The sequence below is a fragment of the Vanessa atalanta genome, chromosome 22 (assembly GCF_905147765.1).
Source record: "Vanessa atalanta chromosome 22, ilVanAtal1.2, whole genome shotgun sequence".
Lineage (NCBI taxonomy): Eukaryota > Metazoa > Arthropoda > Insecta > Lepidoptera > Nymphalidae > Vanessa > Vanessa atalanta.
The window spans coordinates 5,447,715-5,591,893 of NC_061892.1; the positions used below are offsets into that span (position 1 = coordinate 5,447,715).

The window sequence follows — 144,179 nt, forward strand, 5'->3', positions numbered from 1 at the left end:
CGAGATAATCTATGGAAGGAACAGGTCATTATAGTAGTATAAAGTGTATAAGGAGGTCTAATTCCATCCAAAATAATAAATAGATTCCGTCTACACATGATACAATTGCACTCAACTACTACTTCAAGTTTAAAAAAGATATTCATTCATTGAAACACCCTTAAAGTTTCGTAATATGTACGCATTATAAAGTTCTATAAACCGACACGTGTACAGTATATACCTTAAATTGTTCATTGGTCACGATATTGACTATTTACCAAATTTATCGGAGCGATCATCATTTACAAAGTTTCGTAACATTCCGTCGCCAAACTTAAGCTGTTTCGACTTCATAATTGAAATGGATTATTAATTTTGACAATTCAATCATCGTCAAGGATACTATCAAAGACGATTGATTCATAACACAAGAAGTAATTAATAGCTTAACCAATACCTACAGTTTCCTTGGAGTTTAATTTAAGAAGAAATTTTCATCACAAAACATTCACGACAACTTAATTTATGAAAGAATTTGTTTCGACTGAAAAGGCGGCGCTGGTCACGTTTTAAATTTACAATTTCGCTTTTGAAGTCTTTGAAAAACTTTTTATTTTAATAATGGCAATTTCTCGTTGCAGTCTTGGAAACTTGAATATCAATTTGTTATGTTGATTGATTCAATATTATTATATTTTTATCAGGTTGTAAATAAAATATAAAAAACTTTTGCTACTTAAATATTTTGCGTTCGAAAAAATGTTACTTTTATTTTACATTATCAATTTGATTTCATCATGAAGATATTGTCTGAAGGAACTTATCATATTATACTAAATCTTTTAATATGATTTGAAAGAATGTTTTTTTGCGTATCATGTCAAATTTATTGGAGATGGATCTATGAAGATTATTATATAACATTTTAAGATACACGTTGGCGGAGCAGAAGCACTTAAGCGACAAAATTATCCAGATCATTTATATTTATTTTTGTGATAATGCAATGTACAATGAGCTCAAATGTAATTTGTATTTAGGTTACTCGCCATCCAAAATATTATGACTGTCATGGGTTTTCCGGCTGATGTCAAACATTGAAATGAAGTTGGAAATGATGTTTCGCGATAACTCATTAGCGTTGCAGTGATATTATATTTTTGTGGTAATCTTGAAATATTTGGCTTTGTTGATATTCTATCGTCAATAACAAGATTTAGTATTTTTGCGTTTTTGCGTTTCGTTTAGTTAATTGTAAAACGATCTCGGTTCTTTAAACAAATGTATATTCGTGTAATAAATATATATTCGTGTACGTTTCAGAAAACGAAACTGCTTAAAATTACTTAAGAAATATTTATCCTCAACTCTGTTTTTTTTTTTCAATAATTTTTGTCACAAGAAATGGCGTTTCTATAAAATAATAACATAATGAAGAGTAACAAGCGTAAACTAAGACATTTTCCTTACTGTCATTCGGCCAAAAGAAGGACATTTACAGGTAGTCACATATTTCTTAAGCCTTATTATCTACTGAACAAATCATGCTTACATTTGCCGACTTATCTATATTTATAGTTTTACTAGTATTAACAGTACTTAATTTATTTCGATCAAGTATGTACTTTTTTCACAGAAAATTATAAATACATATACACGTAGTTTTCATTTAAATGAAAGTATTATTTCCTCCCTGTGTGAACTCGGTAAACTCATTTCTCTAGTAATTCACTTTGCGAGTAAAACGCTTGGGAAAAATTCATACTTGAAATATCGTCACTGCAAACAATTTAAACTTACACGAAATTTCATAAAGTCATTATTATTAAGGTCTTAAGCTGGTTTTCATGGAAAATATTTTCATAAATTATTGCGATAAACTAAAATAATTTAAATATTGAATCCTTAATTCGGTGATTAAGTATAAGCCTGAATTTCTTGTGTATTCGTCCTTCTTTTTCATCGCATACATTTACCTGTCATTGAACTCCAAATTCTAATTCTATAACCATTTTCTTAAACTTTACTTCTATAATTTTCTCGTGTACACATACAAGACTCACTTTTCCGTACAATATATTTGTTGGATATAACAACAGTACAGGAAGTCTATTCCTGATTTTGTTGTGTTCATATAGTATTTTATTTCTTATCCCTACGCCAACGTTGGTAAAGTTGGCGTCGCATTGGTGTGATGTAAGAAATGGTTAATTTTTCTTACCACCACATGATCCATATGCCCGTCCGCCTACCTTAAACAAAAAACAATTTTGGTAACTTTTACATATGCTGATGTAAGTATTGAGGCTCATCAAAGTTTTCGGTTATCCCTCCTTCACTTTGTTATGTGTATGTTTTGTTTTGTAAGCGGTGTAGTGCTGCATGAAAACGTAATATATGTAATACGTTCTAATAAGTAACCGCTACATAATTGCCCAATGTCGGGTTAAACGTCAGCTACTTTTAAATATTATGCATCTAGTTATAATGTGCAAAATGCTAGTAATGTATTTGAAGAGTACGAAGAAAATTTAAACGATCAGTATTATAATTATTATTTGATTCTATTTGATTCGACTTTAATATTAAAAAAGTTCTATTTTGTTATATATAGCATAATGAATTCATGAACGCAATTCTAGTATGTAATCTATGTTTGTATGTATATTATAAAGCGAATGTAACTCTGTCTGCCCGTCTGTTTGTTACAATTTCACGGTTATAAAACTCTAATCGGTTTTGTTGAAATTTGGTGCGAAGCAAACTTGAATCCCAAGCACGGACAAGGGCTACTTTTTTCACAATTTCAGAGAGTAATGTTAGGGATAAAGGTCTGTAAATTCAAATTCTTGAAGCATTTTCGTCACAAAATGAACTCCAAGCGGGTGAAACTGCGGATTATCTAGATTGTTATACATATGGGTGTGCAGGTTTTATTGTATGTATAGGCAGACTGTTTCTTGTATCGGTAATAGCGAATATGAGAATTAATATTACTAAATAGGCATAATCACTTATCACCTTTACCGCTTTAACTATAATAAAAAAAAACGTTTATATAATGTGAACAAAAAAAAAATTATAAATAAAATGAATTGTAAAGAAACTCATTCATAGGCTAACATGAATACAAGATTCGACTTTAAGATATGTTGTATATCTACGAGAAACGTATATTTGCCGAAGAAATATATGAATGACTGAAGGTTTTATTAAATTTCTGTATAACACTTTAATGAAAATATCGTAATACCATGTATTTATAGTAAACAATTTCTCAATAATTGTTGAGAATATTTAATTATATTTTGCAGGCAATAAAAACGTGCCTGTCTGGATTGGAAAACACATTTTTCTTTTACGAGTAATTTTTTTAACAATCTAGGCAATCTAGGTATTCTCGTGTAAAAAATATTAATGATATTTATTTTAGTTATGTTATATTTACACTACGTAAATCTTAACCGAAGATTGCAATTTCAACATGGGCTCTCTCTAATTTTCATATGCTTAATGTCTTCGTAATTTACCCCGTGAAACAAAACACAACGAAGAACATGGTGTCAGATGAAAATGTGCCGTTGTATTGTATCTACCAACTCGTAGTGGAGTAGTGTCGTGGTTAAAAGCATTATTTTCAAAAGAAAAGGAGACTTCGGCTCTTCACGTTTACAGACCATTGCAATAATTCGTTATTTAAAAACACGGATCGACGGACTTTTTCTAACAAAAAATACGTTTGAAAAGAAACGTATTGGCCGAGTGCTATGATAACAGAAAAAAAAATATTATTGTAATTTACAATTGTTAAATTTGAGATGGAAAAGAAACACCGCTGAGATTCTTTCGCAGATTCTTCTCAGGTCCGAGGTTATTTACGACTCTTTGAAAATCAATGAACAGGCTTAACGCGTCTATATTGAATAACGATTATGACTTTGAATACAAGTAAATACGAATTTTTATCTCGAGTCTAATTATTTGGGTAGGGATAAATACTTTAATCTTACACTATGTTTTATATAATAAACAATAGTATGCAGTGCTATATATTTAAACTGCCGAGATGGTCTAGTGGTTAGAGCGCGTGTATCTTAACTGATTTCGGGTTCAAACCCAGGCAGGCACCACTGAAATTTCATGTGCTTAATTTTGTTTTATAATCATCTCGTGCTCGGCGGTGAAAGAAAACATTGTGAGGAAACCTACATGTGTCTAATTTAAACGAAATTCTGTCATGTCATGTACATGCGTATTCCACCCACCCGCATTGGAGCAGCGTGGTGGAATAAATCCAAACCTTCTCCTCAAAGGGAGAAGAGGCCTTTAGCCCAGCAGTGAGAAATTTACAGGCTGCTGCAAAAATGTAATGAAGTGCTATTCTGTTATAACTAGTTCGTTTCTCACCTCACCTTACTGATGATGAAATGGTATTTCTATGCATGTATCCTTTAAATGTTATAAAAAATATAGTTAATGTTGCATATCACTTTCTGACATTTCACGTTTGTGTTCTGCAGCGAGTTTCGAGTTAGTTCTTACAGCAATAGTTCTAATGTACTGGCAAATAGTCTGCCAATATAATTTCCCATTAATTTATTGCGCGGATGTCTGTTTGTATTATGATGTAACAACTTGTATTGGATATTTAATGTTGAATAAGTTTAATTAGTGTAGTGAGGCGAGATGGCCCAGTGGTTCGAATATTTGGTTCCTAAACGGAGATCAATGTTGAAGGAAAACCTGCATATGTCGGGTCAAAATTTATCACTAGAGTTTTTAATCGAAGTGGGTTTGCTTACCTTTTCCATAAATGAGTCGAGAATTTTTTCCAAGAATAATCTATGTATTTCACAATATCGACTCAATATTATTTAAGTCGATTGGTAGATAAATCATTATTATTAACAGTTTACCTAACCATGTGCTCAATATTATATATAGATAAATAAATGTACGATATATCAAATACAATTTTTTTTTTCATTTTTTTTTTAGCATTAGCAGCCTGTAAATTTTCCCACTGCTGGACTAAAGGCCTCCTCTCCCTTTGAGGAGAAGGTTTGGAGCATATTCCACCACGCTGCTCCAATGCGGGTTGGCGGATTAAACATGTGGCAGAATTTCGTTGAAATTAGACACATGCAGGTTTCCTCACGATGTTTTCCTTCACCGCCGAGCACGAGATGAATTATAAACACAAATTAAGCACATGAAAATTCAGTGGTGCCTGCCTGGGCTTGAACCCGAAATCATCAGTTAAGATGCACGCGTTCAAACCACTGGGCCATTTCGGCTCAAATTTTTTTTGTAATTCCTACGATTTCGAATATTTTTTTCTAGAATATCGCTTTCCAAAATAACATTACCGGATGATTATTTTCATTAACAACTTCAGGCAAAATTGTCAGGTGTAATAAAGACATCCAAACGCCAGGCCTTGTAAAAAAGAAGAGCCGCCATCTGAATTTGAATTTGGAACTGCAAGAATGTACAAACATTTTTGCTTCACGCATTAGTTGAGCTGTTCAAAGAACTAACTTCTCCAGTTTCGCACAGGAATGCATATGACTCTATTGCTTTTAGAGGCAGAAGCCAGTAAAACTCCCAGTCGGCATACGTTTTTCAGACATATTCAATAAGAATCGTAATTTTTCATCTAATTTATTCAAAACCTTAATTTATTAAATATCTTAATCTTTCTCATGAATCACTTCGTCCATTGGTGTGTTTTTTTTATGTAATAGGTAGGTGGACCGACAAATGGGTCAGCTTATGGTAAGTGGTCACCACCGCCCATAAATATTGACGCTGTAAGAAAAGATAACCATTCCTTACATAAAACCAATGCGCCATCAAGAATATCTGATGAGTGGGTGGTACCTACCCAGACGGGCTTGCACAAAGCCTAGGGCTTTGAAGACTGAAGACACTAAGAAAATCAGTTCATCCCACACGGCAGGAGTGTATGTTTTATGTAGTAACGGTATAACTTGAAACTCAAAACATATATCAATTTGATATGTTAGTAATATATCGCCGTTGCCTTGGCTACTCTTTAAAACTGTGTGTAAAACATTCTCCTCAACTAAAATTAAGTACCAAAAACAGTCCCACAAGCTTTGACTACAAATATTTCACTGTGAATCAAATATGAAATGTTCATACAGAGCGTTACGGTTGAGAGTATTTTGTTTGAAAAGTAGCATCCAGCTTTGTGGGTAGTTGAAAAAGTCCGTCATTCCTATTCATTCGTTGAGGAAATGAGGTGAAATTCGTTTTATAAAAGGCTTCTTGAGGGTACGCTTAATACCATTCATACTTTTGAAAGTCCAATAAAAATTGTGGAGGACTTTAAAACTGAATTATTTTCAAGAGGATATGAAGGGAATGACGCATCAAAACTTCTTTATGAATGTGAATGAATGATTTAAAAAATCTCGAATTCGAGATAATTATTTTATTACGTCTTAATAATGTAATTCAAACTTCTAGATAATTTTCATAAATATTTTCTTTCTTTCTTCTTTGATTCCTTGCTTGAATATTGGATTATATATTTTTATTTCGAAATATTTAATGAAGACTTTTTTATTTTATTAATAACCAAGAAACAATCAATATTAAAATACAAACAAATGAATGTATTGAATGTTTTTTTTTTAAATATAGGAGCATCTTTCTGCAATAAAGCGGTTAGTGATTTTTCATTTTGTTATACTTGATTTTGCTAAATATTTTAAATTTATTAAAGAGTGCCAAAGTGTGCTATATAAAAATCACTAATCGTATATTTTGCATTTAAACGAGCTTATACAGTTTTTTTTTTTAATTTAGCAGACTTCAAATATGCAACTCTTGCAAATTTATTTATCCAAAGGCGCAAAGGTGTAAAATACACTAAAGTTGATACAGTTTCCAAGGGGTTGATTAAAAATCTGTAAATCAAATGTTCACTCGAACAAAGTCGTAGAATGATTTATACGTCATGATAGAAACATGTTCAAATGACAGTTGGGTTCATCAATCATGGTAACAGCGAATATCTTTGAGTTGATCGAAATACCAAATGGAAATTCGATGAATGGAATCTAGTGAAACTTGCTAAGGTAGGGTATATACGTAATTATCCCGGAAGATGTTCCAAAATTGACGGTTAATCAAATCAAGGAATTGTGATTAGAACACGTTAATCTTATTCGAATGAGGTTAGGTTCGAGAAAGCACCACAGATTTTCATCCTCAATTTATTTTTAAAACTCATCTAGTTCTCAGCGTCGTGCATAAAAATTGGATAGAATTAGTGTGGCGGAAAAAACTCCAAAAGTAGTTCACAAAAGTCTTTGCTTATGAGTGGAAAATTAAGTGTTGCTTTACTTTAGCATTTTTATGTTAGAGGTGGCAAACGAGCAGTGGGCTCACCTGATGGTAAGTGACTACCACCGCCCATGGACATCTGCAACACCAGGTGGTTTGTAGGTGCGTTCCCCTCGGCGTATTAGCCCAAGATTGGACGTTTACAAGGCTTTACTTTACTTTTATTAACTGTCAAAATGTTAAAACTGTAGTTCATACAAAATCTTAGACTCCTGATATGACAGAAACAAGCACAAGGGACATGACATCTTAATCATTAAAAAAATTAAAGCTTATGATAAAAATATACTCAATACAAGTATACATTAAATGCAAATAAGCGTGGATTCAGTATACATTGATTTCCAGGCAGAATATATAAAAAATACATACTCTGCAATTAAATTGGGGGAAAAGAGCTGCTGAGTTTTTTGTAGTTTTATCTCAGTAGAATCTACTTTCCGAACCTGAGGTAATTTAAAGGTTTTATTTCAACACTATAATGTGACATAGATTCAAAAGTGATTTTATAAGCCTACTGGGATAATGAGTTTTTTTTTACATCATTATCGGAATATCTGATGAGTGGGTGGTACCTACCCAGACGGGCTTGCACAAAGCCCTGCCACCAAGTAAAGAAATATTTTGATTCTTAGCTCCCAAGGTTGGTGATGCATGGTTGACAAGAAGAATTATTAATATTTCTTACAGTACCAATGTCTATGAGCAGTGGTGACCACTTACCATAAGGTATTTTTACCAGTCCGATTAGGTATGATATAAAAAAGAATATGATTACGTAATATTATGAGAAATCTGTTATAATTTTCGTCCTAATAATTCAAATCTTAATGTATAATGATAAGGCACTTTTGGGATAAATTTACCTGGAATCTCCGTAATAATGAGAGGGGAGTTAGAAGCATCAAGGTAACGCGGATACCGGGCCTCATCACAAAGTTTTTGCCCTATAAGTACTTGATATGAAGCTCAAATTTAAATACATAACTCGGTCTAAGTGATAGCGTTGATAAAGATATTCTTTTTTCAAAATTTATTATGTATTAGTTTTTCAAATTACTTCTTACTTTTTTCTCAACGAAAAAATTATATAATTAATTATACTATTATTATAATTAAGATATTATAGTTATATTTTTCAGAAAAAATACAACAATTATTATCGCGTCTGGGGTATATCTAATGGACTTATATATATAAGTCTGATTTATTTGTATGAGAAATTGATTAGTATGCAAACACCGAAAAAGTTAAAAGGCTAGAACGTAATAAAAAAAGCCATATTTACATTATATAGCAACCCTGTTGAGCCATTTAATTCAGTGATTTATCGTCCGCTATTACTTTGACCGTACACTCCATGTATCTCTTATGTAATTGCTATGTACGGAACACATCTGGCGTTATCTTAGACCGCGGTCGGATAAGCTGTTTTCGTTTCATACATTATTGTTTTAGAAACGACCAATTGTTTTCAAGCAGTACAAGACCAGCAACTACATTGTATATATATATATATATATATTACCACGGGCTTCTTACATAGATAGGAGAGAGTACAAATTAATAATTTTATGTATATATTTAGAATGTAAGTTCAAACATTTTCAGTTCATGAACAAATACAGTTCATTTTTCGTTTACATATTTAAATGTTTGATTTTTAATTTAAAAACGTCACCGGCATCCTAAAACCGACGTACAAAAAGCATTATTTAGTCCTAAATGTATTTACATAATTAAATACAAACAGATTTAATTGAGAATGCACATGAAATTGTTATTGAATGCATATCGAAATTGAATTTATTATTGCTATCGGATTTACGGAAGCATATCAAATCAATATGACTCGCATATCCAAATACTGATGTATATAACACGTGCCACGAAATCGAATTACAGCCGGCCAGATCTCTACATACAAAGATATTTAAAGTACTGTTACGATCTCTAAACTACCATTTTGTGCTGTTTCAATAACTGCTGGAAACTATGATCATGTCTAATTTGAATATCGATGTTTTGCCAAGTAACAGTTCAAAGTGATTTGAATAGTTTTATATAAACACGAAAACTTTGCTCATGATCTCTAACAGTTTGCTCTGTTCTGCTCGTAGCAATTATGATTAAAAGTATAGCTGGGAACTTATATATGAAGACAACGAAGGAGATATATCGTAATATATATGAAGTAACAGCCTCTCCTTTTGAGGAGGAGGTTTTGAGTTTATTCCACCACGCTGATTCAAAGCGGAAAACACATGTGGCAGAATTTCTTTGAAATAAGACATGAATGAGAATGAAGGTTTCCTCACAATGTGTTCTTCGCCGAGCACGAGATTAATTATAAACACAAATCAAGCACATTTAAATTCAGTGGTTCTTGAACTTTGAACACACAATCATCGGTTAAGATCCTCGCGTTCTCACCATTGGGCTATCTTGGCATACGACATATTTTATACTTATTACTTACGATCTATTCTGCTCATAGCAATTATTATAATTATATATGAAAAATCCCGACTAATATTATAAATGGCAAACTATTTCTGTTTCCTCATCAGGTTTAAACCACTAAACGAAGGGTATAGTTTTTATCACGGAAGTCAACAATTCAGATTGTGGAATGGAGAGTGAAAGTTTGTATGGGGATTCTTTTATTTCTTAAGGAATATAAAACTAATTATAATTTAACTTTTCGTTAATTTATGTAATGTTTGTGTATTTTTTGATTAATAAGGGTAATTAGGAGATGATTATTTTTTTAAAAAAGCTTTGTGTAGAATTTATGGCAAAATTGCTGGGGGATGAAGGTTTGTGTGTGTTTTTTGACGCGTGTTAAAATTTCACGCGATTAAAGTCGCGGGTCCATATAGTTAATAATATAAGCAGATACTCAAGTACTGCAAAGTGCGATTACACATATACGCCTTGTGTTTTGCAAATCAAGTTATTTAAATTTAAATTTGTTTATCAAAATGAACAATGGGTGCATAAGGTTGAATAAAAGTTACGTGTATATTATTTTTGCTGCCGAGATTATTTTGTACTACATAATTGCAATTAACATTAATTGCAGCCTATACATTATTCTTGTTTTTATATGTATATAAATAAACAAATATAAATATATAAATTGGACAACATTACATAAATTACTTTGATCCCAATGTAAGTAGCTAAAGCACTTGTGTTATGGAAAATCAGAAGTAACGACGATACCACAAACACCCAGGCCCAAGACAATATAGAAAACTAATGAACTTTTTCTACATCGACTCGGCCGGGAATCGAACCCGGGACCGAGTGGCGTACCCATGAAAACCGGTGTACACACTACTCGATCACCGAGGTCGTCTTTATTTTGTTATATGTATTATAAATTTCATATTTAAGTATAAAATTATTGTGTTATTGTTTTTGCGTCTTAGTAAAGATACACTTGAATGCCGGACACCATATTGGGATGATGACGATCATGTCCTGACCGATTTCGGCCACGGTGGCAAATCTCAAGGAAGACCAGCCAACTACGCATGAAGTTCACAAGTATATCACGGGCTGTTTTACAAAAAACCCAATAACTTTTTATGTGCCGACCTTGGTATATGAGGCCTTATATCTAGCCACTAGGCCAACTAACCAGACAGTTAAGATAAATATGAAAATAATCACGACACGACCGGAAATATTTCAGGCGCAGGACTAACGAATTTTCGTTCTTTCCGAGAGGCGGGAGATAATATACTTCCAATTCCACACTCCGGGATGTTCCTAAGAATTTTTAGACGGAAACACCCAATTACTTTTTATCGACCCGACTTGGGTGAAACCCAGAATCTCGAAATCTAGCCAGTAGACCAACGAGGCAGTCAATATTTAAATACAATATGTTCGAAAGTTGTACTCTTTAAACTTTTAACTTAAACTCTTTTACATTAAGGCATATATTTTAACAAGAGAAGTAAGAGCTTGCAAATAATCCAATGCTGGGCTTAGGCCTCCTTTTCCTTAAGAGGAGATTGATCTTGAATTTCATCGGGCGAATGCACGATGTTTTCAACATCGCTGAGACGAGATGAAATACAAGTAATAATATGAAACTATAGTGTTTGAAAATTGTTATAAAAAATGATTATTTCGTTAACTTATTATCAACCTGGGTTACAATGTATTCAGCTAGTACCATTTAAGTCATGAAATTTACTCGTGCTATTATCCTTATCGAGGAGTCCCCGACCTTCTCACATAATATAAATGAAATAAATATGATTATAACATTTTCTTAAACGCTATGGAGCACCAAAAAAGTAAGAAGAATGTAATAAAGAGGCTAAGTTTGTAATTATATAAATTGAGGAAAATATGTAAAACCTACATTTAATAAGTGGGTTTAACTGATATAAATGAGTCTTTTATAAAAGTCTGTAGACAATGATTTCACATTTCAAAGAACTAACAATTGAATTAAGCTGGATATATTTTTTGGGTTAAGAACTATTCGAAGTTTGCAATTTGTACTTTACCAACAAAAAATCTTAGAAAATACCGTATTCGACGAATGTATTTTAAAATCAATTGTGAATTTTCAACCGACTGAAGGCGGGTGCGAACTATGAAAGTTTTAAATAAAAAATCTTCACTTCTTTAACTGAATTGACTCGTAACTCAGAAACGGTGTAACTTTGTAACAAGTTTCAGGAGTGACTTTTGAAGAATTTTTTATAAACTTTCATTACTATTGTGATTTTAAAGTGAAATTTTATTTAAATTTTCATGTCATGTTTGGTTTAATTACCTCAAATTTCAAATAGATTTATGAAAGGAGGTTTTCTTTAACTTTTTAAACAGACAATATCATTAGTTGAAATATTTATGTTATATATATAGAGTGTCGTATTATAAAATAAATTAAAAAAAAAAAACAAAACGAGCCAACAGTATTATCTAGGTGTGCGTGACGACTATGCTTGATATCCCCAAACGTCATGCTACTTTACAAGTATGCGTGTTCTTAATAACCAATTGCTGGCCACTTTTTATTTTGACGTGTTCTCAACTTCTGTATAATCTAGACAATATAAAAAATCAAATATTTCATCATAGTCTGAGAACGCTTAGTAGTTCTATACGATTAAAAATAAATCTCTTTATGATGTATATAAATGATATAATAAATTCGATAGTGAGTTTGTTTGATACGCTCGAGTGAGTCACATGTTAGGTACCCTGTCTATTGGTGTCAAACTGATATTTACATATTAGTTAGAATTATTTTTTCAAGTCGAGAATAAAGGTTTATCTCAGAAACTATATCAGGGATATCCACTCAGTATCTACTATCACTAATAAATAAATAACGTCAGCACTAATATAAAAATTAATTGAATTACGATAAAGGATATGGTATTTAAAGTAAAAATATTTTGTATAATTTATAAAATTCCATTCAGTAAACAGCCGTAACAGACAAGCAGACAGACATACTATAGATAATAAAGACAGAATGGAATATCAAAATGTAGAGATCTGTCATCCAAAAATATTTACACTGAAATCTGAAAACAATATAATTAATCGAAGTGAGATTCATTGACTCAATCGAAGTTTATTCAAAATAAACGGATGCTTCACTCGCGATAGTCTTACGTCCATTAGCGAAGCATCACTGTATATCCATTATTCAGTTCTAATTTCAATGATACGATACTGTTGTAAAACAAATTACTTTGTAACTTCTATTCTTTATTAAAATTTATGATGTCACTTTTTAAAATACTCCCAGTCTATACATAATACTATAAATGCGAAAGTAACTCTCTCTCTTACCCCTTCCCACTTAAACTGCTGTATTGATTTAGATGAAATTGAGTGTGTAGATAGTTTAAGTCCCGGTGAAGGTCATAGGCAACTCTTCTTAATTCACCCCTTGAGGGGGTAAAATGGGGGGATATACATTTGAAATTCCCTGATAATTTATGAAATGAATGAATTATTTTACACAAATTAGTTGGCAGTATTTGCGTAAAACTATTATTAGATGAAAATTGTCTTTAGCTAAAAACAATAATCTATACTTATAAAATAGTTTATCCTGATCGAGTACCAATGTACGAACAAAACTACTGCGGAAATAGAAAAGGAAATCAGGGATACCCACATCTGTATGTACTATATGAACAATATACTATAAACAACCTTAGATGCTCAGGACCAATAATAAGTGGGGTAATTCTGTCGAGAAATTCTTAGTCGGCGCCAGGAGTCTGGAGTCTGTATGACACTCCCGTCTTATGGAAATCATCGCCGAAACTTCTTTCGGTCATCAAATTTGCCATATTAGAGGGAATAGAGGCTACACTTGTTTTCGTACACTTACTTATCCTGCGCAGGTTCGACTGTAACATATCCTGCGCAGGTTAGTCTTGATACTTGTTATAGCTGAAATCGGTCAGGTCATAATCATATTATACCATAAATGAGTCCTAAATATAAGTTATAATTATGCAGATATTTGTATCCTTTAATTATTTATGAATACGTAACCAAACTAACCAAAAATTAGCAAATAATTAGTACATTAAAAATATCACATTAGTAATGAAATTAATAAATACATTTCAATTCGGCACAATTATCTACTAATTGAAATTCACGACTAAATATCTAATCGGGGCGTATCGTTAAAATTTAATTTAAATTCGATCAAACAATTGTATCGCTCGACTAATTCATACGAAACATTTAATTTGATAAATCAACAATCAATTGATAACGAGTATTAAAATGCATGTTAAATTAATGTTGTTGACTTGAGAAATATTTTTTATTAACATCTGAAATAGATTGTTATAGCATTTTCTAAGAAAGATTGTTGAGATAAGACGTATTCCTTACCTTACCAATGCGCCTTCAAACTTGGGAATTAAGATGTTATGTCACGTTTATGTCCATACACTAGCTCTTCATCCTTCAAACCAGAACACAAGGCTACAAAATAGTGCTGTTTATCGGTAGACTAAATAATAAGTGAGAGGTACCAACAAAATCCCAGTTTGTCATCAGAGAAGATCCTCGTATCTTCGATTAGATATTCGCCTTATATTCCATGACGAAGTTAACCTGTCATTGTTGAATTGTCTTGTCCTGCATTTGAGTATGTATTAGTAAGAGACAGGTGTATATAAATAAAAGAGATAGAACATATCGCGTGTTGTTTCTTGTCAAAGTGCTTATCAGTTAAACTGTCGTTCAATTGATTTAGTTTTGAGTTTTATAAAATTTGTTTTTACTAAAATAACGATTTAATAAATAGTTGATTGAAGTAGTAATTTTTAATCGATTTTTAATAATAATACACTAAGCTACACACATACACACGGCTATAAGGTTTACTTAGTAATGTATCGATGAAATCAAGGTTCATTCGATACAAACAGTCGTATCGTTCGACTCGTGTATTTGTAACATCCATTTGCGATACATTAACTCCGACTGGTTCCATTATTCGGTACTCATTACCGCGTGCAGCCTTCAGCTGTTTACAGCTACAATGGTTTAGAGTTGCAACAACAATTCTGTTTTTCAATTACCAATTAAAAATAGAAACGAAATTTGTGTTTGAGATATATTATAATACGTTTTTTTTTCATTTGCTTAGTCTTTGTGAAATCGTTATAAAATAATTGATGTTCGAATTTTGTTAACGGTGGTCTATTTCCAGAACAAAACATATATAGAAGAGATATATACGAGTTTTATATACATACACATGTGTGCCAACACAGGAGCACTGCCTATTCCGACATACCGAAGGATAGCTATACAACCCGACTGGAGAAAGGTTAAGACAAATCTAATCCTTCAAACATAGTACGGGATTCTATTTTTTCATAGAAGATCAAAAACTCGTTGTCCTGATCCTGTATTCAAACTGAGGACCTCTGGATGCGAAGCCTTAAAATATACACGACCTCCATGGTCGAGTAGTGTGTACACCGGTTTTCATGGGTACGCCACTCCGAGGTCCTGGGTTCGATTCCCGGCCGAGTCGATGTAGAAAAAGTTCATTAGTTTTCTACGTTGTCTTGGGTCTGGGTGTTTGTGGTACCGTCGTTACTTCTGATTTCCATAACACAAGTGCTTTAGCTACTTATATTGGGATCAGAGTAATGTATGTGATGTTGTCCAATATTTATTATTTATTATTATTTATTATACACGCTAGACCTAGATATAAAGACCGTAAAAAAACATCATTTATTTAATTTAATTTTAACATTAAAAAATATCTTTCATTATTTTTTTTCCTTCGTACATATGTACAGTTATATTTTTTTATAACGATAAAAACCCTTATTGAATATTATAAACTTTTTATTCTACGTTCAGAGCTCGCAAGTTTAATATGTCAAAACTAGATGGTCCTTGAGCTACCTCGTTAGTTATGCTTTCGTACTGCTTTTAGATTTATAAGTAGAATATTTGAGTTAAATTTAATTGACTTTCTTAATATTAAAAAATATAGCAAAACTAATTTTTTTTCGTTTAACATTTTTGTTAATGTAAATTTAAGACTGGAAGAGATTATTTTAAACAGAAGAAGTATGAAAAAACTTGATTTACGTAGTAATTATTGGTTAAAACTAGTTCAACATCGAAATAACATACCTGTACATTTTTTATTAATTTGGGAAAAAATATTTAATATTTTTACATGACGAATAATTTTACTACTGTCTTATTTTTTTTTTAAAGAGCCGCGATGTCCTTATGTATTAAAGAGGTAAATCTTAATCAAAGAAATCAAGCTCGAATTCCGATAAGCACTATTAAGGGTACAAACAAGTACTTTATTTGTGTCAATTTCAAATTGTATTCGTCAGTAAAGGAGGCATCGTTAAAAGCCGGCAGGATCAAATTAAGCTTGTGTATCCACCGACCCACATTAAGTGTTGTGTAATATGCTCTAAAACTTTGAGAACCTTTGCCCGTTTTTTTTTTTTTGAGTATTATAAGTCGGATATTTGGGCGGGTAGGACGATACACGTCGTTCCTTATCCGACATCACTTGGTTTTCTATTGTAGCGTAATTGCAGGTGACTTGCAATAAAATAACCAAACAAACTTGTAACTATGTTGACTTCCAGGCAGGATAAATTACATACGTATATAATTGTATTAAACTAACATGACTGTACTTTTAGATGTTGAAAAAGAGTAACTACTGAGTTTCTTGTCGGTTCTTCTCGGTAGAATCTACATTCCGAACCGGCAGTAACTTCACTAGATATAGTTTGTTAAATGACTATTCAAAAGTGCTTGTAAAAGCCTACTTGAATAAAGTATATTTTGATTTTAACGAAAAATATGGTATAGGTGCGTACCACATAGAGACAATTAAATGGCATCACACCGCTCGATCGAAGTGAAGTACAGTAAAGTAAATAGGCAACTCGTGTATGTGCTTTTGTTATAAATGCACTAGACTAGAGTATTAATAACTCAGCGATATACTTTTCACAATATATTTCCCATCGATATTCACATTTAAAAATTCTCGTAAAACCTTACTCGAGCATTCTCTGGAATACAACACAAACACCACCAAAGCGATCGCCGTGAATTCAATAATTCTTCGTAACACATAACGTGGGAATCGTAGAGTTGCAACATCAAGACCACCGATAAATCGTGGCCAACCATCGGTACCGAGTACGAAGGAGACTTCACGTCTGGCTCACGCTTCGAGCAGTAGACACTAGGCTAATTACTTGATAGGATAAATGGTGGTAGGGCTTTGTGCAAGCCCGTCTGGGTAGGTTACCACCCACTCACCAAATATTCTACCGCTAAACAGCAGTACTCAGTATTGTTGTGTTCCGGTTTGAAGGATGAGTGAGCCAGTGTAACTACAGGCACAAGGGACGTAACATCTTGGTTCCCAAGGTTGGTGGCGCATTGGTGATGTAAGGAATGGTTAATATTTCTTACAACGCCATTGTCTATGGGCGATGGTGACCACTAACCATCAGGGCGCCCATTTGCTCGTCCACCTACCGATATCATAAAAAGAAAAAAGTTATTTATTTACTTCTTGTTCTTAATAATTAGTTTAAGTAATAGAACGTTTTATTTGCGTCTTTTGACTCGCTCGCTCATTTATACAGCTATAAGTTATAAGCTCGATAAAAACTACAAAAATATTTAAACTTGTTTAAATATTTTAATGTACAAAATTTCAAAACTATCGTTCACTCCCTATGCATTACTTCAGAAGTGTACTTTAAAATCAAATGTACAAATTCGAAGAACTTAAATCGGGTAAGGACGGCATTTGAAAGTTTTAATAAAAATCTTTCTATATGGAACTCGCTTAATTTGGAAGTCAAAGTTTTTAACGAGTTTCGTAAGCCACTGCCAAACCACCGAAACTAGGCTGGACACCTGTTTAAAATACAAAACAAGTTACAGCCCGAATGATAAATTGTACATATTTCGTTAAATTATTATGTGTTATACAGACTGTTAATTTTAATTCCAATTAAAATTAATTTGCATATCTTTAATATTTGTTATATATTTTAAATGTTTATTGGAAAACGCGACAGTGATTTAAGTAAAAAACTCATCATAAATAAGGCCTGTCTGGGTAGGTACCACTCACTCATTATACATTCTACTAGCCAACGGCAATGTTGTTGAGTTTCTATTTGAAGAGTCAGCCAGTAAAACTACAGGCACAAGGATTGTAACACCTCCGTTCTCAAAAGTGATAGTACATTGGTGCTCTAAGGTATGGTTTATATTTCTAACAACACCAATATCTGTAGGCAGTGGTGGCTACTTACCATCAGGTGGCTCATTCGTCTGCCTACCTACCTACTAAAAAACTGCAGGTTTTTGGCGTTACTAATAAGATACTAAGCTAAAATATATGTTTAATAATAATAAAAACCTTTTAATGTAATTCAACTTGAAACACTCAAACTTGAAATTAAGATTTATTGAGAAGTCCTAGCGGTGAGAAACTCCGAATCTGAGCCGAAAATTGTGGGTTCAAATCCGGGCCAGGGACCAATCAATTTTAATGTATATATTTTGCGGTGAAAGATACACCAAATATATGAGTACCCATTGGGAAATTTACAGGCCATATTTACTTTATGAAATCATAATCGTGACGATGAAAAACATATCAAGGTCAATCAAGGTCAATTAATGATAACCTAAAACAAACCCTCTTTATATTATATTTTAAATTATTTTATTTAAACAATACATAATATTAAACATCAAATACAGTGTGTTTTATTTTTATAATAGAAAGGCACAACATTTCGCGCGATTGCGGAGATAGCAAACGTGTAGATCGTTACAGTACATCAAAACAAACATTTTACTATTCCGGAGAATTTGGAAGAATTCCAGAGTACCGTTGTACATAACAGCTTAAGAATCGCGTTCAAACTCATTATTTTAACCATTAAAAATTGTATATACATTTTGTTCGTTGTATTTTATTTAAAGAAAAATTATTCTCCTCATAAAATTTAATAATGACGTAATAAGAATTTATATTGTACGCGAATTTAAACGAAGATCAAATGTACAAGTCCGGATGAAACGAGTGAGATTTACAAGGAAGTAAAAGAGTTAAATCATGAAATTGGTAGTAAACGAACCAAAGATTATAAGAATTTATAATATATAATGTGATGGCCCAGTGGTTAGAACGCGTGAACCTTAACCGCAGGCAATTACCACTGAATTTTCTGTTAATTTGTGTTTATAATTCATCTTGTACTCGACGGTGAAGGAAAACATCGCGAGGAAATCTGCATGTGTCTAATGTCACAAAATTCTGCCACGTGTGTATCCACAAACCCGCATTAGAATAGCATAGTGGAATATGCTCCAAAGCTTCTCCTCAAAGGGAGAGGACGCCCAGCAGTGTGAAATTTACAGGCTGTTACTGTGACAGTATTACCACGTACATATTAATAAAAGCAAACTCAAAAAGGAATGAAAGAAGGTCGAAAGAAATAAATAAGTATATTAAAAAAAAACGCTGCTGACAATTTAATCAGGGAAGTGGTAGTAGTAGTGTCCTCGAGCCTATTATTACACTGGCTCACTCATTCTTACAGACACAAAGCAATACAAAGTATTGATAGAATAAGTTATAAGGTAATAGTGCTAGTTCAGAATGTTAATCCGTCTGGTCCAATTGTAGTATAGATACCAGCTCCACACGTGCAACTGATCTTGCGTATAAATTGTTCTTTTAATTAACTTTAAATTTATATTGTAAAATGATGTCAATAATAATTGTTTAGAAAACATATGAATTAGAGTAAATTTTATTGTCTTATTACTCAACAGTTTCGTTTCGCTCCATATGTTGTTTCTTTTTAAGAATTTGTTATTCAATTGCTCCTTTATCGAAAACTATTATGTTTTTTTTTTTAAAACACGATTTGAATTTCTTATTTTTCAAACTGTCATCGAGAAATTGATTCAATTATATCCATCCATTTATAATTTTTATACGATAGGATTATTTTGAAATTGAATATTTAGTCTTCTCGTATTAAATATATTTTATTTTGTTTCAGAGCCGAAATTGAAACCAATATCGTGTAATTCCAAAATGGAATCTTGGCGAGGATGCAATCAGATACGGCAACAAAGAAAAAAGATATTGTGAATAAAATGTTAATAGCAAAAGGAAAATTGAAGGAAATCCATTAGATAAATTCGAAAGATTAAATAATTAAGATATAAACAACGGTAGTTAATTAGTTGATAATGTTAATAAAGTGATAAATTAAACAGTGAATATTATAGTATCAAAAGTGTTAGAAGTGTTAAGAAAAAATGTTCAAAATGACAGTTCTACTTCAAGCTCTCGTAATCTGCATGACCTGTATATCTTTGCAGTTTATAGGTAAGTTGTATTAATTATATTGAGATTAAAATAAGAAAACAGATCACATTAAAAACAAACCACATCACTTGAAAAAAACTTTACATCTTTTTTTTGGAGACATTGTCACATACATGTGGTATAGATCTATTCAAGTACGGAGACATGCTCCTACACTTTAAATTATGGGTATACGCTTGCTTACAAAAAGTCTTTATGTGTGTGAGACGATTCAATCATTAGGAGCACAGCAAGAAAATATATAGACTTTTTATTGTAAATATCAGGATTATTCATCATAAATGGGTGTATATTCAAACAATTATATACAGATTCAGTAAGTTTTTAATTAAACAAATTAATTACACAGATAAATTCACAATGTTCATCAATATCAATTCATTTATATATAATATACACATATAAATTAATGAAACTTAAATCAATCAAACTGAAATCTTTTGTAGTAACAAAAGATTAATGAAACGTCAGAAATTATCAGAAATTAGGGAAATCTTGAATGTAACCATCGATACAAAATGGCCACTTCGCTACCATCGACGCGACGGCGCTACACTAGAGCGCCGTTTAACTACCATTGACACTCTTTTCCAACCAGTATAAATAAAAAAGATGGAGCACCAAAGATCGTTGATAACTTAACATACAACAGGAGTACACCTGCCTGAATTAATAGATCAATAAATAGCTAGTATGATGTTGTCTGAGCGACTGTGTGGGAGATACAAAAGTGCACACTTATGTGCGCATACTTTTATTAATTACGTGGCGTTTCGAAACGACTGGGTACAATTTAGTCACCTAAATTTAAGAATTGTCTAGTTTCAACTTAAGAGATTTTTACTGTTCTGAGTTTTGTTTGTAGGACCTCGAAAACTATAGCCATATAAACTACTACTAGAGAAGGCGTAAATGTTTACTGAGGTAGTACAACAAATAAACAAAAGCTGTTTTATATAATAGCATAGTTGTATACCATATATGTGTGTGTGTGTGTGTGATATTTGAGAATGTTTGTTCTCATTTTGCAGTATCAACTAGTTAGTGAAATTTCACAACAGCTCTTGGAATATGTTCATGAATAACTACACCTTGATAGTTATATGTTGCTGTAACAATATCAAGATTCAGTTCTGCATTTCCACATGTTTGGATTGCGTTACAATGATGTTGATATTAACATTGTTTACTAAACAATTAACAAGCATTTACTTACGTTATATTTTTTAGGGTTCTACATATTAAGTTTAAAATACTGCTAATAAATTTAGACAAGATCAGCCCAGACGCTTGATTTGAAATTTTGGACATATTCTTGGTATTGGTAACAAATAATCTAGAATATACTGTATGAAAATTTGTTTCAAAGTTAAAGCTAATAGAGAAAAATGTTTATATTTTTAAATTTATTTTTATTTTTGTACAAAAGTAGTAGCGATATTTCTTTTATCACGAATATTTCTATTTTCAATTCTAGTAAACCGTTCTCTTAAAGTGCTCTCTAATATAAATTATAGTAAGTACTGTTTGTACATTGAAATGAATTAAATAAAATAAAATTAATTTGACTTAATACGATATTAAGGACGATATTTTGAAATTTAATTATCGAATTTAATTCTAACATTGGTTGAAATTAATTTAATTTTCTTCTGTCTTGCAATATCCGAGACTGATTTCTTAAAAAGGGACGGAAATGTGTAACAAGAAGAGTAGCGCGCATTATTTGATTTGACCAATGAGCGTGCACAGGTTTTGAATTGGCCGTCAGATGGTACCAACCTATTTTCGGAGCGGATACAATGCCTTATCACCAAAGTGAGATATCTGATATTACTCGTCGTATGCAGTAATCGCATATGACGTAAGTCTCGTTTTTTATTATTAATATTTACGACTTCATATTATTCTCAATTCTGATCTTTCAAATATAGTTTCTGTCATATTCATCTATCAACACAAATACCTGGATTTTTATTTATTTTCTCGACTACTTTTTCTATATATATCTAGCTGATCCGAGCACTTTTATTCAAGTTTAACCTTACGGCTATAATCTATCCTATATGATCCTTAAGTTAACGCGCTTAAAATCTTCACCTTAATTATATATTAGTGTAAATTTAGCAAGCGGTCTTTTTTCTATCTCTATAGTATGCCCTTAGTAATTGATCGAATTAGAAGGTTAATAATATAGAATAAGTCTTTAAGCTTCACTGTTCATACAACTTTATTACATTTGACTATTATTATATACTATTATTATATGAACCATGTTATACTGATATATGTCTTTCCTATGCAACTTGTAAAATGTCATTAGCTTCCGAGCATCGAAGCATGCCACATATTGGCAGTGGATTGCTACACACTTAAAACTATTATTTAGTTGATTTTTATTATTTCCAGTTATAAGATTTCATCTATCTGTCTATTAGTATTTGTTTTTTTTTTTTTTTTTACTTAAAATTTCAACTCTATGAAAAATACTTAGTATAATACCTGTTATGTCAGAAATGTATCACTCACAAGCATTAAATAAAATAGTTGCCCTCAAATTCGACCCTGACAGACCCTTGTATTTACATCGCCCACAAAAGTTTTGGTCAAAAATAACCATACAAATTTTAACTCAACACGAAAAATAACCTGTACTTGTGTACCACTTTCAGTGTGCAAAGCACCTATGATGCGTGACTTAATCGTTCCACTTCTACCCGCTTTGAATATTGAACTCACGAGGGTTTGGAAGGAATTTTATGCCGTATAAAGTTCGTATTATAGTCAGGATATAACATAAATCAAGCATTATGAAATTGTAAAAAATGAAGTCAACAATGTTTGATACCTAGTTAAAAATATTATATATTTATACTTATGATTTGATACCTTAGTAACTGAAAAGTGATCACGATTGCATAAGGTAATCATATGAGAAGAATCATAGAAGTTGATTTTGTCAAGGGATATAAATAACCCATTATAAATACACTAGATTAAATATTATAAAGGTAATTATCTATAAAATACACATGATTATTGATTTTTTTTATGGGACCTACTAATAATTTGCAGATCTAGAGGTTAGATCTGGTAGATATTGATAGTCTTGATAGCATTTACGAATTTTAATTTTAAATCTACAATTTTATTTAGATATATCTAACAACAGCTTAAACATTACACATGATAAAATGCTGTAATGTATTAATTAATATAAACATTAACTTAAATAATGTAAATAGTTCTTGAAATAAAAAATAAAGTATATAACTTAAAGGTTTTTCTGCATTATACTATGCAAAGTTGTTCATTTAAACAAAAGTTGTTATACAGTTAAGGTTAAATTTGATTCGAATTTATTCATACACGTATTAAGTCATGATAAAATTCTAGATCACATTTGCATTTAAAACAAAATATGCAGCGAAATCAAAAATGAAAAAGAGCATTTTAACGCACAAACTTCACAAGTATAGCCTGAGGCCAACACAAAAGAGCTAAAAGCAAAAAGCGCTTCATATTTCGAATGCACCACGTGCCAACCCTCCGGTCCGAATATTCGAGGCCTTCCAAAATAATTTCACCAAAAAGTTCCACCGGAATACTCAAAGGCGTACATTGTTAGTGAACCACAAGATGTGATATATCATTACCGTGTCAAGGTATTATGTTGTGCTCCTCTTACGAATTTCCTTGTTTATATTTATGTAGATGGTCTCTTTAAATTGAAGCATCGTTTAGTTATACGCTAAGTAGTATACTTGTTTTAATATTTTCAGGGTCAGATTAATTTAATTTAACAATTTGTTTTTACTAGCCAGACAACCAAATAATTCGCATAATTTAATTGTACACAATTGCAATTATACTCTGAATTAAAATATATATATATATATATATATAATAACTTTTATAACAAAAGGTTTCTTATTATTCCCTCAAATATATGCGTGTTTTTTAGTAACTACATAACTATCTACATTGTTGTACATGAAGGAAAACATCGCGAGGAAACCTGCATGTGTCTAATTTCAATGAAATTCTGCCACATGTGTATTCCACCAACCCGCATTGGGAATATGCTCCAAATCTTGTCCTTAAAGGAAGAGGAGGCCTTAGCCCAGCAGTGGGAAATTTACAGGCTGTTAATGTAATATAATGTAAGACTAAAAGATAAATTCTATAATTATGTTTAATTGATTAATAAAGTTAGTTTGATTAAACATTATTTCTACTGTTGTATATATATATTTTAAACGAGATTTTACTCAATAAAGTCAAATTAAATGTAATATAATTATCTTATTTAATATCATCAAAACTATTATTTTTATCGTAATATAAGTGTTATTTCACATAAATCGAGAATTACAAAAAACATTTCTCAAGAGAATATGAATTTTATAGTCAAGAGAATATTTTTTTCCTGTATTTACGAGTCGAGCTTTCAACTTAATAAGACAAGTAAAGGCATTTGTAGACAACGCTTATATATTTTCTAGTAATGCCTGACGCTGGTAACACTATATACGGCGAGCAGCGACGTTAGAATTCTTTGTAGATTATAATCAGTAAAATTAAATATTATTATGTAAATGTCATATGACTGTATATAAAAGGAATACGATAAATAGAACTATGACTAAATCATCAAAAGCTTCTTATGTCCTTTTTTATTTGAGAAAAACGTTTAGTTCTTTATTCACCTAGCTCCTTCAATTCAGGTTAGTGAATATATGTACATGTTTTAGAATTTAATCCAAAGCGATCAAATTTCCTCAAGATGGTTTAGTTCAGCGTCGCGTTTCACTCTCTCTGATGGTCGTCTTTTATCAATAACAATTAGAATTTGATCAAAGAAATCAATTACAGTTTATATTATTTAACAATATTACTCGTTGAGAAAATGCGTGGGGCTGAAGAAGTCTTGTTTATTTATGATATAGCTAGGAAGCTCAAACGGATAATGGGCTACCTGAGTGAGTAAGGTACGTTCTCATATCGCTAAAGATATTAGCGTTGTAAGAAATATTAATCAATCACTACATCGCCAATAAATACCACAAATCTTGGGAACTAGATGTTTTGTCCCTCACCTTGTAGTTACATTGGCCCACTCAGTCTTCAGACCGAAACACAAAAATACTAAGTATAACTATTTAGCAGTAGAATATGTAACGAGTGGATGATACCTACCCAGGCAAGCTTGCACAAAACCCTACCACCAAATACCAAGAAGACGGGTCTGAATAAACTAATCAAATCAGATTAAAATATTATTTATTCCAGTAGGCTCATTAAAGCATTGGGTTGGCATGTTACTATGTTGAATTAAATGTAAAACTATGCTATATTCGGAAAGTAGATTCTACCATGAAGAACCGTCAATTTTGAAGTATGTCAGTAAAGTACAATTTTTACATTTATATATCTTACCTACAAATCAATAAATACTAACGCTTTTTTATCTTTAAATATTTTAATATGCCAAGTTAAAAATAGCCGTGGAATCTTATTATAGCATAAATGATACCTCCCATTGGTGGGCGAAGGCATCCACTTATAAGAAGGCATCAATATAATAATCGAAAGATATATCGTAAAATAAAAAATAAAAAAATAGACTAGGAAAATTTTATAATAACTCAACAGGTATTTAAGTACTTGAAGTAACCAAGTACTCTTATATAAAATAAATCTTCACGAAGAAATAAAAACAGCTTTGCTTTTATTATTTTCTGTTAACTGCGTAGACATTTTTCTTATTTCTCTTTTTATTGTTCTAATAATAAAGCACTAAATTCTGAAGACCTTCATAAATTCTGAATGGGAGTCGTTAAAGATAGTCTTTTATTTACCTGCTTAATACAATTAAGTGTGATATTATTTTATTAGTAGTTTTATGTTAGTTGTGTACTACAATACTCAGATGTTACGACTTCATAGATATGTGGTAAGTTCAACCTTTTATTAGTCGGTAATGTGTTTTAAAAAGATCACTTCATCCTATGAGGGAGTTAAATTTAGTATGAAAGATTCCACGGAGCTAGCCATTAAGGAAATTTCGGCGAGTTTCTGAATAATGTCTTCGCAATCAAACTTTTTAGTAAAATAAGATTTTGCTGGCAATTTAAGCTTACTTTATGACATCGGTAGGTGGACGGTCAAATAGACCCCCTGATAATAAGATTTCACCACTGCCTATAGACATTGGTGCCGTATAAATTTTAATACTTTCTTTCGTAACCAACCTTGGGAACTAAAATATATATATATATATATATATTTTATGGCATTGGTTGGCGGACGAGCATATGGGCCACCTGATGGTAAGTGGTCACTACCGCCCATAGACAAAGGCGCTGTAAAAAATACTAACCATTTCTTACATCATCTATGCGCCACCAACCTCGGGAACTAAGATGTTATGTCCCTTGTGCCTGTGATTACACTGGCTCACTCACCCTTCTAACCGGAACACAACAATACAGAGTACTGTTATTTGGCGGTAGAATATCTGATGAGTGGGTGGTACCTACCCAGATAGATGGGCTTGCATAAAGCCCTACCACCAAGAAAATGTATGTCCATTGTGCCTGAAGTTACATTAACTCACTAACCTTTTAAACCGGAACACAATAATACTAAGTATTACTGCTTGGCAGTAGAAAACATATTATAAAAATTATTCATATAGTACATTAGATAAAATAAAAATTAAAGGAAATATTTTTGGAAATGGACTTAGTAGTATGACTTAGTAGTAATACGCAATTGTTCGCGGACATAACATTATTATATTTAAAAAAAATATTTACAATTTTCAAGTGTGTGTGTGAATGTTTAGAGAAATAAATAAAATTACATCCAAATAACACGTTATTGGTTGTACGATCTGATAGCAAAATGTACAGATCCTACAAATTTGAAATATAGCGTGTGTATTTCGTCGGCTTCCAGGTTTGTTATTTCGAAATTTGAACTACATTAAAAAGAAGAAAATTTAAAATTGTAGTTTCCAGCCAATAAGATGCTCTAGCTGAAAAAAGTAGAAAAGTAAGACGTAGGTTATCCTTATTTGTAAACGATGGCTAAGCACTCATCTACGACATAAATACGACACAAGAGCAAAATAATCCACGCTATTTTACCCTGCAACCATAATAACAATATATTAAGAATTTTAGTAACAATAATATAGATATTGATGTACATCGTAATATTACTTAGATTTTGATGTATATATAGAATTAGATACCCTGTATATCACATTGACATTACTCTGTATTTCCCAAATAAATAAATATTATTTCCATGACAGTTTGTCAGAAGTCTCTTTGTTACTACAGATACGTCCGAATAGGTTCCTTCTCACCGTACAAAATAACTTATCGATTATACTGCATTGTATAGTTAAATTTAGTTCAATTGATGTTCTAGAATTCAATGATTTTTCTAGTATTTATAGATCGGATTCGGTTTAAAGTTTCCCTCCTAAAAATGTTTTCTTTCATTTAATTTTAAAAGTCATTAAGCCCTTATATTTATAACATAGTAGTTTTCATAATAGATATGACATTACTACACATTTCTTTACATGTATTTTCGTGCTGGGGAGGTCTTCCAAATAGTATCCAAGCTCCTGGATGAAACTTAGTCATGAAGGCTCATATAATATATAGATTTAAAAAAATCATATAAAAATATGAATAACTTAACCAATATGTATTGGCGTCCTATTTTACAACTATTCGTTTCATGAAATATTTCATGAGCGTCTCCTAAAAAATGTCCTTATTATATTTATAAAATGCGGAATATTTTTCATCTTAAATAAAAACCGAACCATATTATATACTACATGAAAAGCTGCTACTATCGTAAAACTCCTATAAACGGTAAATGGAGCTGAGTTTTTCGTTACGCCTGTATGGCCCATAAGCCTTCAAGCCTACAGAAAAATCATACTTACGTCATAACTTGGTACTGCGAAAACACTATCCAATTGTAATGATTACATAAAATCTGTTTTAATACTAAGCTTTTTATTTTTTAATTATACCTTACAATTTTTTTTTATCATTCATATTGGATCTCTTTTGTGAAATTTAAATTTAGAATCGAATCGACTCATTCAATAAAACACGTGGGCGTACAAATTTGTTGCCTTGTAAAAGATATTGTGCTTATAATTTATTTTATTAATATAGTTTCCAGAACCCTCAGACCTACGTCACTGGACTATTATTTGCCCAGCGGTGGAACAATCTGGAATCTAAATATAGAATAAATAAGAAAACGATTTGTACGAGGAATTGTATTATTTAAATAAAATGAAATGCTTTATATAGTTAATTTATTACTCAGTCCGACAAATTCGACTTCGACTCGAGATTAAACGTTTAAGAATGAGAACATTTTGTAGTCAACCAAAGATTTCGCTCTCTGTTGTTTACGACAGTGTTTCGTACAAAATAAGCTGTCCTAATTTTATGGACTGTTTAAGGCTTAATATTATTAAACAAGAAAGTAGTTGGAGCACCAATTTGCCTCTTTAAAAGTTTCGCTGGCAGCGGAGCTACTTTTGCAGTTGTTCAAGTATTTTTGTCACGGACGATCTTTTATTTGGTGTAATTGGCTGCGATTAGATTATGCCTTTATTATCTGATGTCGATGATTTTCAAGATCCTCAAGATGAATTTAGATTAAGTTATATTTTCTGTTTGTTTTGTTTAACTTGACTTTATGATATTTTTGTAAAGAAAATGTGTAATACATTTTATTTATTTCAATTTAAATTTACATTATTATAATCTTTCAGGCATTAGTTCGCATCGGTTCTTGATATTACGTTATTTTTAAATTAGAAAGGCTGATTATTTAATTAGTCATTTGATGGTTATTACAGATACATATAGTTATTGACCATCCTTTACATCACAATAAGCCATCAATATTGGGAACTAGATAGGTATACTGAATGTCTATCATCATCCTCCTCCCCTTATCCCAATTTTATTTAAGGCGCAGCATGTCTTCTCCTTCCATACTTCTCTTTCAAACTTCATCTCACAAGTAATATTCTTTCCAGACATATCGTATTTCATATAATCTATCCATCGTTTCTTCGGTCGTCCCCTTCCTCTATATCCATCCACAAACATGCTCAAGACTTTAATAATGACCCTATATTCTTCTTATATAAGCTTGCACAGACCCCTACGTACCATTTAAACAAGAGGATGAAATTATAATGACACTGTGGAATACAGATTTTTGCTTTATTGAATATATTTAATGATATGCAAATTTTTTGTCTGCAATCATCTTTCTGCAATTTCATGATCGCATTATGTGTGTGAGTTACGCGTTATGGTTCGAATACTATTGATAAGTATTGACATCGTAAATGGTATAAATCAATATTTTCAATGAAAATTACTTGCTGTACAAAGCTTTTATAAATAAATAAAATTCAATTCCATTAATACATATCCTAACATGAGAAATTTTGTTAAAAATATATAAACAAAAATAAGCCAAATGAAACTGATTGCATTAATTTATTATTATTACATATTATGACGTAAATCTAATTTTGTGCAGCACCTATTAAAGGTCAATATATTTTTATATCATAAAACTTTCCTTAATAACAATGCCAGTGTACGTCACACAGTACAGTAAGAACATTATCCACTACAATAGTTACTAATAAAGCAAATTGGAGAGAGATTAAAATATATTAACATGACAGACGATTCATATGTATAATGCTACTAAATTAAACGTTTATCTAATCCTACATCATCCCTACATTTATCGTACCGTAATAATTTATCCGTATAACCTTAGTCAACGAATACTAAATTGTTACGTCAACTAGATAGAATAGGATTTTATTAGATGAAAAATGTTTGGATGTGTGGGTTATTTCGGTCTGTTTAACATTCTATATAAAATACATAAGGGAAGTTAACATCTTATAAAGATTTTTATTTATCTTGTACATACATATAGTAATATAATGTATTGTGTAATCACTGTATGGGATAACTATAGTCCTTAAGAAAAGGTTCTTTCTAGCTTAAGGTAAAATAATAGCCTTTAAATATCCCACTGTTGGGCTAAGATCTACTCTTCCTTTTGAGCAGAAGGTTTGGAACTTATTCCACCACGCTCCAGTGCAGTATGGTATGTAAACATTAGACAGAAGATTTCTTCACGATTTTTACCTTTACCGGCAAGAAAAAGATGAATTACAAACACAAATTAAGCACCTTTAAATCAAGTGATGCTAATCTAGGTTTGAACCTGCAATCATCAGTTAAAATGCAAGCGTTCTAACCACTGGGTCATCTCGGCTTATTTGTAGAGTATAATTGAATGTATGTTCAAAACTATTAACTAAGATTTACTATAATTATGATATGATATTAGTGATTGTCTCTACCAGCGATGCTGGTCTTTAAAAAGATTATATAATTAATGCTTAACATTCTAAATTTAAAAAAAAATTGTGTAGTCCTCCTCTTGGTCAAAATATAATATATACGTAATTATATTATAAAACTGAACATGCTTTTATTCCTTTTATGGTCGTGCAACTATTCCATCCGAGCAAAGACCTGTTCTTAATGATAAGGTTTCGAAGCTTAACCAAGATTCTCGTATCGACTATTGATTATACTGTGATTGATTATACTATGATTATGTGATAGAGTTTTAAGCTGATACGTTCAGATGTCTTGATGAAGGTTTTCTGCGCATTTGCGGTGACTTTTGTCTAATTAATGTCTTTGGAATTAAACTTGATATCTTAGTTCACATTAACGTTTTCTATATAACTCATCTTTTTTTTCATAATTGACGTCCACTGATATATTTTCCTTACCTTTGGTCTATGATGTCTATATTTGGGATTTTATTTTTAATCTATATGTATTTAAGCCAGACAGCGCAATATAAATTTGACAATTACTGATGACAATATACTATATCTATGCAAAAAAATCTACACGATCTGATTTGAATAGTAACTATTCCTATTATTTATTTTAACTTTTTTCGCCATCGTATTTTTATCCTTCTTTTTGATTCAATATATATATCCCGCTGAGTTTCTTTCGCCAGTTCTTCTCAGGTCCGAGGTGCTAAATTCCGAACCGGTGGTAGATTTTTGACAATCAATAAGCAAGTGTAAACGCTTCTATATTGAATAAAGATTTTTGACTTTGACTTTGAAACTTGCTTCATAACAAATTTCATAAAATTCAGTTCTTTAGTTTAGCCGTAAAATGTAACAGACAGACAGACAGACAGACAGAAGACAAGACATACAGAGTTACTTTCGCTTTTATAATATTAATTATAGATTTAGCCTTCATATGAATAAAACTTATGAAAATAAATAGTAAATTTGTATATGAATACGATACCATTAATACAAAATGCATGCCAGTGTTATTATTTGGTGTCATTGGTCTTAATGGGAATTTGGATTCCTTAGCAGGTCTGTATGATATTCAACTAGGTGTACTACTTACTGGACTATTTCAGTTACTTGTCCCTTTTGTTTTGTTTTACCAATACCGGAGGCTGGGCGTCAATGAGGCTGACGTCCTGCGGCGGATAAGATGGTGGGCTCCGCCGCTGATCGCCGGTCTAAAACACCTAGGAGGCTCGAGTAGCGAGCCCTCCCACTCCCTCCTAGCCAACGGTGCCACTCACATGGTCCGCCCTGACACCGATCAGGGACGTACCAGGATCAGCCCCGCGGCATCCTTCCCTCCAGTCTTAGCCGTGGCCGACGAGCAAGCTCAAGCCGGCCCCGTTGCTTCTTTGCTTCGATAATTAACTCTTAACTCTCCATATTTAAGTGAATTTAACAAATTAATTTAATGTTTCACAAACGAATTCATATTATTTTCGATAATCAGCTTACATACTGTTTAACGTCCAATTGTTATTCAATTATTATTTATAATAAACTATCAGTTATTTTTCATTTAAATTTCAATTAATTACTGACCTGCTTCACTTGTTAGCCGTGGGTCTTTTCATTTCTGTTCTTAATTCATCGTGCTTTCATATTAAAATATATTAATATTTAATGATAACTTTTACATCACAGCAATTAAGAATGAATATATTCTATAAATTATGATCCAAACATAAATTTAAGTGCTTATGGATGGAATATGGAATGGCTGCTCATTCGTTCAGTGCCTCAGGAACATGAAAAGCGATTGGGTTTGTCTGCTTGTATCTCTTCGGTCTTGTCAAATTATAAAGTAAGGGACTGAGTGAGAGATTTTAGATTAGTATTTGCGTACTCACTTGAGTACAATACACAATTGATTTTGCACTAAGAATGGCCACTTTTTAAACTGAAACTTCTTTAGGCGTATAGAATACTTCTAAGTCTTCTTGGTGAAAAGATTCTGATGCAAAATACCGTTAAAAAAAGTAAGATATATCAAAACGAAGAGTGAACTAGCAGAAATCGTTACGTAAGGAAAAATACTTTCTCTCTCTTTATCGCTGTTTCTTTCTAATACATTTGTTTCTGATTTTTATTAACAATTTATTACTTATCATTTTTGAAAGAATTTTTAAAAGAAAGAAGAAGCAAAGACCCAAATTAATTAAGGAATTGTGCTAGGACTAGTGTTAGGAGTGGGGACGATACTAACCCAAGGGGTCAGGATATAACATATAATATTATTATTTATACCTACATATCATTATATAATACTATTCTCAAATGTTGTTAATTTATTTAATTGTGTCTGTTATTAAATACATGGTATATAAAGAAACTTCGTTCCAACGGAGTGTCCCACGACACATCTTTTTTTTTGTGATAAAAACCTTTTTCAAAAGTTGACTGGAAGAGATTCCAAATTAGGATAAGCCCGCCTTTGTACGCTTTAATTTACTTTTTAGTTAATGTTTGTTAAATGATATTCTTTCGTGAAGATTACAATTTAGATAAAATCGTTGATTCTTTACAATATAACGGTTCTATCGAGGTCCTGTTGTTATAACTCAGTTATAATCTTTTATATTTAACGTACTACTAGCGTTAGCTCGTCTAAAACTATACTTAGGATTGTTGGGTTCTGGTGAGTAAGTCAGTGTAACAGGGACATGACTTCTTAGTTCCCAAGGTTGGTGGAGCATTGGCGATGTACGGAATGATTAATTTTATAAAGGCACCATGGCTTTGTTGTTTGCCCATGTAAGTGTTGTTTGACTAGTTATATTCTGGTGCGTGTTTATGTTACTGCGTTTGACGTACACATGATTAAATTTCTATTACGTATATGCGTTAAGTATTCTAATATATTTTTATTTGTTGGATTATTAAATAAATTACAATAAAGTTATTAGTGCCATGTACCTATATGAGTGTGTACTAATTTATATTTCTTATTTTTGCATATTTTTATTTATTTAGTCCGATAAAGTGAAATTCAACATATTTTCATGTATATGTATCGCATGTTACACTTATTTATTAGCATAATATGATAAGTCAAAATAATAAAAAATAATATATACGTGAAGAAAAATAAAAGAGTACAAACTTAAAACTCTGACCAATACACAATATTTATATATAAAAATGTAACTATTTTTAGATACAATTTTTGACACAATAGCCAAAGTTCTATCAAATACGATATTTACAAAAATATAATCCCGGCACTAAAGTTTTTGTTTTACAAAATCAAAATTACTAAATCGCGATTCAGAATATATAGTGAGATCTCTTCTTGGAAAACTTTGAACATCTTATATAATTGCGTGAGTGAGAAGATGCAACAAATAACTAGTGACGCTTATTGTCAAAAAGATTCGCTGTATAATTTAAATTCTGCACAAAATTCAAAGCCTACCGAACGGATTTTCATACGAATTTCACCAATAATATTAAGTGAGTCATGAGTAAGGTTTACATATGTAATGGTTTTGGGTAGATTGGTAGAAATATGAAAATGATTGTTGAATATGTTGGAAAAAGTCATGCCGGCTGGGAGCTAACCTGGCGTTGTGTAAACCAAGATTTATATAATGTTTTACGATGAAAACGTTTTATGTAGGACTCTATGTAGGTCTATCCACTAACGCGACATCACGGTCGTCGAAGCTGCGGCTAAGTCTATGATCCATCGTGGTTCGCTGGATTGCGGTGAAGTTATAGTGAAACATATTGTAAATAAAAAATAAATAAAAATATAGTAAATTAAAAAAAATAATAATAATACAGTGCCACGTCGTTCGCGGCGACGGAACGGCGAGCTCCAACCGCAGAAAAGATCTGCTGGTGCTTAGTCAATAAGATAGTGGTAAACCGTCACAAACAAATAAAAACATGAAGTATAAAATATGTATATATAGGTACATATGCATATATATAAATATATATATCTCCATGTGAAGGCAATTTAGGTAGTTAGTTCCAAATAAAAATAAAAAACAAACGCGATGTTATTAAAAGTAAATCAACGATCACATATTCTTTGAATGCGGTGTATGCGTGAAAATTATTTTTTTTTATGTTAATTTTATTCGAATATATTTAATGGCCTTGAAAATACCCTAAACTACATACAACGTAAATCATAAAGGCTTTTATCGCTAAATTGAGATTGACAAATGACGTAGCGAAGAAAAGATTTATCGCATAAAATGTTGCAAATAAAACGTTTTTCAAGTCAAGAAATACACGCAAATAGATGAGAGTCTCGGTGACACACAGACGAGAAGAATGTATAATAGTTAAAAAAAGAAATTAATTTAAGTGCAGGAACGTTCAAGTACTAGTAAGATACAACATTTGATATTTAAATCTCAACTACCATAAGAAAAAATTACGGTACTGGGTGTAGCGTGGGAGTTCATAAAACGAAAAATATATTTATAAATTTATCTTTATTAAATAAGAATTTGTGTCAAGTTAACATTCCAATCCAACTTGGATTCTAATTCTAATTACACCTTAAGAACCTTTACTCCAATACAGTTTGAAATATCTCATCTTTATTGACTGTATGTAGCATCGTCAGTCTCTTGATTGATTGATGTACGCCGCAACGCCCTTAGCGGGTATACATATATAGAAAAGTCATAATTTATGAGTTTTATGAAAAAGGTATAGTTCACTTGTACGATATTATCGATCACTTTGATTAAAAAATAACATATTTTATTATGTAGTAATCGCTTTATTATGGTATTTATAAATTATTTATTAATCGTATAGTATTTGTGCCTTTATTGGTTTAAAGATCTTTATTTCTCAAAAAGATTTACAAAAAATCACTTACATGAGAAACACATAAAAAAAAAAATACAAAAAATGTTGGGACAAAACGGAAATAACCAAAACACTCACTAGATTACATGAAACATTTAAACATTCAAATATTTAAAGGGTAAGGCAAAATAATAAAGTAATAATATTATTGTGTGAGTAGAACTGAAATAAAATAGTCTGACCAGCACGACTCATTCAACGTCTTCGCAACTGTCGTATTTGTTACAATATAAAACCGATATAAAACTAGACGTGCCACAACTTATATTTTTATTTTAACGATTTATTTATTTCCATTTCTTTTAATTATTACTTTTTAATTTATTTATTGTAATTTATAATATTATTATATATAAATTTACGCCAACGCACGTCAGTAAGGCTGGGAGCTTACTGGTGTGTAAACCAACGTAGCAAGATTTTTTGCCGACATCTTCAAAAATCATATTTCAGGAAAATTAAACAAAACCCTCATTAATTATTATACGCCTAAATCTTTCACATGAATCACTGCGTCCTTTGGGGAGAACAGAATGGAAGTCATTTTAATAGTTTTGAGTTTATTGCGTTCAAACAGACAGACAGGCTTTGGATGAGGCTGATAATTCAGGTGCATTCAGCTTAAGCTTTGATATACGAAGTCAATATTTTAAGTAGAAAAAATAAGATTGCCTGAATTGACGTTCAGGTAATTTATGAATATCTAAAATGTTGCCATTATGAATTGAGTGAATACCGCAAATAATTCATAACTATACCGTTACTTTAATACGATTAAATTTTATCTTATTAACCATCATAAATATTAGAATAAAGAGGTTTTTCCTTGTTTGTTTGGAGGAGAAAAACTTTTATTATATATTTAGTACCGGTCCGTATTATATACTTACCTTAGACGGGAATATTTTAGAAATGGTATCATAACGTGGCTAGTTAGGTATGTGGCAGTTGTTAAGTTCCAAAAAGGCGTATAAATCCAAACTTTAAATCGATATCTTCTACCTAAATGAATTTATTTATTTATTAAGTATTTTTTATTACCGGTGGTTGAGCTTTAGCTGGGTGAGTACCATTTATGTGCTAAAACTTACTAAAATTATTGGTGTGATTTGATTGGTTAGATTAGTGTTATAGTGTGTTTATATTTGCACGAGGGACATAACATCTTTAATCTTCATTGACGGTATTAAATAATAAATAATTCTACAGTACTCTTGTCCATAAGCAAAGGAGACTGGTATCACCTCGTACCCACAAAATAAAAAACGTTATTTATTTCGTAACCTTAAATAACCAGGCTTTCTAACTTCAGCTCATTGTTTCTTTTAAATGGCAAATACGTGGGAATATCGACAATATATTTTAAGCTACACTATATCAAAAAAAAAAAAATACAAATACTTTTATTAATAAAGTTACTATAATATTATCATTTACTATGGACAATATTTATTACTTACAATCAGACGTCCGATTTGTTCGTATACTTTAAGAAATAATATACTTAATTAAATTTCCAAGCGGCCCAGTGGAACGCATGCATCATAACCGATGATTTCGGGTTCAAACCCAGGCAGGCACCACTGATTTTACGTGTGCTTAATTAATATAAGTTTTTATAATTCATCTCGTGCTCGGCAGTGAAGGAAAACATCATGAGGAAACCTGCATGTGGCTAATTTCAACGATATTCTGCCACATTTGTATTCCACCAACCTGCATTGGAGCAGCGTGGTGGAATATACTCCAAAGCTTCTCATCAAAGGGAGAGGAGGCCTTAGCCCAGCAGTGGGAAATTTACAGGCTGCTAATGTTAACTTAATGTAATATATAACTTCACCTTTTCTCTGTTCTAAGTTAATACCCTCGCGATAAGATGAATAGGGATGCCTCACATTACAACAAAGTTTTCCGTTTTTGCGTTAAGGTAAAAGTATTTTACATAAGAACTTTGCATTATTATTCGATGATATTTATACATACATATCGATATTATTAATATTATTTGCGTAAGAACAAAGTTATTGATAGGGCAATGTAAATATACACGGGTAAGGAAACAAAGGAATTTTTTTGTTTACATATTCGTTATATTTTCATTTAGTTTTTGTGTTTAAATTCAGAATATGTTGTAAAATAAATAAATATAAATAAATATTGGACAACATCACATACATTACTCTGATCCCAATGTAAGTAGCTAAAGCACTTGTGTTATGGAAAATCAGAAGTAACGACGGTACCACAAACACCCAGACCCAAGACCACATAGAAAACTAATGAACTTCTTCTACATCGACTCGGCCGGGAATCGAACCCGGGACCTCGGAGTGGCGTACCCATAAAAACCGGTGTTTACACTACTCGACCAAGGAGGTCGTAAAATAATTAATATTATGGATAATAGTTGTTGCCTGCGCTTTTCTCGCATTTTAGAGGTTAATCGTAAAATGTTATGCCTATGTCCTTCCTTGAAATTTAAGCTTGCTTCAACATAACATAACATACGTTAAAGCATGATATAAAAAACTCCAAACATTATCTACAAGTTAATAGCTTCTTTTCTATGTAATAGCCCAGCAGTAGGTTGTTTACTTTTTTTATTTTAATTAATACATAAATTAAAAAAAAAATTAAGAGAATATATAATTAGATGGTATAATTTTTTTTTTTTTATAGAATTTTTTTAATTTACTTATATAAAGTGATAGTGTTACACGCTTTCATCGTTAAATTTTATATAATATTAAAACATTTTTAACCAATATGGTATATTGGATAACGTTCATGATAGGTGATAAGTTTTTTAAGTTCGAAGAACTCGTAGTTTCCCGCACTCCTTCTCTCCGTTCCTCCGTGTGTACCATATTCATAAATATATTCTGTACCTATTGTATTCCCTATTACCTAGTGTATTCTGTAATGTTAATTTTCTGGGATTAATATTAACATTATAATAACTTTCTCGACACAAAGAAGATAGGTTATGTAATGTAGAAATAAATATTCCAATTCGACTAGTAGTTTTTGAGACTAGTGTAATTTAACTACAACTGTATAATATACATATGACCTACTGAAACTGCCAAAAGTTTATTTTTGGAAAATAAGGTTTATAGTTTTTATTATAAATGTCATTTTTCTATAGAACCATTTTGGCGCTTGAGCTTTTTTTCCTTTGATGTAACTCAAAAACTTCATACTTTTGAACGATAACAATGTAATACGGTTTATCAAAATATGTTGAGCACAGTTTAAAAAAAAAAACAGGTTAAAAACAATTTTGAATAGTGTCCAAAGAGACAAAACGTGGCATATTTCTTTCAAAGCATAAATCCCATCTCGGTTAGATTAGCTTAGCGGTACATTTGTGGGACCATTATTCTTTTGAGTTGACTACGGGTTACAGTCGACGATAAATAATACACGTTTTATGGCGGTTTTTATTATTATTGGATTGCGTTTGAGGACCCCCATTTGATGTAAGCTATTTTTCTCTGTGATAGAATGCGGTGTAATGAAAAAGTTGTTTGTGTGTTGTTATATACTGAGTTTAAGAAGCGTTATCGTATCAATGAATCTAAATCGCTTTAATATCGAAATCAAAGTATTCTTTATTCAAGTAATTTTGAATCCATTGAATCATGTCACAGTGTTGAATTAAATGTAAAGCTGCCACTGGTTAGGAAAGAAGATTCTACCGGGAATAAACAATATTGTTTTTATTAAAATATTCTTATTTAAATCTATTTTATAAGGCGCACAAAAAAGATTGGCTTGGATTGGATGGATTTGACAGTTAACAGATAAGATACAAATTAATTCTAATATGTATATATAAGATTAAGAGGATGTTTTAGCCCAGAAATAGAATGTTTACAGTCTTTTATTGTAGAAACTAATATTATTTCCCAGAGTGTAATTTGCAATTTATGTTTTATAAATATGCTACAAAATATAAGCACTTAAATATATGTACTAACAGTACAGCTTAGATATATTTATGTGGTTATTAATTTATGAACGATATCCAGATAGAATTTATTACATAAAAAATATTATATGTTTACATAAAAAATAACATCACCAAATCCCACATAAGTTACCTCATCAATAAAAATAAATACAATAAAACGAAGTTACATATGATATTTTCAATTGGAATTTACTTTTCTTAAAATGTGAATTTTATATCGTTCTTTTTAGTACACAGAATCGTCATGTCATTAGTCTCTTGACGTCAACCTACAATGTAATCGTGGATTAAACCTAACACGTGTGGCATGTAACCTTATTTAATCTGTATAACCCGATATCAATGTCCTAAGTAAGGTTTGTATTTTTAAACTATTGAATTATATAATACCTTTATAATGTGGCCTCTTTAGATTTCACTAAAATAATAGAACAAAATCTTTTCGTAATTTAAGTATGACAGTTTGCTTTAAATATATGTATATTTTTTTTTAAATGAATAACAACATATATAATTCCTTTTGCTTATGAATGGTTAATCGATACCATTCGATCGATCGATACGAGGCGTAATTTAAAATAGAATTTGTAAAAAGGGCATCATTCATGTTAAGTTTTAATTATTCTTTAGTGACATAAAGAGTACTGAGTTATTAAATCATTACGTCAGTAAAAAAGGGTATGATCCCTCCAAGTGACTTTCCCGTCTTTTTCTCTGTCTTATTATTATTTAGACATAATTCATCATTTCTGTTATTTTATTATGTCACACGTGATTTTGATTTAAAAAAAAAAAAACATGATTGTCATGTAATTAATCTCAAACGTTGTCAAGTTATTTTATTTTGTTTGTTATTTAAAATATTATATGTAATGAAAGCTTAGTTTCAATCGTGTTTACAACGTCACTTCTCGTTTTTTTTATTACATATACGATTATATAATTATATCATTGTTCGCGTCGATTCTTCAAACTAGTTCAAAGTCTATCAATATTAAATAGATATGAAATTCCATTTTTAAATTTAAGATTTAAGTATAAAATAATGTAAATATATTATTTATTTAAAACATTCTATTCAAAGTTTGGCTCTACAAGTATTGAAATTCAATACAATGTTAACGAAATTTATAAAAGAATCATATTGAATGTTACAAAGCCCAATAGTGGTTAAACAATGCACGCGATAAATGTAAACAATACAAAAATGACGCATGTAATGTAGCTGAAACTAAATCAAGGTGCAACATCAAATCAAATAAAAATATTCACTATTTAAACGTCATGTAGCAGTATTGAATTAAATTTAAACCTTTCACCGATTCGAAGAGTAGATTCTACTGAGAGGAACCGGCAAAAAACTAAGTGTTTATTAATATACACTATTTTAATTACGGTGCACGTCAGTAAAGTATATTTATTCTTATATATCCTACCTAGAAATCAATGAATACTAACATTTTTTTATCTTGTTTTGAGTAATATGCCTTATTCGTCAATTTTTTTTTTTTTTGACATGAGCTTTAAACTCTTAATAGACCAAGTATTAAATAACTGTGGAATTTTATTACAGAAACGAATACCGTGTCCAGGAAGGATGTGTATATACAATGATTGTTACAGTTTATCTCAAAAAGATCTATATTATCGAGAATGTATTATACATAATATTTTTATAAGCATAATATGAAACAATTATAAGTATACCCACTTTATGACAAACATCCCGAAGGTAGTCTCGAGCTCAAGGAAAATTCTCTTGAGAAATATTAATTTAAGGCAACAATAAAGAAATGCAAAACTATGTATTACAATGGCCGTCTTAGACCGATTTAATTAAACGTTTTTATACTACGGTTAATAATATATCATCTGATTATTATACTAATTGTATTAGCGAAGGTAGCCTCTTAATATCAATGGGTTTTTTTGTTTTAAATTGTTGAATGCCATGTGGTAAGTTATCCCAGGCATTTGTCAATGCGTCAATTGCTAAAGTATCAATACTCACTAATCTACTATAAAAGTCAGTAAAAGCCTGTGAATATCTCACTACTGGGCTAAGGCTTGCACTCTATTTTGAGGAAAAGGTTTCGAGCTTATTCCACTACGTTACTCCAACACAGTTACCACACTATTTATTGATGATGATAGAGCACTAACACCAAGTGTTCGTTTGACTTCTATAGAGAAAAATAATTAAGTATATTCCGTGGTTATGGCGTTCATTGAAATTGTGTCTTATTCTCTGAAGCGTTAGTAGAAGTACTCGTCTTAAGCGAACAGTGTGCTAAACTTTCTTTGAATTCCTAGTACAAAGACTTCTAAAATGAATTATTTGAAGAAGGACGACTCCTTTGTTGTAATATATCTTCCTAATTATACATATTCAGCGATTTATCATTGTATTAATTACTCGAAGAACTTAAAAAATATCCCAAAATATCGAATTGTGAAATCTAAATATTTATTTATTTATATACTCTTTATTGCACACCAATATAGACAAAAATAATATCTATTGAAACTGTTGTTAGTTAAATATTGAATCAAAAGATCTTATTGGATATGCTAATGACCACACAAACTGAGTCTTTTATTTCTAATATATTTATTAACTAACGAAGGCCCACTCCTCTACGTTAAACTACACGTAAAACTTAAAAACAGAAGTAATCATATAAAATGATTTGAATTTTTTTTTGCTGTCACACGAAGATGAATTACATCCACGAGCGTCACTCAGTACTAATGAACTCCGATAATTTAATGATAGTTCAATCATAATAAATATTAATATTGTATAACAAATAAATAAAACTGAATTTATTTGTAATATACAATATTTAATTACGCCAAAGGAATACCACTTAAAGGCTGGCAACGCACCTGCAAGCCCCCCGGTGTTGCAGATATCCATGGGCGGTGGTAGTCACTTTCCATCAGATGAGCCTCCTGCTCTTTTGCCACCTTTTGACATAAAAAAAAAAAACTTTTCACGTGCACATAATACATATTTTTATTTAAGCGGGTATGCGGACTCACAAATGTAGTAAGTACCTCATGATAAATAGTCATCGACCTCGGAAGCATCAGCACCGTAAGAAATAATAACCGTCAATCGTCAATTCGTCACCAAACTTGGGGACTATAAGATGTTGTGTCCCTTTTGCCTGTAGTAACGCTTTAAATGAAAAAAAAAATAAAAAAACAAATTTGGGTACAGTTCACTTATGGAGTTAACTCGATTGAAAGTACACATTTGATTGTAAAATACTTTTACTGAATAAGTAAAGTGTGACGGAAAAAGCATTTTTATGGACCAAAATAGTTTGTCGAGGTTTTTAGTTGCGATCCAGAAAGTCCTCGAATAGATAGTTCGTTTAGTGTATTTGTAAGATCAAATAAAACGAAGGACCATTACAATTGGATGAAATATATTTGAACTGAGACCTTAAAAAGTACTCGGACTGATCTAATTTATCTTCTACATTAATAAACGTGGAGATATTTTTGTACTAAGCTGAAAAAACTACAAAACAAATTTAGATTTCCTACCGAAAAATGCATGGCTTTACGGATTTTTGTATATGATACGTAGCCTTCGTGATTTTATCATTCATGTGGTGTTTCTTATGTTTTATATTTAAAATTATAACACGGTATTTCAAATACTTTATTTTTTTAATATATGCACTAAGAAAAAGACAATTATGGCTTAACTACGACTTCACATTATATAAGAGGATGATTTGGATTTATCTTCTTTATCATACCTTTTACTAGACTGGCTTGGATAGTCTGCAAGAATATACCTGGACATATATTAATTAATAAAACAAAATGCTAGTCACTTACACTATAACGCTTTTGTATGCGCGAGGGCTGATGAAACAAATGAATTGCGTGACGCTCAATCTTTCTTTTACCAACTTGTGTAAACACTGAACATGGCTATATTTGACAATTTCACACTTGTGTTTCATTCAATTGACACGTATAATTTTTCTCAGATAATAAATTTTTTTCATGCAACAGAAACAAAGGAAAGACATTCTAGTTTTTTTTTTCCCTCGTGAAATGAACCCCACATAAGTGGGATTCACCGGTATATCCACTAAGAAAACAACGTTACTCACTCTGTATTTTCGGGGGATGTCAAAGATCGCTTGCGCATGCTACCATGATGCCTCGACGTAGGCCTCGCGGGCCTCAAATAGCATGGGGAGAACTCAGAGTGCCGACAACCTAGCTTTTGATTCAGGTCGATTTCATTAAACTATTCGATTCACATATAATAAATTATATTTAAAACAAAGTCAATACCTCCTTAATGGGGTAGGGTATTCGTTTCTATTATAATATTCAGATAATTCAGGTAACCTACTTGCCATAACAATGAATTTAAATCGGTTAAAAAAAATCATACATAAGGTTTATTTCCCGATTAAAGATTACATACGTAAAAAGCGTGTAGTTTGATTCGTTGATATTCATACTCACTATAATATTTCGTACGCTCCATCTGCCTTTTATTTTATAATCTGGGGATTAAATTCCCGGTACAGAGAAGCGACACGGATTTTTTTTAAAACGTTAATAATCAGTAAGTGTCAGTTTTGACGTAATAAAAAAACCGGAAAACCAGAACACTACGGGGAATTTTCATTGCTTTTGATCATGTATTCGTTTTCGTGACGTCACTACACTCCTTCTTTTGTTTTGAAATCTGAGTTGATACCAATAAATTTATTTGCGTGAGTATTATTAAGATTAAGGCCTTAATTATACACAGATAAATAATAAAAAGTTGAGAGGTGTCAAGGTACACCCGGATGGAACGAAGTTCTTATTATTATAAGAAATTATTATTATTATTATTTTTTATTATTTACACTCAACAAAAATAATCGTCGCGACACCACACTGTTCAATGCGAAATAGAAATGAAAATATCTGGCTTGCTTTCTATTAGAGAGAGAGAGAGAGAGATAGAGAGAGAGAGAGAGAGACAGAGAGACAGAGAAACATGCGCACGCCGCACAGCTTACAATAACTTACTATAGCAAAAAGTGTCGTTACAACTTTTCGTGAGATTTTTTTCCGTCTAGCCCTCTTTCACAACGCGCTATAAGGAACTTCGTTCCAAAAATAGTTACCGTATAACTCATGACCGTGTTAGGTTTATTAATAGTGACCTACGTACTAGAATATTTTAAGAAGTATATATAAATATTAGTCTAAGCATTATAATAACCGTAGCAATCATAATATTTTATTAATTAATATTTACATTAATAGTAATTAACTTGATTATTCACACTTTGTCACAAAATCATATCATACCTAAAATGTTCACACCTTGCTGCTCAAGGAAAATGTGTTCTATAAGGAGCTTACTTCACTTACATAAGCCTCACTACAAATCGAATTATTCACAATAATGAACAGACGTGTCAAAGTAGCGTCTTATATAATATCAATGTTATCAATACAATTCAATATTAATTTGAATCTTAATTATTGTTTATTACAGAATCGAATAAAACATACAATAAATAACGTAAGCGTTATAATAATTTAATTACGAATCTGTAAACCTCATGAAATAATAGCATCGTTTATAACATGTATAACAGTTCTACAGGAATAAATTACACTTTAGCAATTTTACATTCAATTATTCCTTAAGCATGACGATTCAAAAATGCATAAAAAAGTAAAGGAATATACATTAAATAAAAAAGTGTATCAACATAGAAATTAACTATCACGATTTTTTTATAAAGATCGTGAAAAACTTAAAATTTTGTTGATTGCCGGCCTCCGTGGCCGAGTAGTGTGTACATCGGTTTTCATGGGTACGCCACTCCGAGGTCCCGGGTTTGATTCCCGGCCGAGTCGATGTAGAAAACGTTCATTAGTTTTCTATGTTGTCTTGGATCTGGGTGCTTGTGGTATCGATACTTCTGATTTTCCATAACAAAAGTGCTTTAGCGACTTACATTGGAACTACATACAGAGTAATGTGATATTGTTAAATATTTATTTATTATTTATTAAAGTGTGTATTCGTAATAGCGTTACACTCATAGTAACTTTCCAATTTCTGACAGTGTGGTACAAGCATAATCAAATTTATGCGTGTAAGATAGAACTTGAATATTCCCAAATGCAGAGCAAGTTGGAAACATTAGCTAATAGAATGGAGTGGTAACAGCCACAGTTGCAGTTTACGATCGAATCCCAATCATAAACTTCCGAAGTATTAATACCAGTTTCTGACCACCAGTGCCCTTACGGTTACCGGTGGAAGTTAACGAGATTTCCATTATATCTTCCATCTCATTTACTCTCGAAGAAATATAGAATAAAAGACAAGGTTAAATGCTTCGTTTCGTGGTTGTAAAACACATTAGTGTTCCCTCGTCGCTTTGTAAAGTGAAAACGATTGAATTGCAATTTCGAGTAATTTGTACGGTCGTACTTTGTTTACTCGATTCGTTTGCAGCTCATTTTTCATGCCTTGAATGTATTTAGCTAATATTAATTATCTGGTGCGAAGGTTGGTTTTATATATTTTGAGTTTCGTTTTCGTCTTATGCTTTCCTAAGCTACTGCTTAATTTGTAATTCATGTCGAGCTTGGCGGTAGAGGAAAACATCGTGAGGAAATCAGCATGTGTCTAATTTCAATGAAATTTTACTACATGAGACCAAATATCCAAACCAAACCTTCTCCTTAAAAGGGAGAGGAGGCTTTAGCCCAGCAGTAGGGCATTAAAGGGTAATATATTTAATATGAACAGGTTTGTTGTACAAACTATTTTGAATGACTGCCTCATTGGATTAGTAGGTTGTAAAGCTAGAATTACAATATTCAAATCCCGGGGGGTACATAAACAAAAATTAAGTTTCCTTCAAAATGTTTAGACCATGTATGCAAAACACACAAAGCAAAATAACCGTTTAGTTTCTGTCTATTTCAATACTACAAGTGGTTTGGAATTAATAAATATTGAACGGCAATAATCTAAATAACTTTTAACCGAAAAAAACTTACCTGCAACGCTATTGAGAGGTAAGTTTAATATTCTAATATTCCTCCTCAATAGAAGTTACCAAAGAACTTGTTTGTATAATGAAATAAGATACCATAAAAAGTATTTCAGCGTCATCCATATTTAAAAAGCCGTATAATAAACTTGAGCTCCGTAACCTTTGCCATCTTAACGCTACCAATAAATTGAATTCCTTTCAATTTGAATACTGCGATGCCGTTACTGTGCCCGCAGACAAATAGCCTCATTAATTCCAAGGCACGACCCCTCAACATTTTGTCCTTAATCTAAAACCTAAAAAATGACGCACTTCGAGATTATAACTCGAAGTTATTTAGGAGAAATTGTGTTTTTTCGATCTAATCTTACTGCTTATGTTTTTTTTTATCGATCGTTTACAAAGTACAGTAGATTGCGCGCACTCGTTTATTAAAAAAGAAAGTCAATGGCATTTTAATACTTTAATAGGTTAGGTGGTCAAAATAATAATTTTATAAATAAATAGGCGTTTATTTGAGGTAGCAACTAATAGGCAACAAATAATTAAAATTGTAACGGAAGTATAAAATAGGTAAAGGAAGACATTTAAAGTCTAGTCATCACTTTATGCCAATCACGGTAGTTTGATTCTTGATATGATCACACTTAAACTGAGTTCTTGGACATTGAGTGCGGAAACAACCCACAAACGTAATTATTAAAATAAGAACTTATATACCAGTAGAACTATAACGTGTATACTGAGTTGTGTATACGTTTGTAAGTATTTATAGTGCATTTCAAGTCTATAAAAGTACACGTTTCACCTAGAAATTTTCGCCGTTACCTTCGGTGATGTCTTAAAATACTTTTCTGTACGATGTGATCAAATATAGCTGCGAATCAATTGTTCGAATACTTTGTTGTATATCGTCCGTTTTAATTTTAGTTCATAGCGTTCAAAATATAACAATAATCCACAAACGTGTCATAATTATGTCTTCAACATCTTATAAGAAATAATAGAAAATGAGAGTACGATGTCAGACGCGACGTTCTCTCTGATAAAAGTTTATCGGTTTTAATAAATCGATTTATGTGAGGTTGCGATTTTCCACGCATTCTGAAATATATTAAGAAACAAATATTTTGTTATATAATAGCTTACTTTTAAATAATATTCCGTACTTTTTTATTAAATAGGATGGCAACATCTACCTTTATCTGCTATGTTGGCTAAACATTCAAAAATAGATCCTGTGTAAACACAAATATATTTTTATTAATTTTATATTGGAATTTTGAGGTGAACGCTTCCCTTAGCCTATTGTTTTATAGAGGTTTTTACTCCGCTAAATAACTTCACCAACGCTTTAACCCCGAAGCGTTTCTTTTAAATAAGAATTGCATCTTTTATCGGTATCATTTTTCTCGTCTGCAGCGATTTTTATTCTTTTGTTCGTCTGTACAAAGATAGTGGCCTGATTGGAATCTCCGCTTTTCAATCTATAAAGAAATTCATGATACAATATCCGGAAAGATAAAGGAAAATTAAAATTTATGGAGTGATCTTGTCTAATATAAATTGTTGAAGTCACGAGCTATTGAAATAATTTAAATAGCTTACGATGGAAACTTGCAACACTATTCATCGAGCATAAAAAAAAAACGCTTTGAATCGATAACGTCATCTCATACTTAGCAAAACTGAACGAAACTATTGTTAATATTTATAACGACATAAGTTCACAGTCCAAATAATTATGTAGAGGTAAAACGTTTGGCATAATTTTATTTCAGTCTTTACCACAATTGAAGGCTCGGCGTCAAAAAGAACTCGCCCACTTTCAAACAACGAAAGCGCTGTGTTGCAAATGCTTTGCTCAAAAAATAATGAGGTCTGAACCCCACTTGAGAAAACTGCGGGTAACAATCTTCAAAGTGCGGACTACGCTGGACGTTTAAAAGGCTATCTTGAACGAACGTTAACCCTTGAATTTATTCGATTCTATCCAAAAGAACGGTGATTATTCGGATTGAGTTTAAGGATTCATTCCGGTTCTTAAGCTCGTCGATTTCAATTCTATTTTCAGTGACATGTTCACTTGAGCTCACTAAGATGCGGCTTTATTTTTAAAATTCAAAATAAATGAGGAGCGGAAATTTAAATTTTGTCCAAAAATAATATGTAATTAAATGATGATAGTCATACTAGGTATGTATTGACGTAAGCGACGTTCGCGTAAAATTTGTTCTTTTAAATAACAAATAAGTTTTTTAATGTACCCAAGTCGTCACAAGTCATAACAGAATACTATCCTCAATCTCAAACGAGATATTAACATCTAAAACAGAACGTGAAACAAAATTAATTGCCCGCTGGAGCCTCGTAACTTCGTTTAAAGTGGGGACAGCTTAACTCGTCTCAATTTAGTAATGGTCTGTTTGTCTATTCGAGTATGTTTTAACATCAATCCATTATACTGAGACTGTTTCGTGAAATATGATCTGGTAATTCATTTAAATATACATATATATATTTGCTGGTAAATGTTATGGATTATTTGTACATATTTGAGTCCAGTAGCAATGAATATTTAGTTTTTCTCTGGTGTATAATTTATTTAAAAAAAATGACGTTTTGACTTCAGCCTGTCGGACTCTTCTTATCTTATCAACGTCATCATCATACTTTGTTTAACCATATCCCATTTATTTGGGATCAGATTAAATAAAATTTCAGACTTTTGATGAGCAGGTGACCATATGACTGTTACTCGTCTTCTTTAGGAAATCTTTTGGTGATGCTTTAAAGCCAATATATTACATACGCTACATATTCTCAAATTATGTTTGCGCTTTGCAAAAATTCTAATAATAGATTCTTAAAACATCTACGGATTGAGCTGTTTATTCTAGTCTTCTTGAACTAAACGTATATTAAAACGTCTTATATAATATTGTGGATTACATATATTAATATGTCTTGGGATGAATATTTTATACTAAACCTTTTTAAAAACAATGTTATTATATTCTGTTTCTTATTCTCTCGATTGATAGAGAAAGATAGATCTTTCAATAATAGATTCAAATAGAACGTGTGCTAGATTCAAATTTCGAATGATAACCCAAAATAATGCTCTCGTAAGTAAAAATATCAATTGCAAATTCATTAGGTACTTATTTCATTGATTGTATTATTTTCATTCTTATTATTACAAGCAAATAAATATGTATAAAAAAATTCTTTATAAAATTTAAATAAAACAGTTACAATTGATAAATTTCTAATCTAGGTCTTTTGTATGCGATTCTTTACAGTTATGGTATGAAGATGGCATTATGATAATAATTTAAATGAGGGTAGTTGACAGAAATAACTCGAGTCTTCACCTCGTATACAAATGATTTAGCGTAGCTTGACCTGAATATTCTGCTGAGTTATGAGTTAATTTATATGCGGAAAATATGGTGAGGATATGGAGTATGAGCGGAGAGCGTTTGGTAATTTTTCTCGACGGATTATGTTGATTCTGCTGAAGTGGCTCTTGAGAGCCGGTCTGCATGAAATTTTTCATACCAACTTAATCGTATAATGAAACTTTAATTCTGGTTTGCATTTTTCGTTAATAAGGCTAATGAAATTTTTATATTAAAACGAAAAAAAAAACGTACAATAAGTAAATATACAATAAATTCTTTTGGCAATAAACATTTTAATACATAATGGCTATAAGAGAGGTGTCAATAAATTGCCACGCATTATCAAATATAATATATATGGCAGCATATACCTGTCCAAGCGCAGAGCGGAAAAACCAACAATGTTTAAATTATGATGCATTTATTGATTCGCACGAAAAAAACGCGTAAGCACACGCATTTGCTTTTCTGCACGCTACTATTTGGGACTTGATGAGCAAATTGAGAACTTCGCTTACAAATCACAAGTACTTTATTGCGATGTGTTTAATACTGATTCCAAAAATACATATTGCAATAAATTTTTGATGTGTAGTCTGGTTAGAGTATACTTGTTATAAGTACTACGTATAGATCAAAGAAAATCCGTTTTATTAAAAGTCGAAGCTTAAGATAATAACCGTGTCGTTTGCATAACAAGAAAGCACGCTATTTCAAAAGACACGAACGTATTTCAATCAGTTTTTATATTGGGATTTCATAGATTTTTTACAGTATTTTCACAAAGATATTTTATTGGAATAGGGTTATGTTGTTATTCATTATACCAAGCGTTTTTGATAGACTTGGGTAAAATGTCTGATATACTCGTATATATTCGTTTCAGGTAATCTGGAAAGAGTCTTAACTTATGTATATATCTATCTATTGGTATGGTAATTTTATTTATCATGTTTTCTCTTATCATTGCTCTTAAGCAATCGCTGAAAAAATGATGATATAATATTAAAAAAAAAAAAACGAAATACGTCGCGTTTATTATTTTCTGATAATAAAGTACGCCTTTTTCAATTCAATGTCACATATTATAACTTTTTTTGTATTCATATTATAATCGAATAGTAGTCTGAATAAGGACGGTCGTCTTAACAATACTCTCATTTCTATGATTCGCTTGAAGGTCAAAGAACAATTGTAATTACAGGCATAATATACAACATGTTTAAGGTGTAAATAGTGGTTCTATGTCTTGCAATAATAATAGGCAAATAAACAGGTTAGTCATTTAGTCTTCCATTCTAGAATATGGTTTAGTGGTCATAGTATTTAAGGCCGCGGATCTCGAGTTCGAAGACTCAAACCCTTCAGAAGAAATCAAAATTTTCAGCAGCAGCCGGAAGTGTGAAAGCCTAACAGATTTACGTGCCTCGTAAATAGTTGGTCCAGAGCCTGAATTTTTTGTGGTCGTGTCAGATTTGACGGATTATCTAATTATGAGAACAACGGAAAAGAGAGTGCACTAATGTTTGCCCACACCACAAGTATGTGCGCACACAGGTGCACTATAATTTGTCCTATGTAGTTTAGTAAATTTGCCGCCGCGGTTGATATCAATCAGAACAACAACATCATCACCATCATCGTCATCTAGAATCAATATCATACATAATCAAATGTTTAAATAAATAACAATTGACAGATAGAAATTTGTTACAATCCATATATACACAAAATGGAACTATGACTTAAGTAACCATAGTAATATTTTATTAACGTTAACGTATTAGTTTACGTAAACGAAACATCAACTTAAACACTAAACAACGTACGCACATAACGAAACGAAATAATCAAATATAATATCCGCTTCAGTCCGATCAAAAACCGCTACCGTAACTACAATAGTATTATGAGAGATATACGTTCATTGCATACAATAGGTCTGAAACCTGATTTGCATTTTAACGCAGTCTGTTTCTGCCTAAATAGTGTTCTATATAATTGATGCGGTTGATTTAGCTACTTAATCAGCTTCTCTTTGTTGCAAGTGGAATATTTTAGCGAGTGTTGATCAGACGTTGGATATAAAGTAATTATTGTTAATTGTATAATTAAGAGTATTATAATTATTAAGCGATTCGAGATGAACAAAAATGCCACCGGTAGATTTACTATTGATAATAATATTTAAATCTTTAAATTTTCTTGAGACTTGTATTATCTTAATTGTGGAACACGCTTTGCTTGCGTGGAATGCATTCAAATTTGTCACAAAAATCCTTGTTCATATATTCTTTGTAATAACTGCCTCGTTCGTCTAATACCTTGATATCAGTCCACAGATAAATAAAAGTTTTAATGTTGCAAAAATTCTCAGTGACAGCCCGGAGTCTACAAGAGTGACGGATTAGAGAGAGCCCTGATTTAGGGCACTCACTTATGCACTCAAACTCAAATTCCTTTATTCAATATAGAATCATTACACTTACTTATTGTTAGTCAAATTTAACACTACCACCGGTTCAGAAAAGAAAATAAGCTGACCTGAGAAGAACCGAAAGAAACTCAGCGTGTCTTATTTTGTCAATTTAATTATTTACATTTATTGAGTATGAATAGAAAAAGCCAGGATGCGATCGTTTCATTCCCAAGGTGTGCTATCAATCGTCAACTCACTAATTGTATAAACCTTTCGCACACAAGCGTTCCTTAAATTTTTTTTTTAATTTGACAACGGAGGCATTTTGAACGCTTTCTGGGATCCTGTTGTAGAATCGTATACATTGCCCCACAAAGGAGTAACTGACTTTATGCAGTCGAGTAACAGGAGGAACAAGTTTGTTTTTGTTCCTTGCACTAATGCTATGAAAATCAAATTTTCTTATAAAATCATTAATATTTTTCCATACATACATAACATTACAGAACATATATTGAAAAGAAACCGTTAATATCTTGATTTCTTTAAAATTATACCTTAATGAGTACAAGTACCAACTGTCAAACAAACAGGAAGTTAACTAAATCGTCGTTGAATTAATCTAAACACATTAAAGTTAAAATAACAAAAGATATGTTCCTCATAATATACTAAAGAACACCGAATTGCTTAACGAATATCGTAAGGACGGAAAATAATAAAACAAAAATTTCGTTTATACAGTGTTTTAATTTAAAATAGGTCTAATCACTTAAATGCAAAATTGCAACTATTTTTCTCTCTAGTATGGGTGATTTTTTTTTATTAATTTTATTTTTTAAATTTATAATTGTAATAAATAAAAATGTGATTATGCTGTAGTTTATCCGTTAATCTCATCAGTGAACTACGACTCTTTTTGATGTGACGGATATGACCTTATTCCACCAAACTATTCCAATACGGAATGGTTGATTTTACTCCTCACCGCTGAGTATGAGATGAATTACACAGTGTAGTTGTTACCCTTCGTACTTCGACTTCATACTGGTAAAATTAGTACTTAAACTTCTTAAGGTTGAATCGTTAGAACGACTTTTGCTTACATTATAAAATAAAATTCACGTTTCGAATGGTTACCAGACTCAGTAGTTTTAGCTGTGCGTTGATAGTCGCGTCAACGATTTCTTCCGTATAGATTGAGCAATTGAAACTTGAGCTGCAGCGTTAAGAATGTGTATTTGAACTTGTAACTAAAGATAACAAACCAAGTTCTTTGTCCACTCCTGCAACTCTACCTTATCTCTTAAAACATTTTGTTAGTATTAAATAACCGTAGCTAAATGTGGAATAAATAAAAAATAGTAAGGTAAGTATACAAATTATTTAGAAAAAAATATATATTTATAAACTAAATATTTTTTCAACTCATTTCAAATGTGGTACTTCAATTGAGCGGTATCTAAAGAGCAATCAACAATAAAGATGAACTCCGGACTTATTGAGCTTTGACTGTAATTCCATTCACCTTTTCCGATGAACTGCTTTTTTTTTGAATCTCGCTAGAAATCCATTACAGTAATATCTCCATTCGAAAAGGCTTCACTTTATTGGTTGCAGCAGAAATGAAATGCAGTTGCTGCGCCTTTGATGCACTGCTAACGGAATGAAATGTTAATGCGTTTGTAGGTATTAAATGACTTTTTTTTTGCGTTTTTTTTTTCACATGCTGTATAGCGTGTTATTTTTCTTTTAGAGAGCTAATACATGGTGATTATATTTGATGAATTATACAGAAAGTTTATTTCAATTTATCTCAATAAATTATTATTGAGAGATTTATTTTTTGAGTGTTTTAAATTTGTCTATGTGTTTGATCTGTTGTTTTTTTTTCTATTAATCTTCGTAGAAAAACATCCTTACTCGGACGAATTGCATCTGAATTAACATCAATATTTTCGTTGTCTCAATAGATACTGTTTATGTCTCTAAAAACGAAACTGTGTAAATAAACCAGCCTTCAATAAAGCTTATGTAATTTATAGAGATGTGAGAATATTTGAACTCTGAAAGTATAATTCCGTTTCGTTTTGCAACTCATTTTATCAGGAAATAACGTGCAGTTAACCACTTTCAAAGAAAACTTAGTTGAGATACTTTTTCTTTTTCATGTTTTAAACGAAACGAATTACGAGTATACGCATGAACTATTTGTAAAGTCACTTCTAAAATTGCTTTTACATTTAGGGATTGTAATTTTATTATACTTGTGGTAGTTAATTTATTTGTACACAGTAAGTTATATATTTTTTTAATTATATATAATATTGTATCAATACATTAAAAAAAATATCTAACGAGAGCTAACTGTGTTAAATCGCACACTTTCTATACATTACATATCATTACATAGTACAAAACAAAGTCGCTTACAGCTGTCTCTCCGTATGTATGCTTACATCTTTAAAATTAAATTTTGATGCGTTTTTTTTTAATAGATAGAATGCTTCAAGAGTAAGGTTTATATGTATAATACATGGACAATATAGTAGAGAAACACTGATAATTTTAGGGGTTTCTAAAGTGATGTCGTAAATGCATTTTTTGCGCTTACATTGCAAACGCTGGCTGAACTCTACGAGATAGATCAAAATAATGTACTACAGTATTGTACACCTTCAAATGACCTTCAAAAAGAGTCTGATGGTATGTGTCTATCTCTTAGGGATAACCCACAATAACCATTTTTTATTCTTTATTTTTACGAGAAATAATCAATATGGCTCTTTACAGCATGTAATTTAAATGAATATTTTCGAAATTATTACAGATTTAAACACAGGGACAAAGCGGTGTGTATTGTCAAGACTGAGAAACGTTGTAGGAAATTCTGTAGTATATTTTGTATCAGCGTTGCACTCGTGTGAATCTGGGGCGGGTCGCTAATACATCGATAAATGCAAACAAATATCACCCGCACCACCTAGATGTCCGAAAATCCACAACAGCGCGATTTTTAAGACATTTTCTGCCTCGCACAACCACTCTGTGGAACCAGATTTCGCCGGCGGTTTTTCCGAACCTTCAAGGAAAGAGCGTACTCTTTCCTGAAAGGCCGGTAACGCACCTGCCAGCCCCCCGATGTTGCAGATGTTCATGGGCGGTGGTAGTCACTTTCCATCAGGTGAGCCTCCTGCTCGTTTGCCACCTCTGACATAAAAAAAAAATATCATGAATATAGTTACATATTTAAAGTAACAATTCATTATTTTGTATAGCAACAACTGGTGTTTGTTGAACTAATTGATCCATATTATTCATGAACATAATGAATAAATAAATAGTTTTCTTAGAAATTTTAAAAGGATTTAAATAGAGGCTATGTTCTCAACTTTATGACGATTTGGGTAGGATACTATTTATGTATCTACGATACTTCTGTCAAACATGATAACTTAATTGCTTTCCTGTGACTTTGTTTATTTTTGTATGTTTTTAAATTATTTATTTACGTTACTAAGCAAAATTCGCATTATTTAATTTTACCTATCTACATTCTCAATTACGTTTAATTAATTATTATTAATATAACGTTAGAGTCGATATGGCTCACTGGCTGGAACACGTAAATCTTAACCGATCTGCGGGTTTAAACTAGGTCAAGCACCACTGAACTTTCACGTGCTTAATTTGTGTTTATAAATCATCTCGTGCTCGGCGGTGAGGGAAAATATCTTAAAGAAAACTGAGTATTTCGAACGAAATTCTCCAACAAGTATATAAGCTTCAAGCCTCAAAAGGAGGTATACCGCTGGACCACGGCAGGTCATTAACCTTTTTACCATGATAAAAACCAGGAAGTTACTTTACTTACATGATAGTAGAAAGGAATGGTGAGCAGACGAAATGGAAATCTAAATGCAGACGAGCATACTTAAAGTAAATGAAAAGCTCTAACATAGACAAATACTTTTAGGTTTTCGCAGACAAACCGTGAGTTTTAATGGTGAGCCATATTCTGCTGTATGTTTTTCACATATTAATGTATGTATCGGATTCAAATATAGTCTCGAAAAAAAAGATCCTTTGCAAAACGTTTTCGAAAATGTACCTATTATTTCGTTTTTAATGCAAAATGTTCAAAACATCAGAAACAGCTATAAATGTAGACCTTGTTTAAGTTCAGTGACTTTCATTATCGGGATTTTAACGTCAATTCGAGTACACTTGTGTAATTTGTAAGCGATTAACGCGATATTATGAAATGCTGACACGGCTTTTTCCATCCGATCCGAAATCCGGAGCGGTTTATGAAATATGAACAATTTATCAGTTTAGAGAATTAAAATATTATATTCGTATACTTGGTCTAAGTAGGTACCACTTACTCATCACACATGCCAGCGCAAAGTAGAAATAATTCCTGTTGACCCAGGCACAACACACAAAATATTGTCTATATAAAAGGCTTTAGTAAATTATCATCGTCATCATGATCAGCCTATGTCAATCCACTGCTGTTCGAGGGCCTCCCCCAAGGCGCGCCACTGAGCCCAAATTTCGGCCCGTCGGTCAGTCGTTAGTAAATACTAACCATTAATAGGCCCATTTGCTAGTCTGCCTGCTATTAACAAAAAAAAGACTGATGATGAAGATGATATTGTATGGGGTTATTACGAATCAAGTCTGCTAATAAGATTACATATAATTTTCTAATCAGAATTTATTATGGTCTACTTAACTATAAATGTAACAGTAAATCGACAACAAATAGACTAAAGCTTTTTTTATGTAATAGGTAGGCAAATGGACTGATTTGTAGTGGTCACCACCATAGACATTGGCGCTGTTAGAAATATTAACCATCTCATACTTGCGCCAATGCGCCACCAATCTTGGGAACTAAGATGTTATGTCCCTTGCGCCTGTAGTTACACTGGCTCAGTCACCTTTCAAACCGGAACACAACAATACCAACTATTGCTGCTTGACGGCAAAATATCTGATGAGTGAGTTCTCTTCTTGAGGTGAAAATTTGGAATTTATTCCATCACGCTCCCCCTAACCTGAATAGGTGGATATATATATAAAAAAGAAATTGATGTTTTTCTACAGAACTTGGTAAGAATTTTGTTGTAAACTTGGTTTGGACACGCTTTTTGGTCCACGTGCTAAATGTTTGAGCCATACAAATATTAGATAAAATATGTTTTTTATTGAAAAGAGCTCTCTCTCGTACTCGTAAGAGAAACGTAACATGTTGTTTTATTTTATTACACTCATATGACTCTGTATATTGCAATGAATGTCACGATTTATATGACCATATTCCTTTCCAAGAATTTAAAATATTATATACGAAAAAAAAATACTCATTTTTTTGTATCAGCTATACTAAAAAAAAGGTTCTTTTTTAATTTCATATAGACATTTACGTGGACTTCAGTACTGTGGTTATATAATGTACTTCAGTGGATCAGAATATATATCATACCAGGAAGACACGTCAGGAAACTTAATAGAATTAAAAGCGAAGAATATTTTCCTTCCTTAACCAAAACATTTATCAATATTACGTATAATTGAACTTTATAATGTCCAGTTGAAATACAGGGTAATATACACCAGGGCAATCTTCTTGCTTAAAAAAAAGGGTTTTATCTTTGTCAACGCGTTTCTAAACTACTCATCCGATTATGATGAAACTTTGGTGAGATGTTATGTGTACGTAACGAAGACCCTGGTTTAGAAAAATACAAGATTTTTTTATCATATATTTGTCCTAAAACATAAACATAACGTTTTATAAAAGCTAGCCATGCGAAGCTGGGACGGGTAACAGGTAAAGTATAATAAATGGTAATTTCATTATTATTCTCTTAACGATTGATTCGTTAATTGAATTCGTTAAAAATTCAATCTCTAGATAATTGTTTTTCTCCCTTCCTTGTATTTTGTTACAGGATTTTGCTTATTAACTTAGAATAATCGAGGAAAGAAATTACTTCATTATGTAAAAATATATTTTTTTGTTATTGTGTATCAAAAATGTTTAATGGAAAATTTAATTGGTTTTAATTTTTGATTTTTTCATTAGCTTTTATTCCCACTAATTTATTAATAATATGAGTTTGTCTGTTTTTTATGATTTATGGTTATTCCAATATTTAATTTTTAAGATTCTGCTCTAAAAACATCATGATATTATCCTAGCGGAGTTTTAATTATGATGGTATTTCTGAATGCCAAAAGACAACACAGAAGATATTATGGGGTTCAAGTTTTAAGACAAACACAGATGCCGAGATGGCCCAGTGGCTAACCACGCGTTCTAAAACGCGTGTATCTTAACCGATGATTTCAGGTTCAAGCTCAGGCAGGCACCACTGAATTTCCATGTGCTTAATTTGTGTTTATAATTCATCTCGTGCTCGGCGGTGAAGGAAAACATCTTGGGGAAACCTGCTTGTGTCTAATTTCAACGAAATTCTGACATATGTACTCTACCAACCCGCATTGGAGTAGCGTGGTGGAATAAGTTCCATACCTCTTCCTCGAAGGGAGAGGAGGCCTTAGCCCAGCAGTGGGAAATTTACAGGCTGCTTATATCTGTATGTACAGATGCACTTATACTCACTCTCGTAATCCGATGGGACGGTGATCCAAAACGACTAGCCTATTCAGCCCAGGACCAACGATATTACGTGATTTCCGAGATACAATACCAACTTAGACTTCAGGCTGACACTGAGAATTGATTGAAAGAAAAATCCAATATTTTTTATCGGCCCACTGGGAATCATAGTGACAAGACTAACGAGTCAATGGAAACATAAGCGTTTCAAGATGTCTTAACAATTATTATGGTTTTTGTTCTCTAATTAAAAAACCTTTGTTTTTTTTTTTTATTAACGTCGGCGATAAAATACTTACTCAATAAGATTACATTACAACATTTTTATTCTAACTAACTATTTTTATAAACTAAAAGTGATATTATTACAACAGGACATCATAAAACGAATATGTAATAAATATTCATAAAATTCGAGAATAAACAATAAACATTTCTCATTTAAATATCATATATAAATGAGAATTTATAATTTGTAACTAATTATTTATAACCTTACGACACGTAAATAAATACCATCCCTTGTTACCCAAATATTCCTCATTAAACTATATTTACAGCCTCATTAAAATAATCTAGATTCGGTCATAAATGATTTATTACCAAATACTTTTACACGCTTTCGATCCTTGATAAGCCACTAAGCTTCGTTCGAAGCCAACAGCAAACTAACTTCGCCTATTAGTACAGATTACGCGCAAGATACCACTGGGATTAAATTCATGGCTACTACAAATTAAACCGAAAAAATCTTAAACTATCCACTTGAAACTCAGCCAAATATTTCTCGTATAATGTCCATATATTTACACTGTTAACAAAAAAAATGCTCTGTACTAAATCAAGTACTTCAATTTAGTACATAGTACAATGCTGTTGTTGAATGTATTTTAATGGTATTTGTTCCAATTTAATATTTTCTATTTGGTATCTAAATTTGTCCTGGTTTTTGTATTTTTTCATACTTAAGTTGAAATTCAAGTTGGGTTACAATGTATTAAGATAGAAATCTAAATAGAAAATGTTGAGATTTTTAATATTGAAATAACAATTTGGCTTAAATTTTTACTATACTTTCGAGATATATAAGTTAAAATATCTTATATATATTATGTTACCGCTTGTAACTTTGTTTATTATAAATCGAGGCAAATTGTTTACTAAAATTATACGGGTCATTTTAGTTAAATTATAAAAATACGAAACCAACTGAGAGGTTGTAAACGAAATTTAATACGTTGTATAGTAAATTGAATGCTATCCTATTGACATAATACTTTTATATTTTCGTAACTGAAAAAACCATCAACAATGTAAAATATTACATAACTAGCGACCCGCCCCGACTTTGCACGGGAGAAATTCTGATACAAAATATACTATAAAATGTCTTATAACGTTCACAGCTTTGTCGTCATTGGACAATACAAACCGCTATATCACTGCATTTTAAATATGTAATATCTTCGAATATATTAATTTAAATTAAATGCTGTATATGGCCATATTGATCAATATTAAAAACATAATGTATTTGAGGTACTCAATTAGAAAAGGAATAATGCTGTATTGTCTAATATCGCTTTGAAAATAAGCCATTATTTCTCGTAAAAAGTAAAGGATAAAAAATGGTTATTGTGGGTTATCCCTAAGAGATAGACAAACATATACCATCGCGGACTTTTTTGAAGACCTTTTTAAGGTGTACAATACTGTAGTACATTATGATCTATCTCGTAGGGTTCAGCTAGAGTTTGCAATGTAAGCGCAAAACAATTGTTTATTTACGACATCACTTTAGAAACATCTAATCAGTGTTTCTCTGCGATATTGATATTCTCTTTACATATAAACCTTCCTTTTGTATCAATCTATTAGAAAAAAAACCGCATCAAAATCCGTTGTGTAATTTTAATGATCAAAGCATACGCACAGACAGACAGCGGTAAGCGACTTTGTTTTATACTGTGTAATGATTTCCATCAAAATAACAAGCTACTAAAAGATCAGTTAATTTGTTAGAAGCGAGAATTAGCGAAGATAAGTAAGAGAGTAAAACATTGTAACAATAATCTCAGCGGGCGAGCTCAGTGCCAAATTAAATATGAGGGAACTTCCTACACTCGCGGTCACGAATTGGCACACTTTGGCAACTTCGGCAATTTGCTAAAGGATACTTATTCATACGATAGTCGAATATGTGTTTGGGGAATAATACTGACATACTTTTTAAATTAAGATAGTTATTGTAAAATGAATATTGGTTATAAAAGTTGTGATATATCAATTAATATTCATTTTCATAGCACTAAATATTTGTTAAAATAAAAACTAGTGTTATAAAAATGTACTCTTTTATAAATTTATAATCATTATTGAGGCGTTAAATGAAGTCTGTTTACATTCGGAGGAGGCAAGTTTCAGATTATCTTTACGCGTGTTGTTAAAGTGAAAGGCATATCTTTTTAGAACTCCGCTATTGATAATCACCAGGATCTAAATTTAAATAATACTGGTTTCCACCGATGACTTTATTTGCATGTGAGGTTTGTACCACGAAAAAAACCTCACTTTTACATTTACGACAATCCAAAAAAGCTCCTTCTGCAATTCTGGTTGGCACTTTTTACCACTAATAGGTAATTGTTATAAACACTCAAAGTTCCAAAAATGCCAATACTATTTTTTTACAGTCGAGTCCCTATATAATATGGGGAGAACCAAACGCAAGCGCGATTCAGAAACCAGTCCCTTCATACAAATTATCAATACAAATAAATAATTATTACATTTTTTTACGGTTCAACAATTTGTTAGACTTGTTTTCCAACCCCTAGTTAAATTTCTATTGAAAATCAATTTTACTATATTATTTTACTTAAACGATTTTCCCGTCATTATTTCTCATTCAAAGGCAAATTGAATGATTTATAACATATTCGTGTTCTTATATTAGATTTATAGTATGAGACTTTTGTCAGACAATAAAAAAAAAAAGTTAATAACGTCTGAAATATTGAGTCTACATGTTCCTTACTAAGAAAAGGTATTAACTTAATTCTACTTATTAAATACTCAATTTTCTTGATAATAAGTTTAATCAAAGGTTATTGATATCTCCATTATTTATGATCTGGTCTTATTATAATATTATCTATCTTAATTAGATTTTTGTACCCAATTTGAAGATGAAAGTAATATACTTTTTTAAATATACTTATAGATACCAGCCATGCCAAAAAAATTTCTTTTTTTTACAAACTAACATTAAATTTTGTAAAATTTTCAATTAAATACAAATGTATACAAAATCTTAAAATTAAATCTTATTAGCAAATGTAGTTGAAAATATGGATTTACAGAATTATTTGTAAAGGTATTTTTATTATGGTAATTTTTACTCAAATGCTCGCAGTACACGAAAGAACGGGACTTATTTATGGAGTCTTGACAGAGGCTTAGAGTGTTTTATGGGTCCCTGTAATCCGGGATAAACAGTAACGGAAGCCTCGTTCACACCTAGTTCTTATTTGTGAAAATTCATAATAATTATTCATATGTAATATTTTAGGATAACCTCTCATAATTGAATATACTTTAAATATTCGATATTATGACATAATATTTAATTTATCAATATTATAAAAAAGTAGTGCAAGTTGAATTTATTCAAGTAAGGAATGCACAAGGAACCGTGATGGTCCATCGTGAATCTCGATCGATGATCGCGTGTTTTCAAACCGGGATTAGTTCTGAGAAATTGTTATGGACTGAATTCAATGTTTACGATAGCATGTGTCACTCCACCTTGCGAGAGGACGTCCTACACTACGTTTGCCGAGACGCGGTCTCCACTCTAGAACACGTTTTCCCCAAGACGGCTGGCAGGAGCTGGATGTGAGTAGCTGAAGATAGATCACAGTGGCGTGCAATTGAAGAGGCCTATGTCCAGCAGTGGACGAGTATGGGCTGCTGCTGATGATGATGATGACGATAGCATGTGCATTCAACGAAATATTTAAATTATGTATATAAACTACATCGTGATTTATCACCTTTTAATGGAAAATCCATTGATTAAACCTGCACATGTCGGATAGGCAGCTACATAGTTAGCTATGGATCAATCAACACGCATTGGAACAGCGAGGTAGAAGTAGCTCCAAACGAATTAAATAGCCTTATATGGAGACTTAAAATTTGGAATGGTCTCAGCCGAAAATTAAGTTATTAACATATCTTTACTAAACTTTTATTTTGAAGAATGTTGATTCAATACGTACAAGTATCCCATGGAGTATCAAATAGTTGTGTCCAGTGTTTAAAATGGCTTATATTTTTTTTGCTATTCCAATATTTACGGGTGAAGGGCCACTTATAGCCAATTTGCTTTTATTCTATCTTAAAAATATGAAAATTTTGCTTTGATATTTATTTTCTTGCGATATAATACATACAATCTTCAGTGACACAAAAATATACTATGAATTCTGGCAGTAAAAATATAAAGGTCGTTGCTTTTTGAAGTCCTTTGGGCATAATCCTTACATATTTACTTTTTACCCTTACGTTACATATCAAAATCCTATTAGGATACAAAAAAGAGTAGATTAACTATGAGTGATATTATCATAAGAAAACAAGATCTCATACAAATTGGGGATGAATGAAAAACTGATGCCCGCGCTTTTATAGCCCAGTGGTATGAACACGTGTATTAACAAAAGGTTGATGGTTCGAATTCGGGCTACCAATGAGTAGTTTACTTCCTTGTTGGTGTAGTGGCTAGATATAAGAACGCAGATCTCGACGATCTGGGTTCAAATTAGAGATCGGACCGATAAAATGACTTTGGGTTTTTGTATCCGAATATTCTCAGTAACAGTCAAGAGTCTTGAATTTGGAATTGTGTATTCTCTCGTTGCTCATGCGCCTGAACTCTGAAAGTCGTATCGAATTTGCCGTCTCATCGGATTATGAGAGTAAGTCAACGCATCCGTATTGGTGCACTAATATGTCCTGCGTAGTTGGCTGGTCACCCATAAGATGGACTGCCTTGACTAAAATCGATCAGGACGAAATTGAATAAAATGATCGTAAGTTGTCCTGCACGTGTCGGATTTAATTCTGTAGTACGCGTACCAATCCTTATCAGAGATTTTTATTCTATATAATTTGAGAATTTACTAAATGAAAATGCAGTCTTTTAATATTTATCCTTAAAAATTCCATGTCAAAGGGTCGTTTTGATTAGCCTTCATAAAAAAATTATACATGACTTCTATACATTCCTTTAAGCTTTACTTTCTGATATTTTTAATATATGATAAAACTTATTTCTATTTACTAAGATATGCCAATTATGTTTTTTTATTGATTGTTTCCTGTAATTGTTGCCTTATGTGATATGATAATTTGGCCATATTAAGTCCCTTTTAAATTTTCGGCCTAATCAATCTAATCGCGTATCAAACTACAACACGTATCATACAAATACATAGCTCTATGAAACACTCCAAATATAACTAAACAAAATGCATAAAATTGAATTTTTAAACGAAAATTTACGATAAATTAGGTAGTACGAAATACACACACTCCGTGACTACTAAAGCTCTATAAAGTACTTCATATTATGAAAGTATAAAAACCATTTAAAAAATATATTTTTTTTTTATAAAAAATATTTTTAGCAATAAAAACGAGTTTAAGGAAATATTTGTGAATTAAAATGAACATTGGTAAATCGAATAACGAAATGTCAAAGCGGAGTCAACAACAATCTCGAACTACCCTCGCTTTGAAATGTCGTTATATAGTTCTAAATGTATTTAACATAAAGGTGAAATTTCACCTCGGTATTGTATTGTGGTATATTTATATAATAAGCCTGGATTCAGCGCACATTACGTATAGTATCAAGCCACGTTATGCACTAGCTTTTAACCTACTTCGGATGAAAGCACATAGGTTAACTCAGAGACTTATAGAGTGGGGTGTTACAAAACATTTTGATACATAACATTTTGTATTCTTGCAGCTATTTAGCATATTGTCGTAAGCTAATAAACATAAATAATCTTTCTAGGTTATAAATCTTATGTATAAAATGAATATTGATAAGTGTATTTGAAATCGATGACACTGTTTAGAGAGATTATGAAAGTCGGCACATCAACTTTAATACTATTCAACGTCTACCAGATAAACATTATTCTTTTAATTTTAACTAATTAAAAACCTAGTTTATTTATATTTATGATGACTATTATGTAAATACTATTATTATGAATTTTAAAGTAGCTCTGTCTGTTACACTTTCAAGGTCAGACCATTGAATTGAATTTGATAAAATTTGGTATAAAGTAAACTTTAACGCCAAATACGGACATAGGCTAATTTTTATAGACCCAACACTTAAAGAACTACTTCTAAAACGCGGGAAAGCTGCTTATAACGTTAACAAGTTGACTAGTTTTTATTGGGACTTGCGTAATATTTCTCGTACAATCAATAAACAGTCTATAGGTAGCGTGCAAGTCGTAGCGAAGAAGAAAGGAATTTAAAGAGGTGTTACAAGGCATGACGTGCATATCTTGTAACAAATAGAATTACTCTTCAGGTGAAAAATGGGCAATAATGATATAATGGGTGTTTTATAAGAGCTACGTTGTAAAAAGTAGAGCTTAAGCTCATATGGTCCAATGAATTTACAGCCTTGTAATTTGAGTATAATAAATAATTCATATCGTGCTCCGCGTTGGAAGGAATCTGTATATGTTATAAAAAATATTACGACATGTATCTTCACCGATATTTATCGCAGCAATTTGATTGGATAAGCTCGAAACTGTCTCTTCAAGAGGAGAGTAGTTCGTTACCTAATATATGAAGTATATTCACATCAACATTTACAATAGACAGCTACGAGTATTTTTTTTCTTTACTTACTATCAAACTGAGATATAACACTCGATATTTTTTTTATTATATAGATAGGTAGAATGGGAAATGGGCCATGTGATGGTAAGTGGCTACCACCGCCCGTAGATATTAACACTGCAAGAAACATTACTTATTCCTCATATCGCCAATGCGCCACCAACCTTGGGAGCCAAGATATTATGTCCCTTGTGTCTGTTATTACGCTAGCTCACTCATCCATTAAACTAGAACCCAACAATACTAATTACTTATTGCTTCATATCAAAACACATAGTGAGGTAGTGGTATCTACACAGACGGGTTTGCACAAAACACCAAATAAATACACTAAAATAACCAACAAGTTTTCGTTATACAAATAGGCTTGCACAAAGTCTACCAGTGTAAAAATATATGTGCAATATGTTATTTTCAGCGAAACAATTACTCCATTAGTTCCAGAGTTTGTGTTAAGTAATGTTTACATAGCCGAGGCGTGCGTTTCCTTGACACATTGCAATTCCGTTCTCGAGTGGGAAGAACTACTATAGTAGAATAAATACATGAAGGATAGCAAATATTCCAGTACCATTAAGTGCTTTTTAATGTATCTTCATATATATCTAATTATTTTATATCTTATCTAAGTATTTTTGTTGCAATGTTGACAATATTACCCATATTGTCAGCGGCATTTCATTTCATTAAGACTGAATGTTTATTTTGTTAATCACGCGAAAATATTAATAAAGGGTCTGTCATTTTTCTAGATAAAAAAACTATTTCAAACTGTTATTTAGTAATAAGAAATATTTTTCGTTGTTATTTAGTAATTTTCGAATATTAGGACATAATTATGTGCCTTTAGATAAGATTTTGAATGGTTTAAAAGAGTGTCAGAATTTTTTAAAATAAAATTTCGACCAAAATTCTTTAAATTTAATATCTGTTTGAGCCGTTGTAAAATATTTCATAAAATAAAATAAGGTAAATATATAAAATGTCACGAAATGCTGTCAAAATTCCTTTTCGGGATTACCGTTTTGCGCCATGTAAATTCAGCGTAGCACGTATGTCACTTTGCATATTCATCACCGTTTAACCGAAGCCCGAAGCCTAAATTCACTTTTGTGGACGACTGTATCCTGCCTTTACGTATTGGTTGATTCGAATTGATTGTGACTGTACAAGCTTAATTGTTTTTCCGAACATTTTCAAATAAATTGTTCTGGGGTAGAGCTTTATATGTGGTTCGACAAAACTGGTCCAGTTTCTAAACTAACAAGTCGTCGCGAAATTTAAGTTTAGACTCATTTGAGTTAACTTCGTGGTAGGGCTTTGAGGAAGTCCGACTGAGTAGGTATCACCGACTCGTAATATATTTTACTGCTAGCTATATATAGTTTACTAATAGCAATGCTTAGTTTTGTTAAAAGGGTGAGTATGCCAGTGTAATTGTATCACAGGTACAAGGGACACAGCATCGTAGTTTCCAAGGTTGGTGAAGCATTGGCGATTGAAGGGATCATCCGTAATATTTCTTGCAGTGAGAATCAATCAAGCAAATCTATGGGTGTCAGTGTTTACTTACTATGAGATCTAGTCCAGTCAACCAAAATAAAGAACAATTAAAAAAAATACGGATATCAAAATCCCTTTCAAAAATTTTATAACGCGAACGTTTTTAAATTTTGTCATTATAAGTTAACCCGAGCTATGAAAGCAATGAATAACTTTGTAAATGTTTTAACTTTGCAAGGAACCAAACCATTAATTTTGATGAACAGTCCCTTCATTCATTGTTTCGTTCAATTCAGTTCAATTCTGTTAAAAAAAAGAATGTATTCGATATGTGCATAAACGATAGCATTCCCTGCAATAATTAACGTTATTGAATAAATTTATTTGCATCCTTTAGTTTGTTTGTATGTATGTATGTATGTATGTATGTATGTTTGTATGTATGTATGTGTGTATGTATGTATGTATGTATGTATGTTGTAGTTTATTATAGTTATATTAAATATATATATATTAAATAATATTAAAAATCGATACTGTTATTAATGAATTATTGAATGCACAGTTCGCTCACGATCAACTTTAATAAGCCCAATACAATGTATCCCTTTACAATCCATATTTGTGATTTATTTTATGTTAAAAATAATATTAAATTTTTCTTTGTAAATCTTATTAATTGCAAAACTTTGTTGTAATAATATTTTGTACAGATTGCAATTTAATTAAGAGCCGAGATGGCCCAGTGGCTAGAACGCGTGCATCTTAACCGATGATTTCGGGTTCAAACCCAGGCAGGCACCACTGAATTTCCATGTGCTTAATTTGGGTTTATAATTCATCTCGTGCTCGGCGGTGAAGGAAAACATCGTGAGAAAACCTGCATGTGTCTAATTTCAACAAAATTCTGCCACATGTGTATTCCGCCAACCCGCATTGGAGCAGCGTGGTGGAATATGCTCCAAACCTTCTCCTCAAAGGGAGAGGAGGCCTTTAGCCCAGCAGTGGGAAAATTTACAGGCTGCTAATGCTAATGCTAATGCAATTTAATTTTATTAACTTTAAATCACTTGGATCTATATTGTTGAAAGTATCGTTTAAAGACATAAATAAACATTAGACATAAAACAACATTCTGCATTTTTATAACTGAATATTTTTTTACCTGTGTAAAGAACACCGTTGAAAAATGCACAGTGTTGTTTTTTTTCACTAAGGGACTTAGACTTCCTCTCCCCTCGACGATGCATATGGGGCAGAATTTAATTGCAATTAGACACAGGTTTCCTCACGATGTTTTCCTTTACCGCGAGAGTAAGATGAATTATAAACACAAAATAAGGTTATATATTTATTTTAAATTATAATATAGATATAAAAATTCAGTGTTTGCCGGGTTCGAATCCACACTCATCGGTTAAGATGCACGGTTGCTTGGCTCGTGGCCATCTTGGCTCTCAAATTTTTTGTCTGTTTTTTACCAGAACAAGTATAAGTGAATAATCTCATGTCAGCAATGTACTTACATAAAATTAAATTTAATACTTGTTCTCTTGTACAATTGTTCCATTAAATAATGATTAAACGATTTGACCCATAAAGTCAAAGAACCTAAAGGGGTTAACCATTTTAGCCAGTCTACAATTCAACCTCTACAGGTTAATGACAGTCCCTGAATTAGTTTCTCACCAAAGTTGTTTCTGATTGTTAAATCTTTTTAACGTAAGTTATGTTTGATTATGCTGTTTTAATACTGACTGCTATTGATAACAACTCAACCCAACACAGTTCTATTAAAAATCTTTTGAAAAATAATAATAGCTAATTTACTAGCGAAATATTCTGATTATCTATCCAACTTTATTGTATGTACGTTTACTTGGCACGTTTTACTTTGTGCAAGCCCGTCTGGGTAGGTACCACCCATTAAACAGATATTCTACCGCCAAATAGCAATACTCAGTATTGTTGTGTTCCGATTTGAAGGGTGAGTGAACTAGTGAAACTATAGGCAGAAGGGACGTAACAATCTTGGTTCCCAAGGTTGGTGGCGCATTGGTGATGCATGGAATGGTTAATATTTTTACAACGCCATTTTCTATGGGCGGTCGTGACTTACAATCAGGTGGCCTATTTGCTCGTCCGCCTACCGATATCATTAAAAAAAACGTTATTGTTTATAAATAGTTACTGTATTCACATCGATATTTTAATTCTGTAGATAAATTCTATTATATTCACATAATATCGAAGCGTATATTGTTTCCCAATTCTGGCAAATATTTTCTTTCAATTTGTGGACTCAATTACTGTCTCTAACTATTACAGCATGTTACCAATGAACATGTGAGTGATTATAATCATTAATTAAGAATATAAATATTAAATGGTGCAAACCTAGTCTTGAACCCGCAATCTGCAGCTCAAAATACATTTGTTCTAACCTCTAGGCTGTTTCGGCCAAAAATTTAATAAATGTGTATTTTTTAATATACATTTTTAACAATTGTGCAATTTAAAGGATTCTGCGTAATGTTTTCTTCTTTTTGCTTATTGTGCACTGACCCTAATATTGTTTTGTGTGTTAGCATATGGTTATGAAAAACAGGTCAGCGTTTTCGCCCCATTAACGTTAAGGACAGCGAATTATTGCGTTAAACTACACTCGTGGATAATATTAAAAAGAACGCAAGAATGTTACAAATTAGCTTCAACATATGTTTGATTATATTTTTTGATAAAATGGTATTTCAAGCATTAACGTAGCATTCATCTGATTGGGGTGATCTTAATATACATCTAATTCGTGTGGTGGTCGTGATGGTATAGTGTGTACATGTGCACCGCTCATATTGTATCTTATAATGTAAGGTGTCGTAAGAGCAGAGAAGGCCCAGTTGTTTGAACGCGTGCATCTTAACCGATGATTGCGGATTCAAACTCAGGCAAGCACCATTGAATTTTCATGTGCTTATAATTCATCTCGTGCAGGTTGCATGTGTCTCATTTCGACGAACTTCTGCCACATGTGTATCTATTAACCTGCATTAGAGCAGCGTGGAATCTGCTCCAAACTTTCTCCTCAAATGGAGAGAAATCCTTGGCCCAGCAGTGGGAAATTTACAGGCTGTTACTGTTTGGCGTAGTAAAACATATTTCATTTATGAGAAGAAATGTGACTATATATTCTTTCATAGAAATAAAAAAAATTGCCTATAAGTAGCCAATTTTTACAAGATGTGGCTGTGTAGCTGCGTAGCACAGTTATCTGAATTTTTATGCAAATACTCCACCATAAGATCAGATTAAGCATATTTTTAGTCAGGTCGTCTCCATAGTTTCTCAGGTTAGTGAACTTTTCATTACACTAGTTTTGATAAGCAAATTTGGAGTAAGCTAACCAATCTTCGCGAGTGAAAGTCGGCGGGCAAGCATGCTGTTATTTCAGCCACATGAAGTTTTATTCTTACGTTTTTGGTGACAATCGTTACTTGTAATAACTTTCTAGAGGTTAGTTCTTACCTCACAAGAAATCACTATGATTTCTATCGTGCCTTGCCACTTACTTCTACTCCTTAGTCTCGTATAATATAGTCTCAATATATGTTTAACATTGAGAAAAATTATAAACTCATAAACATGCATTGCTTGCTACTTTATTGTAAGTGAAACTATTTTCAATTGCATTTACCACTCGTAAGAATTGTACTATGCTTGATCCAGAATTTTAACGCAAAATACAGTCAAAATTTATTTACGATATAAATCAAAATTCGACAACATTTTCAGCCAATTTACTTGCTTTACAAATCAATTATAAACGCAAAAATAATTTTATATACACAGACTGTTTCACTGTGAACGGGGTGAATAAAATTATACGTAAATTAAAAAAGAAAAAATGTGTTCAAAGTATTCTATAAAATAATGCTATGTTAATAAGAACAAACGAATGTTACCGCAAAGGGATTAAATATTTATAGAAAAACTCACAGCACTTATCTTGATTTCAAATTGCTCTTACAGTAAATTTACGTGACATTTTTTGGCTCTAGAATTTTCCAACATTTCTCAAATGAGGTGAATTATTTTAAGCTTGTCTTTTTACGTATTTATTCTTTATAAATTTAAATATATATCATGAATAATTAATTCCCGCTTATCTATAATTTCAGAAGTTTGTTGCTTATAAATAGTATTGAGTTTTATTGATATCTTATCAGAATACATTGACACGGAATAAATAAAATTGAAAAATAAAAACAAAATATTTATTCAAATAAATCTATGTGTGGGTCACAGTAACACATATAAACAAAGATTAAATCTCAGTGACGTAAAGCGACAAAACGTGTCGTATTTTCAAAAGAATTTGTAAACAAAACTAATACGCATAAAATACGTGAATAAATATATTTTTTTAGCATTAGCAGCCTGTAAATTTCCCACTGCTGGGCTAAAGGCCTCCTCTCCCTTGACGAGAAGGTTTGGAGCATATTCCACCACGCTGCTCCGATGCGGGTTGGTGGAATATACATGTGGCAGAATTTCGTTGAAATTAGACACATGCAGGTTTCCTCACGGTGTTTTCCTACACCGCCGAGCACGAGATGAATTATAAACACAAATTAAGCACATAAATATTCATTGGTGCCTGCCTGGGTTTGAACCCGAAATCATCGGTTAAGATGCACGCGTTCTAACCACTGGGCCATCTCAGCTCAATAAATATTTTAAATTGAATTTAAAGTGAAAATGAATTATAAAGTAAAAATTGACACTTAATACTTTTAGCTCATATTAAATCTCTGATAATTGTAATTTTTTATTACGAATATTAATTACTATACGTTTGCAAATTGACACTTTCGTTTGTCTAGCCACTAGTCTAGTTTATAAGATTATATCGAACTAGGGCCAAGGGCAAATAATCGAGTCTATAAAATAATAGTAACCCCAAGTTTGGTTTTTGGAAGCGATCCACTACCGTGCCTTTAAAAGCAAATAAAGGCATTTATAGTCCTCTTCGATCGTATGGAATTTGCATCCCGTTGAAATATAAGAATACTCGTTAGTAGGCCTTTGTGCAAGTATGTCTCTCATAATTTATTCTTTAGCCAAACATAAATACTTAGTATCGTTGTATTCCAGCTTGAAGGTGAGTGATCCAGTGTTAGTACAGGAGCAAGGGACATAACATCATAGTTCCATAGGTTGGTGATTGGTAATATCAGACAGTCTTAACATTTATTGCAATGACAGTGAGAAGGCCAAATTCTTACCGTTGTGTGACCACGTTGCCAAATGCTAAATGGCCAGTATACATATCTTTTCATAATATATATATATATATATATATATATATATTTAATTGATAAAATAGTACGTATGATCAGATTAAAAACACTAGTATAGTAAAAAGCTTGCAGTTATCAATACTTTAATTTCATGCGTATTTAAATTTGATTATTACGAATTAACAAATATTTATTTTAGCGATATAAATGTAATCGGATAAATTTAAAATTTCTTGTATTCGACATGCCTACTCTACATAGAGTCCCTGTCAAGCGAAGTGTTTTCACCGGAACAAAATATTGTTTTTCCTTAATAAAAGATTATATGTAATGTTTATGTGTGTAGGGTACACACATGAACTAGATCAATACAGCTACCCAAGTGTCTCATCACATAAAACGATATTTAAGAAAAGATTTCATCGTAATTTAGTATTCTATTTCAATTTGCTCGTCAAGTGTGGTATTTCATAAGCACATTGCAAGAAATATTTACAAGACTTGTTTTATAAAAAATTTCGATTATGTAGTTTAATTTCTTTATCCAGATTGGTTGAAATTTAAATTGTACAATATTACTAATATTAGTATCTTAAGTATAATATAAAAAAGGTGTCTAAAGTTTGATCCAATTGTTAATTGTGCATTACAGGAAATATTAAATGTACCATTCACGAAAATAAATAAATCTGTATCAATTTTAACTTTTCAACTACATCGTTCGTGAACTGACTCTTGTATTTTAAGTTTTAAATGAATTTATATTTTAACATAAAATAAATTGAATTCGAGTATTATCAGCTTATATATAAGCTTTTATATTATAGGTATTAAAATATTATCATAAAAACATTCATCATTATTTTGACCACCAATAATCTTGTACACTCGACATTTACCGCATACCACGTTAGTGAAATGTAAAAGGGATGAGAGATATTTAATATTGTCTGTATCCCCATATGTTTACATTCTATTTTTGAAACGTGAGAACGAAGGGAATTCTTACAGAACAGCACTACTCGTAGTCACTCAGTAAATTCAGTTGACAGAATGATTAAAGTGATGAGAAAACTGATAATGATGTTCTCCTTCTGACTGATTAGCCAGCACAGGATATAATATAGTGCAGAAGTATATGCGAAAACAAAGCGCACTTTCTATTTCCTTACTTGTATGAAACGATGGGACTGGAAATCCACGAAAGGTGAAAAGTTAAACCAAAAAGCAAATAGTTTTGCGCGTTCCAAGGGAAGGGTGTTTAGACACTGCTAATTTACAGACAATTTTTAGACTGTTACTAAAAAAATCCAGCGACGTTTTATTGGCCCGGGGTTTGAACACATGATCTCTGAATCTGCGCCCTTATACTATCCACTAGACTCACGAGCGATTCCCTGGCAACGATGTCACTACAACTACATACCATGAGCCTTTCAGCTCTTTGAAATAACGAACAACTTTATTAAATAATAATAAAATTGATTAAGTCGAACTTTATTCGATTCTTTTGTCATAAAAAGCACAAAGTAATTCTAGCAAAAGTAATAAATAGATCAGTAACAAATTCATCAATAAATTTTGTTTCGTTTTGTACGCAATTGGCAAATACCTTAGTAACTCTTTCAATGTACCCAAGTAAAACTCCACATTTACTAGGATTTATTGCGTCCTTCGATGTACAAACTTCCACAGTTACTTGTTTGTTAACACTCCTTACTTTACAGGGTTCGGAATCTACTTTACGATTCACTGAATCGGTTAAAACTTTGAAATAAACCATATAATCTTGAAATATTTATATTTCGTCGCCGTTGTGAAATTTATGTTTTATGTAGATAATTATTCTGAATTATATAGTCACTTGGTGAGAGGGGTTTGTGCAAGCACGTCTTGATAGGTTGACTGACTTGATATATTTTATTGCCAAACAGTAATACTTATTACTATTCTTCTCTGGTTTGAAGTATAAGTGACCCAGTGTAACCAAAGGCATATGGGCATAATAACTCAGTTCCCATTAATGGCGTATAGTCTGTCTATAGATGCTATAAATAGAAGGCTTGACGTCGAATAAAGTGATACCATAACATCGATCACTTTCATTAAAATGTATAATCAAAATGTATAATTATTATTATAAAATAATACAAATTTATCCTTAATGATGCTGCTAGTTATATTTACTTTATATTTAATAAAATATTATACGAACGATAAAAAAGACACTGCTTTTAATTTTCGATCAATTATAAATAACCAAATTCACACTTGAATAAATAATATTTTCAACTGTAACGTAATGAATAATTCCTTTATCAGAAACAATTGATTCAATTCGAAATATCGTTGAATAATGCTCGCTAAAAACGGCTACTGACTGAATTTTTCATTTATTCTGTCTTTGAATGATAACAAAACGATGCCATAATAAACAGTATCGTAATTAAAAACATATATTATATGAATATTAATACTTACACAACCAAATGCGATGTATTAAAATAACATTTTTACAACACAAATTAAAAACTGTTATAATTGACATATTGACACATGTGTACTTATATTTAAAAGCGTCTTTAGTTTTGAATAATATAATTATACGTACGATGCATTCGGTCAGTTAATGGAACGTAAAGCGTGCCTACGGTTGTGAACTTGACTTCGGTGTAGTTCGGTGCTAACTTCAGTGCGCTTTCGACAGAGTCGTGAAAGCATCTCTCGTGTCTGGGCAGAATACTTACTGCAACGCATTCGTCGTGTGAGGTCAAGAAACTATCTTACCCTTCCTTCAGTGTTTTGAGTGTTATTTATTCTTATTATTATTGCTTTGTGTTTTTTTGAGCCGAGATGGCCCAGTGGTTAGAACGCGTGCATCTTAACCGATGATTTCGGGTTCAAATCCAGGCAGGCACCACTGAAATTTTATGTGCTTAATTTGTGTTTATAATTCATCTCTTGCTCGGCGGTGAAGGAAAACATCATGAGGAAACCTGCATGTGTCTAATTTTAACGAAATTCTGCCACATGTGTATTCCGCCAACCCGCATTGGAACAGCGTGGTGGAATATGCTCCAAACCTTCTCCTCAAAAAAGGGAGAGGAGGCCTTTATCCCAGCAGTGGGACATTTACGGGCTGCTAATGCTAAAAAAAAATGCTAATGCTTTTTAAACAGTATTTTATACTCTTTTTTTACGATAACGTACTGTACCCACGATATACAACACTAGTGATCGTAGATCTTCTGACACATATTTATACAAAATTATAAATATATAATAACAAATATTTTTAGGAAAATATAATAATAACAGTATAATAATAAAACAGAATACAAAATATTGCAAAATTAAAATTTGATTAATTCCATAAAACAAAATCAGGCCAAATTTCAATAAAATCTATAACATTCTTATAAATTGTCTATGTCTAATAAAATAATTTATAATATGAAATAGAAAATTAATTATGTCCAAATAAACAGCCAAATACAAAAGCCAAAAAGTCCATTCACCGTTCATGCGGCTTGAATGAGATACTTAACAGTCGCAATTAAGGGAACAAAAGGGGCTGAGTAAAACCTCTAATGCTTGGGGACGAGACAATGTGTCAGTGAATTGGGGCTAGAATTATTTGAAAGTGTTCACACCATAGGAAAGACCTTATCGACAAATATTAATTATATAAGCGTCATATTATTGTGGATATACTTTATTTTAAACACGTGAGCATTTATAATTGTTTTTAGTTCAGTCTCCATATTTGAAAAGGGGGTTGGCTCGGATTTTATTCCATAATTTATCAAACTATACCATGTATGGATTGCAATTAATATCGCGTTTGCAGGCTCGCCTGATGGAGGGGGGCTTCTAGTTGCGTCGCCGGCTTTTAAGGAATAATATGCATGGAATGTGCTTTTTTCTTGAAGGTTCCCGAGTTTGCTGGAATCTAATTCCTACAGAGGAGTACTTAAACATTTGAACATTACATACAACATACTTGAATAAAGTATATTTTGATTTTGATTTTTGATTTTGACCAATAAATCCACGAAATTTTAAATTTCGTGTACCTCCCTGAGCCGGCTGTTTGTGTCTAATCTTAATCGTTTTATTATAAGTTTTAATTCATTTTTAAATATTTTACTAAGATTATTGATATATCTAGATAGAGTTCACACTAGAAAATAACTAAAACATAACGAGCCAACATTACTATCTTGATATGCGTGACAGTTACGCTTGTCATTCGCAGGAGTCATATTACTTTACTAGTGTGCCGTGCACTCAGTGCCCAACATAACATGATCTGAACTTTGGTGTCTATCTAGACGTATAAAGAATCAAATAATATTTATATAATAAACCGTCCGGATTACAGGCCGCTTGAGGTCGAGTGGCTTCGCCACGCGCGGATTACGTTCGGCGTTAGCGAGCCGCTATGGCTCGGGATCGGCTTGATATTGTTTTGTACGAAGCAAAATATATCATCAGGAGCTGATAGATTTTGCAAGTAGCTGTTGCAGTTTTCGTCAAGAAGGATCTTGGTCCTAATAAATAAAAAAAAAAAGAACTTTTTACTAACCTTTTTGTTATTTTGCTATGAATACACATTAATGTTTATAAATATGGCATACAAGATATAGACGACAGTAGTCTTAAGATGATGCCATGAGATTGGCATTTTTTTTTTTTGCAATAGCTCCTGACAAGACTGTGAAAAAAATAAATAAGTGAAGAAAAGATGTAATATCTAAATAAAAAAAAAAAAAACAAATTTTTCGATTGCGATTACAAGAAATGTAATTACATAATAACATCTGATGATGTAATTCGTAACCGCTTTCGGATCTTAAATTTTACAACACCCATTCGCTTAAGCGAGGAATAAAATTTGAACTTCTTTACAACATTCATCAAAACGTCGAGAGCAAATCTTTTGAATAATAAAAACCATAGCCTCGAGCGTGCGCGAAACTCGACCCGCGACATGTTCCTTTGTTACTCAGTCGCTTTATTACTTGATAAATTTAATTCTTAGCTATTATCAAAATGTTCAAAGTAAAATTTGATCCTAAGATTGTTTTTACACACATTAGTATATTCTGAGAACAATATGTTTAGAGTACTTATATTTGTGTGTGTATGTATCTGTGTTGTGTTTGATTACTATAATTTATTTCTACTTTCAGCTTCAGCTTAATATATAATATAGAACTTAAAGTCTCTAAACAGATGAATTTATTCACGTATCACGTATCGTATTAGTTGTCAACTGCGGTTTTACTCCATTTATAGGGCTTTCATCTTTAGGTAGCATAAAAAATAAATTAATCTCCTAGAAAATAATTTATAAAAAAATTAAACCAATAATCTATTTCATCCCTTATTTTTTAAGGCCTAGGAGTTTTTTCTTCATACATAAATCGAAATTATACTTTCCCGAAAAAAAAAAAAAATCTAATTCAGTTCATAAATGACGAAGTTCTGACGCAACAAACAAAAAGAAATACAACCGTATTGAGAGCCTCCGTCTATATTTTAAGTAAAACAAAAAAAATTGACAGCTCAGTCGGTTTGCTGGAACTGGCTTAAAATTCAATTCAAAAATTTAACACTAAGTTTGCTAGGCAAAGTGAAGTAATCGGTTAGAAAAATCTATTTGTATTTTCAAAGAACTCGACAAGAGTGTTAGTGTATTCCGATATGAATGATAAGGGAATAACAACTTCTATGTTTATATAAATATAGGCAATGTTGTGTCACTGGTCGTTCATACTTGTACTTACTGGCATACTCACCATTCATACAGGAATACACCAACACAACCCTGGTGTCTACAATTCAAATACTTAAAACGATGTACTGATCAACAGTAAAGAAAGAACGAATTATATTTGCGTGCTAAGAATTATTCAACTTAAATTTATATTATATATATAGGAATGGACGAAAATGTTTTTGAACTTCCGTTGAAGGTAAGACTGTATCAGAAACTTAAGTGATTAACTGTTGTTTGGAGTTAGGAGGTTTCGGAATACAATGGATGAAAAGTTTGCGATCCGCATATTTTGGGTCGCTAATGTGGTTTTGCATTTCTACGGGTATTATTTAAGAGTATTTTTGAGTTTTTTTTTTGTATAAAATAATACTTTTTTTTTTAATAAGCATAGTCAAAGTGAAAGTCAAAGTCAAAAATCTTTATTCAATATAGAAGTGTTTACACTTGTTTATTGATTGTCAAAAATTTAACACCTCGGACCTGAGAATAACCGGCGAAAGAAACTCAGCGGGATATTTTTTTTTATTTTTTTTTCCATTTTGCATTTACAATAATAATTATATTTTAGTTATATTATAATTATACTTTGCCGTGAATTGTGGTAATATATACTCTTTAACACATTCGAAGACACTAAAATCAGACATCCATACAACATAGAATCATAAACATAAGAAACATCACTTTTCTGATGGACTGCATGAAAACAAGCAACCACTCTAATAATAATTCTAACATGTTGCTCTAGTGCAGGTTGACAACATTTGATAAGCCACACGCAACTCCTCACTATGTTTTCCTTCAACACAAAAATTTAAATACAGTAAAAAATTTATGGCAACTGTCCGGAACAATTTAAATCCAGTTATTGGATTTTTATAAGAAATAAAGTACCTAATATGTATAATCACAATATTTATGTTAGCTGTACTAAATTACTCTTCGTAAATTTTTCGATGTCGCGTAAACGATGGGAGTTAATGGAGCGAATCATTTTTGGTGAATTTGAGCTGCTGAAGTGGAAGGCAGATAAATTGGGTCTGTATACTTATCAAAATAACAAATCAAAATCTAATCTATTTTAAGTATCCTATATTGCTGTAATGGTTTTGATTTGATTACGATTTGATTTTTAGGATACCAGGAAAATTAGTCCCAATACCTCCCACCGCCACAGATATTCCAGAAAGCTCTTACAGTTAAAATGAATAATATAAATTCCTTCATATTTTAATTTCCATTGTATAGTAGAAGCAAAATGATCAATGTTAAAATATAATGTTGAAGAAAAATCGGTAACTTGATACAATAACTTAACAACAACCTCATTGAGAGAGAATTGTCCGAAATGTTGAAAAAGTTCTCCGGTTCTGACCCTTCAGACCGTACCTTATTCTAATACAAGTCTGAAAAGTTTTAGAAGATATTACAAAAGTAGAAAAAACTACAAGCTATACTCAAAAAATGTATCCATAGTATGTTCGGAAACGAAACATTTGTTGAAAATATATTCTGACTTTCAGTTATAGATATTGAAATAACAGAATAATAAATACAAAGTTGAAATGAAAAAAACTGACAGAATTATAAAGGATAATCCAACGGTTTATAATCAGACTATCGAGGAACATAATACACGAAAGTTCCAAGAAAGAACCAACTTTGTACATCAGTAGGAAGATCTTATACCATTAAGTTCAATCGTATTTCATCCAATTACTTTGAAAATATGTGCAGATGTTTTTTGTCCTTACGTGAAGCTCATATTATGCTCAACGTGAAAGTATCCGTGAGTGATGCGGGCATTAGCAAGATCCATAAAAAATAGGCAAAGGCAATCGTACCCTTTTCTCCTCTGTTTGATAGTTAAAAAAACGTTCCAAATAGTAATAGAAAAAAATGTTTCTAAATTCAAATAATTTTTATGAGGTATTCAATCATTATTATGGACAAATTTTTATATAGTTGACCACTGGGGAATATTTGTACAAATAAATTAGTCATGGATTTCGAGTAAATTTTCTTTTAACGAATAAATTCGTCATTTAGGGACTCAACTTCATCAATCGGGGATACAAAATCTTAGTTATAAAAGTTCGTGGCGCATTGGCGATGTACGGAATGGTTAATGTTTCTTACAGCGCCTTATCTATGGTGGTGACCACTTACCATTAGGTAGCCAATTTGCACATCCTCTTACGTATATAAAAAAAAAAAAAACTAGTTTTATATTTTGAAATGTATTTTCACAACTTGTAACATTACATTTACTTGGTTTTATTAGACTACAATGAATGAATTTTAACAAAAATGAAATATTTCATACATTCATTTACGTTTATGAAAAAAAAAACAGTTTAGAATTGAAATGAATCAAGATATTTTAAAATGAAGCAAATTTCTTTTCATTCTTGATAAAAATTCAACGCTATTTCATAATATGTAAAACGATTCATAAAACAAGATCGAAACAAGCACTCTATCCACTTCTAGACTTTTTAATTTTGCTACAAAATGCTCTCCAATATCGATATATTTCAACAACAATACCAAGCGATATAATTTATTTTATGAAAAACGTACGGGAGAAATCGAGAAGCAGTTTGATTATATAAGAATTGACTTCGCTTTTCACTCCTGAAATGTTGACAACAGACTTACGGTGATACAACTACGGTCCTACAACTTATATATTAAAAACGTAAGCCGATTTTTGTCCCAGTGCTTATGGGACGATAGCTGCATATAAAAAATAGGTTATGGTGTCATTTTTAAGAGCTCCAGCCATAGATGTGCCGGAAACTAAAGATGATTCTTGATTTCAATTACACAATTACACAATCACTGGGAGAAAAATCGGCTTACGCTATTAATACATAAGATTTGTCGGCAATGGCGAATACCGTGTGGAAAACTGCTTATTTCCAACCCACTTTGTGGCAGAAATATCAATTGGTGCTATCCTTGGGGGTAAGACTCTTACGCGATCAAACCCTCTCCACATCAGTCTTTTACTCCCAACCATTTGTGCGTGGCGCCTCTAATTTATACTTCGTTGCTATTTTATATTATTTAATAATGAAAGAACAATTCAAATGTATTTATTTTACTGAAGAAAATCGTATATTTTTTGTTTCTTTCACTCCGTTGTGATGTATTAGTTTTCTATGCGATGGGACGCCAAATCGGGCACAACCGAAAATAATTTCTCTGGTAGGCCGCAGGCCTTATGTAGTCACTAAACCAACGAGACAGTCCCAATATGTAGGTACTAATATTTATACTACAAAATTATGATGGCGTGTATTTTTGCGTATTTGTTTCATGACTGCAAATACAAAAATAATAATAATAGAGACATATTCTTATTAAGAACTTTCTACTTGAATTATATTTATGAGTATGATGCAGAAAGCTTAACATATATCCTAAATATATTATAATAATTGGCATTATACCTTTATTTCATTTTGCCATATTTTTTTCAATTAATTAAAAATATTACTTTCCAAGAGCCACCATTTTTATTTGTTTAGTATAAAACATTTATTTATTTATTTACATTGTATATTATCAGAAATTTTTGATATGATTTAAATAAACTTTTTATTTTATTTATTTTTTATGATATTGTGTGCAATAAAGTTTTTATCTATCTATCTATCTAAACTTTTCTTTGTTCACTTTCATTTTCAATCAATTGCAATTTCGCTGGAAGAAAAATAAACCACTCCATCACCGTCAATGCATCGATATCCAAAATATCTAACATGTTGTACATCCCTATACCTGTAATTAAACTGGCTCACTCACCCGTCAAACCGAAACAGCAATACCGATTGTTGTTGTTTAGCGGTACAAAAATTTATGAGTATTTCGTTTCTATCCAAACGGGTTAGAAAAATCCTGTTGGCATATAAGAACGCAAACTTATTTGTTTATCAGTTGACAACTTTTATTTTATTTCTTTTTCTTAATCGATTGACATGTAAGCTTGTAACCTTTTGTACTAACAATATACGTTCGTTGCATTTTTCTAAGTAAACGTTTATTTATTTCCACCTAAATATCAACAAATCCATTAATAAAAATAAATAAAGCCTTGTATATTCCTTAATAAAAATTACGTAATTTATTATTTAATACAATTCGATAAATTAAAATAATACCAATTTATGTTACAACAAAAAGAAATAAACACGAAATAAAATACAAAACAAATCACTATTATTAAGGACCTCTCCACAGAGTCCTCCTTAATTTTTCCTCCTACTCCGTAGACAAAGCCATACATCCGATTTGATATTCTACAACAGTAACTAGAAATCAGTAGCGAATTGTAACCAATTTTATTAAACGCTAATTAAAGTTAAATTAACTAATTTGTCCTTAATCGTTATTGGTCGGTGGCAATCGATGACGTAATATACGACCAATGAGCGTTCAGACTAAAGACAAATTACTTAATCTGACCTTGTTCACTGTGATAATGTGGAGGTAGTGTAAGATTAAAAAAAAAATAGCTTAGACATCGATAATATAACTCTTCTTTTTACAATATAGGGAGGTGGACGGGCAGGTGGGTTACTTAAAGGTAAATGGTGACCACCAATAGATAATGGCGCTGTAAGAAAACCATTCCTTACATTACCAATGTGCCACCAATCTTGGGAACTAAGATTCACACAGATTTGAAGACACTAAATGACGAATTTATTCGTTAAAATAAAATTGACTCAAAACCCTTGACGATTTTTTTTTGTACTTTTATCCCCCAGCGGTCAATTTTTTACAAATTCGTCCATAATAATTATTGAATATTTCATAAAAGTTTAGAGTTTGCAAGCTTAGATTTTTTTTTTCTAATACTATTTTGAAAGTTGCCTCCGTTAAAGCGGAAATGTGTTGACCTTGGAAACTAAACTGTTATGTCCCTTGTGCCTCGATCCTATCTTTCAAACCGAAATACAAAAATAATAAGTGTTATTTGGCGGCAGAATGTCTGGTGAGAGGTTACTACCTACCCGGACGGGCTTGCACAAAGCCCTACCACCAAATAATAACTGGACGTATATATTTATTACAACATCTAGCATTTCAGATATATTATGTGTTACTGTAAAAGCTCGTTCTAAGGTAAATCTTAAGATTTACCAGTAAAACCTAAGACTTGCCGACATGAGTTGATAAATGTAAGTATTTATTATAAAGGGACGTTCGAGCTTTTACAGTAACATATACAAAAGAGCCTTCTAAGAAAAAATATTAATTAGATCAAATAATTATTTCTTATTATGTACAATCGACCTCTATTAGAAGACTATAATATGTGTGTTATGAAAAATACCCACTCATATAGCTTAAGGCGATCTTGTCAGACGCTAATTACGCCAGTCGTTAAACATACAACTACAATGCTACGTATCTATGACGTGTTCTTCTTACAGCATCGATAATATATATTTATAACATTTTGTAAGAATTAATATTTTCATTAAAATACACATATATCTAAAATTACTAACAACAACTTAAAACGAGAAGTAAAAACACCCATTTCCTAAATTAAATCTAAATCATTTGGAAAACTTACTTGCCAGGTCACGCTGATGGTAGGGTTCCGTTTCCATGGTAACAGGAAGAAATGTTATTTGTACCTTCATTTATCAGCGAATGTGCTTTGGTTAGGGCGAGCTATAGACGATAAATCAAACAAAAGCATTAAAAAAATAATTCCTTTGCAGTATCATTAAGGATATATGAAATAAATTTTCTGGCAAATGCGACAATGCGAGTGTCGTTAACGATTTTAGTCATTCATGGACTGGTTACGTGTAAAATCATCAATGAATCGACTAGGCACTAATGGCGTACTTATCTTTATATAAATTAATCTATAAATATTATAAAACAAAGTCGCTTTACAAATAAGTAAAGTGTTGGTTGATTGAGAGGCCATTTATCAAAATTATTATTAATACTTTTTTAATACAAATATTTTGGAAGATATTATCATTTCTAAAAAAATATGCAACGAAACGGATAGTTTCGTATATGTATGTACAAGTATATATTACAATATAACAATGAAAATAAAAAAAAATATAATTTAAATGAATTGAGAATCAATGATTTGTTTGCTGGATACAGATATCCCAAACCATGCCAATAAGCCAAATATTTGGCACATTTTCTAAGGCGGCGTTTTGCGTATGATACGAAACCGTCGTTCCCTCAAAACCAATATGCGACCTTCACTCAAGAACTCCTTTTCTCGATCAGTAATCGAGTCTGCCTCCCTTTTTATTGCGGTTTTAGTGTTTTAATTAAATTAGACATTAAAATAAGGTTACTTAAAAAAAACTATATTCTTCATACAACCCTGACCATGTAAATAATTTTAATACAAATATAGGTATATCGATTTTATTATTATTTATCTAGCATAAGATGTATGTTTATGATGTGGTTTTAATCCAATATCACTTTTAACCAAGAATATTAATAATAAATAATAAAGTCTTAGTAAAACAAATAATAATATAATTAATCTATTAAAAGAAGTCCTTAATCAGATTAACAAAAAAAAATTCAAATTTTTAATCCAGATACTTCTATGTCAGCTTTATGAAAAAAATCTCCTAAATACATATTGTAATAACTTTAAGTGAGAACGTTTCAGCAAGTTCTAAGGAGCATTAAAAACTGATCCCTCAAAGCGACAAAAGTTGAAAGCGGCCATTAATCACCACGTGAACTGACAAGGTCTTCATAATACAAATAGCTGTTATATCTGTTCTGATATAAATCTTTTTTTAAAAATGACCTTTTTCTTTTAGGACCGAGTCGTTTGTTTTTTTTTCTGTTTTTATGACATCTATCGAGTTCGTAAATATTTTTCAAGTATTCGTATATCTTTATCGTTTTATTTTTCTGTATTACGCTAAAAAATACAAGTATTTCGTCATTTCGTTATGTTCATCATTGCAATTTCTAGAACATTGAAACGAATTATAGCAAGTTCATGAAGTTCAATTAATTACCAATATTTATTATCTTTATAATCGATTCCAGAAGATAGCGAAAATGTTATTGAATCGATTTTTAGTGTGCAATTTTATTCGAAATCTGCTTACACAGCTCAAATATAGCCGGAATGAAGAGTGCGCCTGTGTTTGCGATTCTTTATCCTACATAGTCAATATACCTCTCAGTCTGCCTGATGTTAGAACCTACTCTCTCTGGGAATACTTTTGTTAGGTTAGGTTCATCTTTCAACTATTATACAGTGGTTAATTTACCTAAATATTCAATAGATAAATTTCCGCTATAAATAAGAAAAAAATAAATAGCACAGAGCTAAACTACTGCATTTTTTCAATACTAGACTATGTGTCGCTTTGAATGATATGTCTTTGCTTTGATAGTTATTCATGTTTCTGTTTATAGTTGGAAAAATTTCCAGATTATAGTATTTTGCGGATTGTTTTTTCCAATATTATTCATATTTGTAATTTTTGCATTTTTTTTATACATCAGCGCAATTTTCCATTGCTTCGTCTTTTAAATATATTAATTAAGCATGTTTTAGGCGGTATCATGCGTAAATACAAAAGTGTTGAGCCAGTGCGCTCATATGTTACATATACGTTATATGTAAGTGACGTGAGTCGATCGCCATTCTTAACGCTTCATTTTTTGCGCGCTAAATTATGCCGTAACTTCTCAAACACTTAAAAATTATTCAATGTAATAATTAATATTAGTGGCATAGCGTAATTAAGGTCTTTATCGATAATAAATCGCTAGAAAGTGATAAGATTTCATTTTATTGTGGTTTATAACGAGTTGTTTATTATTATGTTTTGAGAATAACTGTGCACATTGTGTTATATTCTCTGGACTTTAGGATACAACAGGCTTGGACGGAATAAAAAATAGAGAAAGGTATAGTTGTTATTTTCAATTACTCTTAATTTTTTTATATTCTTTGGTTGGGAATTGCTTAAGCTTTTCCTCGTCTATTTCACTAAACCAAAAAAAGTATTTAATTGGAATGTTTTTTTTTTTTAATTTAATTGTGTTTAAGATATGTATAACAAAATCGAGCTGAGGCAGGTTTAGGCAATTGGTTAGAACTTGTTAATTTTTAACGAAGACTGCGAATTCAAACCCTCAATTTATTTTACGAGTACATTCAATCATTGATCACGTGACACAGTGAACATTAACGTAATTTTCATACACCGTTTCTTTTTTTCTATAGATGTATATTAATGAATGTGTATCCTTGTTTATGACTGCTGTTATTAATATTCGAAACTTGTGCGCGTCTGAGGCAACCGCACAACAGATAATATAGAGTTATTAATATTCTCATAAACTACAGTATTCATTACGCGACAACAACGGAATAGAAATTTAATGAAACCTGTGGTTTTACACTGAGCCCAATATTTAAATATATAAATTTATTTGCACAAAAAATGCCACCAACCAGTGTCACGACATACTTACAAATGTAGAGGGCGTTGATAGACAAACGTATGCTTTTTAATAAAATCTTGTTTGCTTTAATTGACTGACTCCTATTTACAATTTATTTATCTCTTGTTATTACTCTCTTCTAGTGGTTAACTAGTAAGATATTTTATAGCTATAGATTGGCAGGCTCTGGAATCAAGATTTGAAATAAGGAGGTACCAACTCAAATTTGTGGCAATTTCAACCCTCGGAAAATTCAGAAAACCTGTCATTCACCTGAAGTCTTACCGATTGGTTTGGATTTTCATCCCATTAGATTATGAGAGTGAGACGATAGAGAGTACATCTGTGCTTGCGTGCACACTTGAGCATAGTTTGTGCAATTGCAATTTTTGGAAATCGAGAAATTGATCAGGCCATTTACACCCTATCGCTTCTCGGCCTTTTGGCTAAGATCAAAGCGTAGGTCATTTACACACATTTTCTTCAGTCTTACGTACGTCCCGTTCTATTCTCAACATCCATAAATCCTCAACTTCTAATGTTGTCTTAGAAAAACGAATGACGACGAAGCATGCGCAAAATCCCGCGATCCCGCGATGTCCCCCTGAAAAGAGAGTGTGGGTACCGCTGGTTTTTTAGTGGGTATCCCGACGCCTTTAACATCGGCGAGCCCCACACACCCCCCAACTTCGCATGAGAAAAAGCGCAAGAGAGATTTTCCAGCGAGAAAAAAATAGAATGGCATGGTATAGGAAGGTACACAGTAAATGACCTACCTTTTATTACTCTAGATTCGTTGCCAACAATATACTTTTAAAATTAACAAAGGAGCATTATTAGCTCATTGACATTGATTTGCCTTCAAAGCAAAATCAAAAGCAGAAAGTAAGTAAATTATCTCACCAAACCATCATCCTTCCACTTAACAACGTGCTGACACTCTGCTATCGAAATGAAATGGACGGTAAACGTCGAAAACGGAAAACCAATTTCACGTCGATCGCACTAAAACTCTTTCAGCGTTACGAGTTTTGAATAAAACTAACAACTTGATATTTATATATTGTGTTGGATGACTTCTATGGTTTAATTTGAGTGTAAGGTTTGTTTTATATAAATTTCAATAGCTAGAAAATCATCGTTTTATTTCGGTTGATATAACGAGCTATCTAATTGACACGTCGGAAAATATGAAACGCGGACGACCTAACAGAAAGAAATTGTACGCAATTTTATAAATGAAATACTTCTTTAGAATTTCTTCATTGAAACGTAAACTTGTTTTTTTTTTATACGAAACAATGTGTATGGATGGGTCTTTAAATTGCTTGAAAACACTGCTTGTTATTTTTGAATTTGTTATAACGGATTGGTACAACGAGAGCAAAATAAAATCCTGAAATTTTTAATGACGACTGTATCTTATCAACTGACAGAAGATTTCTTTATTATATTTTATCCACGTTATGAGATATTTCATCTTTTAGATCTATGAATAACACCCCTAGCAGTTAGCTTGACAATGTAGTGAACACCTGTTCGTGATATTACTATTCATCACAACACGCATTTGGAATCAAAGATGTATCAATTAATGACTTGTTCCATTTATAGAGAAAAAATACTAAAGTGTCTATGTTTGGATGTTTATTTCTCAAATAAATATAACTTAGAATAGAGAAGACTTTTACACTGACTATTTATTATTAATACAAAGCTAACCTAACCTAACAACACTGGACAGGTAAAAGATACTGTCTAAGTCGTGGTCCGCAGTTAATTCCTATAAATCTGAAGGTTATGTGGTCATTTGATTATTACTAATTCCATAAATTTTGAAATGACATCTGTAACTTAATTGGCTAATAAGTTCTAACACTTATCATATGAAATCGTTATTCAATTATATTTTAAACCTGCTCATTGAATCAACAGGAGATTCGAGAACTGGCAGCCATCTCAAACATCTGAGCTTGGCCATATAAAACGGAACTGTTGCCAGTAATTTGAGCACTCAACTTGGGTGTTCATATAATTTTATTAAATAAATTACAGATTCCTTTTTTAATTCATCACTAAGCTAGAACAGTAAATTGCCAAATTTATTGAAAGTGGTGTCACAAGATACTCCTTATATTGTCAATATATAGTATACAGTACACTACCAAATATGAAATGTGAGATGTTTTGACCCCAGTTCATGTTGTAAATGCACTAAACTAGAGTATTGATTAGATCGTTGAGATCTATACTTTTCGCAATTTATTTCCAATCGACAATACACATTCAAGTATTCTCGTAACATCTTACTCGAGCATTCTGTGGAATACAACACAAAGACCGCCAAAGCGATCGCGGTGAATTCAATAATTCTTTATAACACATAACGTGGGTGTTGCAACATCAAGGACACCGATGAATCGCCGCCAACCATCGATACTGAATATGAAGGAGACTTCTCGTCTGGCTCACCCTTCGAGCACTAGACGCTAGGCTAATTAGTTGATAGGATAAATGTAATTTCTTTACTTCTTATTTTTCAGTAAATAAACTATACTAATAAGGTCGGGCTCGCTCATTGTAACTCCCTGGCTTAATAATCCTTTAAATTGAATCACAATAATGTATGTACAACATACGAATGTCTGTAGAATAATTGATGAGCGTGTACCCTGAAGCCCGAACAATCTTCTACCATAGTTTTAAAATGATGATATTTCTTGTATAAAATAAAAAAGACAATCCGCGTACAATTGAGTATACGTCACAGATATTTAGATTATATAGAATATTTGCATATACCGATTTGAATTCTGATTTCGTTATTTTAATTTGTTAACTACGTATAAAAAAAATCACTTCAAAAAATACTATTACTGTAAAATATACTCTTTGTACGTATATATATGTCTGTATCAATCAATGAAGCAATCAATCTACATTCCGAACCGGCGGTATCGGCGGTTTAAAATGACAAAGTATTATTTGATTATGATTTTGGTTTTATTTATATAATTATCCATATAATTTTTATTTTTGTGTAACGTGTGACAGTAGAGGTAATTAAAAAGATCTAGAAAGTATGTGATATACATTTATGAACTTAAATACGATAAAGTTTTATTTCAATATAAAACTGTAAAAGTTCGCTTATCATTTGGAAATTTTAAAACGCGCTCGCTATTGTGAACGATGCAGTCACGATGCGGTGTTATAAAAAAAAACACAAAAACGAAAATGATTTGCAAGTTCCGAATTAAATCTTAATTTATTTTTAACACTTTAAAATCTACTTTGTAGTACATAAATAAAACAAAGGAAAGATTCCTTAACTTAATTAATAAACCTTAATTAACCTCAGTAGTAACTAGCTCGATTTTAAATCGATAACAAATCCCGATGTGTTCTTGATATGTTAAAGAAAAAAAATATTTCCTTACTTGGTCCAGCTTGGTTCTCTTTCCAATGAATAGTATATGTTGGTTCCGTGTAAATAAGTCTGACCTGAAAACCACAAATAACCAAATAACCAAAAATAAAATATAGCTATTTTTTTGTTTATTTTTTCAAAGGTTTTTTTATATTAACAAAACGGCTTAAAGCTTATAAGTTAATCAGTGTCAACCAAAAACGATACTTAATACCACCGCATAGGTATCGTAACTAACCTTACTTCTTTTTAGAATTATTTTTGAAACAACGCGTTGTATAGATGTGATGTGCGACCCTCCGCGAAAGATTAATTATTTATCGGCGTTCATTAATATTATAATATTCAGTGAGGCTCGTGCATAAAAGATCTCTTAGTGTGCACGAGAAGATTGACATAAAAGTTAAGGTAGAACGGTACTTTGCCCGTCAAGTATATTGTATTGTATACCTGGTAGTTGGGTGGGACCCGAACGGTACGTATGTTCATACAATAAAACTAAATCTTGCAAATCGATCTAACATTTACGATTGATCGTTGTTATTCTCACAATATCCTCCTGATTTGAACTCGATTGAAAATTCAAATGAATCTAGGATCAATATTTAAAAATATTGCGTCATTTTTGTTACTCAGAATTTAATATATTCATATTTTCTTGGAAAAACTGCTTGATAACATTTGCTACATTGAAATCTACATCCAACACGGAGCTCCGCATTGCTGAAGCACTTGGCCTTTTTGATTTAAGCTTCAAAAGAAATATTTGTTGAGACCTTACATCCCATTCAAACAAGCTGCTTATAAATAATATAAAATTTCAATTTACATGACTGCGCGTCTCGAAAAGCTCTACTTGAGTCATTTGCGAATACATTAACCAACATTCCTTGATGCAGTTAAGCGACGCGGTACACTACTCTCTATCAAGATGTATATATATAATTTTCAGAAATTCCATCCTAAAGGTGCCTTGAGTACCGGTACGTTGCTCGGTTTTTAAGGGCTTCAACCTCAAGCCGCTATTGCTCCTCGACTATCATAGAGAATCATGTTCATAGTAAATATGTTTACCCAGTGTTTGAAGTTATAAAATGTTAATGTACTTCTTGAGGTTGACTAGCACAAGTTTAAAACTTGAATGGAGGAGTAAATAGTAACATTAGTACTTCATTATAATATTATTTTAAACGCTAAAAAAATAGCAACAAAATTTTATTGTATTGAGCACTAGATTATCTGGTTTGCTCGGATATTGGTGATGCCATTTTGTTTTTCACTCCAGATATCTGTTAATGGTTCAACGAGTACGGTTGTAAAATTGTGCCGATTTATTTCTGTCCACGTATTAACACATTGGTTACGGGCGGTTGAGTTGAGTGATGTTTGCTTGCTCAGAGTAGTTTGCTTATTTCGTCTATAAAGTATTTTTAACTGTTTTTTTTTTATTTGAATTTAAATATATTTTTTTAGTATCTACGTTTTAAAAAGTCACATTGTGATATTTTGTGATAGTTCCAAATATTTCTCACATGAAAATTTAATGAAAGAATTTAAAAGACTCAATGTTTTTTTTTTTAATATGACGTTTCTTAATCATCGCACGTTTATTTACGTTAGTTTACTGCAAATCAACAAGCATATAATATCTTACAAATATTTGTAACATGTATAGGTAGGTTCCTTTGCCATAACAAATTTGATACTACTTATACAATTTCCTAATACCGAGATAATAAAACGTTTATATTATTATCAAACCGTAAATAAAGAATACCAAACCAATTTTTTATCGCCTCTCGTATAAATTTAAAAAACAAAACGAATGACATGTACGAATTCTATTTTCAAAAACTGTATTTGAAATAAAATAAAAATGTAACGGAACTAAAAAAAACTTTTGGCAATATCAGTAACGTAACATACAACTAAAAGCGTATATCTGGAACGTGTTCAACAGTATGATGTCGATACTACTATCGTATGCCAAAACACAACAGTTTTTCAAACTGACGCCGATAAGAGGAAGTTTTACCCATCACTGTGAAATATAGAAAACTGTTATCTATTCGTGAGTTTGACCCAACGATATCTGTTTATAAAATCGTGGTGAGGTCGTGTGTGAAGATTGAATAGTCTTGAACCGAGTTTAAAGGCCTATTATGTAACTACGAAATGAGCTCACGATTGAATTGGAAAATATTTTATATCAAATATATACGGAATTATTTTTAATCGTATTTTTATATTTTGTATCGTTCTTTCAGTTTATTTTTTTATTTTATACCTACAATTGTAATATATCATCCGCCCTACATTCTATACTGTTATACTCTATCAAAAATATCCAATACCCTAGACCACCAAACCAAAGATCACATGTTCAAATCAGAATAAGCACCACCAACGCCACCACCAGACATTTGTGTTTATAATTGATGGCGTGAACAATAATTATGAACCTGCATTATGTGTTGCATACTTTTAAGACTCTCAACTTCTAAAGGTCTTATAAATTATGGCTGCTTTGTATGTGCCTCTGTTTATATGCCTGGGTGAGATTTTCCCATTCTCAAGTGAAATCGCCTATCATTTTTAAGATACCCTTGTCTTATTTAACTATATCGATATTATAAATTTGAAAAACATTTGTTTCTTTGAAGTGCTTTATGGGTTGACCAAGTTAATCTCAGGAAGTATCAGTGTCATGTTAAATGTTCGTTTTGCGTTGGATAATCTGTTTATTTAGCAAGTTTATATGTAACTTCACGCCAAAACCGCAAGGAGTGGAACGGTAACCATAAACGTCAACCACTAACGCAAACTGTACTAGACAGGCATGTACTATTGTATAATCCTGTCTTTGTCTAGTTGTTCTAGTGGCTAGCTTAGGGGGCCACAAATTCGGAGATTCTGGGTTCAAACTGGGATTAGGGTGTTCTGGCCATTAAAACGTTATTACGTGATTTTCTTGTGTTTCAAGAAATTCTTAGTAGCAACCCTAAGTTTTCCTTCTGTGTTTTTTTCGATTGATAGGTACCATCACATATTCTACCGCCGAATAGCAATAGTTAGTATTTATGTATTCCAGTTTTAAGGATGAGTGAACAAGTGTAACTAGAGGTTCAACACATAAGGGGCATAATATCTCAGTTCCCATAGTTAGTGGCACATTGGCGATAGGAATGGTTAATATTTCTTACAGCCCTAATATCTAAGGGTGGTGATATCCACTTACCATCAGGTGGTCCATATATCTAAAAAAGAAGGTTAGACGTTAGCACTTTACATTTCCGTGTAAAGCAAAGCTGCCAGTGCCTGAACTCTTTCCGTTCCTGTCGGATTTTCTGCCCCATAGGATTATGAGAGTAATCGAATAGAAGATTACGTGCATGTGTCAAATCTTGATTTAAGGAACACGTCGTAATTATAAATTGATACTCAATCTTAAAACGATAAAGGTCGTTTTTAGCTTGAAATATTTTTACATAAAATATATTCTGTGAAAATTATTTTATCTTCATTAATTAAAGTTTATATTAAAAAAATTCTTAACTTATTTAATATAAAAGAGAGAAATCCGGGTTTCGTTGTGTAAACTGCTAAAAAATATCTGTTTCATAATGATTTTATTCAATATAATTATTTGCTCAAATTAAAATGTAATATACTCATTTTTAGTTTATATACTGGAATGATACGTAATAAAAAAATAACACCGAACTTGATGATTTATGAAGGAAATTAGAATTAAAAAATGAGAGTCAAATTCCTTTATTTAGTAGTATTTTTTAATTTATTTAATATATGTATAATAAAATTATATAGTATTATACTACAATATAGTATATAACAAAGAAGTATAATAACCTGGCGCACATAAGGCAGTAGAGAGCGGCGGCGGAAGGGAGGCATGACACCGTAAGAGTAGGTCATCCCGTTGGCCGTCACGGCGTACGAGTCAGTCTTGCTGATGCTTCACGTGTATATGTGTGTAATTTATTTTAGTTATTCTATTCAATGATTTAAAATACACGCTCATAGAACACCAATAATAAAAATATTTTAAAAGAGGAATTAATAGTTCCGAGGCGTGCTAGCACAAGCGTTTGTATTTTCAGTAAAATTCAATAGTTTACCAAACAAAGCGTTTTCAACTCACCTTTATTTTCCACGGTACAGTATGTAAACTATCACGCTCTTCACAAAACTATTAAAGCAGTGCAAAGCACGATTTATTTAGAAAAAAAGAACATATTCTTAAACATACAAATCAATAAATTGAAAGCATAATTAATGTGACTAAACTATTTCAACAATGGTATTATTACGTTAAAAAATTCTAACGACTTCTAACATTAGCAGCCCGTAAATGTCCCACTGCTGGGATAAAGGCCTCCTCTCCCTTTGAGGAGAAGGTTTGGACCATATTCCACCACGCTGCTCCAATGCGGATTGGCGGAATACACATATGGCAGAATTTCATTGAAATTAGACACATGCAGGTTTCCTCACGATGTTTTCCTTCACCGCCGAGCACGAGATGAATTATAAACAAAAATTAAGCACATGAAATTTCAGTGGTGCCTGCCTGGGTTTGAACCCGAAATCATCGGTTAAGATGCACGCGTTCTAGCCACTGGGCCATCTCGGCTCACGACTTCTAACGTCTTCTTGTAAATATTGTGCATAATAAATGACATATATACATATTATAATGATTTATTATTTGTAGTTTCCACACACAGCTATTACTTTTTTAAAGCCCGTCTTTGATGTGACTTATAATAATAAATAAAATGAAGTATACGTATATTATTGCATTAATTTATGTTGAACAATGTAAGAGAATATTAACCAAAATGGTTTATAAAGAATGTTACTTGTGAGATGATCAGATAGGGAAGTATGGAAGAAGACATGCTGCGCCGACCCCAAGTAAATTGGTTAAGGGCAGGAGTATGATGATGATAATGGTTTATAAAGATAACTAATTGGATTCTTGTTTAAGGTTTTACGACATTGAAAAGTTTATTAAGTAATCATCTATAAATAATTATAGAAAAAGTTTATTGTATATAAAACATTATTAAATATATTTGTAAATAAATATTTTGTACGAGTGATGAGCTGAATTATTTTAACTATAAATTAAACTAGTTGCTCTCCGGGCTTGAACCTGTAATCTCGGTTACGATTAATCCATAATAACCACTGGACCCAAACTTTTAAATGTTACCCTTCACAAATCAGTTTCTTACTAGTTCATCTTACATAATACATATTGATTTATATTTATGTAGCTGCTTTTATAATGACGTCATTTACGGGATGACCGTGGTCGTCAACTGCGGTAACAGATTGGTGTGCGTGCGAAAATACATAACTGTATTATTACGACCTTTACACGGCGAATTATCGTAATATAACGTAGAAATGGTTCATCATACAAAGATTTTATCAGACATTGAATGACTTACTCAACCGCCACAGTATATAAATGGCTGTTACTTACAATGCTATCGTCCATCCATCGGTTTACCCCTGATTTAGTCTCACACGTATTTCAACGATTGAATACGTGCGTTCGCATAAACGCGTTCCATCGCCTATTAAAATAATATTGCAGATATCTAGATACTCAAAATAGTATTCCATTTGTAAAAACAAACCGTAAATTTGGAGATTTAAAAAGCTTTTATCTTTGTATGCTGCGTTCGCCGCAATACGTCGAATAAAACGCGACGTCGGAAATTATGGGTATTTTAAATGGTTTACATTAAATTTTGTTCCCACATGCCTATATAGTATAAGCTAATAAATAACATAAAAATAGATAACAGGATAGAATATTTCGTTACAAAAAAATATAGTAACATGAAATATTTTTTAAAATATTTCAAAACGTGTTGGTTAGTTTTTATGATTCATATTTGAACAAGCTGAACCAACAGCTTTACTAGCGCGACATTACGTTTACCCATTTTACCCTCTTGGGGGGTAAATTAAAAATACATTGGTAAAGAAAATATTCGATACAAGATTATATAGATAATAAAAATGCGAGGAGTTAATGCTGTCTTCCAGGCAGGATATATAACATACACATATAATTGTATTTCTTTCATGACTCTATTTTTAGATGTTAAAAAGTAGTAACTACTGAGTTTCTTGCCGGTTCTTCTCGGTAGAATCTACATTCCGAATCGGTGGTAGCTTTACTTAATATATTTTGTTTAATGACGATTCAAAAGTGCTTGTAAAAGCCTACTTGAATAAAGTATATTTCGATTTCGATTTTGATTTTAGTAGCGTATGACGTTCACTGGGACACTAACTAATTTCGTAAATTACATTACACACAGTGCTGCTCGCCAGTTCAGTTACTTGAACTTGGCTGACACGCTACCGCGTGTCTAGATCTGAATCAGTTAAGAGGTTTTATTTTATTGAATAGGCAACAGACAGAGCTACATTCGTGTTTATAAGTTTTCACTACTTTGTCGTCGCTAAAGTAATAACTTATCTTGGGATTCAAGTATTCTATAGGTATACTATATAAATGAACAAATTAATTTTAGAACATATGACACGCTATTATTCTAATTTTCAAACTGATTACATGTTAGGCCAGATGATGTATCTTTAAGATAACAATAAAATATTTACAAACTTAACTTAATATCGATCGAACGTAAAGTTATCATCGATTTGGAATTATTGATATTCTCATAAGCTTTCGTTAAAATAAATATAAAAAATTATATAATTAAGAAATTGTGACCAGTAATTCCATTATATAATATTATTTTACACAAAATTTTCAAGTGCTAAGCTAATATTAAACATGATAAATGTCCTACTAGAAGTTATAACTTATATAAATATACGTGTATCTAAGCCCTCGACATAAATCTAAATTAGCTTTGTTTAATAGATGAAAACCCTAAGTTAACCCGCCCTTCCATTTTAAAATAAAATATCGCCCATTTTATCTTTATAAAACTCAACCATTTCTCGCGTTGGCATATTAATTATCCTCAGAGAATTATGCGAATTTACGTTATAAAAAGCGCTTCTTTGTTGAATCACGTAAGGAAATTGAATACATTTAACGCCGCTAGATTTAATAATAAGAGCTTTATTTTTACGTGAGGTTAATGACCTTATCGAAATCAACTTAAAATAAAATGTGACACGGCATATACAGTCAACTTCGCTGAAATATTGCGACTACGTTATTACGACCTCAAAACGACGAACTATTGTGATGAACCATTATTGATAGGTCATTGTGGTTCGGTCATCGAGTTTACTACTCTGTCTCCACTACTACAGATAACATAATTTTTTATTCGCAAAAAAAAAACTTCATAAACTTTAACCGTCCCTTACATCGCCAATGCGCCAACAATCTTGAAAACTAAGGCGATATCCTGTAGTTACATTAGTATACTCACCCTTTAAACAGGAGTCCGAAGATATTTACTAATTGAGAGGTCGAAAAGTAGGTACCCACCGAGACGGGTTAACAACGGGTTAAAAATTCGAATCATATCGAAATCAAAATAAATTTCCTTTAAGGAGGCTTTTAAAAAGCACTTTATAAAATGTATTTTACTGGCGGTAAAATTACCGCCGGTTCCGTGTAGATTCTAGTTAGAAGAGACGGTAAGAAAGTCAGTAAATACTCAATATTCAATTTCCTTAATTAATAATTAATATTAAATTTTATATAGTCTGGACGATCTTTAATGAATAATACAACATTTTCTTATAAACTATATTTTTTATCTTGAAAATACCTTTTTCTTTTTGTATGGAAGTGCTCTATTATCGGTGTAAAATAAAAATCACGATTCACTCAGATTATTTTTTTATAGACTTTAAATTTATATAGACTTAAGAATAATATTGAAAAATATATAATTAAAAAAAATCTTATAATTCAGTGTTTTATATGAAATTATGTATATATTAATAGCCTTAAACTTTTTAAGAGGAAAATGTTAATGAGTTTGGTTAATCACCCTTTTTATGTCAAAAACAAGTATCTATCCTTTAACAGAAGTAGACAAATACTGGCTAAAATAATTATAAATTTCTGTTATTCACAAAAATATTATTAAGAATAAAACCTCTTCTCTATAAAAATGGGAATTTTCTTTTTATATTCTGCATTTGAACAAAAAGCAATATCAATCGTGTTCAATGATGCGTCGGACATTTTGAACGAGTCTTAACTTTTAGAAGAATAAAGCTGAATCGGAAGATATTATTCTGTAGTGCATCATCACAGAATTGTGTAACTCTATTGATTCCAATATTTTATTCGGTAATTGAATTTTAGTATACTGGTCAAAGTATAGCGTAAATAAATTTTTAAATATTCCATTTTTAAAAATAATAGACATAATATAATTTAAAGTTATAAATTTATTTGAAAACAAAACAATTACGTCGGTTTATAACAAAAACTGATGTTATTTATCCAATGTATAAATGAACAGAAATTAACTTTGATTTAATGATATCAAAGTAGTACCAGGCAATCATAAACCGAAGAAGTATTAACTTCAAGATTTGAGCAAAAGCAGCGATAACAGCGCGCCTGTCGTTTAACGTTATGACCAAACTTCTAACGAGCCGCCATAAACTGGATATTTACTTTCTTCACCTTCGACAAAGGTAAGGCAGATATATACTGTAGCTGCCATCGTAAAATCTTATGTCAAAAAGCCGAACTTAACAACAGTAACAACCATCAAAATTGTAAGACGATTTTGACGTTTGCTGAAACACAATACAGCCGGTTATGCTGTGTACTATTTCGGTTTGTTATCTGCGTTTTTACGGATGACGTGGATTATAGCTCTGCCAATGAGATCTTTGTTTTTCAGTTAATCCGCTTCACTTTTTATACCATCAGCGGCTCGCACGTAAAACAAAGCAATGTATTCACAGAAATGGAAATAAAACTGGATTCGTTTACATATGGCTTACTTTATAATAAAAATCATGTGACAAATCTAATTATATTGCTATTCTATATAAAAGCCACAATAATGGAACTAATTTTACTGTCCATTATATTTTTAATAAGAGGAAATTACCTTGATTAGTTAGTAAAACATGAAGAATATTATACACGGTACTTCAGCGTAAAATTTATTATTTATAGACGTAATTCCTGATTATCACTTTTAAAAAGGATTATGATTGCCATTTGTCGCAAATAAATCAATGCGTGAATATTACCTAAGACTTATCAAAATGAGACGACATTATCATTTCATTTCGATCGTATTATTTTAAACACATATGAGAACATATACGCGATTTAATTTAGATTTTACACATTGATCTACGTATATCGTTTCAAAGTAAATACATCAATCCGGGTTCAATCCCAATGGATTATTGAATCGAACTTTGTTATTGGTAGTTTGTTTGTTCACAGGTACAGTCAACACGCTCAAGTCTCTTCAGATTCACGTACCAAAAGCTGTTCTCACTGGTCGGGATGCCGCACTAATGTGTACTTATGAGTTGGAAGGCGCTCAACTTTACTCAATACGTTGGTACAGAAATATGATCGAGTTCTACCGATACGTACCAAAGGAATCGCCGGCCACTAAAGTCTTTCCCGTTGCAGAAATCAAAGTCGACGTAAGTATATTGGAATCAATACTCCATTTGTCAGAGAATTAAAGTAAAAACTTCTCAAGATTTTTACGAATCAATTTAATTAGTCGAAGTTAATCTGTCGCGGAATATTTAATGAACAATATTCAACTACTTTTTCAATTCGACTAACTTTGTTAAAAAGCTTTATAAATTTAATGGAGTTTTAGTTTTTACAAAGTGAGCCAGTAAAATTACAGGCACACGAAAAAATGTGCATAATTCATAATAATTATGTACAATCTAACTTTTAGACAACCAATATAAAGTTTTAGTAACAAAACCGTTCTCTATAAGATTTTAAATTAACATGGTTATTTTTATTGCTAACAGTATTTAAAACGGGGTATTTACCATGTTTTTCATTTTTATTTGGTGGAGCTCGATATTTATATATTTATATATTTCGACATTATCTACAAATGTCTCGTGAACAAAAAAAATGGTAAATATCCCGTTTTAAATACTGTTAGTAATAAAACCGTTCTAGTTTAATGTTATTGTAAATAAGTATGTTGTGTATTTAAATTACCAGGTTGCAGCATCCGATCAGAATAGAGTAGTTCTAACAGAAGTAGACCGCACACTAACTGGGGAATATCAATGTGAAGTGTCAGCCGATGCACCGCTATTCCATACGGATATCAAGTCTGCGGAAATGGTGGTAGTCGGTTTGTATATAAAATTATATTTCTTTTTGAATGGACATTTTTAGTGCCTGAAAATAAATTCGTACAAAAACCCGCTTTAGTGAGATCACGTAATCTCGCATAAATACAATTTTCCGCATAATAAGCCATTTTAGGTCGTTGAACCTTGTCGCTGCAACTTGATACATGTTTTCCTTTATCACGCCCAATACGTCCTCTAAGACACGCTATACTTACCGCACCACGCATTTTGCTTTCGGATTTACATTGTATGGGAGCTGTTTTGTTGAAGATCATACTGAAAATGCCAATAACCTAAAAACAACTGATGATAACAACGATGAAGAGGATTCGACTCAAATTTCATCTGCTTTGGTTGTTGTGTTATTTATTTTCCTAGGGTGATACTTAATACACATCTATGTCGTCCTTCAAATGTTAAATGATATTGAAAATTCTGTAATCTCTGATGCATCAAAATATCTTTGTCTAAGCTAAATCTGTGGTTAAGTTATATTAGGTGGTTATTATTAAGTATAATAATGATTTAACGTTAATGAATAACGTTAGAAAAATAATTTTATATCGAAATTTTATGTTGAACTTAAGAGATTACGATTATAGATATAGATTAAGAGACCAATTATAATATTCTTAATAATCTAGAACTATGCAAATTAAAAAAAAAAGTGATTCCTATTAATAATAAAGTATTCAATTTTCTTCTTTTCGCGACTAAAAGTTTCCTTCATCTGCTAACACGATTTCCCAGCAACGTCGTGAAAAACATTTAAATCAACAGAAAAAGAACGGATGCGAGAAATCCAATGAAGAACCCAAGGATTGAATTAGTAAAGCTCTCTTTGGTTTATTTCTAGTCTCAGTTATAAACCACTTTCTTTTTTTTATAACTACTATTATTTTTTTACCTTTCGCATTGTCTAAATCTAAAACTATATTTCAGCAAGCATTACGAACGAAGTCGATCAGCTGAAGGATTTGCCAAATTGAATTTTAAATAACGTCACGAATCTTTATCGTTTATTTTTTAACCTCAATTTAAATCAAAGCTGCTCGAATGTTTTTGTTATACAATTCAAATGGACTGAGAAGTTATGTATTAATTGGTCTATTTTGTTCATCAGATTTTTTGAACAGGGTTAAAATAACATTTCCATTTTATATCTTACTAAATTCAATATCAACTTTAATATAATCGACTAACACTCAACTACTTTGACGACCTCCGTGGTCGAGTTGTGTGTACACCGGTTTTCATGGGTACGCCACTCCGATGTACCGGGTTCGATTCCCGGCCGAGTCGATGTAGAAAAAGTTCATTAGTTTTCTATTTTGTCTAGGGTCTGGGTGTATGTGGTACCGTCGTTACTTCTGATTTTCCTTAACACAAGTGCTTTAGCTACTTACATTGGGATCAGAGTAATGTATGAGATGTTGTCCAATATTTATTATTTATTTATTACATAGTATAGAAAGGTAGGTTGACATTGAAAGGCTTAATAAATTATGGAAGTGTAAATTAGTGCTTTTAGAACATTGAGACTGCTAGCCGCATTTTAATAAGCTTTCGTAATTTAATGTATCGCTTAATAGCAATTTAAGCATGATTATTCAATTATTTCAAATTCTACGAGACTTAACCCTAGTAATTTTTATTTCAATATAAACACGATTTATGTTTCATCTAAATCATATTTTTGACATTAAAGACTCAAAGTTCGTAGAATTGTTACTTCAAAAGACTATTTACATTTCAGTCTTTTGCGAGAAAGCGAAATTATTAATAAACAATTATGTGCTACGCCTTTTCAGGATTGTGAATGACTACTGCTTATTAAAAAATTTACATCTGATTTGTAGTATTATCTCTTGGTTGGTGGAAGAGAGGAACAAAGCAATTTTAATGCAAAATATATTGAAAGTGTAATTGTAATATAAGAACTGATTGGTGATTCTCACTCTTAAACCTGGTTCCGTTTTACTTATTAAAAATTCTTATTTAAAAAATGTAGACTAAGCTATTTAACATGTTTATATATATATTTCTACTGTTCTAAATTTAAATCGTTTTTAGAATTATTTCATTTATCAAAAAGGCTACTTATATATTTCAATTAAAGGACCGAGTTCCCATAAACGTGTCGAATAATTTTGTCTTTTTCGTCTGTTAATCTTAAGCATATTTTTTTAAATCTTTTTTCGTTGAAATGTTGATTCAGATAGCAACATCTATTAAAGTTATATTAAAGTCTCTTTATTGAGTTCTATTTTTGATTCATACCAAAAATATCAAAGTAAATTTTAATCTTGTATTTAAAATGTTTAATGTGATTGGATTTAAAAATCACCCTTAAATCCTTCCGTTTATCATAATTAATCTTAATCTATTTACCAAAATGAATTAAATTTATAATCTATTCACTCACCAGTATTTAATAAGCGTAACCGCCACCGTTCATGGTTTAAATTTAGCATTTATCCACTGTCTCCTTCGGTTTGTATCCGACCTGATTATAGATTTGAAGTCGTTTTTGTAAGTCGTAGTTTTTATTCAAGGATTTTTATTTTTTGCATATTTTCGTTAGCTATGGAATCTAACATCATGAAGGACTAATAATTTTAGACAGTACTTTGATCAACTTCAAAGTTGTGATCCGTCTACCGTCTCTCGTAACACATTTTGTATCCTAGTTTGTATTTCCAGTATTCTCAAGAGTTCGTGTGTGCAAATTTCAGCTCAATCACTTGGATGGAACCGGTTTAAAATTCAGTACAGTTAGAACACACACAGTCAATAACAGGTTCAACATTTTGTCTTGTCAAATAATATACATAAAGTAATATAAAAAACATTAATACATATAAATTACCTATTATAAAGACGATTACTTATAAATATATGGTATAAATATTTGATTATCATACTACAGTTTTCGTAATATTAGGTATTTGACATATGAAATTAGCGTTTTGTACGGGAGGAAATAAAGTTTTTTTTTTTATTTGGTGTGAATATAGTTTGAGTACCAGGGAACATAGACTACTTTTTCCACCCCTTGAGAGGGAGGGGGTTAAGTGGAACTGACGGTTTTTCTGATATAGGTAAGGTTTGAGAGATGGCCCAGTGGTTAGAACGTGTGCATCTTAACCGATGATTTCGGGTTCAAAACCAGGCAAGCACTACAGAATTTTCAATGCTTGATTTGTGTTATAATTCATCTCGTGCTCGGCGGTGAAGGAAAACATCGTGAGGAAACCTACATGTGTCTAATTTCAAAGAAATTCTGCCACATGTGTATTCCAGCAACCCGCATTGGAGCAGCGTGGTGGAATATGCTCCAAACCTTCTCCAGGCTGTTAATGTGAAAAATTTTTTATAAAATTCGCGCGAATAAAGCCGTATGTTCATTATGTGTTACATTAATAAATATATACCTACTATAAAACGTTATATTAAACGATAAACATACAAATGGTTATTAGGTCAGTAACCTTCACAAGGACAAATATACAATCATTCATTTTTATTGATATTTATGTTTAATGCATAGTATTTTAAATCACTATACATTCATAATTTCGTAATCTAAATGTTTCCGTTCATAAACGGATAAGCCTGATATTAGAGATGCTTACTCTATCAACCGCGTTGAAACCATCTGCCTATTTCCCGAAAATTCTACCCTTTCCGAGGAATCCTTTATTAGGATTGCTGAAATATTGCATATTCACAACGCAGCTGGCATTTTGTCGAGGCGTTCGGCAAAAACAAACGGGCCAGTTCGATTTCAATCTCCGAACATGAGGTTTTTGTTTTTAGGTCTTTTGTTCTAATTTTAAAATTCGTGTGCTTTCCATACAAATTTTTAATAGGCTAAGATCCGACACCGTATTCCTGTGAATACGTGTTTATTTGATTAAATTGAATTCAAATAGAGAATATAATATATTATGGGGTATCCCGTCTAAAACAAGCAGCCATATATTGATGTATAATTTGATAAGTATAGATATGTAGTGCAAGTTCATTATACAGATGTGGTTTTATAATGAACAAAAAACTGAATTACTCGCTTTTCACGTCAGTTAAAAACATAAGTGTCAGTTGTCAGTGGGAATACAGTGGGGTCCGACCGTGAAGTATTCTGAGTGTGCTTAGAAGGTGAGATATTCGATACATAAGTCCAGGATAAAAATAACCTGTTTATCTGTACTAAATTACGTTCAAATCCGTTAAGCCGTTCTGGCGTCATTGAGTAACATACATGCATCCATAAAAGTTTGTTATTTATTAATATGCATTACGTACTCAACGTGTTTTAAGGTTTTAATAATAATCAGGAATAATAATTGCTTTATTTTGAAACCTATAAATCTCATGAAAAAAAATAGTGGGAGATTATTTACATTTAATAGATTATTTATTTCGGTAAATTATATTATTTCTTGATAATTTCGTAATACTATTTATTTATTTATTTTTTTATTAACATGGTTATTTTTATTACTAACAGTATTTATTTATTTATATTGCACTGACATTTGAATTTCTTTAATATTAATTAAAACCAATATCTGCAAAAAATAGACGCCGGATCTTATTCTAAAAAAAGAGGTTTCACACGTGACTCGTGTTATTAAAAAGTTTCTGACATCTCATTTTGCGCATACTTTCTGACGTATCATCATACTTTTCTTCTCAGTGAAAGCCATTAAACTTTTATATAACGCGTTGTGACAAACAGCTTACTTTCAAAAAAATCTTTGTTTTTTTATTCAAAATTAATAAATCTGCGACGTCAATTTAAGAGCGACTTAAAGTATCACACAGTACAAAATACAACTCTAGGTTAGTTTTATTTGTAAATTCACAAATCGGAAAAGGGCAAAGTTCATTCACCTCTCAATGACGCTAGGTAGAAATTTACCGTGAAATAAAGACTTTTCTACGGTTGTTCACTCAAAGGAAACGACTAGGTTTGGAAATTCGCTTCGCTTAATAATCTCTATTGTTTTCTAGAAAGTCTTTTGTTTTGTAATTATACATAGCTAAGCTATAGATACACTGACGCGTGGAAAATTTTATACTGCCTAATTAAAATAACATGGAAAACATGCATAATAATAAACTTAATAAGTTTATAAAATGTTATAAAAGTTAAGATGAAATTTAAAAATTTACACATATTTTAAAGAAAGTAGATTTAAGGGTTATTTGAAAAAGTAGCCTACGAACCTATGATACTGATAGGGTATATCCAATTAAATATAAAAAAAATGTTCAGCAAAAACTTTTTTGGCAAAATAACTTGCATATAAAATTAAAACTTTATTTTCGCTTTATCATTTATTATTGTATAAAATTAACATACTGTATAAATCATCATAATTACAGCATTAAAATAGATTCCATGACTATCGGGCTATAATAAATGAACAATTTTGACAAGTACAATAATGAGCTAAAAAAACAAAGCCTGTTAGTAAATTATCGCTTTTTAAAACCATCGTATAATATTAAATATTGACTAAATTATGGAAACGTGTTTTATATTTAACTAGTGTATGCTTATGAAAATAACAAATATAATACAAAACAATGTCCTCATTATGTTATTTTATATAGTATGTTTTTATATGCTGATCCGCTATGTTCAATCAAATCAAATAAACTTTAATCAAGTAGGCTTTTACAAGCAATTTTTAATCGTCATTTAACAAACTATTTTAAGTAAAGCTACCACCGGTTCGGAATGTAGATTCTACCGAGAAGAACCGGCAAGGAACTCAGTAGTTACTCTTTTTCAACATCTAGTTATAATGGATAAAGAAATAATTGTAATAAAACATACGTACATCATAAGTAAGTCATTATATATCAAAATAGTGATCAAACATTGAGAAGACTGATCATGACGAAACTGTTTATAAAAGCTCGCCTGGATAGGAACCCTCCTCTCATATATTTACTCAGATATTATACTGCCAAACGGCAATAGTATAGTTGTTTTTCTGGTTTGAAGGGTAAGTGAGCCAGTGTGTAGCACAAGAGATATACCATCATAGTTCCCATTTAGTGGTTGGTGGCGCATTGGCGCTGTCAATGTCTATGAGAAGTGGTGACCACTTGCTATCATTGACATTAGTGATATAAGATGATAACTTCTTTTAATCGATTAAAGGCAATTTTCAATATACCATTAATTAGTAGCTTATTTTTTTTTTCAAATTATATTGCATGTTAATTGTTCTATGTTTTCACAGAGCCACCCTTGTTGAGTCCGAATGTTACATCAGATAGGATGACGTACATAGGTGGTGACCATATTCGGGCGAATTGTACGTCACCCCCATCATTACCAGCTGCGAATATCACGTGGTACGTCAATGAACAAATGGTGAGTTTAAAAATCATTTATATACTTCGATTTAAATTTAAGATTAATTAATATGTTGTATATTGTATGTATTTATATTACGAAGAACAGTTTATAGGACGGTGTGTCTTGTTACTGCCACTCTAGCAGAGCATCGCGTCTATGGTAACGAGGCAGCCATTTTGATTTCATTCAGAGAAGGATTACTTTGACATTTTAATTAATTGGTCACACTTCTACAATAACGATAATGAGTTTTAATGAAGGTAATCTCACTAAATATAAATGATATCAAATTCTCATAAAATGTATATGTTTATAATTGCTAGTGTAATTTTTTTTCATTGCCTTTGTTTTGAGCTTCGATTTATAATGTTCGAAATTTAAATAGTTGATTCAGATCGATCAATAAATCACAATAAGTTGACCAACATAACTTACGCAGTAAGAACTTAAACATGTGACAATTTAAAAAATACAATTTATACTTGAAATTGAGTCAATGAATGTTGAATGACTTCTTTCAGACGCTTTTGATGCTGTATTTGATCGACTAGACTCAAGAAAGAAAAATAGTAAGAACTAAAATAATATAGCAGAAAAATATTAAAGTCACTCGTCAAACTTGTCATTTGTATAGCAATACTATTGTCAAACAGATTGATCGCTTTAATAAACAATTGTCTACGTCACTTTTCAATTCGACACTCGTCGATCATGACGTCATATTGAATACCTATGTTTCACTAGCATACAATTTTGTCATCTCTATAATAACGGTTCAGATAGCTGGTGTTATTAAGTCAGTTTTTATATTTTAATACAGTTTAATATATATCGCGTCTTGCTAAAATTAATTAAAAAGTGATCTATATATGTTACGTCGAATCTGGCGAACGTAACCCATAATTCTGATTCGTGGCAACGGTCAATTTGATCAACGGATCACATTAAACCCATCCGCGGCTAAAAGCAATTTGTCAAATACTGAACTGTACCTCGCGGTCGGAAAGATGAACTTCGATGAACTTGTTTTACGTTCAATTTGATTTAGTCAATAGAATATATTATTATATTCTACCAAACAGCAATACTCAGTATTATTGTATTCTAGTATGAAGGTAGAGTAGAGTAACTACAGGCACAAAGAACATCTTAGTTAGTAAAAACTAAATATACATTATGATGGTAATTTGTATTAAAGTGATCGGCAACAAAGGCCTCCTCTAATTACCAAATTGACGATGTAAAGAATGTTTAATATTTCTTACAGATCTAATGTATACTAGTGATGGTGACCACTAATTATCAGTTGCCACCTTCTCATACAAAATAAAAGAAAGTTGTCTAGAAACTAAATTTCATCTAGTGGATTGAATATCTTAGACAGATATCTTGCTAACGAAAGATTTTATTAAAAATACTATACGAGAAAATTTTAAGACACTGAATCAAATTAGTTCACCAGTTTACCCTCACTAGTCAAACAAAGTTGGCTATTTTTGGTGAACTTTCATAATACAAGGCAATAACTTTGTCCAAACTTACCCAACTTCGTTTAAGATTAAATATGATTTTTCTTGTTAAAGGTACAAAGTTTTTAGATTTAAGAACGAATTTCATTACAGTTGTTTCTTTTCATTGATATTTTTAAATGCAGTGTAGGAGTAAATATTGGTTTGACAAAAATCATATGAGTTACGTATTGAAAAAAGAGACAACAATATGAAATATATATTTACAAAAGAGGTCAATATCTGCTAGATAACCTTTTCTGAAAGTATTGAAACCCAAACTACTAGGACCTCAATTGGAAAATGACTGTCGCTTTAATTATTATTGGTTATAGCTTTTGTTGCCTCACTATACAGTTGCACGAACTCCATTTGCCGTTTGTTTTACAATCTCAGACTTAGACATTGCAAATAACATTTCTTGAGTCTACATAAACATTACGAAAAGTTTTATATCGCTACCAATATTGTAAAGAGGATAGATTTTTAGATTGTTTGCAATCGATGAACTATGAAACTCGCTAACCCGTTTTAATATCCTTCTTTATTCAAAAGTAACATAGGCTACATGATATTTCAGCAATAAAATACTTTATTATATACAGCGAGAAATGCCGCGGGCTTTATATTCATATATAAACGATAACGTCAATTTAAAAAAAGAAAATGAATTTAAAAAATTATACTATATTTAAAAATGTATTCGAATATCAAACGGCATTGGTTGCTACAATACTACACTATAGATTTTAAAAATAAATTAAAGAACAGAAAACCAATAATTACTTTGTCATTACTGAACCGGAAACCGTAAGCCGTGTATACAGTTCTTTAACAATAGTTTCCATTGTTACAGGTCCCTAGCTTTACAGCGAATCACGTTTTGAACTTCAGCAATGGCTACGCCTCGAGCCTGTCCACTTTAGAATTAGAAGCAGCAGTCTTATCTCCAGTACCCACGCTTATGATACGGTATAAAATTTCTTCTCAATTTTCCTCGATAAAATTTTCTTATTTCAAATTGTTTTATTTATGTTACAAACGAATCATTCATTCATTAATCCAGTGATTATTATCTCTGCTGAGTAAAACTTCAACTGGCTTGAAAAAAACCTCGTGGTTTTTCATTGAAATTCATATAGTTTTATGTACATTCATAGATTTTTTTTTTATTTTCCTTTATTTATGAAGATTTATGAATAACGAATTAATACTATTGGCTTAATAAGTCTGAAACTTGCTGTTATTGTCCAATTCTAGTGATTTAGTTTTAACAAAGCTTCTGTTAAATCAATAAAAACCATATACATATAAGGTGCAGAAAATATTCTTTCCTTCTAAAATTTTATACGTACTTATCAATAGATAACATTAAAGTAAATCCATTAGAATATGTACGAGGGATAATGTAAAAGTATGTTGAAAAGATCCTAGTCCTTATTCATAAAATAAACTTCAGGATGCCGTATACATTACTTGAAAATAGACTACCGAGATATATAGACCAAACGAAAAACACGTTTGGGGGAGTCGTAAATAAGTAACATAGACGTAAGAGAAATAAGACAATCATGATTCTCTAAAAAGAATAAAATCACTATTTTGGGTATCTTTATATTACTTGATCGTCATTTTTTTCTTTAATCTTTCATGTCCTCGATTTTGATAGAATATTATCTTTTCTGAAAATCAACTGGCTGTATGTAAAAAAGGTTATCTAATTTTGTTCCTGTCCCGAAATTTAGAGTTTTTCTTAACATGTCTATTCCTAAGCACCTTTTGGGATAACTCGAACGTCGTTATATAAAAGGCACTTTACGTGAACTGTAAATAGAAAATGAGATTTGACTTGTCTGAATATCTTACTTGGGAACTAGAAGGGCTTAATAAATTCACACCTCATTTATATATGTGTGTGTGATGTTATAATTATCTACGTTTACGACTTCAAATTAAATTTCAAATTGTATGTATTGGAATCCGAAAAACACATTTCGATTATAGAAATCCTAAAAGACAGCAATTGAATAAAACCAGAAAGAGGACTTCTACCTCCTTAATATCAGACAATTTAGAATTTCTCTACAAAAAACTCGATCACTTTTAAGCCCAGTATTTGGGTACCTACAACAGACTTATAAGCTAGTAAATACATGGTAGTTGTCTGAATACGTACTAAAAAAAATTAAAAAATGAATTTAATTCACATCCATTTCATCGTTGTATCTGAAACCTTAAAGTGGCTTTTAAAGTAATATTTGGAATTGTTGCAGATGTGAAGCGTCTATATTCGACGTTTGGAAAGCAACAAGCCACACAATAGTTCTCCGTGAACGAAATACGAATCCAGCTTCCGCTTTAGGCCGGAGTTTTACAGGTATTATTTAAACCCCGTATTGCATAGTGAGCGATTACTTAGAGTACTTTCGAATGAAAATGTATTTCGAATTTGAGTTAATATAATCTCATTTCTACTGGCAATGATATTATCACCAGAAATATTAAGCCGATTTTTTTGATTATTAAAATTACAGTGACTTCATTATTAACAGAGGAAACATTCTGTAAGAATAAATTCGAAGCTCATCAGAGCACGATTGTGAAATTCCAGAAAGTTATATGCGACATTAATTGTTATAATTATTATAACATTAAAGGGTTCACGTATTAAGACATATTATAGATTTTTACAAATTTACAAGTTAGGTAGTTAGGACATGAATTCTTGCAGAAAATTGCTGCTGATCTTTTAATATGACTAGGAGTTATAGTGAAAAAATATCTAACATATAATACTTTAATAGTGCTATCTTTATCAAATACATGACGGCTTTGACACGATGTCTTCCATGATCGTCGAACACCAAATGTTTTGTGACGACATGAAAAGTTAGTGACGCTTAGTCAGAATTCAATGTACCATATTTGGTTAGTGAATCTTAGCATAGAATTTTGTCGACTGGGATATATTGGGCTTTTAAGTCCGAGAATCGCAATACATAAAAGGTTATTTTAACACGTTATCCGAGCCGAGATGGCCTAGTGGTTAGAACGCGTGCATCTTAACCGATGATTGCGGGTTCAAACCCAGGCAAGCACCACTGAATTTTCATGTGCTTAATTTGTGTTTATAATTCATCTCGTGCCCAGCGGTGAAGGAAAACATCGTGAGGAAACCTGCATGTGTCTAATTTCAACGAAATTCTGCCACATGTGTATTCCACCAACCCGCATTGGAGTAGCGTGGTGAAATATGCTCCGATAAAAATAAACCTTCTCCTCAAAGGGAGAGGAGGCCTTAGCCCAGCAGTGGGAAATTTACAGGCTGTTAATGTAAAATGTAATTTAATGTAAAACGTTATCTTATCTTTTTCAGGAGCTGCATCAAAAACGTGTTTGCCGACAATTCTTGTTATTTTAATATATTTCTTTTTACAATTTCTAGTAGAAAGTTACACCGAGACATCAATAAGATAGCTGTTTTTCTTAAATTAGATTAAGCTTATTAAATATTGTATCTCGTAAATTATATTAAAAGTGTAGTACGTCAGGGTTCTCGAATGTTGTTTTGGTAATATTAAGGACAATACGACTCTTTTCAATGTTGATTGTGTAGGAAATTTAATTTAATTAGTCAATAATATTTTTAAGGATTATCCATGTAAAAAAATGTACTTTAAGGAACTGGTAATTACTAAGCTCACGTTATGTATCGGATAATTTAATTTATAAATTAATTCAGTATAATTTTGATGTGAAACATCATTTAGCGTGCCTTTGGGGTGACGACAAAATTAGCATGACGCTCTAAGCCGCCGCTCTCTGTTCCCTATGTGTGGTTGTTGTATATTGTGTATGTATATACTTTTGTTTGCCCTGTATTATAAATAACATATTTATTTTGTTAATTAAATGAAGTTTTGATTTATTTCACTCCACATTTATTGGTTTTTCTTTATTTTATTATTCTTAATGAACTTAAATTACGATGTTTCACATCCGCTGGGTGTCCGGTTACGGCCACTTTTTTCATACACAATTGATGTAATTAACAATTTTCCCAATTGATTAAATTAGTAAAAGAGCTTGAATAATTTCGTAATTGAATTAATTAGCAGTTGTAATTAATTAATATTAAAATAGACTGACTATATATTGTAGTATTAATTTACGTTGTACATACAGTTGATTGTAATTGTTATTCTGTAAATAATTTATGAATATACCAAGCAATGATTAACGTTAAATTCCTATTAATGTTAGTAAAAACATAATTTTAATCGTAAAATAATTCTATGGCTAAGTTGTCGGAGAATTTCGAACGTGGAACATGATATTATTTAAATGTAGGTAGTTTTGGATCCCATGCAATACCGAAATACTTTTAAATTAGTTTCAAAATTATATAATAAGCTGACAGTCAATATTTTCGAAGTGAAACTTCTTCGGCTGCAATGAGAGAAAAATTTCAAGGTCAAATTTGAGTAAGACATTCTTTCTCCATTTGTTTACTTGTATCCTTTTAGATGTCTAAAAATTACTTCGTTAATGAAAACTTCGCTCATTTCCAGACATTTGTCAATTTCTGTAATATTATTTTGGATTTATAAAGGTATTTGTGTGTAACGTCCTTTATAAGGCAGTGGAAATGAATTTAGAGATCTAACTTTGTTAATTGTTACAAAATCGATCTTTATATATGTTATTATTCTAAAATTATAATAATGTATATAAATATTTTAATGCATTGAATGATTATAATATGATCATACTGTTTTTGTTTTAAACTCCTAATGACAGTTCACCCTTCGAATTTATGATGTTTCAAACAAATATTCACCGCCGTCAAATAAGTAATATGAAGAACATTAAATCGTCTTAAATACAGTAATAATATATCAGATATTTTAATCAATCATAGTAATCTCGCAAAGCGATCTCTCCCCTCGTATCCAGTTATCCACTCAACGGGAATACATTGTCTGGACGCCCTCTGGAATTTTTCTTAGTTCCTTTATGAAACTACTGATTAAAAGGGAATATTTTTCTACGGAAAACGCTTTAGATTTCTTTTATAGATTCTAATACCGACAAAATAAAAAAGTGACTTGTTTTTAACGTTCAACGTTATATTAATTTTCCTTTTCAAAATATCATTTAAAGCTATTGCAACAAAAGAAGAAACAAAAGAAACCAATTCTGTCAGACTCAATTTACGCTAGATGTACAATCACTAGACTTCTAACATCTGATGAGTTAGACTGTTAAATACTAGAATGACTTACCGTTAATAAAGGACAAGGGTTATATTATGTTACTATATCGTAGATAAATGCACACACAGATGCACTAATTTTCTCTCAATCTTATAATTTAATTATATTTTAGGCGGCTTACAGTGTAAGCTCGAAAACTTGAACTACACAAATATAACCATGCGCCAAACGCCATTTAATTTTGGATTGATTGAAACAATATCAGAATTTACTTTGAATCGGATTGATTTATGTTGTTTACTGCAGCGCTAATGAATAGAATAATCATCGAATTGAATTAGGCACAAAACAAACAATAATAATTTATTTATTTCACATAAGGGTTTCTTGGTAGGTAAATGTTGAATAAACAATAATTAAAGTTAACAAGGATAGCTGAGGTGGCCCATTGGTTGGAACGCGTGCATCTTAACCGATGATTTCGGGTTCAAACCCAGGCAGACACTAATGAATTTTCATTTGCTAAATTTGTGCTTATAATTTATTTCGTGCTCGGCGTTGAAGGAAAACATCGTATGGAAACCTGCATGTGTCTAATTTCAACAAAATTCTGCCACATTTGTATTCCACCAACCGGCATTGGCGCAGGAATATACTCCAAACCTTCTCCTTAAAGGGAGAGGAGGCCTTAGTCAAGCAGTGCTAATGTAAAGTTAACAAGAGTACAGACTGTATTCTTGTTGACTTTAATTATAATCCTAGCTAGATTATATTATCGCTCACAAAACACGATAACACTTTTATTTGATTGAACTCTCGACACTCAGTTTAGAATGTTCACTGAGCCATAAACGCTGCATTATTACATACATAATAAAATAAATATTATTTTTAAATTAAATTAGTCTATAACCCATTGTTACCAAAGAGGTTTTTCTCGTGTCAGTGTTGTCAAAAACGAAACGCCTTAACTCTTATCTGAATATAAGCAAGATAGTACTTGTCTCCTTTCAATATACCAACATCCGATTTAAATATAAAGCGCTTAAGCGCAATGTTTTATACTAAATAGCGATAAGTAGGTAATGAGGCTGTGTTTATAATTAGTACGTAAAGTTATAATATTAAGATGTATGCATTTTTATGTAAAGCCGATGCGATGTGAAAATTACATCAATTGTCTTAATGTTTATCTTTAAAATTAACTGCTTTTTAAATTAAGAATATGATGGTGCATTAAAATAATTAATTAATTCATTAAATATAATATAAATTATAATATTTATTAAGCTTGTAAATAATTGAATTTAATAGTTCTTAGAAGACGGAATGGATCATAGGGATGTTTTTTTTTTTAATTGTGTATATAAAGTGCCTCGTGATTTATGTAATAGTTGTCCAGTTCTTATAAATTGTGTTTTTTTTTTTAAATCATAGTAATCAAAGTATGTTCACATACTGTATTTTCCTGACAGCTTAAAATAAAATTAGCTAATATTTTGGCAGCCCTAGAAAAGACCTTGGATAAACGTTTACCAAAGTTATTTTGCATGTCTGAAGAATGTATTCTATATTCAAATATATATTAAAATTTTATATATTTCTTTTAATTCGATTTGGTCTGACACCAATAATTCTTTTGTTATTTGTAATGATGTCGAATTAAAGCTGCACGTGATATTGGCCATTCTTTTGTACTTACTACCTATCGAATACATATGTGTTATTATGTTCGAAATTTGAATCAATTATGATAGGATGCAAATGGCTGCTTATGAAACGGACATTAACATATGTTTTTAAAATCGTTACTAGACAATATTACGTGTTTATTTGTTTAATGTAAGTTTTTAAAATTAAATTAATTATAGCCAATAATGTTTTTAAGTTATCGTAACATTATGAAATGTTTCTAGAATATAAAATGTTAGTTTATAAGAGATGTAAAATAAACGATGTAATAATAAATTGATTTCGTTTTTTTTTTATTAACCTCTTGAAATACAAAGGAGTTTTACACAAAAGAAGTTTTATTTCCCTGTACTTAATTACGTTATTTATTCTGTAAAATAGGTTTTAATTATTACTTCATTGACATGTCGTGAATTTTAGTACTTTTAATTTAAATGGAGATATCGCGACATAAGTCAGCCCGTCTGGGTAGGTAATACAGCTGGTATTTATACATAGCATGATTGACAAATAAGCAGCAATATTTGATATGAACTTTAATGATCATAGTTCCTAAGGTTAACCGCGTATTGCCGATATATGGAACTATTAAGTGGTTCTTTTGCCCTTATATCCGGTAACCTATATTTAAAAATTCTTCTTGATTCTATATATATAGAAGCTTATTTCCAAGTAGATATACGTGTCACAAATTTTTATTTAACACATGTAGATTTCTTAAACATATCCACTTAACACTTTATCATTAACAGTTCACACTTAAATTGACAAATTTACTTAGTGGACCTACTTTTTACTTAGTGGTAAGGTTTAAGCAATTCCGTATCCTACTTATAAGATATTCTATCTTATATTCTGCCTACTCAGTACTTTTGTGTTCCGGCTTGAAGGGTGTGATAGAGTAACTATAATATAGTGGAACGAAGTTCTTTTACTTGTAAGGAAGTAGAGTTATTATCCCTCCAGGCGACATTACCCTATCTGTCTACGTGTTATTGTTATTTTAAATTTTGAGTAATCATTTTATTTCTTGTCATTTAATTTTTTTTTTAGTTAATCGTGTAATATTAAATATATAACAAAAACAACTTCTTTAGAACGCTATACCGAATAGGGATGCAATACGACACATATCGTTTTTTTTTTTTTTTAATTTATGTTTGGTTTTCATAATAAATCAATCATTTGTTATTATTGTTAAATAAATTAAGAAATAAAAAAGGTTGAGATTTCATCGTTCATAAAAAATGGCATTGCCTTTTAAACTCGACGTACTACTTCACAAAGGTTACGAATTGTCGCTGCTATATATCCGTTACCATACAATATGGTACCCATTTCCTGTGTTGTAAACTAGTACGCACGTCAGACCGTACTCTCTCTAGTATAAAGTACATGACATAAGCCTTTTTGTCCCACAACCATTCGTCAATGTCCACGTCCATACCGGATTTCAAACTTGAAAATAAACATAACAACCACATATCACGTTATACGTCTAAACATGATGACACTGTCATGAAGTCGAAGAGACTTGAAGTCATTATGTGAACTAATACAAATACATTTATAAATACATACATATACATGTAACTCAGACTTTTTTTTGTTTACATCGAAACTTTTTTGTTTTTAGGAAAATTATTTAATTTTCGAACTCGTTCTAATTTCTTTTAAATGTATTTTTCGTAATCTACTTTACTTAGTGCTAGGACGTTGTGCTTAGTCCGTTTGCGTAGTTACCACCCACTCATCAAACCCACAATACTCGATATTGTTGTGTTCCGATTTTTAAAATTTAAATAAATAAATATTGGACAACATTACATACATTACTCTGATCCCAATGTAAGTAGCTAAAGCACTTGTGTTATGGAAAATCAGAAGTAACGACGGTACCACAAACATCCAGACTTTGAACTTTTTCTACGTCGACTCGGCCGGGAATCGAACCCGGGACCTCGGAGTAGCGTACCCATGAAAACCGGTGTACACACTACTCGACCACGGAGGTCGTCAAATTTTTTGAATTGATTTGAAGGATGAGTGTAACTACAGGCAAAAGGGACATAATATCTTAGTACCCCAGTTTGGTGGCGGTTTAAGAATTGAATGGTTAATATTTTTTACACCACCGTTGTATAAGGGCAATGGTGACCGCTTACCATGGGGTGATCCATTTGCACGCCTAACTTTAACGTAAAAAAAACTATACTAGCTTAAAACAAATAAAATAAGCCTATTTATGGGATATTGACAAAGACATTATTTTTTAAAAACAATATACCCTATGTAATATATTAATAACCTATGTAATATATGACGAAAGAACAAAAAGTAAATCGCAATAAAAAAAGGAACATGTTCTATTTTTGTAAATTTTAAATAATATTTATTCATTTATTGTTGATATGTACATTGGAAACTTACGAATCACGTATGTTTATATTCACTAATGGACGTTTATACCCGCAAGCCGGCTGCGTGGTAGAACTAACTCTTAACAATAGAAGTTTCAAAGTTGGTAAGTTTAAAACATTCTCTTTACAGTAGAGTGTTTGAAACTTACAAGAAATAATATACACCAATACTATAATAAATAAAAAAAATACAGATTAAAATAACATATTATACAAATTAATACACATTTGTATAAATACAATTGTATATTTAAAAAAAATACAATAAATAATGAGTTCGTTTTTTTTTTTTTTTATCGAATTGTTAAAAAAATAATCACATGAGCTCAATGTAGTACATAAAGCGTGATAAGACTTCATCTCTCAGTATTTCGTCAAAGCCCACGCATATGAACAACAAAAAAAAAATAAAAAAAATTTGCAAAAGCAACGAAACATCGCTCAAATCAGAGCGCTCACATTTTGAATTATTCATAACTCGTGTGAGCAATAATAGCAGGTGAATATTTTCCTTTGTATTCAACTCGGTGAGTGAATTGGCCTGAAGCCTGCTACCGAGTGATAATAATTCATCGATTGTTTACTAGCTAACTGGAGGGTTGAACCTATAAATCCGTTGTCGATTTTTTTAAGCCTCACACTCCACTTGAGGATTATCTTGCTGAGGGGAATTCATTTTAGCTGTATTTCACGTACGTCGACTTGGATAAAAATTTAATTAAAAGCCGTACGAACGGAACGCGTTTTATTTTGAATTAAACAAGACTAAAATACGCTGCGTAAAGTAATTCAAAGATTGCATGTTGATGAAATGTCTGTCAAAGAAAAAAAACCGTTTGTTTTTGTTAATTTCTTTGATTCTGTTCTCTTTGATTGCTTCTAACGAACAATAACTTGAATACAACTATTATTCACTAGTAATACATACTTAGACATTTATTTGTTTTATTTTGACAGCATGATAATTTACAATGATACACACATCATACAAAATACAAAAATCATAGATACAATACAATTATCAGTTTTAATTAATTTATATTATAATTAAAATATATTCCTATAGCATAAGTATGGTGAACAGGCGAAAGGGCCACCCGATGTTGAGTAGTCGCCACTGTCCATAGACGCTGACGCAGTAAAAAATTTTACATCGCCAATACGCCACCAACCTTGGGAACAATCTTGGAAGCAAAAAATGCGGTATCATTATATTTTGTGGAGATTAGGTCTTCATGCAATCCGTCTAACCAAATGGATACCTATTACTCATAACTTATCTTAAAACCAACTTGGTGTTGGTTGTCGATGCATTAGCGCTGTAAAAAATGGCAAACATTTCTTACAGCGCCAAATCGTCAATGTCTATAGGCAAAGTTAATATCAAGAATGTTTTACTAAATTTAATAAAAGCTGACAAGACATTGCAAATGAACATAGAGAACATAAAAAAATTACGAGTACTATAAAAATTCTGTATCAACGTAATATAAATAACATTTTCAATTGATGCGTTTTCATTTACGCTTATATTTCTTCATAATGTCTCACGCAGTTTAAATTACAAAGTTCGCAGAATTTGTAGTTCTGTTTTCATTGTTGCATTGTAGCGAGATAGCACATCCGGGCTCGCAACCAGGATTTATTGTTGTTTGCCGAGTATTTGCGTCAAGTGGAAACCTTACCGTTTAGCAATTTTGATGTTGGATTAGCCATATAATGGCCTTAATATCCACATCATCAACGATATACTAGTTCAACGTTTCTGCTTCGTTACGGCTTCTTGTATGGCATCGTTTATAATTACACTTGTTATATTTTATTAATCCATGTAACGTTATTTTTATTTCACGTATTTTATAAGGTTTCCCACGACGTTTAATACCGATAAATAATGCTAACAAATTTATCCGGAGAAATTAAAGGTAATTGAAGTTGTGATTTTTTTGGAAAATTAGCAAAAAGGCTTATTCGAGTCAGAATTCTATTTTATAGATGTTAATATAATTCAGAACTGCAAATATTGGACGTTGTTACTGATTAAGAAAATGAACACAAAAAGAAAATTTTTGTTGATACGAATCGGAACTGGGGAATTTTCAAACCGATGGTTATTATAATTTTGACTAAAAAATAAATAAGAGTTAAACATTATAATCGAATTAAAATTTCAGTATATTGAAACCAATTTCCATCATGGGCTAATAAAAATAATAAAATGAACTTTATTGTGATAATTATATGATTCTACTTGTATATTTGTCTACGTTTCATCTTGTCAGATAAGGCGAGGGCGCAAACATCGTGAGGAAACCTACATTCAATGAAACTCAATGTTTACCTACCTGCATTGAAGCTGCTGAATTAGGTTTCGAATCCTTCCTTTAAAGCGAAATCCAACTATTTACTACTACGACTATAGTTATTCTCCTGTATATAAAATACATTTTACTTTATAACAAACGTAACTGACTGTTAACGTTTCTTATTTTTACTATAAAAATATCAGTAGCAGTACCTTTTTGACCATCGATCGTTTATGTTTTTATTAGTATTTTGTTAATTAACTATTTTTGGGTCTAAAGCAAGAAAATGTACCCAAATTCAATACGCTGTTACTAAATAAAAAGTTGTTGAAAAACCTTCGTTATGTTTCAGGAGAAAACCGACTATGTATGTAGGATGCTTCTAGATCAATGATGCAGTTAGTTTTTAAGTTTTTTTTTATATATTGTTTGATATGCGGGTATAAAGAATAATACTAATAAAAGTATGTATAAGAATTGTATGTACAAATGGACTTTGTATTTTTTTGTTGTTGCACACAAAGCCCCTTAGCCATTAAAACAGCCAAAACTTCATCCTAATGTTGTACAAATTTCGCACTCAAAACATCTACCGAAATAAATAGTCAAATGTAGTTCCCTACAGCGTATCCCCAGTTGATCTACTTTTGTTTCAAACTAAATACAACAGAACTAAAGCATATACAAAGCTCTGGAAATAGAGAATTAATCCTTCCCGCTTTAGTTAATGGTTTCTCTAAATCATCTGCGAATCCAACTGAAAATATGATTCGAACAAACTTAATTTAACAAAACCAGATATTAAGCTTTACACTATAAATCTATATTAATTTATTTGTCAAATAAAGTAAAGCATTTATCACGTATATTACCGATTATGAAGATATAACTCGAAAAGTTTAGTGGTTTGTGTAACCGTGGCCCTAGTGTTTTGTGTTTTTTTTAGATTGCAGACTTAAATTATAAAAAAATATACTAGCTACCCGTCTCGGGTTTAAATTGGAATGTAACCTTTAGATTGAAAAAAAAAAATCATAAAAAGAAAAATTCGTTACGGCCAGTAAAGTTGAAATTCTCGACTGTTGTCTATTATAATATGCATATACGTATTATACATACAAACTTACCTCTTGAATCTATGTGTTTGATGAAAATTGCATTATCCGTTGCGTAGCTTAAAAGATCTAAGCGTACAGATAGTGAAAAGTGAATTTGTTTTGTACCGTGTAGAGAATCATTCACAAGCAGGTATTCTTCTATTAAGTCCATAATTCTTAATAAAAATGCATATTTATGTGTTTGAAGTAATCAAATCAAAATATTTTTTATTCAAGTAGGCTTTTACAAGTACACTTTTGAATCGTCTTTTAACAAGTTATATTAAGTGAAGCTATCACCGGTTCGGAATGTAGATTCTACCGAGGATAACCGGCAAGAAACTCAGAAGTTACTCTTTTTCAACATCTAAAAGTACAGTTATGGTAGTTAAATAGAATTATATATGTAATATATCCTGCCTGGAAGTCAACAAGTATCAACTCCACGCCTTTTTATCATCTATATAATCTTGTATCGAATAATATGCCTTCTTTATCAAAGTATTTTTTACAAATGATTTGAATTTATGAAACGGCAACGTTAAATTTTTTTGTGTAATTTTATTATAGAAACGGATACCTTGCCTTTAATAGACTGCGATAGAGTTCAACTGATTAAGTATCATGAAAATTACAGTTTCCATATTGGTGAAACTCGCTAGTATACAGCGCTTCGACGCGTCAACTTTTGTCCCATTCATAATTAATATAAAAATATTAACTGTTAATAAATATTATTTCAAATAATTGTTACTCAAATACAATAACTAATCAGCTTTCTTAATATCGATGTCTTCGTATAGGAAGGATCGCATAGATCTTGTTTTCAGTAACATATTTTACAATTCAAAGTGGATTTTTTTCATCAACTTTGAATGTAAACCTCTTGAGCGATGCGTAGCGTTTAATTATTCAATGAAAATACCCCTTAAAATAGGTTGAAAAACGTTTACGATATCGTGAATAAATATTGAGTATAATCGCTATTGTTATCCTTTTTTAACTTCCTGGTTTTTGGAAAAAATAGATTTAAAAATATTTGAATTTATTGTTTTCATCTTGATTTTCGAAAATCAAATTCCCATCGGATCTCCACGTTTTAAGATCCATGCCATTTTGCCTATTTACAGCTCGACGTCCGCCCATATACGTGTGCTTAAATTTTTATCGTACACTATATCAAGAACCCCGAGATCCCCGAAACAACGTTCGGTAGGGTTCATCGAAACAGAACTGATTCCATTTTTGAGTCAAACGGTTAAGCTGTTCGATTTGAAAAATAAATCTATATTTTTACATTTTCTCAAATAACTCCAAAAACGTTTGTTTTTATTAACAATAAATAACTTTTTTAACATCATAAATAGCGTCGAATGCCTTAAACCAAACCAAATTCGAACTACGAATGCAAAGTTTCACAGTTCAAACATTTCCAAAAAAAAATCCAAACGAAGTTTTATCAAAACCTCTTTCACCTTTAAAATGACACTGTATTCAGCAAACTAAACCAAAAACAATGTGTAAAACAATATCACTCTTTGAAAAATTCTAAATAAGTGATTTTATAAGGAAACGTAGATGTTCTGAACGATTGATCCATATAATATTTTTGACGCTTTAAAAAAGTGCTTTAAAATTAACAATTATGTTAAACGCCATGAAGTATATTAATGATGAAGATTAAAAACACGACATAATTTTTGAATTTTTTCCATATACTTTCAATAGTTTTCCAATGATATCTATATCCAATTTACAATTATACTCATAAATATTATAACAATTTTACCAATAAAAATAAACAAACTACATGGCCCAATAAAAGAAAAAATAAAAAACGAATTCAATGAATAACATAAAAAATAACTACGGAATATAAATGAAAATGAAATTTTATGGAATCACAAATTGTTTGACAGATATAAAAAGTATTTAATAATTGTTATTTATATATTTATTTCCAATGTTAATGATATGATCTATCTGCTAATAGTTTATTACAGCCTCTTATATTTATATAACTCAAAAATATTTTAATATCTTTATTGAGTATCGAATTATATTCTTTCAGAGTAAATTTTTATAAATGCTTATAAAAAATATTTTTATAGCCAATGGTCAACTGCTTGTTTCTCTGGCTAAGTATAGAATTTAAGCTTCAATAAATCTGATAACAGCATACGAGCATAAAAAAAAAATATTTTTTTTTAAAGTAATTAATATACATATAGCAAGTAACATTCAAGCAAGCGATTTATTTTATATTTATAACAATGTATAATGCTTTAATTAGCGTATTCTATATAATTGTACAATTTAAAAATAATTAAAATTTTTATTTATAACACTATAACACTATTTGGTTTCAAAAATGGATCTGCAGTCTTATAGGCTAGAATCAAAACCTACAATAAATAACTCATGATATGGTATTTTTATTTAAAACTAGTGTTAAAATATCGTCCGTAATTGATTGAATCATTCATAAAACTATAAGGTTCATTATCTTGAATTCGATTTGGATTAACTGGATTTGATTTTTGTTAAAGTAAAAAGTTTTATTCGATGGTGCTGATGATTATGTGCTGATTGATTTGGGCCACATGCGCAGGACATATGGTGCATCATTTTCGGCGCACACACAGTTACACTCTTTATTCATGCACTCTCATAATCTGATTGGACGACAAGTCCAACACAACCGAAAAGAGTTTACAGAAATAATGGATTTACGTACATTTCGAGGCAAGGGTTCTATTCATATTCTAACTTCTAGACTCCGGGATGTTATCGAGGAGTTTTGATTGTAAATTCTCATCTATCATTTACAAACTTAAATGTACGAAAATGATTTTTAATTGATACTATAACATTGTTAAAAATAAATCATATATTTAATTAAACTTTGTCTTGTAATTTGCACCAAGATTCCCGAAACCTAATTAGTTTTTATTGCTATTGCTATCAAAGTTAGCGCTTTAATTTCTTGTAACTTATTCCTTTAAATAGTGTCTTGAAATAACAAGGACTTTTACTAATTAATAAGTTTTTAAACTGTCTTTTCATTTAAACCAACCTGAGATTCACTAGATAGAGTTAAAAAAATAAACGATAAATTATTGTATTTATATAATAATTTTTTGAATCTGGAACTTTCGTAAAATGTAAAAAAAGCTATTGAATTAAATAAAACCCATTATCCTGTTACATAACACATACAAATTTTATATGATAATTGCTTTTTATGATATAATATAATAGCTTATATTTAATGTGTTATTTGTATATAGTAATACACACCTACACCGGGCGGGGTAGGCGAGCTAAACTAGCCTAGTGTTGAGAACCCACTTAAGGGCTCAGAATACGCGCGTCCTAAGGCCTCCTGTGAAGCCGGACCTCGGTTTAGGACACCGTCGTCGACGGGAGGGTGGAATGACGTGCGCATTCATCGTCGTACGCCTAGGCGTCGACGAGTCGGTAAGAATGAGGGGCCTCGACCCTCGACGGTGGGGTCGGTGTGTGTTACCTGTGTTGCCTATCAAGATAGAGCGGCAGTGAGTCTGTTGACGGGATCGTATAGGACGTGTTTAGGACGCCTACGGATCGGATAGGGTTGAGGCTGTTTCGAGGTAGAATATATGTTGAGAAGCAGGGTAATGTAGAAGGTACCCAGATGGGCCTGCATAAAATATTTACAACAGATATTTTGAACAGATTACAAATAAAATCGAAACGCCTTAACAGATTAACGCATTTTATTTTTTTCTCAAATTTACTAAAATAAAGATTAACAAGAAACAAATGAAAACTTTTCCAGATAATAATCCAACTGAATCAAAATCACTTGAAGATCCGGACGTAAGTTTTCATTGTACACCTACTATCTCTTAAACTTTACCAACGAGAAGTTTATTTTAATTACCCAAGCCAGTCACTTTGTTGAAAATAACAGTGGAATTAATACGGAAATTGTACAGTGAAAACATTCGTTATTTACTTCTTTAGTATTAACGTCTTCTAATTACTTTGTGTTAATGTTGCAAGTGATAAAAATTCTTCTTCACTTACTTCTTCACATATTTCACTTTTTAATCCGTATTTATTTACTAGTAATTTTAAATTTCTCTCACAACGGTCTTTCGCTTCCATGCCAATTTGTGTCCCCTTTTTATTTTATGATATACTCTATTTTCTTTCTTTCTTTCTTCCTTCCTTTCTTTTTTTCTCCTTTTCTTTCTCAGAAAATGAAATAACTCGTTACAAACAGAAACCAAATAAAATCGTTAATATTAATTGAATACTGCATTTAAATATCATTACTGAAATTAGTGATCAATAGTGTATATCCAATTGAGGTCGAGGATTTGTTCCTCCATGATATACACTATTTGCTCACACTCTAAAAATCCGAAGGTACTCGTATTATCTATATCTGAAACATACGTTGGAATGTTAAAACTGACAATTCCAAATTTCCATGCTACTATTGAGAATTACTGGAAAAAAATCAAATACTTTTTACTGTCTCAACCTAGGATTGAAACCTATGACCTTGTGATCTGTAGTTCACACATTTGTTTGTCCAATTTGCTCAGCGTTATTAAATTAGAATTAAGTTAAGATGACAACCATGTTCTGTAACGTTGATTATAAATAAATTAAACAATTAAAACAGTATTCATAGTATTAATAATAGCAACAAATCTCATTAATAATTCGAAGTGGGGAGTTGAAACGAAAAGCAAATAGTTTAATAGGAAAACCTTAATTTACTCGCTGTTGCCAGCTGTTATGTCTTATTAAAGAAACGTTCTAGGATATTTCAGAATGAATTCAATTATACCATGCAAGAATTAAGTGTAAGGTACAGAATAATACAGGCATAAATTATATAAGAAGTCTATTGAAAAATATATTTATAAGTTCGTGAAATATGTATTATAAGTTTCTTACTGTGTTCCATTCAAATCAAATAATAACTACTTAGAAATGTAATTCTAAACAATATCAAATGTGTTTACTATTTTAAGAAATTGTTGGGATGGATCTTATTTTAAGAAAAATATATGAGAAAGAAAGCTAAATTTACGGTTTGGTAAAGCAAGCTTTACTTGGTGGTAGGGCTTTGTGCAAGCCCGTCTGGGTAGGTAGCACCCACACATCAGATATTATACCGCCAAATAGCAGTACTCAATATTGTTATGTTTCTGTTTGAAGGGTGAGCGAGCAGTGTAACTAAAGGCACAAGAGACATAACATCTTAGTTCCCGAGGTTGGTGGCGCATTGGTGATGTAAGGAATGGTTAATAATTCTTACAGCGCCATTGTCAATGGGCGGTAGTGACCACTTACCATCAGGTGACCTATTTGCTCGACCACCTACCGATATTATAAAAAAAATAAGCTCAAAATTCACCGCACAATACGATTATTTAGTTTCAGATAATAATTTTATAATAATAATAATACCTGAAGGATAGACAGGTCCAAATGGTGTATCACCGAAAGCTAGTTTTCAAAACTTTCCAAATGAGATACGAAATGTGTTCTTAGAGAATTGCACTTGTGTTAATATTATGCATCACAATTAAGAGTTTAATATTATTTGGGCACCTAACTGCTTCTAACTAACTCATTATTAAAATTGATTACTAAAGTGACCGACAATCCAAATAATTCAAAGCTCCTTTATCCGTTGGTCCGAATAGAATATTTTAGTGGCTCTCCTAAGTTCTGAAATTCGGAGGAAATTTTGTCGGTCAGTTAAACATTGTTGACATAGGGTGAACGTGTGCTCCTGTACCAAATTCTTTATATTCACGATTTATAGATTTAGACCTTGAAAGTAATATTAAACCATTTTTATTATATTACAAGAGCTCACTTCGGCCTTGGGTACATAACATTTTCTGGGAAAATCTAATAATCCATTTTGAGCCTTAATTTACATAATGACAGATTTGAGTTTTATTTGTCATGATTAATGAATTAGGGGATGAGTATATACAGTATCGATTGAAATCAAAATATTATTCTCTGGGATTGGTATTACATGCTACAAACTATTTCACCAAAAAAAATGTCGTTCGATTAAGAGTAAAAACAAAAAAAGTGAGCAAAAGATTGTTTTAGAATATTTAGACAAATGGTGCATGATTGAGATAAGTATTTTCAGATTAAAGGAACTCTTACAGACTAACAGTAAGTCACGGAGAGGCGATGAATATTAAAATGAAAACGCATAATGGAAATTTGCTTGCAGATCTTGCAAGTATATTAAATTATTCTGTGAATTTTTATTATTTGTCACAAATTGTTTTGATAAATGGATCATAATGTTATAAGATATTTTAATTTAATTGTAGGTACACCAGTGTTAAAACTGAAAGCCCATTTTGATAGACATTACCCATTCATTAGTTATTCCATCTTCAAACAGTACACAACGCTTTGTATTGAGATAGTACGCACGGTGATTGAGCCTGTGTAATTATAGAAACAAGGGACCTAATAGGTTAGATCCCGTGATTGGCAGATCATTGGAAGGTAATATCCTCCACAGTGCCAATGCTTAGAAGAAAATTAAAATCAACAGATCTATTCGTTCGTCGTTGTTCGTATTTCTGTTTATAACAATAAAGTTTATCATATATCGGTACAGATGACGATAGTCATCGTAGTTCTAAACTGTCGTTCTTTTTACCATGTTTTTTTTTATTAATTTGCTTAAGGCAAAGTTTCTGAAAAGATAATTTTTCAATTTATTTTTAATCAACTTCCAGATTAGTGAGAAACATAATATTTTTAAATAAGTCAGGATTTGGTAACGACGCCAGAAAATGTAAATAAAATTGGAGCGATATAAGATTTTAGAATAGCCATTCTTGTTTTCGTTTAAATAATAGAAATATTAAATAATATTTATTTATCAATATTTTAGGTAAAATAAATTACAAATGAATACGCATCTTATAATTTATTTGTAAACAATAACAATAATGTGTAGTGTAATTTAAAACGATACACAAAGATAACTTTACGCAATAAACTTAAAAACAGCAAACAAGTAAAAATTTGGGTCAGATTCGGTATAAACTTGCCTGAGTGCCCTTTTTCGACGAATTGTACATACTGCTTCTCATTTACACCGCTCGATATATCGACCATATTACCTTAAGAATAAAGCTGAAAATTCATCGTCAACATCTGACACGTAGCCTACGGTTCTGTTATTTTTCCTTAAAACACCCTTAGTAGAACTAAAAGGCACGTTCGCACTGTTTGTATTGTGTTGTTTCTCACCTAAAATTCTCCGATATTTCTAAACAGGAACGAATTTAACGTGACTACAAAACGTTTTCAATAAACAATCATTACAGCTAAATAGTTTTGACCACTTCACTGATTTTATTAATAATAACGATCTTTTCCTCACCTTTTCTATTTAACTGCATAAAAATTATTGGACAGAATTTGACAAGCTTGACTTCTTGAGGATGCTTATTTTCGTTATTGAAAGTGACAATGTTAATATGGATAGTTCCAACATTTACGGTTTGGGTTAGCGTGCTAATTAAAAACACTTTAGGTGATCCTTTGCAGTGCTCACATTTGTAATAGGCAACTGAGGGAACGTAGTGGTCACTCTGTTCTACTTGGCTGTAACTATTCATAATAAAACCTTCAAAACTTCTTACCGTGATTACGTTCGATTTTGTAATTTAAAGCTAATTAGTTACTTTGTAACACAACATTGTTTAAAAATAAACGCATATCGTTTTAAGAATAAAAACAAAAGAATAAAATGTTGTTTTACATTAGCAACAATTCTAAACACCATCCGAGCGAACCGTAATAGCTTAAAAGAGACACACGGTTAATACGTTTTGCGAACGCCAATTAAAAAAAAAAAAAACATTCTTATTTTAAAAAATATATTTTATTTTATTTACTTGGAAGGAGTGTTGATTATTTCGACAGACTTGTTACATAATAAAAAATAGCATCATAAATGATATAAGCAACCCGGACAGGTGAGACTTTGTATAAGTTATACCTCACATTTTCCAATTTAAAATCTAAATTATAAAGTATAAAAAAAAAGTCGTCACGGACCGTCTCGCCAGACGACTTGACGAGTTTCAGCCCCCAGAGCAAGCCGGCTTTCGATCAGGCTACAGCACCGTAGACCACATCCATACTGTTCGACACATTGTGCAGAAGACCGAAGAGTACAATCAGCCGCTGTGTATGGCTTTTGTGGATTACGAGAAAGCCTTTGACTCCATAGAAACCTGGGCAGTGCTCGACTCATTGCAGAGATGTCATATCGATTGAAGATATATCGAGGTATTGAGGTGTCTGTACAGCGCCGCTACAATGACTGTCCACATCCAGGACTGTAAGACGAAGGCGATCCAACTGCGCAGAGGGGTGAGACAGGGGGATGTAATATCCCCGAAACTGTTCACCAACGCGTTGGAAGACGTCTTCAAGACGCTGGATTGGACTGGATATGGAGTCAATGTAAACGGCGAGTGCATCTCACACCTTCGATTTGCCGACGATATCGTCATCATAGCAGAGTCGCTGGAACAGCTAACCGACATGCTGCATAGCCTAAGCGATTCTTCCCGGCGTGTCGGCCTCGGTATGAACTTGGACAAGACCAAGGTCATGTTCAATAGGCATGTCGTGCCGGGGCCGATATACGTCGAAGGGAAACCTATCGAAGTTGTCAGTGAATATACCTAGGACAGGTCATTCAAGTCGGTAGGAACAACTTCGAGAAGGAAGCCGATCGAAGAATTCGCTTGGGATGGGCAGCATTTGGCAACCTTCGTCAAGTCCTCACGTCGTCTATACCGCAATGTTTGAATACGAAAGTCTTCAACCAATGCGTCTTACCTGCCATGACATACGGTGCCGAAACGTGGACACTGACTGCGGGACTAGTCCACAAATTCAAAGTCGCTCAGCGTGCTATGGAGCGAGCTATGCTCGGAGTATCTTTGAAGGATAAGATCAGAAATGAGATTATCCGGAAAAGAACCGGAGTCACCGACATAGCTTGCAAAATTAGCAGGCTGAAGTGGCAGTAGGCTGGTCACGTATGTCGTAGGACCGATGGCCGTTGGAGCAGACGAGTCCTAGAGTGGAGACCGCGAATCGGCAAACGCAGCGTAGGGCGCCCTCCAGCCAGGTGGACCGATGACCTCATGAAGGTGGCGGGGACCGACTGGATGCGGAAGGCGGAGGACCGGGAGCTTTGGCGCACCTTGGGAGAGGCCTATGTTCAGCAGTGGACAACGTTTGGTTTTTGATTGATTGATAAAAAAAAACATGTCAAATTTCTAGATGCAGTAGGTTTGTTTGACATGTTGCGTTGACATATGTTATATGTATGCGTTAATAGTCAGTCAACCGGTATTATAAGTACAAAATAATTACTTAGCATACACTATCTTTGTAATTTTTAACGTTTTTTGACATACTACAATAAGTTATTTAGCGTAGAGTATGGACTAGGGATAAATAAATATGCAATTCCTTAATTTTACAACTTATATAAATATCTTTGTTGGCCATTCTATCGTACTTTGGTGCCTCAACCTACATTTACCAGCTCAATGCTTGCAGCTGCATCCAAAGGGTTATTTCTCAAACGCGCCAGCCCCGTAATAGCGATCATTTATACCCCTGATAGCTGTCATTCGATGCTAAATATCTATATTTCACGTCTAATATATCAAGATTCTTAGTTACCTAAGTGAAATTAATGATGGAATGTATGATAGAAATTGTTTCTATATTATCTGATAGTAGAATTTTATATTAAATTCTTGTAATTCTTAACAGTTCAGAATAAATAAATGCCATAAATTTTAAGGTATTTTGTATTGTGAATAAATAATAAATCACACATGAACGAAATATAAAAAAAATATTTGTATATCTGGGTGATTTCGTTGCGTTGAAAATTTCACACTTCGCAGACTAAGTGCTTCTAAATTTACAGTGGTTGTAAACATTTCGAACGGTTTAAAAATATCGTGAATTTTCAAATACTATATTTCTGGTATTATATTTTAACTATAATAGGTACCAGGGTTTGACTCCGCGTATGTCTTATTAAGCTTATGATATATGAAGGTATGTATATTATTTAAAGGTAAAATTTAATAAGTACTTATTGAATGAATTATTTAGGCCTTTGCCTTCATATCGTAGCTATTTTGACAGTATTTTATAAATAGTAATTAAATATAAGAAGCCAACTTTCCTACGTAGTTTAGCTTGTTTTATCCAGTGGCATTATCTGATTTGATATATATTTATAGGACACAGATCTAGGTTCAAAGTTAACGGATTCTTCCGTCGAAAGATATACTCCGTATACTCCTGTGCCTCGCAAAGGACATAAAGCCGTTGGTCATGCGCCTGAAGTCTATCGAGTCGAGTATGATTTGCTGCCCCATAGGATTATGAGTAAGAAAATAGAGAATGGACTGTGTTTGCACACACTTGTGTAATATGTCTTGCGTACTTCGCTGGTATCTCTTGATATTAACCCCCGTGGTCGTAACGGTCAGGATGACACATAACTGTGCTTAACCCCAAATTTTTTAATATAATGTTGTACTATTTATAATCATGCGACATTGACTATGGTTTCTCTCATTTCAGCAAAGTCAGATTATTCCCTCGATGGGGCATGTAGAGGCATAGGCATATGGATGTCCACTGTAGTAAAAAAACGCAAGTACCAAGTCTTTAGAGAACTTCCAAGCCTTTACAAGCCTCAAAGCTTACTTGGCACGAATCCAGTTACAAAAATGTAAATTTTTTTTTTAATGAAACCGAAAATCTTTGTAAAACAAAAAAGCATGCTTCCTGTAAACCTACTTTCTTTTATTGTACAAGTTCGAGGAAAAGTAATAATATTTACTTAGCTTATTTTTATTGAACTATATGCTATATATATATCCTCACTTTTCATATAAATTATATGCTGATATACTAATAATATTACAAAGTTATTTTTTTTTTGTGTGTAGGGCCTAATCTGCAGAACTAATGAACTCAATCCAAAAATCACTGGCAAAAGCTACCGTATTCCTAAGTGCTTTAGGGTATAAATTATATTTATATCATATATTTTTCTTCACTCCATAGTATAAAAGAATCTCGCGTCCCTGTGTATGCTTATCATTTTTAAAACCACAAAACGGAATATGATTGGTTTTTCTTTAATAAAGTGATTCAAGAGGATAATTGATGTGCAATAATAATAATACATCCATAATATAAAATAGAAACAATGATCATTTTAGCGGTTTCTAATGTGATGTAATTATAAAATTTTTTTTCAAACGCTGTCTGAACCCTACGAGATACATCAAAATAACGTACTACAGTATTGTACACCTTAAAAACGTCTTCAAAAAAGGCCGCGATAGTATATGTCTTAGGGATAGCCCACAATAACCATTTTTATCCTTTACTTTATACGAGAAATGTGTCGTAAATGGCTTATATACGAAGCGATTTTAAATAATACAGCATTAATACTTTTCCAATCAAATACCATAAATACATTATGTATTTAATTTAGATCAATGTGCCTCTTTACAGCATATAATATTTAAATTGTATATAACAGCATGAATATATTACTGATTTAAAATTGCAGGGTCATAGCGGTTTGTATTATTTAATGACAAAAAAGCTGTGAACGTTGTCTATAAAGACATTCTGTAGTAAATTTAGTATCAACATTCTACCCGTGCGAAGCCAGGGCGGGTTGCAATTAGCAGCCCGTAAGCGTCCCACTGCTGGGATAAAGGCCTCCTCTCCCTTTGAGGAGAAGGTTTGGAGCATATTCCACCACGCTGCTCCAATGCGGGTTGGCGGAATTTCGTTGAAATTAGACACATGCAGGTTTCCTCACGATGTTTTCCTTCACCGCCGAGCACGAGATGAATTATAAACACAAATTAAGCACATGAAATTTCAGTGGTGCCTGCCTGGATTTGAACCCGAAATCATCGGTTAAGATGCACGCGTTCGAACCACTGCGGGTTGCAAGTATAATAATAATTATAACTCTACACAAATTCATTAAATTATAATTATTGCAACTTTAATTACAATTTCATGCTAAAATAAATATAATTCGATCCGAAAATATAAATAGTAATTAATTCGCTGTTCATACTTTCCTATCCGTCGGTTTAGTCACTCGCAATAATATACGGTTCGATAACTTGACAAATTGACATTTCTTGTTATATTACAAATCACTGAGCATGGCGTCGTAGGCGAAGGCTCGCCATTATCCGTAATCATACTAATATCAAGAGAATAATTTTTGTTTGTTTGTACTGATTAACGCAAAAAATATATTATGTAAGTTACGAGGAATGTTCGTACTTTGATTTAGTTTAGCGATAGGCTATATCGACCTAATAATCTTTATACAGACACAGTAGCAGCCTGTAAATTTCCCACTGCTGGGCTAAAGCCCTCCTTTGAGGAGAAAGTTCCCTCTCTGCTTTTGAGGAGAAGTTTTGCAGCATATTCCACCACGCTGCTCCAATGCGGGTTGGTGGAATACACATGTGGCAGAATTTCATTGAAATTAAACACATGCTGATTTCCTCACGATGTTTTCCTTCACCGCCGAGCAAGAGATGAATTATAAACACAAATTAAGCACATGAAATTCAGTGGTGCTTGCTTGGGTTCGAACTCGAAATCATCGGTTAAGATGCACGCGTTCTAACCACTGGACCATCTCGGTTCAATTCTCGGTTCAATAATCTTTGTTTGATACTAACTATAATCTGTGGCTTCATTCGTGTTTTAAGTGTTGGTTGTCTTGTTTTGGGTATAAAAAAGTAGCCTATGTCCTTTCTTGGAGTTCAAGTTTGCTTCGTACTAAATTACGTCAAATCGGTTCATTGTTTCTGAAGTTATAGCATAGTTGCTTTCGCTATGTATCACGAATTAAACAAAAGACAGTCATAATGAAATAAATTACAACGTTTCAGAATAATTAAATGAAAATGACAAAATTGTTATTGAAATCCCATGTGAATTAAATCATTAACAAAAACCGTATAAAATAGAGAGAGAGAAAAAGCTTTGAGTGACGACTTCTGCCAGTTCACTCCACTGTAAGCCGCTTAAAAGAATTTGTTGAAGTATGTAATAAATGTAAAATAAAGAGTTTAAATTAATTGGTTTGTTTCAATAGAGACTTGCCAACAATAAGAAAGATATAGTGCTCATATTTGTTTGTTCATATTTCGATAGAATAGCAATCTGACGCGATCGGAAGTTTAATTGCGAGATCAAAGCCTTTACGTGCTCTTCGAGGCACGGAGGTATAAGAACTGCCGTCCTCTACTTTTTCGTTACTATGAATTTATTAACGAAAATCAAAAGCTTTTGTATTTTCCCAACCAAGGTTTGAATCCAACACAAGATCTACACTTTAAGCTACTGGACCGGCGAGGCAGACAGCCTTTATTCATGTAACATTTTATATGATATACTTGATGTACTTTATTTATTATTATTGAGTCCTCTGTCACTGTCGTCTTCCTGAAGATTTATTACGCAGGTAGCAACTGTCAACATTACGCAAGTCGTTGCCACACTCCTATTGTTACTTACTGACGTTTACGACGGGAAGACTCAAATGATAACGGCCGTAGTATTATGTAAATATTTTAATATTCATAATATAGATACCCGTCCAGACTATACACGGGTAATATTAGATTTTTATCTCAAAATCATTTTTTTTTAAATAAAGATAAGTAAAAGAATATAGCAATGAACAATTAATATATCAATTAATATATGAATATATCAAATGTTTCAACAGGGAAATGTTGCTAGTTTTTTTTCCACCATTCGCGCGGTCTTGATTCGTAAAGTAGGTATTTTTAATTTTTATTAAATACAGCGCCTGATTGCTCATAGATAATATTTCTCCAAAACGTCGTTTAGCGTTGTTTTTAACATTTTGCCATCCCTATACATTTCAAATTAATTTCATAAAAAATATCTAATGTCTTTTTTTAATTTATTTTAAAAATGTTTAATACAGTATAAAAAATAAATAAGACTAAAATATCGTTTATTTTTCCGGTTTGATTAAACATAAGAACGGTAACTTTTTTATCTAGGCTTAAAAGATAAATATGTTTTTAATAAACAATTTAGGATATAACTCCATATCTGTCGTGCAAGTTTTATTATTTGAGCAACTTTCGCCGAGAAAATGCTTTCTTATGATTTTGGGGACGGGCAAGTGGCTTACCTGATGAGAGCTGGCTACCATCGCCAATAGACATCGGCGGCGTAAGAAATATTAAGTAAGATGTTATGTGCCTGTAGCATCGGCTCACTCATCGGCTCGGACTCAAACCGGACCACAACATTACTATGTATTTCTGTATGGCGATTTTACGCTAGAACTTTCAACGGGCGTTTCTGAAAAATATATAATTTATATACATTTGATATAGTTTACGTATAAACTAAATTAATATTAATAATTCGTCTAAATAGGATTTGTAGCTTATACGCGTATACAGAAAAAACAAACGCACAAACTTATTTATATTTAGTACTATAGTGTTTTTAATCAATTTCTGACGTCAATAAAAATTGCAGCTACAGTTTTTTTGTAATTCAATACATGAACTATTATTTTAATTACTTGGATTTCCTTGAAAAAAATAATATAAGACTTGATACATTTTAAATTGGTTTAATTATAAAGTCTGTACCAACCGTAATTATGTTCAACTACAAGAACGAATTTTTACTGAAATAATTTTCAACGGAAATTTTATTTCCGAGAATCAAGAAAATATTACATTTGTTATTTGAAACGAAAATGTTTTAAATCGAAAACAAATATATACATATAATAGATGCCTATCCCGACTTCGTTTCTGGAAATAAGAATTGGGTTTACCTTGTGATTGCAGCGCAATCAAAATTTAATCAAAATCGTTCCAACCGGTCTAAAGGAGTTCGTGTACACAAACGGGTACAGAAGATTTATTTGTGTATATATATAACCTCTTTTTGTAATAAAAGCAATTCCATAATACGACATATTAGTAAAATATATATAAGGTAGACCATTTAGTAGCCTGCCTGTTTGAAATATTCAAAAAACCTTAAACTTAATCCACTAGACTAGAATATTATTTCATTAGATTCTTTTTTAAATGTAAGTTTGGACAAATTGCATATAACGATTTCAAATAGCGATGCTAATTTAAATAAATGTAAATATCCAAAGGTTGAAAAGTATTTTATGATCGAAGCTGCAGTATACAGTGGCTTCGGCGTTATAAACTTAACGCCTTTCCTATATCCAAGTGCTATCTTTTCAAAATATGGATTGAGTAAAAGTCGTAAAATTGACGAGAAAAGATTTTAACGGCTTCCAGCGTTAGCGATGCCGCTGAATATTCGTTAACTATATTGTGGATCGCATACGATACCAAAAACGAAGTAAGTTACTAACAGCAATTGCATTATCCTTTTCATATTACATTCTAAATAATATATTAAAAAGAGATAGATATAACTTTGTCGACGTTATCTGTTGCTTTTATTTTTTTCAATAAATAGATAGTATATTTTCTAGTATTGCTTAATTAGAACTAGCTTACTTCAAACTACTGGCTGGTCATTGTTCGATAACAGCAGTTGACGTTATGAGTGACCAATGAGAATAAATATTTTCGCGATTCGGACACCGATAAACCCTTTAAGGAAATAAATGAAAGTTATGAAAACCAAAACATTATTTTTTATATTTATTAGCTCAATAACGCATAAAGAATCTTTTACTTTATATACCTAATGGTGAGATTTAAAGAGGTTCAGATTTTTATGGCTTTATTGCATTTCAAAATTATATTTCCGAAGCACAAACAGTTCGAGATTTACAAGCGTCAGTAAAAATTCTCTCATTTTATTAACCGTAAAAATATAATTATAGAACAAAATTAGAACAACCTTTTAAAAGTAAACATATAATCTTGGAGATTCTTCATTCTACTCCCTTTATTGCTTCATTTTACGCTCGGAAGCCCTTAGTAATGACCCTTCCAGGGCCGAGGTCCTTATTTTTTGGCATCAAATGTCGCGTCATTTTTATACTCACATTTTATAACAATATTGTTGGTATATGATCACAAAAGAAACACAATCGGTTTTAATTATAAGAAAATTTTACGTTATTGTTGGTTGATGGAAATTCAAATATATTTTTTCATAGATTTGATAAATAAATATTTGGAATGAGTAACTTTTTATACATTTTTCCAAAGATCTTAATAATTATTATGCTACTATAAATATTTGAAGATTTTTTTTTTCTTCTATAAGCGAACCTGTCGAAATCATCATTAAGAATATTTACATGGTTTTGACTTGCTATATTCAATAATACGCATGTATTAGTGGAGTGAAATAGATATCTTCTATTAAAAGTAGTTTTGTATTTTTCTCAACAGTACGAAAATAGGTGCTGCTACATAAACACGTTAAGCTTTCTGCAAAACACTCAGAATCTATAGATTAACGTGTTTTCGAGGCACGTGTGGGTATTACCACTTTCTAACTCCGGGCTGTTGTCAGGAATTTCTTGAAAAAAAATCCCTCAAACTTTTATTGGCCCAACCTGAGATTGCCAATGTCGGAGTATCAACCTTTAATCTAGTCACTAGAGGCACCTTCCCTTATTATCTTTACCTTTCATTAACGTTATATAAATACAGATGTACAACGTTCTCGTATATTGAAAGAATGGTTGTTTGGTTAAGACTAGCAAGTCCCAAGGGTATCACAAATCCGCTGTTTTGTTACTATTTTATCTTATTCTGTAGTGAAGTGTTAAAGTTTTTAAAATAAAGTGTTTTCTCCGTATTTTTAAATTAAAATTGGTAAGCCTTAAACCACTTTTGTAAAACACAAATACAAAAAAGTTGGTCACTCATGTCGGTAAAACAATTTAGTTGCTCATAGAGAGAATAAATCATCGGTGAAGTTGCTAACTTAAGGCAACGGCACCCAAAATCTAGGTTTTAACACCAGATTTGGACCAAGAGAAAGCTTTTAGATTTTTCCGTTGAGAATTGTCCAGCACCAACCCGGAGTCTGGAAGTCTGTTTACGCTCCCGTACCTCAGAAAGTAGATAAAGCCCGAACTCTTATCGGTCGTGTCAGATTTGCCGGAATAAAAGGGTGAGGTAATAATACACCTTGCCCTTGTGTCTTAATATGGCCTGCGCCAACAATCTGGTATTCTTTGAGAATGGCCTAAGATAAATTAATAAACCAACAAAAACGATGCTAGAAAAGCAATTATATCGAAATAATAAACATTAATAGTTTACAATTGTAAATACAATTATTCACTATAAAATATCCCATTATTGTATAAAAGAAAACAAAAATGATCTAAACAAAAAATTGCCACGACAGTTTTCACCAACTATAAAAGTACCCATGTAACCTACGCAAAGACTCAGGTTATAAATTAAGCAGATGGCTCATAAACGCTTGAGTACTATCTTATGTATGAGCAACCTTCGTTTTGAATTATTTAATCGGTGGGATTAAGCGACGTGGGATGTTTACGTCCTTCCAAAGAATCTATTAAATAAAGCTTTAACTATGGATATAAATATGTATAGATACTATAATTTCTAGAATTTATCTATAACTGCTGAGAGATTTCGTGCACGGTTTCCTTATGTGTAATTTTGTTCACAAATATGCAAAAATCGTACTTCTTATGTATATTTTGATGATACTGCCTTCACTAACAATAAATGTTGAAAATGTCCATAAAAACAAAGAAAGTGCAGTGTTTCTAACTTTTTACATAATAACCCTCGGAAAAACTTATATATATATATATATATGTGTGTGTGCAATATAATAACATATTCAGAGTACTGTTGGGGCTGCCTCGCTCAAAAGAACATCAGGAATGCTCAACGCAGCGCGGGTTAACTACTTTTATTCTGCAGTGCGCAATAAACGTTAGTCCCTGATTAGTAGACTACGGAACAATAATAACGGAATCCTAGAAATAATCACAGGCGGGTCAAACTACTCATACCTGAGCTATGCTGAATTACGCTGTCAATTCTTTTTTAAATAAAGAATGTTAGCAATGCATAGTCCAACGAACCTGTCGAGTCCGTAATTTGAGTCGTTGTTACTTGAAATAAATTTCATAAGACTAAAAATCAAATAGCTTTAGAGCTATCATAAATACTACTGATTTTCTGAATCCAAGGGCATATGTTTTTTTGGGTTTTAGTTATTTACTTTAGTTTAAAGACAAAATATCTACCTTTGTTCCTGACGAATGTAAAAACTTGGAACCTGTCCTGATAATTACTAAATTGAAATATAATTCCACTATAATCGAAATCTTAATTTATTTTCTTTTGCCAATTTTTGAGAAAGTGCCCAAAGTTATAGCAAAAAACGAACAGATGGGCCTGGAGGGCTTTGTAAGTTCGTTTGTAAGATTATCTGGGTAGGTACCAATGTATGCCAAATAGTAATACTTTACTAAATTGAAGGGTGAGTGAGCCAGTGTAACTTCGGACACAAGGGACTGGCTCACTCACACTTCCAACTAGAACACTTAAACAACACTTATAAAGATATAAATAACATAATGACATTGTATATAAAAAACCGCCAAAGTATGATACGTAGAGTGAAGCAATAAAAAAATCTATATTCCATGTATACGTTTGAAACGTGCCGTTTGGGATTTTCGGATTAAAATGGTTTTACGGCCGTTACGTTCGCGTTACCAGCGATGCGAGATGAGAGATTCGATTCGAACTTGTTTCCTTTTTATATTTCATCTTTCGTATGATTGACTTTTGGTTATTATTAAGTTAACCTTTTTATTAAGAGATCGAATTCTGATGAACATTCGCTACCTGACTTTAATATAAGCATTGCAAGCTTTTCCAGGTTTTTCATCTGTGATTCTTACTTTTCTATCCTTATAGCTCGTAGCATGATGACTTGTAGTTGATAACTTTTCTCAATACATGGGCTATCTAACTTTTTTTTTTAATTAAAATGAATGATTATGGAATTAGCGTTTTCAAACAAGCAAATTCAACGACGTTATAATGTTAGTATGGATGAGAGATATTAAGGATTATTTCACAATATGAAAGCAATCATTTCTACTCGCGTTTGCTCCTTGTGTTTGCTGTTACATTAAACTATTCTGAGTTAAATGTATAACCTATCTAGATAAGCATACATTGTGTTCAACCGAAATTAATTCATGCCCTTAAGCTGGTTCTGATTTTTGCACTGCAAACTAGCATTTAACAAGCCTGTCACATTTTGATGAAATTATTATGTTAATTAATATGGAGATTATTTTCTAACAATTATTCATAAGCTGAAATAACATTAATATGCAATAATTAAACATTTTTCATTGAGATATAAACTATTTTTATTGTAATATGTAATGTCATATTACAGCCAGTAAATGGCACAAATTTTGGAAAAGGTTCTCTTTTTAATCGGAAAGTTAACAGGTAATTCCACCATGCTGCTACAATGTAGGATACACAGGTTGCAGAATTTCATCCGATACATGCAGGTTTCCTTATGATCGTTTATGCTTATCTGAGTTTGGAGCTAACAAAAAACCTTTTATTATGATATACGTGCCAGCGTGGCACTTTAGATTAAGCAGAAATTAAGCAAAAACCGCTTATCACTACATAGTATAAAACGAAATAGCTTCAAGCTGTCTGTCTATCCCTATATATGCTTCGATCTTTAAAATTACGCAACGGATTCGAATGCGGTTTGTTTTAAAATATATAGAGTGATTCCAGAGGAAAAGAGTTTATATGTATAATACATGCATAATATAATGTGATGTCGTAAATAAACTGGCTGAACCCTACGAGATAGATAAAATTATGTTCTACAGTGTACACCATAAAAAGGTTTACAAAGAAGTCCGCGATGGTATATGTCAATCTCTTGGGGATAACTCATAATTACCGTTTTTAATCCTTTACTTTTTACGAGAAATAATGGAATATTTACGAAGTGATTTTAAGCAATACAACATTAATCCTTATCCAATTAAGTAACTTAAATACATTTTATAATTAATATAGATCAATATGGTCTTTTACAGCACGTAATTTTAATGGATGTTTTCGAAGATATTACAGATTTAAAATGCAGGGACATAGCGGTGTGTATTGTCCAATGACAAAAAGCTTTGAACGTTGAATATAAAGAAACTTTGTAGTACATTTAGTATCAACATTGCACCCGCGCGAAGCCGGGGTGGGTCGCTATTTAGTGGTTAAATCTAGTTCATATATGCAATGTTCCATAAATGATATTGATTATACTTAATAAAAATATTTTGGCTTTTATTTAATCATAATAATGATCATAATACTAGTTTCAAAGCGGTAACATTAACTTACCAAAACCAGTGCAACACAATAGGCATGGATACAATCTCGAAGTCGACTTTGATAGCCATGCAATCATAGAAACCCAATTCCTTCTACCACTGAAGCAATATTATCAAGATAATAAAAATATAGCACAAAGCACGAACTCGTGTAAGAGTAAAATAGATTTCAATTTTATTCAAGACGTTGTATTGTGCGGCCACATAGAATGTTCCAGATAAATCTCGGTCTAGAGATCGAGTGATACAATTTATGTTCTGGTCACTGCCTTAATGCAATTGAACGCAATGTTGGATGCATCTAAATTGAAAGATTTAAAGTGTTCTAATGGTTTTCTTACAAATACTGTGCAAGCATGTTTTGCTTAATTTCGGAACCGGTTCAAACTGGATTACTCGAATGAAGCTGGCAGATAAGGTTTGGTGTGTTTTAATTTTAATTATATTAAGACAAAAGCAGTTTTCATAATTATATAAACTCTTATTGCCATGTTAATTTTTTTTTATGGCATTGGTTGGCAGACGAGAATATGGGCCACCTGGTCACCACCGCCCATAGACAAAGGCGCTGTAAGAAATATTAATCATTCCTTACATCACCTATGCGCCACCAACCTTGGGAACTAAGTTATGTCCCTTGTGCCTGTCATTACACTGGCTCACGCACCCTTCTAACCGGAACACAACAATACAGTGTACTGTTATTCTACGGTAGAATATCTGATGAGTGGGTGGTACCTACCCAGACGGGCTTGCACAAAGCCCTAACACCAAGTAAAATGTTAATATCCCTAAGTTGAACTAAATTTCTAATTTTCAGTGAAGACTTGAATTGAACAGTTTCAGAAAACATTTTTATACATCAGGTATGTATATTACTATATGTATAATACAAAGTGAGTTTAAACTTAATATCGGCTACAAGATTTTCATATTTAAAAAATTCACAAGCTACTTTAAAAAAATACCTATAGATATTAGTCTTTGTCATATATTTAATAGCTTTTTCTACTTTTACATGAATGGTTAGTTAAAGTACTTTGATGTAAAAAGGATAATATCCCTTATCGTAAAATTCAAAACTGGTAAAGAAAAAAAATGTATCTCCAAGTATCTGAATTTCCTCCTGAAACCGAGTCCGTGTACTATCATCTTGATCTTAATTACGACATTTTTACGCTAACAAAAATATACGAGTATAAACCAACGATAGAGAGAAAATTAATATTCTCAATTTATGCATTTCCAATAATTTCAAGTAGGTCAAGCTAGCGTGCAGCTACTGCCCTTACCCTTGATCCAAATAATTTAAATATTAGCTCTTTTTTAACTGCACGTGAAAAATATTAATTAAATCAGTTTCAAAAATGTCTTAGTGAAAATTTACTCTCAAGTTCAGTAAAGATGCAATTGGATAATTCAACGTTGATAAATATATCAACGGTAATGTGAGCTCAAACACCTTTACACATGTCGAGACAAGACACCATTTTACGCTAGAAAAGTTCAACTAAATATTACATACAAAATAAATAAATCAAATATAGCAGATATTTAATTTTTAAAATCATATTTAATAAAAATATATCCTCCCAAGTCTTGCAAGATACTCAAAAATTATCGTAAGTGAATTCATTTAATTTACTTTTAAAACAAACTAATTAATGAAATAAATCATACCTAACAAATTCCCTTAGCGGGGAACTTCACCCCAATTCCTAATTTGAAAGTTCAACGAATATCAAGCGAACGTACTTGAATTTTGTTCTTTTATTTCAATAGGAAACCGAATATATATTTTCCAAATGTACTGAGAAAATACGTCAGAATGCGCTTTACGTTTCAATTTGCTGAAGTGGAAAACTGTGGTATAACTTCCAAACACTTAGTTTTACTCGTTAAGTCTTGTGATTTTATGCGATAAATTACGTTCAGTTTTCATTTATATTATTTTAGATAGATTTTCATCTAATAGACAACTTATTAATAAAAGGTATTAATAACATCAAACAGGGTTGTGCAAGATATTAGGTGTAGCTATAAACATAATATTAGGACTGCATCGCTAGTTTTTTTGCTA

At 31.6% G+C, this 144,179-nt stretch overlaps 1 protein-coding gene across 1 annotated transcript; it reads left to right on the plus strand.

The window, feature by feature from the left end:
* Positions 1-20,238: 20,238 nt before the first annotated feature.
* Positions 20,239-112,303, plus strand: LOC125072774. The gene is made up of 7 exons (XM_047683466.1): positions 20,239-20,314; positions 100,041-100,249; positions 100,800-100,935; positions 107,200-107,333; positions 109,683-109,798; positions 111,100-111,203; positions 112,203-112,303. The coding sequence occupies exons 1-7, from the start codon at positions 20,245-20,247 to the stop codon at positions 112,301-112,303; spliced, it is 870 nt and encodes a 289-aa protein (XP_047539422.1). The 5' UTR covers positions 20,239-20,244.
* The last annotated feature ends 31,876 nt before the right edge of the window (positions 112,304-144,179 follow it).

Coding starts and splice junctions, on each gene's coding strand:
- LOC125072774 (XM_047683466.1), top strand. CDS start 20,245: ATGTTCAAAATGACAGTTCTACTTCAAGCTCTCGTAATCTGCATGACC. Junction 100,250..100,799: donor TTGCAGAAATCAAAGTCGAC/GTAAGTATATTG, acceptor TTAAATTACCAG/GTTGCAGCATCCGATCAGAA. Junction 100,936..107,199: donor TGCGGAAATGGTGGTAGTCG/GTTTGTATATAA, acceptor ATGTTTTCACAG/AGCCACCCTTGTTGAGTCCG.